Source organism: Pseudophryne corroboree, chromosome 6, assembly GCF_028390025.1.
Source record: "Pseudophryne corroboree isolate aPseCor3 chromosome 6, aPseCor3.hap2, whole genome shotgun sequence".
NCBI lineage: Eukaryota > Metazoa > Chordata > Amphibia > Anura > Myobatrachidae > Pseudophryne > Pseudophryne corroboree.
The window spans coordinates 68479972-68624150 of NC_086449.1; the positions used below are offsets into that span (position 1 = coordinate 68479972).

Genomic DNA, 144179 nt, shown 5'->3' on the forward strand with positions numbered 1-144179 from the left:
ACCTAATTTTTCATACGGACAGGGCAGAATTGAGGACTCGTCCTCAATTTCTCCCTAAGGTTGTTTCAGCGTTTCACCTGAACCAGCCTATTGTGGTACCTGCGGCTACTAGGGACTTGGAGGACTCCAAGTTGCTGGATGTAGTCAGGGCCCTGAAAATATATGTTTCCAGGACGGCTGGAGTCAGAAAATCTGACTCGCTGTTTATCCTGTATGCACCCAACAAGCTGGGTGCTCCTGCTTCTAAGCAGACTATTGCTCGTTGGATTTGTAGTACAATTCAGCTTGCACATTCTGTGGCAGGCCTGCCACAGCCTAAATCTGTAAAAGCCCATTCCACAAGGAAGGTGGGCTCATCTTGGGCGGCTGCCCGAGGGGTCTCGGCTTTACAACTTTGCCGAGCAGCTACTTGGTCAGGGGCAAACACGTTTGCTAAATTCTACAAATTTGATACCCTGGCTGAGGAGGACCTGGAGTTCTCTCATTCGGTGCTGCAGAGTCATCCGCACTCTCCCACCCGTTTGGGAGCTTTGGTATAATCCCCATGGTCCTTACGGAGTTCCCAGCATCCACTAGGACGTCAGAGAAAATAAGAATTTACTTACCGATAATTCTATTTCTCGTAGTCCGTAGTGGATGCTGGGCGCCCATCCCAAGTGCGGATTGTCTGCAATACTTGTACATAGTTGCTGTTACAAAAATCGGGTTTTTGTTGTTGTGAGCCATCTTTTCAGAGGCTCCGCTGTTATCATGCTGTTAACTGGGTTCAGATCACAGGTTGTACGGTGTGATTGGTGTGGCTGGTATGAGTCTTACCCGGGATTCAAAATCCTTCCTTATTGTGTACGCTCGTCCGGGCACAGTATCCTAACTGAGGCTTGGAGGAGGGTCATAGGGGGAGGAGCCAGTGCACACCAGGTAGTCCTAAAGCTTTACTTTTGTGCCCAGTCTCCTGCGGAGCCGCTATTCCCCATGGTCCTTACGGAGTTCCCAGCATCCACTACGGACTACGAGAAATAGAATTATCGGTAAGTAAATTCTTTTTTTTACCCCTTAAGTCTTTCCATTTTTGCATATCAAAGGTTCCTGTCACTGGTATATCAGGGTATTTTGCCTGCCCTTTCCTGAGAAATTTCACAGCCACACTCCCATGTTTCTGATACATCACACTTGCTGGACTGCCGTGCGGGATCTCTAACATAGAAAAGCCCTTCAGTGTGGAAATCGCCTGACCCACTGTAATGGCTAATCTTTTTTTTTTTTAAAGTCCAGCCTCAGTGTCCAGTATAATGGTAATAGGGAAGCTCCCCTATTAAGGAGATATTACCCCACTTGTGGGAAACTTCACCACCTCATCATCAGGTGCCATGGTCCTGGACAAACACGTGTTCCACACTCTGTTAAGCTTGACCTTAAAATGTACAATGTGCTTTTCACAGTGGGTGAGTAAACTATCCAGTGTAGAAGAGTTTGACCGGAGCCTCTCCCCTACCTGGGCCCTGTTCAGACTCTACCGGCGTGAAGACTTAGCCAATCACACTCACAATTACTCAAAGACTTCACTCTTAATTTAGCAAGATATGGCAAACTAAATATCCCACAAACTCTTAACTGTAGCAATGACAGAAATGACAATCTTAATCTAACCAAAAATTGTGCGGGATCAGTACTAAATCCCGCTGGACGGGATCCCGGCAGTCGAAATACTGATGCCAGAATCCCGACCACACAATCCCAACAGGGGTGGCGAGCGGAACGCAGCCCCTTGCGGACTCGCTACGCTCGCCACGCTGCGGACACGGTACCTCGCTACGCTCGGCACACTATTATATTCTCCCTCTATGGGTGTCGTGGACACCCACGGAGGGAGAATATGTCGGAATTGTGCAGGTCGGGAATCCGGCGTCGGTATTTTGACCGCCGGTATTTCGTCCGGCGGGATCTTGACCGCCTCCCCATTGTAACTAGTAATAAAATGCAGTTAAATTCAGTTTGGTTCCATACTTACAATCGCCAAAAAGACCTCAATGAGTGTACAAGCTGAGAATAACACACAAAGGCGCAGTAGGCGGAGGCAGGGACACATGGAGCAAGAAAGTAAGATAACAGTTCTTACCTGTGGATCCAAGTATCCCAGCTCCAGTCCACCTTCCTTCTTCATGTGTCAATGTAGGGTTGATCTCAGTGGTGATGCTCCAAATGATATAGCATCGATAAGTAATTGAAGAACAATGAAGTCTCTTTGATAGATTTAGTGAATGCGAAGTTCACAGTGCTCAGGGCCGTCTTTTCGTATGGGCTCAATGGGCTCTTGCCCAAGGTCCCCAGGAGTATAATGGCCCTAGGCTGATAGCTGAGAGTCCCCTCTTTCTAGGGGTACCAGATTTTTGAAAATCGGCCCTGGGGAACCAGAGATATCAGACTTCAAAGCAGTGGTCCCCATCCAAGCCTGTTAATTGTTCTTCCCAGCCAGATATCTCAGTTTCTGTTTGACTTAGAGTTTTTCTGAGGGTATACTCCAAAAGCTGAGACTCTCCCCTTTCAGTGGACACTGGCAGCTTGTCTCTACTATGCCCAGAACCAGAGAAATCAGCCTTCAAGCAGCTGTTCCCTGCTCCAGCTCCACACTCCTAATATGCAGTTTTATATTTTTGTCGGTGGATTGCTCTGGCTCCTGAATTCTGATCCCAAAGTCCCCAGTACCTCCTGAAAGGTGGGACTCTCTAGTTTTTTTTTTCCCCATTAAAGCTAAGAAATATATTTTCAGGAACTGGAGATATCTGCAGTAAAGCAAGCTGCCCTGACCCCCGGAAAATGATGAATATTAAGCCCACTCCACTATCCACCCCTCCCCTGTGTATTAAACACCCGCTACTACCCTGGAAGTCATGTACCAGGGCCCCTTCATTCAGCACAATGTCCCCTTCTACAGTTTAGTGTTCTCCTTCCCGCCCCATTTGTGCAGTAAAGGAGTAATTAGCAGAAATTACTGCTCCAGTTCCTACATGCTGAGCGAAAGATAGAACACCCCCTACCGCCCGCGGAACATCAAAGCTGCCATTGATAGCACCCCCCACCTCTTCCGCTGATGGGTGGGTAGGGGCCCCAGTGCATTGCTGTGTCCAGGGGCCTACACTGCTGTTAAGACGGCTCTGACAGTGCTCACGATAAAAATATCATGAACTAACGATAAACACATTGATTTAATCTTATATACCTTTATTACAGTATTGCATAAACCTATCAAATCAACAGGCCAATCATATACATAGACATATTTCAAATATCAGAATTTGTTATAATTCATATCTTCCCTTTATGGGGGATTTCCAATTAATTAACTAAACATGTTGTGATTATGACTTTAATATCAAAATATATTTTCCCTTTCACCTACTTTTAATTCCCCTATTCTGCAGGATACAATTCCCTATTCAGCACGATACTAGCTAAACCACAGTCCATGATTCACTGTGCAGCTGGCCTTACTTCTTTATTTCTTACTCAAAATCATAATTTCTGCAAATATATAAAAATTACATTTAACCACTTAACTGACGATTTATTTCGCCGAAAACCACTCCGAAATTGTCTGGTTTTCTCTTATGAGTGAATTAAGTGAAGAACATGACTTTAACCCTATCCCAAATGATTTTAGTTAAAAAAAAGGGGAAAAAAAATAAGAATTTACTTACCGATAATTCTATTTCTCGTAGTCCGTAGTGGATGCTGGGAACTCCGTAAGGACCATGGGGAATAGCGGCTCCGCACGAGACTGGGCACAAAAGTAAAGCTTTAGGACTACCTGGTGTGCACTGGCTCCTCCCCCTATGACCCTCCTCCAAGCCTCAGTTAGGATACTGTGCCCGGACGAGCGTACACAATAAGGAAGGATTTTGAATCCCGGGTAAGACTCATACCAGCCACACCAATCACACCGTACAACCTGTGATCTGAACCCAGTTAACAGCATGATAACAGAGGAGCCTCTGAAAAGATGGCTCACAACAATAATAACCCGATTTTTGTAACAATAACTATGTACAAGTATTGCAGACAATCCGCACTTGGGATGGGCGCCCAGCATCCACTACGGACTACGAGAAATAGAATTATCGGTAAGTAAATTCTTATTTTCTCTGACGTCCTAGTGGATGCTGGGAACTCCGTAAGGACCATGGGGATTATACCAAAGCTCCCAAACGGGCGGGAGAGTGCGGATGACTCTGCAGCACCGAATGAGAGAACTCCAGGTCCTCCTCAGCCAGGGTATCAAATTTGTAGAATTTAGCAAACGTGTTTGCCCCTGACCAAGTAGCTGCTCGGCAAAGTTGTAACGCCGAGACCCCTCGGGCAGCCGCCCAAGCTGAGCCCACCTTCCTTGTGGAATGGTCTTTTACAGATTTTGGCTGTGGCAGGCCTGCCACAGAATGTGCAAGCTGAATTGTACTACAAATCCAACGAGTAATAGTCTGCTTAGAAGCAGGAGCACCCAGCTTGTTGGGTGCATACAGGATAAACAGCGAGTCAGATTTCCTGACTCCAGCCGTCCTGGAAACATATATTTTCAGGGCCCTGACTACGTCCAACAACTTGGAGTCCTCCAAGTCACTAGTAGCCGCAGGTACCACAATAGGTTGGTTCAGATGAAACACTGAAACCACCTTAGGGAGAAAATGAGGACGAGTCCTCAATTCCGCCCTGTCTGAATGGAAGATCAGATAAGGGCATTTACAGGATAAAGCCCGCCAATTCTGACACGTGCCTGGCCGAGGCCATGGCCAACAACATGACCACTTTTCATGTGAGATATTTTAACTCCACAGATTCAAGTGGTTCAAACCAATGTGACTTTAGGAACCCCAAAACTACATTGAGATCCCAAGGTGCCACTGGAGGCACAAAAGGAGGCTGTATATGAAGTACCCCTTTTACAGACGTCTGAACTTCAGGTAGTGAAGCTAGTTCTTTCTGGAAGAAAATTGACAGGGCCGAAATTTGAACCTTAATGGACCCCAATTTTAGGCCCATAGACACTCCTGTTTACAGGAAATGCAGGAATCGACCTAGTTGAAATTCCTCCATCGGGGCCTTACTGGCCTCGCACCACGCAACATATTTTCGCCAAATGCGGTGATAATGCTTTGCGGTTACATCCTTCCTGGCTTGACCAGGGTAGGGATGACTTCATCCGGAATGCCTTTTTCCTTCAGGATCCGGCGTTCAACCGCCCTGCCGACAAACGCAGCCGCGGTAAGTCTTGGAATAGACAGGGTCCTTGCTGGAGCAGGTCCCTTCTTAGAGGTAGAGGCCACGGGTCCTCCGTGAGCATCTCTTGAAGTTCCGGGTACCAAGTCCTTCTTGGCCAATCCGGAGCCACGAGTATAGTTCTTACTCCCCTCCGTCTTATAATTCTCAGTACTTTTGGTATGAGAGGAAGAGGAGGGAACACATACACTGACTGGTACACCCACGGTGTTACCAGAGCGTCCACAGCTATTGCCTGAGGGTCCCTTGACCTGGCGCAATACCTGTCCAATTTTTTGTTTAGGCGGGACGCCATCATGTCCACCTTTGGTTTTTCCCAATGGTTTACAATCATGTGGAAGACTTCTGGGTGAAGTCCCCACTCTCCCGGGTGGAGGTCGTGCCTGCTGAGGAAGTCTGCTTCCCAGTTGTCCACTCCCGGAATGAACACTGCTGACAGTGCTATCACATGATTTTCCGCCCAGCGAAAAATCCTTGCAGCTTCTGCCATTGCCCTCCTGCTTCTTCTGCCGCCCTGTCTGTTTACGTGGGCGACTGCCGTGATGTTGTCCGACTGGATCAGCACCGGCTGACCTTGAAGCAGAGGTCTTGCTTGGCTTAGGGCATTGTAAATGGCCCTTAGCTCCAAAATATTTATGTGAAGTGATGTCTCCAGGCTTGACCACAAGCCCTGGAAATTTCTTCCCTGTGTGACTGCTCCCCAGCCTCTCAGGCTGGCATCCGTGGTCACCAGGACCCAGTCCTGAATGCCGAATCTGCGGCCCTCTAGAAGATGAGCACTCTGCAACCACCACAGGAGAGACACCCTTGTCTTTGGTGACAGGGTTATCCGCTGATGCATCTGAAGATGCGATCCGGACCATTTGTCCAGCAGGTCCCACTGGAAAGTTCTTGCGTGGAATCTGCCGAATGGAATTGCTTCGTAGGAAGCCACCATTTTTCCCAGGACCCTTGTGCACTGATGCACTGACACTTGGCCTGGTTTTAGGAGGTTTCTGACTAGTTCGGATAACTCCCTGGCTTTCTCCTCCGGGAGAAAACACCTTTTTCTGGACTGTGTCCAGGATCATCCCTAGGAATAGAAGGCGTGTCGTCGGGATCAGCTGCGATTTTGGAATATTGAGAATCCAACCGTGCTGCCGCAGCACTATCTGAGATAGTGCAACCCCGACTTCCAACTGTTCCCTGGATCTTGCCCTTATCAGGAGATCGTCCAAGTAAGGGATAACTAAAACTCCCTTCTTTCGAAGGAGTATCATCATTTCGGCCATTACCTTGGTAAAGACCCGGGGTGCCGTGGACAATCCAAACGGCAGCGTCTGAAACTGATAGTGACAGTTCTGTACCACTAACCTGAGGTACCCTTGGTGAGAAGGGTAAATTGGGACATGTAGGTAAGCATCTTTGATGTCCAGAGAGACCATATAGTCCCCTTCTTCCAGGTTTGCAATCACTGCTCTGAGTGACTCCATCTTGAATTTGAACCTTTGTATGTAAGTGTTCAAGGATTTTAGATTTAAAATTGGTCTCACCGAGCCGTCCGGCTTCGGTACCACAAATAGTGTGGAATAGTACCCCTTTCCATGTTGCAGGAGGGGTACCTTGATTATCACCTGCTGGGAATACAGCCTGTGAATGGCTTGCAATACTGCCTCCCTGTCTGAGGGAGACGTCGGTAAAGCAGACTTTATGAAACGGCGAGGGGGAGACGTCTCGAATTTCTTGAGACGGGCCCCCACCGTGCCTGAGACCGCTTGTAAAGCCCCAGCGTCATGCTGAGGACTTTGCGGAGGCGGGAGAGGGCTTTTGTTCCTGGGAATTGGCTGTTTGCTGCAGCCTTTTTCCTCTCCCTCTGCCACGGGGCAGAAATGAGGCGCCTTTTGCCTGCTTGCCCTTATGGGGCCGAAAGGACTGCGCCTGATAATACGGCGTCTTCTTAGGTTGAGAAGCTACCTGGGGTAAAAATGTGGATTTTCCAGCCGTTGCCGTGGCCACCAGGTCTGTTAGACCTACCCCAAATAACTCCTCCCTTTTATAAGGCGATACTTCCATATGCCTTTTGGTATCAGCATCACCTGACCACTGTCTTGTCCATAACCCTCTTCTGGCAGAAATGGACAGCGCACTTACTCTTGATGCCAGTCGGCAAATATCCCTCTGTGCATCACGCATATATAGAAATGCATCTTTTAAATGCTCTATAGTTAGTAATATACTGTCCCTATCTAGGGTATCAATATTGTCAGTCAGGGAATCCGACCAAGCCACCCCAGCACTGCACATCCAGGCTGAGGCGATTGCTGGTCGCAGTATCACACCCGTATGAGTGTATATACATTTTAGGATATTTTACTGCTTTCTGTCAGCAGGTTCCTTAAGGGCGGCCGTATCCGGGGACGGTAGTGCCACCTGTTTAGACAAGCGTGTGAGCGCTTTATTCACCCTAAGGGGTGTTTCCCAACGTGCCCTATCCTCTGGCGGAAAGGGGTATGATGCTAATAACTTTTTAGGAATTAACAGTTTTTATCGGGGGAAACCCACGCATCATCACACACTTCATTTAATTCCTCAGATGCAGGAAAAACTACAGGCAGTTTTTTCTCACCCAACATAATACCCTTTTTAGTGGTACTGGTATTATCAGAAATGTGTAAAAACATTTTCCATAGCCTCAATCATGTAACGTGTGGCCCTACTGGAAGTCACATTCGTCTCTTAATCGTCGACACTGGAGTCAGTATCCGTGTCGGCGTCTGTATCTGCCATCTGCGGTAACGGGCGTTTTAGAGCCCCAGATGGCTTTTGAGACACCTGGACAGGCACAGGCTGAGTCGCCGGCTGTCTCATGTCATCAATCTTTTGTAAAGAGCTGACACTGTCACATAATTCCTTCCATAAGCTCATCCACTCAGGTGTCGACTCCCTAGGGGGTGACATCTCTGTTACAGGCAATTGCTCCGCCTCCACCTCATTTTCCTCCTCATACATGTCGACACAACGTACCGACACACAGCACACACACAGGGAATGCTCTGATAGAGGACAGGACCCCACTAGCCCTTTGGGGAGACAGAGGGAGAGTATGCCAGCACACACCAGAGCGCTATATATATATATATATATATATATACAGGGATAACCTTATATAAGTGTTTTTCCCCTTATAGCTGCTGTATTGTTATACTGCGCCTAATTAGTGCCCCCCTCTCTTTTTTAACCCCTTTCTGTAGTGTAGTAACTGCAGGGGAGAGCCAGGGAGCTTCCCTCCAACGGAGCTGTGAGAGAAAATGGCGCCAGTGTGCTGAGGAGATAGGCTCCGCCCCCTTCTCGGCGGCCTTTTCTCCCGTTTTTCTGTGGAATCTGGCAGGGGTTAAAATTCATCCATATAGCCCTGGGGGTTATATGTGATGTATTTTCGCCAGCCAAGGTGTTTTTATTGCTGCTCAGGGCGCCCCCCCCCCAGCGCCCTGCACCCTCAGTGACCGAAGTGTGAAGTGTGCTGAGGAGCAATGGCGCACAGCTGCAGTGCTGTGCGCTACCTTGGTGAAGACAGGATGTCTTCTGCCGCCGATTTTTCCGGACCTCTTCTTGCTTCTGGCTCTGTAAGGGGGCCGGCGGCGCGGCTCTGGGACCGAGCTCCGAGGCTGGGCCTGTGTTCGGTCCCTCTGGAGCTAATGGTGTCCAGTAGCCTAAGAAGCCCAATCCACTCTGCACGCAGGTGAGTTCGCTTCTTCTCCCCTTAGTCCCTCGATGCAGTGAGCCTGTTGCCAGCAGGTCTCACTGAAAATAAAAAACCTAAAACTAAACTTTCACTAAGAAGCTCAGGAGAGCCCCTAGTGCGCACCCTTCTCGGCCGGGCACAAAATCTAACTAACTGAGGCTTGGAGGAGGGTCATAGGGGGAGGAGCCAGTGCACACCAGGTAGTCCTAAAGCTTTACTTTTGCGCCCAGTCTCCTGCGGAGCCGCTATTCCCCATGGTCCTTACGGAGTTCCCAGCATCCACTAGGACGTCAGAGAAATATATTTTTCTAAATTTTTTTAAAACATCGATCGGAAACATCGCGACCATCGGGAACATTGCGACTCGCGGCTTTCATTTTGAAAGCCAGGACAGCCTGCAGGTATACAGTGGGGGTCCGGGGGTGGCTTGGGAGGGTTCATTTACTCTCCCCAGCGGCTGCTATTGTCTGTAGCCGCTGGAGGGGGGGATCCTGCCGTGCTGACCGATCAGCAGTGATCGGCAGCACAGCAGACACAGGGGAAGAGTGCAGGGAGGCAGAGGGACCTTTCCGGTCCCTCTGACAGCAGCAGCGGAGGGAAGTTTATCTTCCATGCCGCTGCTAACACTCTCTATCTGACTGGTCGCATCCCGTGCGACCAGGTCAGATAGAGCACTTGCAGGCATGGTCGCATCTGATACGACCATGCCAGGCAAGTGGTTAAAGGGGGAGATTCAAATGTTTGAAAAGTCAGTTGGGAGACTGTTTTTCCTATCTAATAGACAGGAAATAGCAGACACCCAAACGACTTTTCAAACATTTGAATTCCACCCAAAGAGTTTCTTTGAGCAATAGACAAACTTACATCCAGCATCCATCTTGTGTATTCAATTTTCAATTATTCAATGGAACATGTTAAAACATAAGGGCATGTCTGATCAAGTAATCCAAATCCTGCTGCTTGCAGGGAAAGAGTTTCCTCACAAGCATACTTAAAGTATGGAAAAGATGTTTAGTTTGGAAGCGGTCCACTGATGATATTGGGCAAGCTACGACTTCACAATTATTGCAATTTCTGCATTATGGCTAGCAGTTACAACTATCAAGGGACAGATGGCAGCTCTGAGTGTCATGCTGGATAGAAAATTGGCAGAGGCATTAATAGATTCTGTCAAGCTGTTAAATTAATCTATCCTCCTATCAAATCATTTGTGGCTCCATGGGACTTGAATCTAATTCTTAACTTCTTGATGGTACATTGGCCCTCATTCCGAGTTGATCGGTCGCAAGGCGAATTTAGCAGAGTTACACACGCTAAGCCGCCGCCTACTGGGAGTGAATCTTAGCTTCTTAAAATTGCGACCGATGTATTCGCAATATTGCGATTACTAACTACTTAGCAGTTTCAGAGTAGCTTCAGACTTACTCTGCCTGTGCGATCAGTTCAGTGCTTGTCGTTCCTGGTTGACGTCACAAACACACCCAGCGTTCGCCCAGGCACTCCCACCGTTTCTCCGGCCACTCCTGCGTTTTTTCCGGAAACGGTAGCGTTTTCAGCCACACGCCCCTGAAACGCCGTGTTTCCGCCCAGTAACACCCATTTCCTGTCAATCACATTACGATCGCCGGAGCGATGAAAAAGCCGTGAGTAAAATTACTTTCTTCATAGCAAAGATACTTGGCGCAGTCGCAGTGCGAATATTGCGCATGCGCACTAAGCGGAATTTCACTGCGATGCGATGAAAAATACCGAGCGAACAACTCGGAATGAGGGCCATTGATTTGAACCGCTACAAGATTTCTGAAAAGCAGTGTTCCTCATGGCAATCACTTTGGCAAGAAGAGTGAGTGAACTCCAGTCTTATGGGCAGAGGAACCTAACTTGAATATTATGCCAGATAAGGTGGTATTGAGAACAAATCCAGCCTTATTAACTAAGGCAGAGGTTCCTAAACGCGGTCCTCAAGGCACCCCAACGGTCCTGGTTTTAAATGTATCCATGCTTGGCCACAGGTGACTTAATTAGCACCTCAGTCAATTTAATTTAACCATCTGTGCTGAGCCATGGATATACTTAAAAACTGGACTGTTGGGGTGCCTTGAGGACCGCGTTTGGGAACCTCTGATCTAAGGTAGTACCATCATTTCATTTGAATCAGATTGTATTACCATCATTTTATCCTGAACCTAAGAATGAGAAAGAGAAATGGTATACACTGGACGCTATTGTGCTGCAACCAGTGGGAGCCTCCATGGCATTAAGGATACTCACCCGGGAATCTCAGGGCGCTCTTTTCCCCTTGAAGCACGTCCCAACATATGGTAGCTATAACATACATTATTATCCACGGGCAGACAAATGGCACAGTATTTAAAACTTTATTACAGCTTACTGGTATAATTTCATTATTACCTGGACATCATATTACCTGTGTGCATCCAGTTATGGATAAAAACAAGTTAGAATTAAATAACTGGGCAGAGCAACTAATATACCAGCTACAACAAAAGATACTAGCAATTACTATACACTGAGTTAAAAAAAACCAACAGGTGCATTTTGTAGATACAAATGTTTCTGCAGCAGGATACATTGGTTTCCACAGGAAAACATCGGGGTGTAGAATGGATCTTGATCCAGAGGCACCAACAGGCTAAAGCTTCAGGCTGTCCTCGGATGCATTGGGGCCTCCTCTATAACCCCGCCTCCAGGCACTGAGAGCTCAGTTTGAAGTTGGTGCCTGCAGTAGGTCACCTAAAAGGAGGACTGCACTGGGCAGCCCTGACAAAGCTTCTAAGAAGATTTCTTCTCTGGGCTGTCAGCGCTGTATGTCAGGGTGACACTTCAGCGCTGCAGCTCCATCACCTCCCAAGTGGTGTCAGGTCCTGGGTACTTGTGACGGAGACGCTCCGGCTTAGGCATATGGTCGCAGGTGCTCTCCTGGATCGCGTGTCTGCTACAGCGGGGAGGTAAAAGGGATCCCCAAATGGGACCCGCCATTAAATCGCATTCCATCTGTGACCTAGGTAGACGGTGACAGTGTCCACTGGCGTGGACACTGTCACCGAGCAGGGATCCCAATAGACCACCAGGGCATCTGAGTACAGGTCAGGTGTACTAACACCCCATTTAATAAGACTCACAGTACCTGGGGTGGAAGTCCAGTATAGGAGAGGTGGTGCTTGACCTGTAGCCCCTCCCCCAGCCCAAGGTGCCATCTCTGACCAGATTTTCCCGCCCTGGAGCTGCCTCACACTCTCACTCACTCCGTGACTGACTGAGACGATGGGCACCATCTTCTGAGCATAGCTGCAGCTGGTTTCCGGGACGCCATGGCAAGGTCTCCTTTGTAAAGCCACCTGTAGAAAGCTGAAAAGGTTATCCTGCACTGGATATTGAATATCTATTGAACGTTTTTATGTTGAAAACCAGCTACAATTAATATTGAAGATAATCTTATCTAAGTCATAAACAGGCTGGAGGTGCTCCTGGAATTATGAAGAAACTCATGTTCCAAAATATTGTGAGGACTAGCCTCAAAGAAAATTCCGTTTTTGGAGCACTCTTTTGAAATGATAAATAATATGATATATAGAGAATTAATGATTAATATTAAAACTTAACTTTTATTTCTTATCAATCTAAAATAAAGAGGAGAATGTTCAAACACATTGCATATCAGACACTGTCATAGGTATCACATGTGTTCAATAATCATCCATTTCTCCCAATGTCAAATCCAAAAATAAACAAATACATAAATTAATAAACAATTGCGTTAGTACTGATGTACAATCTCGGGATATGACTATTATATCCCTAGGACTAGTTGTCCTAATTCAGACGCACTCATTATGTGAATATGCATACATTGCCTACTTAATTGATAGTGGACAGACGTGGATATACTCTTATATTCGCATCTAGTTATAGTCCACTCCTTGGCTATTATTTGCATGAGAGCCGTCAATTCCACTGGCTCAGCAATATTCCCAACCACATATTGGGTATAATTGAAACTAGGAAACCACATCACAAATTGTTGCACATAGAACGTTTTCAAAATACTGTGATTACAGATTTGGTATCTAATCACTATTCACTCCTTGGTTATTATTTACACGAGTGCCATCAATTCCACTGGCTCAGCAATATTCCTAACCACATGTTCAGTATAATTGAACCTTATTAACCATATCACAAACTGTTACACATTGGATGTTTTTTTATATAAATTACTGTGGTTACAGGCAAATAAACTATGTGTTAAATATTCAATCTAACTGATAGGGCAGATATATGCCTGTGAGGATTTTTCCAATGAAATTAAGCAACAGAATACACTCGGCCTCACAATTTTACAGAGACACTTCACCCTTTGGCCTGTAATACATAACACTGGGACATATCAACGCCCCTTTAGGTTGTATATTATCATCTTTCTCACAGATATTTATCACCTTATCTATTTACAATAAGGCATCACAACCCGTAGATTACCACATGTAAGATCGTATACCTGGACTGTGTCACATACAGTATACGGTGAGGGACAAAATGTCTCCTTATCATTCACCGTTATGCTGATATGATCGGTCTGTAAAACCTTAGATAAATTAGAACCATGGGTGCACCTCTATTAGACAATTTGTTTTGAGGCCTCAAACTTTAATTTCAATGTATGGATTAGGTCGATCATCCTAGTATGTAAGGTGAAGAAAAAAGAAGAAAAAGTACGATCCAATATACAGACACCCCCATCTGCTGCCCAACCTCATCAAAAATGAGCGGAAGAAGGGTGAGAGTAGGGGTACTGATGGATTGATGGAAAAATAGCAACAATATCTCCTGGTGTCTCCGTCTCTGGTGTTAGAGCAGACCTGTTGCTTTAAGCATTGCAGGACTTGCAATGCGCCGCGGAGACCAGTGAGATACCTGTGAAATACGAAAGAGAAGAAAAGAGAGGGCGTGTGTATGATCTTTGAACACTTTAGAGTGGTTGGATGCTCAGTAACGCTGAGGATATCTGTACTGTATGGATATAATCCGTGATTTATGGTCTCTCCATGGCATAAAAAATAGGGGGGGATGTCTTTTTCATGCAAAATATATAGTCCAAGGGTAATTGAGCTAGATGCAAATCTCACACCGCTCCCTGCAGCTAGACTGCTGCTGTTTATATTCAATTTTTTATTGTTCCAAATGAGTCTCTTCTGAATTGAAGTTGATAACAATTGATACTATGGTAACAATCAAAACTCAAAAAAGTATCAAAAAATTATTTTGTATAGTTTGAGAATTGTTCTGTGAGATAAGAGACAGTCACTGCATGAACGAATAGGGGGTGTATATTACGCCGCACCCTGCGGTTTGATTAATATTTTAATCAAAAGTCTTTAATTTATCAGCAGTATATTATCATACTTATCATAGTCATTTTAGCATGCCTCTAGATATTGCAGTTTTTTTACGCCTCAGAATGGTACTGCAATTAACTATTTACTAGAGAAAGGCTATTAACATGCCTCCTCTGTTTGAGACAGCGATGTTTGTATATAATTACCGCATTTACAAGGGGAGTCTCTGACACCGTGCACCTTCTCCCATCAATCTGTTCCTGGATGCGGTTACCTCTGCCCCCTGCAGTGACTGTATTGCTGGCTCCTTAATAACGATTTAGCCTGCTGTCCTGTACAGCTTCTCCTGTGGATGCGTCTGAAAAGGATTTTCCACTGCCGCTCACCACGGCTGTTTTGCTGGATCCAATTTGGTGGTTTGGTGGTTTCACATGCCGTCTTACACAGCGTCCTCCTGCAGTGAGGAGCTGTGACTGTGGAACACCACGTCCCAGCTGTACGTACGTTTCACAACCGTGCTTGATCACCAGCCTGACGTTGATCCTATGGGGTATATTTACTAACATTCGTAATTTTCGGAAAAAGGTCAAAGTTCAATCACGAATGACATCGAAAGTGTAAAATTGCAACTTTTTGAATTTATTACGACTAATTTACTAAGCTGTCGTATTCTGCATTTTCATTTGTTCCGATGTCGATGTCATTCGTGTTTTTTTTTACTTTTTTACGGCAGTGATTAGCAAAACACTGCCGACTTTTTCAAAATGAATCTCGGCCGGATCTGTGTGATCCGTGCTGGGGTTAAATTTTTTTTTTTTTAAATAAACACTGTAAAACGGTAAAAAAAATTGCGTGGGGTCCCCCCTCCTAAGCATTACTAGCCTCGGGCTCTTTGAGCCGACCCTGGTTGCAGAAATATGGGGATAAAATTGACAGGGGTTCCCCCATATTTAAGCAACCAGCATCGGGCTCTGCGCCTGGTGCCACGGCCGCAGGGCACTATATAAAAGTGACCCCCGGCTGTGGCATTATCTGTCCATCTAGTGGAGCCCGGTGCTGGTTTTTAAAATACGGGGGACCCCTACTCTTTTTGTCCCCCGTATTTTTGGAACCAGGGCCAGGCGCAGAGCCCGATGCTGGTTGCTTAAATATGGGGGAACCCCTGTCAATTTTTTCCCCATATTTCTGCAACCAGGGTCGGCTCAAAGAGCCCGAGGCTGGTTATGCTTAGGTGGGGGGACCCCACGCAATTTTTTTTTTGAAAATAACCACTTTCCCACCCCTTCCCAGTGATATACATGCACGGATCTCATGGATCTGTGCATGACTATCCAATCACGGATCAAAAAGCAGGTCTGTTTTTTTATAGCACTTTTTTACGAGTTGTAATTTTTCACGGCAGTGTTTTATTTTTTTTTGCTTTGCACTTCTTAGTAAATGACCGAGATTCATACTTAAACAGCCGCGTTTTGACCGATGGTGTATTCATTCGTAATTTTTTTCTTGGACTTCCAAAAAAATACGAATGCCCTCATCACTGCCGTGATTTGAGTTTAGTAAATTACCGAGAGGACACTTTGAAGAAAAAACGGCATCTCGGTCAAAATCGGGAGCTTAGTAAATATACCCCTATGTATCCAGTATTTAAAATCCCCCAGGTCAATCCGCTGTTTTGCATTCTATGTAATTGGTTACAATGCATTTGTATTTCTTTCAATTAGCTGAGTGAAACTCTGGAGATAATAGTCGTTAGTAAGTAAATAGAATTTGTAGAAACAATTGCGGATACTCCCAGTCAGCTAGATATGACCAGGAAAGTAAAATTAAATTAAATAACTTGGGGGCTGGAAAAAAAAGGGGGGGGGGGAAGGGGAGGGGGGGATTTACCCAGAAATAAAGGAACAATTAGAAAGCCATATTAGATGTCAATCAACACCAAAATGTTCACTTTTTAAATTATAAAAATTAATACATATAAAAGTGTATTCCAAATGTAGTTACTACTTGGATTAACAAACTTTACTTTTATAGCGAGAGAGGGGAAGACAACTGAAATAAAAATCATGAGTCCATATATGGGAGGGAGAGCATATCTCTTGGAACTATAGATTGTAAGCTTGCGAGCAGGGCCTTCCTACCTCTATGACTGTTATCACCCAGTTTGTTATTGTTATTTCAAATTGTAAAGCGCAACGGAATTTGCTGCGCTATATAAGAAACTGTTAATAAATAAATAAATAAATAACATTACGATATATGTAAAAAAGGGAGAAAAGTCCTTAAGATACATTGCTTGTAACAAATGTCTGTGCTGCAATACCTATACAGACTCTACTCTCCTATACAAAATGCAATTATCGCCCCCACCTAAAAAATAATAAGATATACGGAGATGTTCTTAAAATAGAAAAAAATAACTTAAAGAAGAGAAGGAAAGATTTTAACCCGGCATGCAGATCACACATATACTAAGTTTTAATACTGATGTGTCAAATATTATCTGTTATGACAATTCCATCCTATTATGGAAAAAAAACATCCTCTCAAAACCCTTACAAATACTAAGTCCTTATATATAATAATATAGAAAAAATAAATAAAAAAAGGATTTTTTTTATGTAAATGAGTGTTAATCTAGCCAATTACGTCCTATGGGTAAGTATGAAAGTGCTTTTTGTGAGATTATGATTAAATAGTGTGTGAATACCACAGATTATAATAATAAACACTGTGGTACGTGCTAGAACTCATTCAGTTCAGATTGTGTGTGTTTTATTAGCTATTGCTTATATAAAGTTAACTGTGTGATAGATGAGGACCAATTATAGTCCATAACTGTGAAGTGAATGCTTAAAAATATAAACTAAATCCAAAACAAAAAGACAGCATTGAATAAGCAAAAATAGAGGATTTAGACAGAAACCAGGAAGTCCCTAATGAGAACCAGTGACTATTGACTATTATTAAACCTAAAATACCCTAAAAACCCTTACGATACCCACAGTCTGTCGTTGTTACTAATTGGAGATAAGTTCTTTAGTGAATTGTTTATGTGATTAAGTAAGGAAAAAATTATTGATATATTAAACATATGTGTATTTTGTAGATTATATTCTGAAAGGGAAACATAAAAGAATGAATTTTTTTGTATGTTTACTGTGTCTATACTGCATGCCCTATAGGGATTGTGAAAAATTGGGATTAATGATCATGCTATTGCAAAAACACTGTATAGTTAATATGTTCGTTCATTCCATTCGGTGCCATGCTTCCCAACCTAAATGTCCATTCGCTTTCCTTTTTTAGGAGCTCATGCATGGCATCACCTCCTCTGATACCCAATTTATTTTTTTCAAGGCCAAAGGCTTTCATTTTATGTGAACTGTCTTTGTGATGTTTGTGGAAGTGTCTTGCTACTGATGTTATCTGTTTGAAATTCCCGATATCTTTCGCTGCATTGCGAATAGTTCCTGCATGTTCAAGAATCCTTATCTTGAACATGCGAGTGGTGACTCCCACATATAATTTCCCACAAGTACACGATATGCAGTAAACAATATTTGTTGTTCTGCAATTAAAGAAATCCAAAATTCTGCATGTGTTGCCATATTTATCCTGCACTTCCTGTGTAGGTATAATATAATCACATGCTCGACATGATCCACAGGGAAATGAGCCCCTGGCTATGGGTAAACTTGATGGTTTTCTTGAGAAATGACTTTGGACTAATTGGTCCCTTATATTTGGGGACCTCCTCTAACTCATCGCCACTCTAGCTCCCAAATTTAGGGCCAAATCAGGGTCTAGAGAGGAGAACGTGCCAATGTTTTTGAATAGCATCCTTCAATTGCCTCCACTCCTTACAAAAGTCTCCCACAAACCTCATTTCCTCCTTGGACTCAGTTTTTGATTTTTCTTTAAAGATAAGTGTATTCCTGTTTATTCCAAGGACTGAATTCTTAGCTTTTTTAATTAATCTGTGGCTATACCCTCGTTCACGAAGGCGTGCCACCAATTTTTCGCTTTCTTTATTAAACACAAGTGTGTCCGAACAATTTCTTTTCAATCTGAGGAATTCTCCCTTCGGTATATTAGTTATTGTTGGGGGAAAATGAGAACTTGAATTGTGTAGTATACTGTTCGTGGCAGTATCCTTCCGATGCAGTTTAGTGGAGAGTTTGTTGTTTTCATCTCTGTAGATTTTTAAGTCAAGAAAGGAGATTTCCTGTTTATCTGATTCCATTGTTAGTTTTATGTTGACATCATTTCTGTTTAGAGTCTCCAAAAACATGTGAAGTTCCCCCTCTGTGCCATCCCAGATCATAAACACATCGTCTATGTAGCGTAGCCATATTACTACATGTTCAAGATGTATACAGCGCTGTGACTTTACAAACACTTGAATATTCTACATGTCTTTATACAGACATTAGTTAAGAAAGAGTGTACCTGTTATAGAATATATTGTACGAGTATTCTAATATATACCTCCAGTCCAGGACTGTGCTGTGTTATGTATATATACTGCTCAAAAAAATAAAGGGAACACTTAAACAACACAATGTACCTCCAAGTCAATCACGCTTCTGTGAAATCAAACTGTCCACTTAGGAAGCAACATTGATTGACAATCAATTTCACATGCTGTTGTGCAAATGGAATAGACAGCAGTTGGAAATTATAGGCAATTAGCAAGACACCCCTGTGACAACACAGCTGGCGCGTTGTGTCACACAGTGGTAAAAGACATGCAGCTACTTCCCTAGCCCTGGTCTTACCCATGGACTACACTGATTGTTGATCTGTATTTGGCTATGTACTAGGCAATATTGTATTATATTGTATGATGTTATTGTTACAAGGGTACAGTTATGTTTTCGATGTATATATATGAATGTATTGGTTATTGTGTTATAGTTTGTAAAATAATGTTCCCCCCATGTGACTGCTCAGATAACCTGTGTGTTTGCTGTTGGGTAGATACAGCCAGTATCAGATGTCAGGCCATACAACCCCCTCATTCTTCCCCACACAATGGATTCCAGGCCACACAATCAGATTAAGTAAGGTTAATTTAGTTAACATCTATTGTGGCCTAGGGGACATGCCTGGGCATGTGAAAGCAGGTTTGCTCTGAAACTGTTCTGGGGGTGTCGCCTTATGGTAGGAAAGACAAAGGTTTTGATAATAGCAAACAGGGGAGGTGAGAGAGATCTGAGAGAGAAGGTCAGAGAGAGAGTGGCAGGAGACTGGCTAAGAAGTAATGTTCTGTCAGGAGTTCCAGGAGTGAATTGTCATGTAGAATTGGATCACAGAAGTGTGCTGAGCTGTTTATAACTCATTCTGTTCAATAAACCACTGTTGGTTTTTCATCTACCACCATGACTGAGTGATTTGGAACCCAGTATCCTCACAACCCCCAATAAAGGCGTTGTTCTGCAGGTGGTGACCACAGACCACTTCTCAGCTCCTATGCTTTCTGGCTGATGTTTTGGTCACTTTTGAAAGCTGGCGGTGCTTTCACTCTAGTGGTAGCATGAGACGGAGTCTACAACCCACACAAGTGGCTCAGGTAGTGCTGCTCATCCAGGATGGCACATCAATGTGAGCTGTGACAATAAGGTTTGCTGTGTCTGTCAGCGTAGTGTCCAGAGCATGGAGGCACTACCAGGAGACAGGCCAGTACATCAGGAGACGTGGAGGAGGCTGTAGGAGGGAAACAACCCAGCAGCAGGACCGCTACTCCGCCTTTGTGCAAGGAGGAACAGGAGAAGCACTGCCAGAGCCCTGCAAAAATGACCTCCAGCAAGCCACAATTGTGCATGTGTCTACTCAAACGATCAGAAACAGACTCAATGAGGGTGGTATGAGGGCCCGATGTCCACAGGTCGGGGTTGTGCTTACAGCCCAACACCGTGCAGGACGTTTGGCATTTGCCAGAGAACACCAAGATTGGCAAATTCGCCACTGGCGCCCTGTGCTCTTCACAGATGAAAGCATGTTCTCACTGAGCACATGTGACAGACGTGACAGAGTCTGGAGATGCCAAGGAGAACGTTCTGCTGCCTGCAACATTCTCCAGCATGACCGGTTTGGCAGTGGGTCAGTAATGGTGTGGGGTGGCATTTCTTTGGGGGGCCGCACAGCCCTCCATGTGCTTGCCAGAGGTAGCCTGACTGCCATTAGCTACCAAGATGAGATCCTCAGACCCCTTGTGAGACCATATGCTGGTGCGGTTGGCCCTGGGTTCCTCCTAATGCAAGACAATGCTAGACCTCATGTGGCTGGAGTGTGTCAGCAGTTCCTGCAAGACGAAGGCATTGATGCTATGGACTGGCCCGCCCGTTCCCCAGACCTGAATCTAATTGAGCACATCTAAGACATCATGTCTCGCTCCATCCACAAACGCCACGTTGCACCACAGACTGTCCAGGAATTGGCGGATGCTTTAGTCCAGGTCTGGGAGGAGATCCCTCAGGAGACCATCCGCCACCTCATCAGGAGCATGCCCAGTCGTTGTAGGGAGGTCATACAGGCACGTGGAGGCCAAACACACTACTGAGCCTCATTTTGACTTGTTTTCAGGACATTACATCAAAGTTGGATCAGCCTGTAGTGTGTTTTTCCACTTTAATTTTGAGTAATTCCAAATCCAGACCTCCATGGGTTAATAAATTTGATTTCCATTGATCATTTTTGTGTGATTTTGTTGTCAGCACATCAACTATGTAAAGAGCAAAGTATTTAATAAGAATATTTAATTAATTCAGATCTAGGATGTGTTATTTTAGTGTTCCCTTTATTTTTTTGAGCAGTGTATATATATATATATATATATATATATATATATATATTTTTTTTTTTAGTCCAGTGCAGCCTTATTGTTATAATAATTTCTGCATTGCCTGTGACTGTATCTATGCCTATATCTGCTGTGTGGTTTCACTCTCAGTGTTTCCCAGATATATTGGTCACTATGGGGGTCATTCTGACCTGATCGTACGCTGCCATTTTTCGCAGTGGTTCGATTGGGTCTGAACTGCGCATGCGCCATGCCAGAACTAATGAATAAAGCGATCGCACCCATGACCGCAAGAAGATTGACAGGAAGAGGCCGGCCGGAGGCGTCAACTGACCATTTTCAGGTAGTGTCCATCCGAACGCAAGCGTGCTCAGCCGTTTCGAGGGAGGAATCCTGAAGTCAGCACCGTCCTGAATGATCGCAACAGGTAAGTCCTGAGATGTGCAGAAACTGCACAAACTCCCCTGATCGCAGCAGTGCTAGAAGTAGCCTGCTAGCGATCAGGTCAGAATGAGGGCCTATATTCTGTATCGTAAGAGGCTAGGTGCATCTGGGTCCGCTAATATAATGCGTCACAGTATTTATCCAATACGCATATTCTACGGTGTACTCTACATAATACCGGATTTATTCGCAGGTATTGTACTTTGTCTGGCTTTATCATACTTAGTCGCTTTGTTGTTGCATTTTTACATAGGGCCTAATTCAGACCGGATCGTAGCAGCAAATTTGTTAGCAGATGGGCAAAACCATGGTGGTCATTCCGAGTTGATCGCTCGTTATTTTTTTTCGCAACGGAGCGATTAGTCGCTAATGCGCATGCGCAATGTCCGCAGTGCGACTGCGCCAAGTAAATTTGCTATGAAGATTGGTATTTTACTCACGGCATTACGAGATTTTTTCTTCGTTCTGGAGATCGGAGTGTGATTGACAGGAAGTGTTCTGGGCGGAAACTGGTCGTTTTATGGGAGTGTGGGAAAAAACGCTGCCGTTTCTGGGAAAAACGCGGGAGTGGCTGGAGAAACGGAGGAGTGTCTGGGCGAACGCTGGGTGTGTTTGTGACGTCAAACCAGGAACGACAAGCACTGAACTGATCGCACTGGAAGAGTAATTATGGAGCTACTCGGAAACTGCACACAGAAGTCTTTTCGCACTATTGCGAATCTTTCGTTCGCAATTTTGATAAGCTAAGATTCACTCCCAGTAGGCGGCGGCTTTTGCGTGTGCAAAGCTGCTAAAAGCTTCTTGCGAGCGAACAACTCGGAATGACCACCCATGTGCACTGCAGGGGGGCAGATATAACGTGCAGAAAGTTAGATTTGTATGGGGCGTGTTAAAACTGAAATCTAAATTGCAGTGTAAAAAATAAAGCAGCCAGTATTTACACTGCACAGAAACAATATAACCCACCCAAATCTATCTCTCTCTGCACATGTTATATCTGCTCCCCTCCCTGCAGTGCACATGGCTTTGCCCATCTGCTAACAAATTTGCTGCTACGCTCAGTTGTGGATTAATGACTAACAGAATGGGCAGTAAATCAGTGGAAGCTCCTGCATCTTGCAGAGCATGCTCTAAGGAATTACCAGAAGGGGAGTTTTGTATGATGGTCTATGTACTATGTGTCATACACCTCCTAGTCAGTCCACAGCTCCTGCTACTCAGGATCTATCCTGGTGTCACGGTCCAGCGGATCGGGTTCCAGGACCAGCGGTACTTACCTGTCCGGATGCTCTGGCGCGGTCTCTCCGGTGGGGGTGCGGCCTGCTGGCGATGGGCACAACTTGCAGGCATGTCTGGGAGGAGAGGGCTCAGAGGCAGCAGCAAACAAAAGGTCCGGGATGAGCGTCGCCGCCTTGGAAGGGTCAACTAATCTAAAACACTCAGTCACCTGCAAGGTTTGCAAAACCAATGGGAAACAGTCTGCAGGTATAAATCTAGGGATTTCTGGGTAAGCAAATTGCCAGTGCAACGTCTCTCACACAGCCTTGTGTGTGCTAGTTCCCTGTGCTCCACAGCATTGCTTCTAAAGCATCCTGTTCCCTGAGTTCTCACCTGGATTGCTGGATCTACACCCGGTTATTTATCCTCGTATGCTGACCTCTCCGAGTCACCATCCCTCTCAGCGAGTCTCAGTTACCCCAGTCTACAGTCTTCCTATCCGGGTTTCCGCCAGACGTTCATCCACAGACGTACAGATCCTGCCAACGCAACTGCTCCAAACAAGTAAACAGCTAGGGCACCTGTGGAACCTCCTTTAAAGCTCTATTAAAAGACTTTCATTCAACCTGCTCGGCTAATCCTGCCTAAAGTCACTGATACCATACCGCACGCCACAATTCCGGATTCACAAAACCCAGTCCCCTTGACACCTGGGCTGTGTTCACAAACCTACTGGGTACTCAAGTAAAATGACTTACATCCCCTAAGGGACCACCTGTGCCACTACAGACACATATTGTTCCTATGGTTAATCCGCCTTGGGCAAAAAATTTATCTAACCAGCTGCAACAATGAAATCAGTATTTGGTTAGACAGAAATGCACTCCAGGTCACTCCCGTGTCTCTGGGTCATCTAAGCAGGCTACTTCCTCCTCACAGTCCATATACCTGTTTCATCTGGAGAGGAGAGGGAGCATACAGTCCTGTCAGACACTGATTCTGGTGTTACTGATGATGATTATCCCTTGCAGATTGATGTCCCTGCCTTAAATGTTGCTATTAAACAAATCCTACAAATCTCTGATGATGAAATTCCACTACTGTGGCAAAGAAAACTGATGTGTTTAAATAGCAGAAGGTGGTTAAAACTCTGATACCCCATTTTGACCATTTATTGGACATCAGACGGGAACCCTGGTCTACTCCAGGGAAGAAACTCCCTCTGCTTAAACTGGCCTTGGCTCGCTATCCTGTCCCTGCAGAGTTATGTAGCAAGTGGGAAAATTCACCACCGGTGGATTCTCACATTACCCAACTTGTGGTGACGTCCACTTTGCCTGTCACCTCACTGAAGGAGCCGACAGATAAGCGTGTGGAGGGATGCCTGAAATCTATTTACTTCCTTACAGGGGCTGTGCATTGGCCCACTATTGCTGCCTCTTGGACTGCATAAAGTATTCAAGCGTAGGTTCAGGCATTAGAGGAAGAGATGCCAGAGGATATTTCTGACAGTACCAGACAATACCTGTCCCATATTACCACTGCTGCCTATTACATTCAGGAGGCATACTCTGAAGCGGGTGTGTTGGCAACCAAGCCGCTGACCACATCTGTCCTGCCTCGCCGTATTCTGTGATGAGGTCATGGAAAGTGGACCTAGACTCCAAAAAGACCTTGGAGGTACTCCCCTTCACTGGGGACATTTTGTTTGGGGAATACCTGAATAAAATTGTGTATGAGTTAGCAGCTGGTAAGACTGCTTTTCTCCAAAATTCTAATACTTCTGCACAGAAGGCTAAAGGTACCACTTTTCATTCCTTTCAGCCTCAAGGAAAAGCAAAAGTCATTCATACCCGAGACAATCTCATGCTTCCAAAACCATAACGCCCAAGACCAAACAATCCTGGGTAGCCCATCAGCCTGCTTCTAAATAGGACAAGCCTGCTGCATAATGGGGCGGGCCTCCCCCTGGAGGACCCCAGTGTGGGAGGCAGACTTCTACAGTTCGCCCAGGTCTGGTTAAAGACCCTTTCAGATGCATGGATGCTGGAAGTTGTCTCTCATGGGTACACTGTCTCTTTCAAGAGACGCCCGCCTCGCCAGTTTTGCACCACGATTCTACATTCGGATTCGTTAAAGGCACAAGCTTTGCAAACAATTGTCAGTTAGTACAGGAGTTGTGCCGGTACCTCAGTCCCAGAGGCAGAGGTTATTACTCAACCCTGTTTCTAGTCCCAAAACCAAATGGGTTATTCCGGCCTATACTCAACCTCAAATACCTGAACAAGTTTGTCAGAGTGTCCAGGGTTTGTATGGAAACACTGCGCTCAATAGTACTGGCTATGGAACCTGGAGACTATATGGTATCCCTGATATTCAGGATGCATACCTCCATAAACCTATTGTCATGTCTCACCAGCAGTTTCTGCGGTTAGTTATTGGCAACCAACATTATCTATTAGAGGCTCTACCATTTGGACTGGCCACAGCTCCTCGGATCTTCACCAAGGTCATGGCCATGATGACGGCCCATCTCTGTTTATAGGGGATCAGAATCCTGCCATATCTGGACGACCTGCTGATTCTGGCAAATTCCCAAGATGTCCTCCTCAGTCATCTGCAACTGACTGTAACCTTCCTGCAAGCCCACGGGTGGCTTATCAATTGGAAGAAGTCCTCGCTGGTCCCAGCTCAGAGCATGGTGCACCTGGGGGCATTTCTGGACACACACAGTCAACGGCTGTTTCTGTTTTCAGAAAAGGTCCTGAAGCTTCAGGACAGGATAACATGCTTCCTTTGTCACCCCAGAGTGTCGATACACTCAGCGATGCAAGTACTTGGCCTAATGGTGTTGACATTCGACATGGTATAGTACGCTCATTCCTGCCCACTACATAGGTTAATCCTTTCCAAATGGGATGGCCAGCCTCATCAGATCAGATCTCAGATGATCACTTTAACTCCGGAGGTTCATCTGTCGCTGACTTGATGGCTACAGGACTAGTGATTAAGCAGGGGCCGTCCCTTCTGGATCCCCGACTGGGTCCTGCTGACAACGGACGCCAGTTTAAGGGGATGGGGTGCGGTGTTGGACCAATACTAGTTTCAGGGTTGCTGGACTAAGGAGGAATCACTCCTCCCAATAAACATTCTAGACTTGAGGGCGGTGTTCAATGCTCTCACCCTACGTCTGGTACAGAACAGGCCTGTTCCAGAACGGTCATACAACGCCACCACGGTGTCATACATAAACCATCAAGATGGCACTCAAAGCTGCATGGCAATGATGGAAGTGTCAAAAATCCTTCGTTGGGCGGAACGCCATCTGCCAGCCATATCGGCAGTGTTCATTCCGGGTGTCCTAAACTGGGAAGCTGACTTCCTCAGTCGCCAGGACGTGCACGCCAGAGTGTGGAGTCTTCATCCGGAAGTCTTTCAACTCCTAGTGGACCAGTGGGGCCTACCAGATGTAGACCTGATGGCGTCTCGACACAAGGTTCTGGTCTTCGGATCAAGGAATAGGGATCTGCAAGCAGCATTCATGGACACATTGGTGTTTCCATGGATCTTTCGGCTGCCCTACATGTCCCCTCCAGTGTCATTCCTGCCCAGGGTGCTACGGAAGTTCAAACAAGGAGGAATACTACTTCTAGCAGCTCCAGCATGGGCTCGAAGGGCATTGGTTTCTCAGACATGCAGTGTCTGTCAACAGAGAATTCCCTTCTACTTCCTCACCACCCAGACCTTCTCGTACATGGCCCTTGTCTCTACCCACACCTGGCCAGACTGGCTTTGATGGCGTGGCTCTTGAAGCATGACTCCTGAGGACCAAAGGATTTTCCGAGGCAGTTATCCAGAATATGTTGAAATCCCGCAGACCAGCATCTGCCCAGATTTATTACAGGGTCTGGAATTCTTACTTCACCTGCTGTGCTGATAAGAAATATGATACATTTCAATTCAGAATGTCCAGAATCCTGGCTTTTCACAACGAGTCCTTGACCTAGGTCTTAGTCTGGCCTCCCTTAAGGTTCATATATCTGCCGTGTTGGTATGGTTTCAGAGAAAAATTGCATCTATAACCGATGTTCATACTTTCACTCATGGTGTTCTTCGGATTCAGCCTCACTATGTCCCTCCTGTGGCTCCATGGGATCTGTCTGTTGTGCTGAATGCCCTGCAAGAGTCTCCATTTGTACTTCTTGAGTCAGTGGACCTGAAATGGCTCACGACCAAAGTCCTTTTCTTGCTGGCTATTGCCTCTGCAAGAAGGGTGTCAGACTTATGGCACTTTGTCCTGTCGTCCACCCCTTCTGATATTTCACCATGACCGGGCAGTTCTTAGAACTTGACCGGGTTATTTACCTAAGGTGGTGTCATCTTTTCACCTTAACCAAGAAATTGAGATCCCGGCCGTTATCCATTCAGAAATGTCCTCCATAGAGCAGACTTTGGATGTGGTACAGGCTCTCCATATATATGTGTAGAGGACTGCCTCTATCAGGAGGTCATATACCCATTTGTGTCCTGTTTGGTTTCCACAAATGTTGCTGGCCTGCAAATAAGCAAAACTTGGCCATATAGATTAGAATGGTGATTGCACAACTTTATGCGCAGGCTGATCTCTCAGCTCCTGCTGCTATTAAAGCCCATTCTACTCGGTCTGTTGAACCTTCTTGGGTGGCCTGCCGTGGCGCATCCGCAGAACAATTGTTCTATGCCTTTGATACTACCGCCTCCCAGGATGGTTCCTGTGGACGCCGGGTTCTCATACTCTCTAAGGCGTGTCAACTTCTTTGAGGAACTGCTTTAAGACATCCCAGATGCTTTTCTGTTGAAATCAATGTATCTTGCTTCAGAAAAGGAATGTTATGGTAGACTTACCATGGTTAACACTTTCTGCAAGGTACAATAGTTCCACAGGGCACTTACCCTGACGCACCTATCTTCTATGGGATTGTATGGCATTAGCCGCTGGTACCTTCTCCTGTCGTGAAAATGTGGTTCTATGTGACTAACATCTGTCTTCTCTCATGCCTGCTCCTGCAGTGGACTAGTTAACGCATCCTGGGACAGCCTAAAGCTTTAGCCTGTTGGTGCCTCTGGACCAAGATCCACTCTACACCCCGATGTCTTCCTGTGGAACCAATAGATCTTGCAGAAAGAGTGTTAACCATGGTAAGTCTACCATAACACTCCTTTTTTTGTCTGTTATGCAGGGATGGGGGACCTTCAGTACTCCAGCTGTTGTTGAACTATACTTCCCAGCATGCCCTGCAACAGTTTTAGCATGTCCAAATAGCAAAACTGTAGCAAGGCATGCTGGTATGTGAAGTTCAACAACAGCTTGAGGGACAAAGGTTCCCCACCCCTGCGCTAATGCCTTATAGATGGTTTTGTGCTTTTTACCTTTCATTGTTTGGTTATGCGTGATAATAATTGCTATTTATAACACAAATGTTACATTTATGTTTATTCTTCTCTTTGGGAAAGTTTTCTCTGTGGAATGTACAAGAGAATGTTCCTAAATGCACTTAATTGACAATCTTCACACTGCATACAAATGGATAACTTAGTTTTATTTAAATAGCAGTACACAGCCTTGTTAAACAAGCACCACAGTCTAACGTTAATTTTGGTATATCTTTTCCCAGGCATTTTATGCAAAAGCAGTAACAAAATAGACTATTTAATTTGTAGCCACTCTCTTTTTCCTTTCACGAGTGTACCGCATGATGGGCTGTAATCGATTCCTTTCTCCTGCACTGCATATTAATTGGAATCAGGGGATAACTGATATAAACCCCAAAAGCTTGATACCTTTTCCATCTTTTTTTCTGGTGAAGTTGGGGCTCTACCCTCTCTCATTCATCGTCCAATACCAACTGGCAAGATGAGAGAACAGCAGAAGGGAGGTATCCCCCAAATCCATGACACTTTTTACGTATTTTCTTTCATTCCATTTGAGAAATCTATGATACACCTTTATATTAAAAATAACCACCTGTTTCTCAATCAATCTAAAATTGATAATCACTATGTAAAAGTTCAAACTTTTTTTATAGCACCATACATCTCAGTTATCAAAAGCGCTTTATATTGTTGAACACTCACATTGAGACACTGGTGCCTCATACCTCTCATAATTTTGAGATACTTTGTATTGTCTCTGTCTATATTAATTGAAATTCAACAAGACAAATATTTATAGATTTTTAGTGATCCTTCAATTATGAATCAAGTCTGTGACCAATGATTCAAATCTCACAGACTTGTATTTTATGGGTTATTATATAATCGATGAAGGTAATTTTTTATATGGAAATCAATCTTAAATATTGATCCAGCTGTTTTGGACAATCTGTCTTCATATATAGGGTTACAATTGTGGAACTGGTATCTCAGTGACTCTTGCTCACTCTCCCCCCCACAACCATACCTCGCTGTGTATGCCCAATCTCTTCCGATCCTGGAAGCAATACAATGTTGAGCCTGGTCAGTACTTGGTGGGGGACCACCTGGGCATACCAAGTATTTTAGGGGTTTGTGTCCCACATGAAAGGAGGACCAATCTGCTAAATAAACCCAAATATATCCTTGCACAGACGCTTGTTATAAAGTAGAATTTTTCTACAAAATTTTCAGTGATCACATTTTTATTTGAACCTATATTTCTTCATTTATTAATTAATATCTCTAAGTTATTACAGCCATTGTCTCTGTGCTTAGAGTGCTCCCAACCAGGGTTCTTTCTTTTTATTTGTTTCTCTTTCAACGTAAGGGGTGTACACATGGAGCGATGTTCAGCTAATTTCGAAGCAATCGGACTAGACTGCTTAGAAATTAGCTGAACATCGCTCCGTGTATAGGGGTGCCAGCGACAGCGATGCATGGCTATTGGCAGTGCCAGCCCCCCGTGTTCCCTCCCCTCCCCTCACTCAACACCACGCTGTGCTGACCTGGGGGAGAGAGGTGTGCTGAGCGGTCTGTGCTAGACCGCTCAGCACACATCTCTGGGGAAATCTCCCGTCAGTACGACCCTTTAGTTATCATCCCAAGGGAGCACCACGGACCATCTCAATCATTTATCCCTGAAATTTCTCACACAGGTACTTAAGTAATAAATATCAGGATTTTCTTTTCACCTTTAAGTGCCGGTTTCCCCAGAAACAACTAGTATCTTACTGATTAAATAATCCTGTGCGTCTTTACTAAACCACATCCTGCTAATACACTGGATCTCATCAGAGCAATCTCTCTGTATATTGACAGAATTAAAATATCAGGAAATCTAAACATTTGTCATCCCTGAAGGAATTAGAAATGGTTCTAGACCATTGAAACAGAGCATGGCAAGATGGATTAGGGAATTGATCATCTTTGTGTACAAGAAGGAAGGTCTGAAGGTTTCAGATGTAATGAAGGCACACTCGACAAGGGCAGTGGCAACATGGGCTAGGAAGACTCAGACATCGTTGAGAGAAATCTGTGAGGCAGATACTTGGTCTTCAATACATAAGTTTGCAAACCATTATGCTATGAACATAATACTTGCCCACTTTGGAGGGCAGGTACTGCAAGAAGCGCTTGCAGAATAAGCATCAACATACTTTGGGGGAGATTCAAATGTTTGAAAAGTCAGTTGGGAGTCTGTTTTTTCCTATCTAATAGACAGGAAAAAACAGACACCCAACCGACTTTTCAAACATTTGAATTCCACCCTGTATCTGTTGTCTATTTTATTTGAATCCCTCTGTTCTGCTTTGGAATATCCCATTGTAATGTCTTCGATGCAGAATCCTAGAAGAAAGTAGTTAATTATACTCACCAATAATTCCATTTCTTCATAAAGACCCATGGTAACCTATATATATCCCTCCCATTAAAGAGTTTTCTAAGGACCGTTGAATGGAGCCTCGAAAGACACAGAGGAAGAGGAGGAGCGAGGCTGTATCCCAGCAGGTCGGTAGTCCCTAGAAAACATCCTGTCTAAACTATAAAAGGGATGCTATCCCATTGTAATGGCTGCCATTGAGTCTCTATGAACAAATGTAATTATTTGTGTGTAGTTTGTTACATTGTTTCTTCTGGCAGAAATCTAGCTAATTTACTGGAAACTATTTAGATACATTCTAGTTACAAACACTGATTAAAACTTAATAAAAATTATTTGGAGAGCAATATATGTATCAAAATAGGTTGTTATATACAGTTGAGTCACATTATTATGACAAGCTCCTGCATTTTAAGTTGGCAGCGTGTGGCCCATGAATACATCACGTGTCGGGTGCTGACTTGATGGGTATATAAGGTGTGTGATAGTCCATCTGCACACATATGACTCATTGCAGTGATGGGTAAAAGGGGCGATTTATCAGAGTTGCAAAAAGGGCTGATTATCGGCTTTCGGACGATGGGTGGCAGAATTCATGAAACGGCGCAGTGTGTGAACTGATTGTGTGCTGCCATGGTGAAGGTGTATCATGACTGGACAAATAGCACCATTGTGAATAACCAATGTGGAAACTGCAGAGTACCATGTGCCATTGATGTGAGGTGAACATCAGCTATGAAAGTGTGTGAGGGCCGTTTAACACGCTACAGTGGAGCAGCTCACCGTCATAATGAACCTGGGGCTAGCAGACGTGTCTAAAAGGACAGTGCAGCTAACCCTGCTGCGTATAGGGCTCTAAAGCAAACAGCTGGTCACTGCGCCTATGCTAACATAGGTCATCAGTGGAAAAGGCTTCAATTTGCACAACTGGATCGGAATTAGACTTCTGCTAATTGTTGAAGGGTTGCCTTCTCCGATTACGAGCAAGACTTCCAAGTACTTCCCTGGCCCCCTAATATCCCGGACTTAAACCCAACTGAGCATCTGTGGAACCACCTCAATTGTTGTGTTCGCTCTATGGATCCAGTGCCACGCACTCTCCAGCAGCTGTGGGATGCACTGCAGTCAGCATGGCTCCAGATACTTATGCCAAACTATAACAATAGATTGACTGTACAATCAAATATGGGTCAGTGCTTGATATGCAAATGTGAATAGTAAATACTAAAACTTTTATTATATCAGTCACAGGGGTAAATTTACTAACATTCGTAATTTTCGGGAAAAGGTCAAAGTTCAATCACGAATGACATCGAAAGTCTAAAACTGCAACTTTTTGAATTGATTACGACTAATTTACTAAGCTGTCGTATTCGGGTTTTTCTTTTGTTCCGATGTCGATGTCATTCGTTTTTTTTTTGTGTTTTTTTACGGCAGTGATTAGCAAAACACTGCCGACTTTTTTACAATTAATCTCGGCCGGATCTGTGTGATCCGTGCTGGGGTTCATTTTTTTTTTTTTTAAATTAAACACTGTAAAATCTAAAAAAAAAATTGCGTGGGGTCCCCCCTCCTAAGCATAACCAGCCTCGGGCTCTTTGAGCCGATCCTGGTTGCAAAAATATGGGGGGGGAAATGACAGGGGTTCCCCCATATTTTAGCAACCAGCATCGGGCTCTGCGCCTGGTCCTGGTCCCAAAAATACGGGGGACAAAAAGAGTAGGGGTCCCCCGTATTTTTAAAACCAGCACCGGGCTCCACTATCTGGACAGATAATGCCACAGCCGGGGGTCACTTTTATATAGTGCCCTGCGGCCGTGGCATCAAAAATCCAACTAGTCACCCCTGGCCGGGGTACCCTGGGGGAGTGGGGACCCCTTCAATCAAGGGGTCCCCCCCCCCAGCCACCCAAGGGCCAGGGGTGAAGCCCGAGGCTGTCCCCCCCCATCCAATGGGCTGCGGATGGGGGGGCTGATAGCCTTTTGTGTAAATGAAAAGATATTGTTTTTAGTAGCAGTACTACAAGTCCCAGCAAGCCTCCCCCGCATGCTGGTACTTGGAGAACCACAAGTACCAGCATGCAGCGGAAAAACGGGCCCGCTGGTACCTGTAGTACTACTACTAAAAAAATACCCAAAAAAATACAAGACACACACACCTTGAAAGTATAATTTTATTACATACATACACACAAACATACATACATACATACTTACCTTATGTTCACACGCAGGTCGGTCCTCTTGTCCAGTAGAATCCATGGTGTACCTGTTGAAAAAATTCTACTCACCAGATCCAAGGTCCCAGGGTCCTCGGGGCATCCATGTTTAATCCACGTACTTGAAAAAAATAACAAACCGCATACACGAGCCACGAACAGAAAGGGGACCCATGTTTGCACATGGGTCACCTTTCCCCGAATGCCAGAAACCCACTTTGACTTCTGTCTAAGTGGGTTTCTTCAGCCAATCAGGGAGCGCCACGTTGTAGCACTCTCCTGATCGGCTGTGTGCTCCTGTACTGAGTGACAGGCGGCACACGGCAGTGTTACAATGTAGCACCTATGCGCTCCATTGTAACCAATGCTGGGAACTTTCTGCCCTGCGGTTGACCTAAAGTGACGTCACCGCTGAGCAGAAAGTTCCCAGCATTGGTTACAATGTAGCGCATAGGCGCTACATTGTAACACTGCCGTGTGCCGCCTGTCAGTGAGGACAGGAGCACACAGCTGATCAGGAGAGTGCTACAATGTGGCGCTCCCTGATTGGCTGAAGAAACCCACTTAGACAGAAGTCAAAGTGGGTTTCTGGCATTCGGGGAAAGGTGACCCATGTGCAAACATGGGTCCCCTTTCTGTTCGTGGCTCGGGTCAGCGTTTTGTTTTTTTATGCAAGTACGTGGATTACACTTGGATACGACGAGGACCCTGGGCCCCTGGATCTCGTGAGTATAATTTATTCAACAGGTACCCTTGGATTCTACTGGACAAGAGGACCGACCTGCGTGGGGCCATAGGTAAGTATGTATGTATGTTTGTGTGTATGTATGTAATAAAATTGTACTTTCAAGGTGTGTGTGTCTTGTGTTTATTTGGCTATTTTTTTAGTAGTAGTACTACAGGTACCAGCGGGCCCGTTTTTCCGCCGCATGCTGGTACTTGTGGTTCTCCAAGTACCAGCATGCGGGGGAGGCTTGCTGGGACTTGTAGTACTGCTACTAAAAACAATACCTTTTCATTTACACAAAAGGCTATCAGCCCCCCCATCCGCAGCCCATTGGATGGGGGGGACAGCCTCGGGCTTCACCCCTGGCCCTTGGGTGGCTGGGGGGGGGACCCCTTGATTGAAGGGGTCCCCACTCCCCCAGGGTACCCCGGCCAGGGGTGACTAGTTGGATTTTTGATGCAACGGCCGCAGGGCACTATATAAAAGTGACCCCCGGCTGTGGCATTATCTGTCCAGCTAGTGGAGCCCGGTGCTGGTTTTAAAAATACGGGGGACCCCTACTCTTTTTGTCCCCCGTATTTTTGGTACCAGGACCAGGCGCAGAGCCCGATGCTGGTTGCTTAAATATGGGGGAACCCCTGTCATTTTTCCCCCCATATTTTTGCAACCAGGATCGGCTCAAAGAGCCCGAGGCTGGTTATGCTTAGGAGGGGGGACCCCACGCATTTTTTTTTTGAGAAAATAAGCACTTTCCCACCCCTTCCCACTGATAGACATGCACGGATCTCATGGATCCCTGCATGCCTATGCAATCACGGCTCAAAAAAGCAGGTCTGCTTTTTTTTAGCACTTTTTTGCGATTTGTAATTTTTCACGGCAGTGTTTTCCTCTTTGGAGATTTGCACTTTTTAGTAAATGACCGAGTTCTACTAATTTGCTGGCGTATTTTGACCGATGGTGTAATCATTCGTATTTTTTTACAACTACTTGCAAAAAAATACGAATGCCCTCATCTCTGCCGTGATTTGAGTTTAGTAAATGACCGAGATGACACTTTGAAGAAAAAACGGCATCTCGGTCAAAATCGGGACCTTAGTAAATTTACCCCACAGTGCTCAACATTTTTGTGTGTATCAACAACAGGCATGCAATGCTTTACATTGGTTAAGAACAACAAAGTCAGTATACAAATGATGGATACAGGCTATACTGTATTAAATATTAGTTACAGTTGTCCTGAATAGTGATAAGGATGTTGCTGCAGGCTGCAATTAGGTTACAATGTACGCAAGGTAAGCGTTAGTTTGTGGTGCTGGTGGTGAAGACCAAATGTCTCAAAAATGGCCATATACAGATCTCTGAAAGAAAAGGGTTCTCAGTGCTTAATAGAAATACATTGGAATGTAGTAAGTAGAATATAGTAGGGTGCGGTATTGTGCTCTGGGGAGTCATTGTCCCATAGTCCCAAGATCCACAAAACTTACCCTTCTGGTGATTTCTGCGGGTGCAGATCTCTGTGTGTCCTTATTTAGTTCCTGTTCTTGCCAGTGTGCAAGTCTGCACACTGGCTGGTAGCAGAGGGGACTGCCGGTGGCCGCACGACTTCCGGGATCAACGCTCTCGCAAGATCACGCTGAATCCGTCAACTCAACTCTGCCAGACGGAGGGAAGTCTTAGGCTGTGGTGGGAGGGTTTCTTCTGGGACAACAGTGGTACGCACAAGTAATCATACAATGATGTGTTGCTGAGTGTCCTCCAATACGTATCAGCCTCCTAGCATTCTTCAGGGAGTTCAAATGGTGCCATCTCAGATGTGGTCAAGTATATGTGTGTTAGGGTGATGTCATCAGTGGGCGCCCACACGGATGTCTCATACTGTAAAGCAGCTCTTAAAGCTGTATACACAATTGTTCAGGTTTAAATAAATGTGAGGGTATTTATCAGGATGTTATAGCAGTGGAGAATTGGTTGAATTGTAGGTAGCAGACATATAGGTTTACAAATTATATATATGTGTGTGTGTGTGTGTGTATATATATATATATAGCTCAAAAAAATGAAGGAAACACTAAAATAACACATCCTAGATCTGAACAAATGAAATATTCTTATTAAATACTTTGGGGCAGATGTATTAACCTGGAGAAGGCATAAGGAAGTGATAAACCAGTGATATGTGCAAGGTGATAAAGGCACCAGCCAATCAGATCCTAACTGTTAATTTACATATTGGAGCTGATTGGCTGGTGCCTTTAACACCTTGCACATATCACTGGTTTATCACTTCCTTATGCCTTCTCCAGGTTAATACATCTGCCCCTGTGTTCTTTACATAGTTGAATGTGCTGACAACAAAATCACACAAAAACTATCAATGGAAATCAAATTTATTAACCCATGGAGGTCTGGACTTGGAGTCACACTCAAAATTAAAGTGGAAAAACACACTACAGGCTGATCTAACTTTGATGTAATGTCCTTAAAACAAGTCAAAATGAGGCTCAGTAGTGTGTGTGGCCTCCACGTGACTGTATGACCTCCCTACAACGCCTGGGCATGCTCCTGATGAGGTGGCGGATAGTCTCCTGAGGGATCTCCTCCCAGACCTGGACTAAAGCATCCACCAACTCCTGGACAGTCTGTGGTGCAACATGGCGTTGGTGGATGGAGCGAGACATGATGTCCCAGATGTGCTCAATTGGATTCAGGTCTGGGGAACGGGCGGGCCAGTCCATAGCATCAATGCCTTCGTCTTGCAGGAGCTGCTGACACACTCCAGCCACATGAGGTCTAGCATTGTCTTGCATTAGGAGGAACCCAGGGCCAACCGCACCAGCATATGGTCTCACAAGGGGTCTGAGGATCTCATCTTGGTAGCTAATGGCAGTCAGGCTACCTCTGGCGAGCACATGGAGGGCTGTGCGGACCCCCAAAGAAATGCTACCCCACACCATTACTTACCCACTGCCAAACCAGTCATGCTGGAGGATGTTGCAGGCAGAACGTTCTCCTTGACGTCTCCAGACTCTGTCACATGTGCTCAGTGAGAACCTGCTTTCATCTGTGAAGAGCACAGGGTGCCAGTGGCGAATTTGCCAATCTTGCTGTTCTCTGGCAAATGCCAAACGTCCTGCACGGTCTTGGGCTGTAAGCACAACCCCCACCTGTGGACGTCGGGCCCTCATACCACCCTCATGGAGTCTGTTTCTGATCGTTTGAGTAGACACGTGCACATTTGTGGCTTGCTGGTGGTCATTTTGCAGGGCTCTGGCAGTGCTCCTCCTGTTCCTCCTTGCAAAAAGGCAGAGGTAGCGGTCCTGCTGCTGGGTTGTTATTAATATTATTATCCTTTATTTATATGGCACCACAAGGATTCCGCAGTGCCCAATTACAGAGTACATAAACAAATAATCAAGCAGGAAAACAGCAACTTACAGTTGACAATATAGGACAAGTACAGGGTAAATAAACATAGCTACATCAGCAGATGACACTGGAATAAGTATCAGGTGGCAGAAGACTGCTGGATTTGGTGCAGTTGAATATTATTAAAGTAAGAAAAGGATAAGCACATGAGGGAAGAGAGCCCTGCTTGTGAGAGCTTACATTTTAAAGGGGAGGGTAGACAGACAGGGGTGAGACAGATGGGGTACACAGAGAGCGTGGAAGAGGTTTAGGATGTGATTTTGCTGGATTTGGTAAAGAAGTGGGTCTTGACAGCCCGTTTGAAGTTTTGTGGAGAGTCTGAGGGGGAGAGGTAGGGAATTCCAGAGAAGTGGTGCAGCACGTGAAAAATCTTGGAGGTAGGAGTGGGAGGAAGTAATCCGTAGGCAGGAGAGTCGACGTGCATTAGCAGAGCGAAGAGGATGGGTGGGAGTGTAAAGGGAGATAAGATCAGAGATGTAGATGGGAGAGGAGTGGGTGAGGGCTTTGTAAGCAAGTGTGAGAAGCTTGAAATGGTTTCTGAAAGGGAAGGGGAGCCAGTGAAGGTCTAGTAAGAGAGGAGAGGTGGGCATAGTGCAGTTGGTGAGGAAGATGAGCCGGGCAGTAGCATTGAGTATAGATTGGAGTGGAGAGAGGTATTTGTCAGGAATGCCAGTTAGGAGATTACAGTAGTCCAGTCTGGAGATGACCAATGAGTGGATGAGTCTTAGTAGCATCCTGGGTCAGAAAGGGTCTGATCCTGGAAATATTTTTTAGATGAAAACGGCAGGTTTGTGAGAGCTGCTAAATGTGTGGTTTGAAGGAGAGGGACGAGTCAAGGATTACTCCAAGACAGCGCACTTGGGGGTTAGAGGAGATAGTAGTGCCATCAATAGATAGAGATTGTAGGAGGTGAGGTTATGCGGGAGGGAAGATGATCAGCTCGTTCTTAGACATGTTAAGTTTAAGAAAACGCTGGGACATCCAGGAAGAGGTAGCAGAGAGACAGTTGGAGATACGAGTGAGGAGAGCAGGGGAGAGGTCTGAAGAGGAAAGATAGATTTGAGTGTCATCAGCATAGAGAGGATATTGGAAACCAAAAGAACTTGTTGCCCTCCTATGGCCTTCTCCACGTCTCCTGATGTACTGGCCTGTCTCCTGGTAGTGCCTCCATGCTCTGGACACTACGCTAACAGACACAGCAAACCTTCTTGCCACAGGTCGCATTGATGTGCCATCCTGGATGAGCTGCACAACCTGAGCCACTTGTGTGGGTTGTAGGGAGGTCATACAGGCACATGGAGGCCACACACACTACTGAGCCTCATTTTGACTTGTTTTAAGGACATTACATCAAAGTTGGATCAGCCTGTAGTGTGTTTTTCCACTTTAATTTTGAGTGTAACTCCAAATCCAGACCTCCATGTGTTAATAAATTTGATTTCCATTGATAATTTTTGCGTGATTTGTTGTCAGCACATTTAACTATGTAAAGAACAAAGTATTTAATAAGAATATTTCATTCGTTCAGATCTAGGATGTGTTATTTTAGTGTTCCCTTTATTTTTTTGAGCAGTGTAGTATGTCCCTATTCTAATGGTACCGTGTATTTACACTTTCCATAGATAATTCCTATATCCTCAATTTTGTTTGAGTTGGGGATAACGTATGGTGGGAATCTTAGTGTGTATACATGCTGTGGTGCCTAGTGTGTAATAGCAGAATTTGTATTTTTGCAGTATGGAGGGGTGTTTGGTATAACAAATTGTTGGTATTATTGGTATAGATTCTGAGGTTGGTTAGCAGTTGTTGCCATATTTAAGGTAACGTCTGGTACACCTCTTTTCTCCAATAATTTTGGTATAGATTCTGAGGTTGTTTGGTAGTTGTTACCATATTGGGGAAAAGTCTGGTTCACAGTTTTTATTCCATAATTAACTGTTGTGACTTCATTATCTATATTCATTCCTTGCCGTTTGAAGGTTTTCAGTGTGAAGATCCATCTCAGTTCTTCTCTGTTGATGATCTTTTCAATATCTCCTCCTCTCCAGTTCTTTGATCATTTTTTGGATGCCTGAAAATGTTATGCCCATTGGGTTGTTTATGTTGTATTTTGAAGTGGGAAAGATTGTGTATCTCAATCCCTTTTCTAATGTTCCCGATATGTTCTGAAATCCTAATTATTAATTTCTGGGTTGTCCTCCCCACATACTGAAGTTTAGAGGGGAATTCAATCAAATAGATAACTCCTGTGCTAGTGCATGTGATATGTTGTTTAATGCGGTAGTCTTCTTTCATAATGTTGGGTTTAAAACAGTCTATCTTCTTGGTGCTGGTGTAACCTAGGGGGTCATTCCGAGTTGATCACTCACTGTATTTAGCAGCCATGCGAACGCATAGTCACCGCCCACAGGAGAGTGTATTTTAGCTTTGCAAGTGTGCGAACGCCTGTGCAGCTGAGCGGTACAAAAACAGTTTGTGCTGTTTCTGAGTAGGTCTGAACTTACTCAGCCACTGCAATCACTTCAGCCTGTCCAGTCCCATAATTGACGTCAAACACCCGTCCTGTAAACGCTTGGACACGCCTGCGATTTTCCAACCACTCCCTGAAAATGGTCAGTTGACACCCCAAAACGCCTTCTTCCTGTCCATCTTCTTGCGATCGGCAAATGAGTTTACCAATTACATAATATTTATTACCTGCTATGTATATGGTGTCCCAACTACACTGTGCAGAAACCCCAATGTACTGTAGGTCAATGGAGACATAAGACCACCTAGGATAAATGAGGGAATATAAATGTGAACGTAGACCTTGATGTTAGTGAGACATGATTTTTATTACCAGCATGAATTTCAACATTTACCAATGGAGATATAAGTAATATTTTACCTTTTGAAATTATTTAGACGTAGATCAATGGAACACCCAGTGTAATAAGATTTCACACACTGTTCCATTTATGTAGTGGGAAAATTGTAAATTATTAAAATACTTTTATGACAGAATGAAAGATGAGAGTAGTTTCAGAAAAAAAAAATCACTTTTCACATTTTTTTTAAATATTTTTATATATTTCCGACTAGCTATACATTTAATAATAAGATTTTACTTACCGATAAATCTATTTCTCGTAGTCCGTAGTGGATGCTGGGGACTCCGTCAGGACCATGGGGATTAGCGGCTCCGCAGGAGACAGGGCACAAAAATAAAGCTTTAGGATCAGGTGGTGTGCACTGGCTCCTCCCCCTATGACCCTCCTCCAAGCCTCAGTTAGGATACTGTGCCCGGACGAGCGTACACAATAAGGAAGGATTTTGAATCCCGGGTAAGACTCATACCAGCCACACCAATCACACCGTACAACTTGTGATCTGAACCCAGTTAACAGTATGACAACGTAGGAGCCTCTGAACAGATGGCTCACAACAATAACAACCCGATTTTTTTGTACCAATAACTATGTACAAGTATTGCAGACAATCCGCACTTGGGATGGGCGCCCAGCATCCACTACGGACTACGAGAAATAGATTTATCGGTAAGTAAAATATAATTTTCTCTAACATCCTAGTGGATGCTGGGGACTCCGTCAGGACCATGGGGATTATACCAAAGCTCCCAAACGGGCGGGAGACTGCGGATGACTCTGTAGCACCGAATGAGAGAACTCCAGGTCCTCTTTAGCCAGGGTATCAAATTTGTAGAATTTTACAAACGTGTTCTCCCCCCGACCACGTAGTTGCTCGGCAGAGTTGTAATGCCGAGACCCCTCGGGCAGCCGCCCAGGATGAGCCCACCTTCCTTGTGGAATGGGCATTTACATATTTTGGCTGTGGCAGGCATGCCACATAATGTGCAAGCTGAATTGTACTACACATCCAACTAGCAATCGTCTGCTTAGAAGCAAGAGCACCCAGTTTGTTGGGTGCATACAGGATAACAGCAAGTCAGTTTTCCTGACTCCAGCCGTCCTGGAAACCGATATTTTCAGGGCCCTGACAACATCTAGCAACTTGGAGTCCTCCAAGTCCCTAGTAGCCGCAGGTACCACAATAAGCTGGTTCAGGTGAAACGCTGACACCACCTTAGGGAGAAACTGGGGACGAGTCCGCAGCTCTGCCCTGTCCGAATGGACAATCAGATATGGGCTTTTGAGACAAAGCCGCCAATTCTGACACTCGCCTGGCCGAGGCCAGGGCCAACATCATGGTCACTTTCCATGTGAGATATTTCAAATCCACAGATTTGAGCGGTTTAAACCAATGTGATTTGAGGAATCCCAGCACTACGTTGAGATCCCACAGTGCCACTGGAGGCACAAAAGGGGGTTGTATATGCAGTACTCCCTTGACAAACTTCTGGACTTCAGGAACTGAAGCCAATTTTTTCTGGAAGAAAATCGACAGGGCCGAAATTTGAACCTTAATGGACCCCAATCTGAGGCCCATAGACACTCCTGTTTTCAGGAAATGCAGGAATCGACCGAGTTGAAATTTCTTCGTGGAGCCTTCCTGGCCTCACACCACGCAACATATTTTCGCCACATGTGGTGATAATGTTGTGCGGTCACGTCCTTCCTGGCTTTGACCATGGTAGGAAAGACCTCTTCCGGAATGCCTTTTTCCCTTAGGATCCGGCGTTCAACCGCCATGCCGTCAAACGCAGCCGCGGTAAGTCTTGGAACAGACATGGTACGTGCTGAAGCAAGTCCCTTCTTAGCGGCAGAGGTCATGAGTCCTCTGTGAGTATCTCTTGAAGTTCCGGGTACCAAGTCCTTCTTGGCCAATCCGGAGCCACGAGTACAGTTCTTACTCCTCTACGTCTTATAATTCTCAATACCTTGGGTATGAGAAGCAGAGGAGGAAACACATACACCGACTGGTACGCCCACGGTGTTACCAGAACGTCCACAGCTATTGCCTGAAAGTCTCTTGAACTGGCGCAATACCTGTCCAGTTTTTTGTTCAGGCTGGACGCCATCATGTACACCTTTGGTCTTTCCCAACGGTTCACAATCATGTGGAAAACTTCCCAATGAAGTCCCCACTCTCCCGGGTGGAGGTCGTGCCTGCTGAGGAAGTCTACTTCCCAGTTGTCCACTCCCGGAATGAACACTGCTGACAGTGCTATCACATGATTTTCCGCCCAGCGAAAAATCCTTGCAGTTTTTGCCATTGCCCTCCTGCTTCTTGTGCCGCCCTGTCTGTTTACGTGGGCGACTGCCGTGATGTTGTCCCACTGGATCAATACCGGCTGACCTTGAAGCAGAGGTCTTGCTAAGCTTAGAGCATTGTAAATTGCCCTTAGCTCCAGTATATTTATGTGGAGAAAAGTCTCCAGACTTGATCACACTCCCTGGAAATTTTTTCCCTGTGTGACTGCTCCCCAGCCTCTCAGGCTGGCCTCCGTGGTCACCAGCATCCAATCCTGAATGCCGAATCTGCGGCCCTCTAGAAGATGAGCACTCTGTAACCACCACAGGAGAGACACCCTTGTCCTTAGAGATAGGGTTATCCGCCGATGCATCTGAAGATGCGATCCGGACCATTTGTCCAGCAGATACCACTGAAAAGTTCTTGCGTGGAATCTGCCGAATGGAATCGCTTCGTAATAAGCCACCATTTTTCCCAGGACTCTTGTGCAATGATGCACTGACACTTTTCCTGGTTTTAGGAGGTTCCTGACTAGCTCGGATAACTCCCTGGCTTTCTCCTCCGGGAGAAACACCTTTTTCTGGACTGTGTCCAGAATCATCCCTAGGAACAGCAGACGTGTCGTCGGAAACAACTGCGGTTTTGGAATATTTAGAATCCACCCGTGCTGTCGTAGAACTACTTGAGATAGTGCCACTCCGACCTCCAACTGTTCTCTGGACCTTGCTCTTATCAGGAGGTCGTCCATTTTCTTCGAAGAAGAATCATCATTTCGGGCATTACCTTGGTAAAGACCCGGAGTGCCGTGGACAATCCAAACGGCAGCGTCTGAAACTGATAGTGACAGTTCTGTACCACGAACCTGAGATACGCTTGGTGAGAAGGGCAAATTTGGACATGGAGGTAAGCATCCCTGATGTCCCGGGACACCATATAGTCCCCTTCTTCCTGGTTTGCTATCACTGCTCTGAGTGACTCCATCTTGATTTGAACCTTTGTAAGTGTTCAAATATTTCAGATTTAGAATAGGTCTCACCGAGCCTTCTGGTTTCAGTACCACAATATAGTGTGGAATAATACCCCTTTCCTTGTTGTAGGAGGGGTACTTTGATTATCACCTGCTGGGAATACAGCTTGTGAATTGTTTCCAATACTGGCTCCCTGTCGGAGGGAGACGTTGGTAAAGCAGACTTCAGGAACCTGCGAGGGGAAACGTCTCGACTTTCCAATCTGTACCCCTGGGATACTACTTGTAGGATCCAGGGGTCCTGTACGGCTCCAGCGTCATGCTGAGAACTTGGCAGAAGCGGTGGAAGGCTTCTGTTCCTGGGAATGGGCTGCCTGCTGCAGTCTTCTTCCCTTTCCTCTATCCCTGGGCAGATATGCTTATGGGGACGAAAGGACTGAGGCTGAAAAGACGGTGTCTTTTTCTGCATAGATGTGACTTAGGGTAAAAACGGTGGATTTCCCAGCAGTTGCCGTGGCCACCAGGTCCGATGGACCGACCCCAAATAACTCCTCCCCTTTATACGGCAATACATCTTTGTGCCGTTTGGAATCTGCATCACCTGACCACTGTCGTGTCCATAAACATCTTATTGGCAGATATGGACATCGCACTTACTCTTGATGCCAGAGTGCAAATATCCCTCTGTGCATCTCGCATATATAGAAATGCATTTTTTAAATGCTCTATAGTAAATAAATACTGTCCCTGTCAAGGGTATCAATATTTTCAGTCAGGGAATCCGACCAAGCCACCCCCGCGCTGCACATCCAGGCTGAGGCGATCGCTGGTCGCAGTATAACACCAGTATGTGTGTATATACTTTTTAGGATATTTTCCAGCCTCCTATCAGCTGGCTCCTTGAGGGCGGCCGTATCTGGAGACGGTACCGCCACTTGTTTTGATAAGCGTGAGCGCCTTATCCACCCTAAGGGGTGTTTCCCAACGCGCCCTAACTTCTGGCGGGAAAGGGTATACCGCCAATCATTTTCTATCGGGGGAACCCCGCGCCTCATCACACACTTCATTTAATTTATCTGATTCAGGAAAAACTATAGGTAGTTTTTCCACACCCCACATAATACCCTTTTTTGTGGTACTTGTAGTATCAGAAATATGTAACACCTCCTTCATTGCCCTTAACAAGTAACGTGTGGCCCTAAAGGAAAATACGTTTGTTTCTTCACCGTCGACACTGGAGTCAGTGTCCGTGTCTGTGTCGACCGACTGAGGTAAAATGGGCATTATAACGTCCCTGACGGTGTTCTAGACGCCTGGACAGATACTAATATGTTTGCCGGCCGTCTCATGTCGTCAATCGACTTGCAGCGTGTTGACATTATCACGTAATTCCTTAAATAAGCCATCTATTCCGGTGTCGACTCCCTAGAGAGTGACATCACCATTACAGGCAATTTGCTCCGCCTCCCAACATCGTCCTCATACATGTCGACACACACGTACCGACACACAGCACACACACAGGGAATGCTCTGATAGAGGACAGGACCCACTAGCCCTTTGGGGAGACAGAGGGAGAGTTTGCCAGCACACACCAAAAACGCTATAATTATACAGGGACAACCTTTATATAAGTGCTTTTCCCTTATAGCATTTTAATATATGTAGTCATATCGCCAAATCAGTGCCCCCCCTCTCTGTTTTAACCCTGTTTCTGTAGTGCAGTGCAGGGGAGAGCCTGGGAGCCTTCCCACCAGCATTTCTGTGAGGGAAAATGGCGCTGTGTGCTGAGGAGAATAGGCCCCGCCCCCTTTTCGGTGGGCTTCTTCTCCCGTTTTTCTGAGACCTGGCAGGGGTTAAATACATCCATATAGCCCCCAGGGGCTATATGTGATGTATTTTTAGCCATAAAAAAGGTATTATACATTGCTGCCCAGGGCGCCCCCCCAGCGCCCTGCACCCTCCGTGACCGCTGTGTGAAGTGTGCTGACAACAATGGCGCACAGCTGCAGTGCTGTGCGCTACCTCAGGAAGACTGAAAAGTCTTCTGCCGCCTGCTTCTGGACCTCTTCCATCTTCGGCATCTGCAAGGGGGGTCGGCGGCGCGGCTCCGGGACGAACCCCAGGGTGAGACCTGTGTTCCGACTCCCTCTGGAGCTAATGGTGTCCAGTAGCCTAAGAAGCCAATCCATCCTGCACGCAGGTGAGTTCACTTCTCTCCCCTAAGTCCCTCGATGCAGTGAGCCTGTTGCCAGCAGGACTCACTGAAAATAAAAAACCTAAAAACTTTTTCTAAGCTGCTCTTTAGGAGAGCCACCTAGATTGCACCCTGCTCGGACGGGCACAAAAACCTAACTGAGGCTTGGAGGAGGGTCATAGGGGGAGGAGCCAGTGCACACCACCTGATCCTAAAGCTTTATTTTTGTGCCCTGTCTCCTGCGGAGCCGCTAATCCCCATGGTCCTGACGGAGTCCCCAGCATCCACTAGGACGTTAGAGAAAGTATTTTAAATGGATATAATAAAAGGTATATTTTAAAATGGTGCACCCATTATGGACGGGTGGTCTTCAGTATGCCCACTGATGGGATCCCGACAGCCGGCATACCGACACTTATTCTCCCTCGTGGGGGTCCACTACCCTCCTGGAGGGAGAATAAAATAGCGTGGTGCCCGTAGCGTGGTGAGAGCAGAGAGCCCGCAAGGGGCTCATTTGCGCTCGCCACACTGTCGGTAAGCCGGCGGTCGGGCTCCCGGCGCCGGTATGCTGGTCGCCGGGAGCCTGACCGCCGGCATATCGTAATGAACCCTTATGGACAGTTCTCTATCTTTGTGATGTAACTGTCTCAGTAACAACTGACAAGTCGCTCAGAGTCTTTGCTGGCTCCTGTAACCTCCCCACAAGCTCTTATACAGAGCTATTTTTAAATGTTTATTATAGGACATACGTTAGCCCAAATCCTGGATTTTTTAATGGGTTTTTCTTCCCACAGATGTCTTCGCTGAGGGGAGGATAATGCAGGCCTGTACCACTGTTTATGGTCTTGTCCTCTAGTTAGAGCCTTTTTACTTCGGATTCACAGGATTGCTCTAGAGCAGGGCTGGCCAAACCAGTCCTCGAGATCTACAAACAGTTCACAATTTCCAGACCACCTAGCTGGTGCACAGGTGTAGTCATTACTAATTGAGATGTGCTGCATTCATTACTAACTGACAATTCTACAGATCTCAAGGAGGCCTGGAAAACATGAACTGTTGGTAGATCTCGAGGACCGGTTCGGCCAGCCCTGGTCTAGAGCATCGGGTGATTTTCGGGGATCTTGCCTCAGATCCAGCAGGTGTTGCCTGGGAGTCAAAAACTCCTACTTGTTCTGCATGCAGCAGCCAGAAAGACCATACTGCAGTTATGGATTAAGACAGGAATACCTCCTTTCTCGCTCTTTAAAGCAGTGTTTCCCTAACTCAGTCCTTAGGGACCCCTAAAAGTGCATGACACTCCTATAGCCTTATTGGGGGTCTCCTAGTCTGCACTGCGTTCCTGCACAATTTATGTCTTTTGGATTTTTTTTTGTGAATTTTATTTCTTAAGTTATCGTTTTATCAAATATAACATTGTACACAAATTCTTAGAATTGTCAGAATCAATAAAAAGACTTATTTAAAAAAAAAAAAAAGACAACGAAAATAAATTTGCCTTATGAAAATAAGTGATCTTTCCCAACTACCCGACTCGCTAATTATCTCCCCTGGTTCTATCTTCTAAACTTTAGAAACAATTACAGACTATGAATACTTTTACTGTGCTAGTAAATTTTAATTATGATGAGACTATATTAGTAATCTTGCCAAACAATGTGCCCTCCTTGGGACTTCTTTAATAACATGAAGTTAAAATAAACTAGGTGCTGTAACGCGTAGCAACCTGATATGAGCTATTAGCGGTCTACTGCCAGCATATTAAATGTTATAATTTAATTGGCTGCTAAAGTATATAGGCAAAAAAGAGTTTACTTGCACCATTTTACTAAATAGTACATAGTATTCCTAACAGAATACATTTATTAGGGAATAAATAAGCAGGTACATTTATAAGAGACTTGTAGAGGTATAGATATTCTTTTTTTCAAAGCCACCAATTCTAAATACCTTGAGTGCTGGATTTAAAAGACCAATAGAAATACAAGCAAAGCAAGTCTGATTTTGTGTGTATTACTACGGCCCTTTAATATCCAGCAGGGGTTAATCACTGAGAATTGGCAGCTTAGTAAATATAACCCATAGGGTGAAACAGAGAAGCATACAGAGTTCCTATAGAAATATCCAGTAATCATAGCTCTGCCAGTCCGAGAATCCCAGTACTGAGAGGAGCTGCTGGAACACTCTACTGGACAGAAAGCGCTTTCCTCTACTATTACCAGCACTTGCATGAGCTTCTATAAAAAAAAGTGTCACTGTAAGAAAATAAAAATGGTCTTTCTCTAGCGCATATTGGGGGTAATTCAGAGCATAGAGAACAGCAAAACAAAAAAAAAAAGTAAATAAATGTATTTGCACCCCTTGTATCGCAACATGGTTTGTCCAGGTGCAAAGTTACCTGCTTTCTCATTCTATGCTCCCATCTCAGAATCACACCAATTGTCATGATACAAGTTTACTTATGAAACACTTGCCATATTCAAACCCTTAGAGTGACTCCTCATGTGAGTAATAAGCGCTTTCTTCTTGGTAAAACATTTGCTGCACTCAGAACATGTTAATCGTTTATCTCCTGTGTGACTCTTCTGATGTCTAACTAGATTCTCTTTAAGGGTATAACACTTGCTGCACTCAGAACATTTAAATGGCTTCTCTCCTGTGTGACTCCTCTGATGTCGAACAAGATTTGACTTCTCCGAAAAACACTTCCCACATTCAGAACATGTAAATGGTTTCTCTCTTGTGTGACTTCTCCGATGGCTAATAAGTTGTTGCTTACTGATAAAACGCTTGCTGCATTCAGAGCATGTAAATGGTTTCTCTCCTGTGTGAATCATCTGGTGTCTATCACGCTGGTACTTCTGGGAAAAACACTTACTGCATTCAGAGCATGTAAATGATTTTTCTCCTGTGTGACTCCTCTGATGTACAGCAAGTTGTTGCTTCTCAGAAAAGCATTTGCTACATTCAGAGCATTTAAATGGTTTCTCTCCTGTGTGACTTCTTTGATGACTATCAAGATGTGACTTATGGGAAAAACATTTGCCGCATTCAGAGCATGTAAATGCTTTCTCTCCTGTGTGACTCCACTGATGTATAACAAGTTGTCGCTTTCTGGTATAACACTTGCTGCATTCTGAGCATTTAAATGGTGTCTCTCCCGTGTGAATCATCTGATGTATAACAAGTTCTTCCTTTCTGTTGTAACACTTGCTGCATTCAGAGCATTTAAATGGTTTCTCTCCTGTGTGAATCATCTGATGCATAACAAGACTACATTTCCGGGAAAAACACTTGCTACACTCAGAACATTTAAATGGTTTCTCTCCTGTGTGACTCCACTGATGTATGTCAAGCTGTGATTTACGTGTAAAGCGTATGTCACACACAGAGCACAGATATGGTTTCTCTCCTGTGTGAATCCTCTGATGTATGAGAAGATGTGTTTTAGCTGCAAAGCGTAAGTCACACTCCGAGCACTGAAGTGTTTTCTCTCTTTTGCGTTTCATTTCTTCAATGAGTAATAACTTTGTTATGAAAGGTTTCTCCTATCCTCCAAATAAAGCTTTTGTGAACCCTCCAATGGCTTAAGGAGAAATTGTATATAGTTGGCTTGATCAAAGAACAATGTCCCTTTCACAATTCACCTGCAAAAAAAATAAAGTATGTTAACACTTAAAAGCCTGAAGCTTACTGGCACAAACCTAATTTTTTTTTTGGTAGAAATGTTATATTGTATAAGTAACTTGATGTTTATTTATATACCATAGCTAATAGTAACATAATTGCTGAGGTCAAAAAAAGGATTTTTTTTTTATCAAGTTCAACTTGTTGGTGTTCTCCTACACTGTACTATTTATTTTTTTGTTCATTTTTATTTTAGACTAATTGTAACTGGGGTGGATGTGTAGCCGGTTTATATTTTTTATTAGTACTATAGTGCAGGATTTACCCACCATAACCCTGTATACCCTTATCCATTAGGAAAATATCTAGCCCATTCTTAAAAGCAATGGCCGAACCCGCCATTACTACTCTCTCAGGCAAGGAATTCCAAATATGTATTGTCCTTACTGTGAAGAAACCTTTCCGTCTGTGTGCGAAATCTCTTAACCTAAGCAGGTGACCACGCGTCCTTTGTGATGATCTTGCCAAAAACAAAATCCCCTGCTAGCTATGTGTATTGACCCCTTATATATATGTAAATGTTAATCATGTCCCATCTTAATCTCCACCTTTACAATGTGAACATGCCTAGCCTAGCAAGCCTTTCCTCATATTCTAGAGTCTCCATCCCTTTAATTAATTTGGTTGCTTGTCTCTGAAGCTTTTCTAGTTCCAGGATATCTTTTTTTTTTGTAGTATGGTACCAAAATTGTGCACAGTAATCAAGATGTGGCCTCACTTTATATAATGGGAGCATCGATTCCCCGCTTTATGCATGCTAAATACCTTGTTTGACTTTTTTGCTGCATACCTACTTTGGACACTACTGTTAAGTTTGTTATCTATGCGGACACCTAAATCTTTTTACAGTGCAGAATGCCCTAGTTTTTCCCCATTTACTATGTAGTGTTTCTGTTCTTGCTACCAAAGTGCATGACCTTACATTTGTCTATATTGAACCTCATTCTCCATTTTGCTACTCAAGCTTCCAGTTTAAATAAGTAATTCTGAAGAGACTTAGCATCCACCTCCGAATTTATAACCTTACACAATTGGGTGTCGTAAGCAAAAATTGACACTGTACTCTACAGACCTACTGCTAGATCATTTATAAAGATGTTGAACAATAGTGGTCCAAGTAAAGACCCTTGTGGCACAGCACTTAGTACCTTAGTCCAATTTGAAAATGTTCCTTTTACCACCACACGCTGCTTCCTTTTGTCCAACCAATTGCTGACCCAAGTGCGTATTTTGTTCCCAAGCCCGATTTCTCGTAATTTGTAGATAAGTCCTTTGTGAGGGACTCTATCGAAAGCTTCAGCAAAGTCTAAAAGATTACATCAACCTTTTTACCGTGATCTAGGTTTGCACTAACTGTTTCACAAAAGCCTATTAAGTTAGTTTGGCATGATCTATTCTTCACAAATCCGTGTTGTTTCCTATTAATAACCTTATTGGTTTCAAGGAACTCCTGTATACTATTCCTTAGAATACCCTCCAGTAATTTCCCCATTATGGATGCAAGACTTACTGGTCTATAAATTGCCCAGTTCAGATTTATTTCCCTTTTTAAATATCGGCACTACTTCCGCTATACGCCTGTCTTTGGGGACCATGCCTGATGTAAGCGAGTCATTGAAAATAAAATATAGGGGTCTTGACAATTCGGAGTGTAGCTCCATGAGAACCCTTGGGTGATTTTTTTTTTTTTTTAATCGGACACAGACTATTTCCTCACTTAAATAAGCATTAAGCAGTGGGACATTATCATTGTTGAGGTTATGCACCAATCCCGCCATCTGATCCTCTCTTGTGAATACCGATGAGAAAAACCCCTTTAATTTTTGGCCTATGCCCCTGTTATCTTTGATTAGGACACCCATATTGCCTTTTAGAGGACCTATACTCTCTTTCTTTAATCTTTTGCTGTTAATGTATTTAAAAAACTTTTTGGGGTTTGATTAACTTTCCATTGCTATTAGCTATTCAGTTTCTATTTTAGACACTCTAGATTCCTTTTTTGCATATTTTGTTACAATCCTTATAGTACTGGAATGACTCCGCCTTGCCGTCCGATTTACACTTTTTGAATGCACTCCACTTGCTGGCCATTAGCGCCTTAATCTTTTTGTTAAGCCACATTGGTTTGGAATTAATACTCCTTTGTTTGCTGCCCACGGGAGTGAACTTGTGAGTATAATTAGCGAGCAATGTTTTAATACGACATAGTAACTGAGCATTATTTTTTATTACTCTATGTCTACAAATTTTTGGGACCCCATTTCCAGTCAGATGTGCAGTATAGAGAAGAGAGAGAAAAGGTGGAAGAGAGGAGCAAGAGATAAAAAGAAAGAGGGGGAAGGGCATGGCCTGGTTAGCAAAGAGTATGGACGTGGGATCAGTGAGCGCCCTGCTGCTAGCTTTATATAACCCCTTATCTGTTGCACCAATCCCCAGGGTCATTTGAGGTGCTACCCTACACAAAGTCACCCCCGAAGGTCTGGTTGCGGAGCCGGGGGGGGGGGGGGGCAATCTAGGTGCCAATGCAGGTTGCGGCCCACCTCCTGCTGGAAGCCGCAGACTAAGGTCCTCCATCACACCCGCTGTGGGAGCCCTGCTGTCACGGTTCCTATAAACTTACTAGGTACGGGTCCCTCTCTTCTCCACCTGGTGCAGGGAGCGCCTGGTGTGCCCTGTGTGTCGCCAGGCCACAGCAGATCTGAGGAGCCATCGTGTGCAGCGCCGGAGCTTCGGGTGGATGCAGCCGTGCCTCTCCCTGCTCTGGATGGCTGCGGGTGGTGGCTCAAGCGACAGGAGCTCCTGGCGGCCAGTGAACAGAGACCTCAGAGCGCTGGTTGTCCCAGATAACATGCTGCAGCATCCAGACTTCCTGCATACGGCAGACAGGGGGCTATATCCGACATTTCCAGTACTCTCCAACCTTGATACCTGGTAAGCCTGCATGGTCCTACTGTGTGAGCAGCTGTGAGCTCACATCCCCCTGCACACATTCCTGTTTTTTGCCATGTATGCCTGCTGTGTACTAATACCTGTTATCAGTCACCACACGGCAATTCACCCCAGGACCCCTGTGACACTAACCACTGCCGGCCTTTGTGTTTGCAATCCAGGATTACTTATTGCGACTGTCTGCACCTTTCCGCACGCTAGCATACAGTTGGCTCACCCATAAGTAAGGGGCATTAGTGGGCAGAAGATTGCACATTAAGGCTGTTTCCCGGCATAAGTCGCAGTGCATGCTTCCTATCCTACTACTTTTCTCATATCGCCTAAAGCTCCTGTCAACGGAAGGGTTTTTCAACATGTGGGGTACACCCCAGTTAGTTATGCTCTGATATTGCCCCTTATTTACTATGACTTTCTTGATCACGACTCACTATGTCCAAAAACAATAAAGGGTAAAACAAAAGAATTCCGACAGGGAATTAAGCAACACCTTTCCAGGACGACGTCATATCACCCCTCTGACTCGCCGCCCGCCTGTCCGGCAGACTCTCTGTGGCCCGGAGAACCAGTCAGTCACATGGTTAATGGTGGCACTAAAGGGATTAACCCTCAGTGCCTGGCGACATTGTAAAGGTCAATGGGCACTTGGACCCAATTTTTAAATGATATAGTCTAACATTTCATATGTAGTGCTCTGTGCAGTTGTAGGATTGCATGTTTAAATGTATTTATATTTACGATGTGCTCACATGTAGTTTAGAAGGGAAACAATGCATATATATATATATATATATATATACGTGATTCGTCCGGCACTCCCAAATGGACAGCTTAATGTAAAGGTGCTCTGGTGCCCTCCCATCAAACACTACGGTCCGTGTGTATGTTGAAGGAAAAGTATGGCGGCACTCAGGAGACTGGTAACAGGTGAAACAAGCGGCGCTTTATGTCATCAGGACACCTTAATATAATATATATATATATATATATATATATATATATATAATCTGAATAAGGATCCCCTATCTTCTGTGACTAGGAAATGGGATGCTAATTGTCATCTCATGGGGCAGTATGGATGGTGTAATGGTTAGCATTACTACCTCACAGCACTGAGGTCATGGGTTCAATTCCCACCATGGCCCTAACTGTGCGGTTTGTATATTCTCCCCGAACTTGCGTGGGTTTCCTCCCGCAATCCAAAAATATACTGGTAGGTTAATGGATTCCCAACAAAAGTTACCGTAGTGTGAATGTGTCTGTGTGTACATGTAATAGGGAATATAGATTGTAAGCTCTACTGGGGCAGAGACTGATGTGAATGACCAAATATTCTCTGTAAAGTGCTGCGGAATGTGTGTGCGCTATATAAATAACTGCCAATAAATACATAAATTAATTCATTATCTCCCAGCAGATCTGGTGAATAACAAAACCTTTTGATGTTGGACAGTAAACAGCAGATAATGTGCTATGAGTGTGAGTTCTTTAGACAAAGGCGTTAATAAAGGAGGGGTTTCCTTATTCCATATGTAAAATGGTAAGGATTGGTATGGGTTTGTAACCTGTATTTATTTTTGATTGATATACAAATCCTGAATGGTATACGCAGGAAAGGGATCAGGAACATTTGTTTGAGAAATAAAATACAAACCATATTTTGAAGCTATGTGATAAATGTATCAAGGGCGAAGTGAAAACTACCATGTGGTAAAGGATGGAGTTTAAATGACACCAAACTTTGTGTGACAGGAAGAATGAAATTGCTTCAAGCACTGATATCCTTTTAAAATGTAATTTATTTATATTTTGTAAGATATCCTGATTGGATGGAAAGGACTCAGGGGGAGATGCAGTGTGCTTTTACTGTATAAAAAGGTCTGTGAGCCTCAGTGCATTATACCATTTTCATTCTGCTGTGAACATCTTGCTATATGCCGTTTCCTCTAGCAATAGGGAAGAGTTCTTTTTATAACCATTGCAAATAAAACAGGATTTTAATTCCTACCGGTAAATCCTTTTCTCATAGTCCGTAAAGGATGCTGGTGTCCACTTCATGACCATGGGCTATAGACAGTTCCGCAGGAGCCATGAGCACTCTTAAGACTTTTCAATGGGTGTGAACTGTCTCCTCCCTCTTTGCCCCTCCTCCAGACCTCAATGATAGGAACTGTGCCCAGGGAGACGGACAATTCAAGGAAAGGCTTTACTTTAATACTAGTGGTGAGATACATACCAGCTCACACCTCAACCATGCCGCACACATGGCAATCAACATAACACATGCCAACAGGCATTAACCAATTGCAGCAACAAGCTGAAACTAACATAACACAACTTGTGTATAATTACAACTGCAGGTAAAGTACGGATGACCCTGCAGCACCGATTGACCGAACTTGAGGTCTTCATCGGTCAAGGTCTCAAACTTGTAGACTTTTGCAAATGTGTTTGACCCTGACCAAGTAGCTGCTCGGCAAAGTTGTAATGCCGAGACCCCCCGGGCAGCCGCCCAGGATGAGCCCACCTTCCTAGTGGAATGGGCCTTCACCGACATCGGTAACGGCAATTCAGCCGTGGTATGAGCTTGCTGAAACGTACCTCATCCATGGAAGCAGGACAGCCAATCTTGTTGGGAGCATACAGGACAAAGATTCTGTTTTCCGAATTTGTGCCGTTGTAGCGACATTTTTCAATACTTAAACCACATCTAGAGACTTTGATGCAGTGAACGTGTCAGTAACTACTGGCACCACAATAGGTTGGTTTATGTGGAAAGATGAAACCACCTTCGGAAGAAAATGTTGATGAGTCCTCAACTCTGCCCTATCTTTATGGAAGATCAGGTAAGGGCTCTTGTGAGACAAGGCCCCCAATTCAGACACCCGCCGTACGGATGCCAAAAGCACCACCACTTTCCAAGTGAGAAACTTCAACGCTATCTCTCAGAGGCTCAAACCAATCCGATTGAAGGAACTGCATCACATTAAGGTCCCATGGTGCCACTGGAGGCACAAATGGAGGCTGGATGTGCAGAACCCCTTTCACGAAGGTCTGAACCTCTGGAAGAGAGGCCAATTGTTTTTGGAAGAACACTGACAAGGCCGAAATCTGGAACTTAACTAACCCCAATCAGAGGCCCGCCTCCACACCAGCCTGCAGAAAATGGAGAAAACGTCCCAAGTGAAACTCTTCCGTAGGAGCCTTCTTGGATTCACACCAAGACACATTTTCTCCAAATACGGTGGTTTCAACGTTACTCCTTTCCTGGCCTGAATAGGTGTGGGAATGACTTCTTTCGGAATACCCTTACGGCCTAGGATCCGGCGCTCAACAGCCATGCCATCAAACGTAGCCGCGGTAAGTCCTGAGACATGAACGGCCCCTGCTGCAGCAGGTCCTCGCGAAGAGGAAGAGGCCGAGGATCTTCTATGAGCAACTCCTGAAGATCTGGGAACCAAACCCTCATTGGCCAGTCTGGGGCAATAAAGATTGCTTGAACCCTTGTTCTTCTTAGGATCCTGAGAACTTTTGGTATCAGCGGAAGTGGAGGGAAGACATACACTGACCGGAATACCCACTGGGTCACTAGCGCATCCACTGCTATTGCTTGAGGGTCTCTCGACCTGGAACAATATTTCTGAAGCTTCTTGTTGCGACGAGATGCCATCATGTCTACTTGAGGAACTCCCCAAAGACTTATCACCTCTGCGAAGACTTCTTGGTGGAGGCCCCACTCTCCTGGATGGAGATCGTGTCTGCTGAGGAAGTCTGCTTCCCAGTTGTCCACTCCCGGAATGAAAATTGCTGACAGAGCTCTTGCCTGTCTTTCAGCCCAGAGGAGGATCTTCGTCACCTCCGCAATTGCCGCTCTGCTTTTCGTTCCGCCCTGCCTGTTTATGTACTTGGCTGCTGTTATATTATCCGACAGGATCTGCACTAGATGATCTTGAAGAAGATGTACCGCTTGTTGAAGGCCGTAGTAAATGGCTCTCAATTCCAGCACGTTTATGTGAAGGCAGGCTACCTGACTTGACCATTTTCCTTGGAAGTTTTCCCCCTGAGTGACAGCTCCCCAGCCTCGGAGATTTGCATCCGTGGTTACCAGGACCCAGTCCTGAATCCCAAACCTGCATCCCTCTAGTACAGGGCTGGCCAAACCGGTCCTCGAGATCTACCAACAGTGCATGTTTTCCAGGCCTCCTGGAGATCTGTAGAATTGTCAGTTAGGAATGAATGCAGCACATCTTAATTAGTAATGACTACACCTGTGCACCAGCTAGGTGATCTGGAAAATGTGAACTGTTGGTAGATCTCGAGGACCGGTTTGGCGAGCCCTGCTCTAGTAGATTCGGACTGTGTAGTCACCACAGGAGAGAATTCCTGGCTCTTGTTGACAGGACTATCTTCCGGTCCATGTGAAGGTGGGATCCCGACCACTTGTTCAACAGGTCCTATAGGGATACTCTGGCATGGAACCTGCCAAACTGTATGGCCTCGTAGGCCGCCACCCTCTTCCCCAACAACCGAATGCACTGATGGATCGACACACTGGATGGTTTCAATATCTGTTTTACCATTTTCTGGATTTACAGAGCCTTTTCCACCGGAAGAAATACTCTCTGAACTTCCGTGTCCAGAATCATCCCGAGAAAAGACAATCTTGTTGTCGATTCCAATTGTGACTTTGGATAATTTATGATCCAACCGTGTTGTTGGGAGTATAGACAGGGAGAGAGTGTGATGTTTTGAAACAACTGTTCCCTGGATCTCGCCTTTGTCCGGAGATCGTCCAGATAAGGAATTATATTGACTCCTTTTTTACGAAGGATGACCATCATCTCCGTCTGGAACTGGTAATGGCAATCCTGAACCGCAAATCTCAGATAGGCCTAGTGAGTGGGATAAATGGGAACATGCAGGTAAGCATCCTTGATGTCTACCGACACCATGTAGTCCCCCTCCTCCCGACTGGAAATCCGTGCCCGGAGTGATTCCATCTTGAACTTGAACCGTTTCAAGCAGAGATTCAAATTTTTTAGGTTTAGGATCGGTCTGACCGAGCCGTCTGGCTTCGGAACTACGAAGAGGCTTGAATAAACTCTCTCCCCTTGTTGTGGCAAAGGTACCAGGACTATGACCTGATCCTGACATAATTTTTGGATTACCGCTGTTACTGTTTCTCTTTCTTGAAGAGAAGCTGGCAAGGTTGATTTGAAAAATCGGCATGGGGCAACATCTTGAAACTCCAGCTTGTAACCCTGTGCTACTATTTTCAATACCCAGGGATCCAACTTTGGCTGAACAGTTTCAGACGTGTCCTCACCCGAGCGGCCTCCCGCAAGGGAGCCCCAACGTCATGCTGAAGTTTTGCCAGAAGTAGGGGTAGACTTCTGCTCCTTTGAACCTGGAGCCGCTGTGGGCTTCTTTCCCCTTCCTGCAAAGAAGGGGGAACCTTTCATTTTTTTTGTATTGGGCCGAAAGGACTGCATGTGTGTGTGATAGGTCTTTTTTGCCGGTGCAGGTGTCAAAACGTCGACTTACCTGCGGTAGCCGCCGAGACTAACACATCCAGACCATCGCCAAATAAGGCCTCACCTTTATATGGGAGAGCCTCATGTTTCTTTTGGAATCTGCATCCGCGTTCCACTGGCGAATCCACAATGCCCGCCTAGCCGATACTGCCATGGTAGCGGCTTGTGAACTCAAGAGTCCAATATCTTTCATTGCTTCTAGCATGTAGGTGGCAGCGTCTTTGATATACCCTAACTTAAGGAATCTCATCTTTAATCAATCGTGTCAATTTCTGATGACACACTGCCAGACCATTTTTCAATAGCGCGACTCACCCACGCGCAGGCAATAGTGGGTCTGAGCAGTGTACCATTGGCAACATAAATGGATTTCAATGTAGTTTCCATCTTACGGTCAGCCGGCTCTTTTAGTGAAGCCGTGCCAGGTGCAGGGAGAATTACCTTCTTTGTCAACCTGGAAAGTGCACTGTCTAACAGGGTGTGATTCACATTTTTTCCTGTCCTCTGCTGGGAAAGGGTAAGCTATCTGAATCCTCTTAGGAATACGAAATTTCTTCTCAGGATTCACCCACATCCCTTCAAAGAGAGTATTTAGCTCGTGGGAAGGAGGGAACGTGACTTTGTATTTATTTTCCTTACATAAATAAGCCTTCTCCTGAGGTACAGGCGTGGCTTCTGTAACATCCAACACGTCCCTTATAGCCACAATCATATATTGTATATTTTTTTGCCAATTTATGATCTATTTCTCTGGAGTCACTATCGTCGACACAAGAATCAGAGTCCGTGTCGGTATCAGTATTCACAATATTCGCAAATGGTCTCTTATGTGACCCAGAGGGGCCGCCTGCAGATGGAAGAACTGAGTCCAGAAAAATCCCATCTTCCACAGATTTTCTCCAGATTCAGACTTATCTAACCTCCTGTTAATAAGATGCATACTGTCATGTACTTCTTTCACCCATGCAGGCTCTTGGTGTGCCGGCAGCGCCACCACATTTACAACTCTGTGTCCCTAAAATGCCTTCCTCCGGGGAGGAACTCCCTGCCTCAGACATGTCTTACACACGTGTACTACACACACTCACAGACACACTGGGACTTATAAGGGGACAGACCCATAGTAAAATCTGTCAGAGGGACACAGTATAGGAGCAGCCAGTTCACAACCCCAGCACCAGTATGTAATGTCTGTGAACACAGAATGCCCACAGACAAACCGCGCTTTTACAGTAATTCACACTTTTAATGCACCACAAACACTTTGTGCCCCCCCTTTAATTTCACCCTGTACTTGTAGTCAGAAGTGGAGAGGACCAGCGTCGTTTCTGCAGCCTGAGGAGAGAGAGAGAAAATGGCACTGAGCAGTGTGCTGGCTGCCTGAGGAAGAAGCTCCGCCCCCGCAATGGCGCGTTTTCACTCAGCAATGTATGTTTATATTTATACTGGCGGGGGTAGGGCTGTGCCAGCGGCATGTTATGCCCCCTTTTCACCAGTTTTAGGTATAATTGCTGCCCAGGGCGTCCCCCCCCCCCCCCCCTCTGCACCCTGCAGTGCTGTGTGTGTGTGGGCAGCAATGGCGCGCTGCACTCCCACCAGCCGCGCCGTACCTCAGCCGTCACTTTAGTTGCTAGAAGATCTATCTTCTCATACTCACCTGTCTTCTGACTTCTGGCTCTGTGAGGGGGTGACGGCGTGCTGTGGGAGTGAGCATCTAGGCACAGCTAGCGTTCAGTACCCTTCAGGAGCTAATGGTGTCCTGTCAGCCAGAAGCAGAGCCGTGAAACTCTTCAGGAAGTTGGTTCCTACTTCTGCCCCCTCAGTCCCACGAAGCAGGGAGTCTGTTGCCAGCAGTTCTCCCTGAAAATAAAAAACGTAACATAAGTCTTTTCAGAGAAACTAAGTAGAGCTTCTCAGAATGCATCCAGTCTGCCTGGGCACATTTCTAAAACTAAGGTCTGGAGGAGGGGCATAGAGGGAGGAGGCAGTTCACACCTATTGAAAAGTCTTAAGAGTGCCTATGGCTCCTGCGGAACAGTCTATACCCCATGGTCATGAAGTGGACCCCAGCATCCTCTAGGACGTATGAGAAATATAATTTGCCTCAAGACGACCGCTTCATCTTGTGACCTGCAGAGTTTTGCCAAAAATAGCTCAATTTTCCGGCTGTTTTGGGTACACCCAGCGTTTCTAATCTCCGTCTGCTACCGTGCCGTGCTTGAGCAAGCAACTACTTTGGATTCGTCAACACCACACAGGAGTGGTAAAACAATGTGTCGACGCATACAGAGCAGAACCGTAGTTCCAGGCAGGGAGGAGTATGGTGGTGCCAGCATAGTACCCACCCATTGTGCAGTGGGTGGAGTCAGTAATAGGCGGTTACTGATGGTAAGCGGGAATCCCCTAATTGGCCAGGTTCTGTAACCTAAATATCCATTCTGTGACTGGACGGGACGCGAGGTGGTGAGGACTTTCGTACGGAACCGTCCGGTCAAACTCTTATTGGCGATTCTTTTGCGACTAAAAACATTCAAGCCATGATGGTGGATTTGAATAAAACCCTCACCTCAAATTTCCAGCAATTGTTTGCCGACTTACGCAGTGACTTGGCCTCTCTGTCCAGCCGCACAGCTGCAGTGGAATCCAACTCTAAGGGCCTGCTGGAAACCTCTCAGCACATTTCTTAACTCTATCATTTAGAATTTCTCTGTGATAAAACCGAAGATCTTGAAAATAGGGAAATGAGATGTAATCTTCGCATTCAGAATGCCCGGGAGTCGGTTGTTCCCCAGGACTTGGAACCGTACCTACTTTGTTTATTTCAGATGCTTGTCCTTGCACTCAAAGATCAACTATGTTACATTGAATGGACTCACAAAGCCCTACAACTGAAACACAGAGATGCTGAACCCCCCCAGAGATGTGGTAATGAAATTCCTCTTCAAGACCAAAGAACAGGTGTCCGCCTCTAGCAGAGTGATGCTGCGCATACTGTATGGTTCGAGGGATCTCACATACAGATCTTCCAGGTTTTAGCTCTTTCCACCATCATTAAGCGCTGGGAAATGCGAGACACCACGACAATTTTGTGACAATGGATACAAGTACAAGTGGGGATTCCGCTTATTAGTCTATGTGAACAGACGCCCAGTGTCGGTGAGAGACCCTAAGGAAGGGAAAGACTTGCTCCATATACTCCAGCTTTCTGCGGCCACGGTTTGCCCCTCCTCTGGTAGTCCATCTAGATTTTAAATATGGACTATAAGCAGGCAATCTGAGACACTGTGTTCTTTTACTGTTGCTCTTCAGCTCAGTATACGTTACACCCAGTACGGGGTTGTTTTCGACTTTCATTCCTACTAGCAATTACAGCCTACATTGCTATTAGGTTTATGTTCTATTTTTGTGTTATACCCACTGTCTCCAACGGCCAGGATACATGATACTGAAGGGGTACGGTCTTGTTTGCTTTCCTTACACTAAGTTACCTTGTAATTTTATTCTGCTTACCTGCAGGATATAGTTATTGTTATCGAGTTTATTTTGGAAAAAATAAGATTTTACTTACCGATAAATCTATTTCTCGTAGTCCGTAGTGGATGCTGGGACTCCGTAAGGACCATGGGGAATAGCGGCTCCGCAGGAGACAGGGCACAAGAATAAAAGCTTTAGGATCAGGTGGTGTGCACTGGCTCCTCCCCCTATGACCCTCCTCCAAGCCTCAGTTAGGATACTGTGCCCGGACGAGCGTACATAATAAGGAAGGATATTGAATCCCGGGTAAGACTCATACCAGCCACACCAATCACACTGTACAACCTGTGATCTGAACCCAGTTAACAGCATGATAACAGCGGAGCCTCTGAAAAGATGGCTCACAACAATAATAACCCGATTTTTGTAACAATAACTATGTACAAGTATTGCAGACAATCCGCACTTGGGATGGGCGCCTAGCATCCACTACGGACTACGAGAAATAGATTTATCGGTAAGTAAAATCTTATTTTCTCTGACGTCCTAGTGGATGCTGGGACTCCGTAAGGACCATGGGGATTATACCAAAGCTCCCAAACGGGCGGGAGAGTGCGGATGACTCTGCAGCACCGAATGAGAGAACTCCAGGTCCTCCTCAGCCAGGGTATCAAATTTGTAGAATTTAGCAAACGTGTTTGCCCCTGACCAAGTAGCTGCTCGGCAAAGTTGTAAAGCCGAGACCCCTCGGGCAGCCGCCCAAGATGAGCCCACTTTCCTTGTGGAATGGGCTTTTACCGATTTTGGCTGTGGCAGGCCTGCCACAGAATGTGCAAGCTGAATTGTACTACAAATCCAACGAGCAATCGTCTGCTTAGAAGCAGGAGCACCCAGTTTGTTGGGTGCATACAGGATAAACAGCGAGTCAGATTTTCTGACTCCAGCCCTCCTGGAAACATATATTTTCAGGGCCCTGACAACGTCAAGCAACTTAGAGTCCTCCAAGTCCCTAGTAGCCGCAGGTACCACAATAGATTGGTTCATGTGAAATGCAGAAACTACCTTAGGTAGAAATTGAGGACGAGTCCTCAATTCTGCCCTGTCAGAATGAAAAATTAAGTAAGGGCTTTTATATGATAAAGCCGCCAATTCTGACACACGCCTGGCTGAAGCCAGGGCTAACAGCATCGTCACCTTCCATGTGAGATATTTTAAGTCCACAGTGGTAAGTGGTTCAAACCAATGTGACTTTAGGAAACTCAACACAACATTGAGATCCCAAGGTGCCACTGGAGGCACAAAAGGAGGCTGTATATGCAGTACCCCTTTTACAAATGTCTGAACTTCAGGCACTGAAGCCAGTTCTTTCTGGAAGAAAATCGACAGGGCCGAAATTTGAACCTTAATGGACCCTAATTTTAGGCCCATAGACCGTCCTGTTTGCAGGAAATGGAGGAAACGACCCAGTTGAAATTCCTCTGTAGGGGCCTTCTTGGCCTCACACCACGCAACATATTTTCGCCAAATGCGGTGATAATGTTTTGCGGTTACGTCCTTCCTGGCCTTGACCAGGGTAGGGATGACTTCATCTGGAATGCCTTTTTCCTTCAGGATCCGGCGTTGAACCGCCATGCCGTCAAACGCAGCCGCGGTAAGTCTTGGAACAGACAAGGCCCCTGCTGGAGCAGGTCCTTTCTTAGAGGTAGAGGCCACGGTTCGTCCGTGAGCATCTCTTGAAGTTCCGGGTACCAAGTCCTTCTTGGCCAATCCGGAACCACGAGTATAGTTCTTACTCCTCTCCTTCTTATGATTCTCTGTACTTTTGGTATGAGAGGCAGAGGAAGGAACACATACACTGACTGGTACACCCACGGCGTTACCAGAGCGTCCACCGCTATTGCCTGAGGGTCCCTTGACCTGGCGCAATATCTGTCTAGTTTTTTGTTTAGACGGGACGCCATCATGTCCACCTTTGGCTTTTCCCAACGGTTTACAATCAGGTGGAAGACTTCTGGGTGAAGTCCCCACTCTCCCGGGTGAAGGTCGTGTCTGCTGAGGAAGTCTGCTTCCCAGTTGTCCACTCCCGGAATGAACACTGCTGACAGTGCTATCACATGATTTTCCACCCAGCGAAGAATCCTTGCAGCTTCTGCCATTGCCCTCCTGCTTCTCGTGCCGCCCTGTCTGTTTACGTGGGCGACTGACGTGATGTTGTCCGATTGTATCAATACCGCCTGACCCTGAAGCAGGGGTTTCGCTTGACTTAGGGCATTGTAAATGGCCCTTAGTTCCAGAATGTTTATATGAAGAGATGTTTCCATGCTTGACCACAAGCCCTGGAAATTTCTTCCTTGTGTGACTGCTCCCCAGCCTCTCAGGCTTGCATCCGTGGTCACCAGGATCCAATCCTGAATGCCAAATCTGCGGCCCTCTAGTAGATGAGCACTCTGCAGCCACCACAGAAGAGACACCCTTGTCCTTGGCGACAGGGTTATCCGCTGATGCATCTGAAGATGCGATCCGGACCATTTTTCCAGTAGATCCCACTGAAACGTTCTTGCATGGAATCTTCCGAATGGGATCGCTTCGTAAGAAGCCACCATTTTTCCCAGGACCCTCGTGCACTGATACTTGGCCTGGTTTTAGGAGGTTCCTGACTAGCTCGGATAACTCCCTGGCCTTCTCCTCCGGGAGAAACACCTTCTTCTGGACTGTGTCCAGAATCATTCCTAGGAACAGTAGACGTGTCGTTGGAATCAGCTGCGATTTTGGAATATTTAGGATCCACCCGTGCTGACGTAACACTACCTGAGATAGTGCTACTCCGACTTCTAACTGTTCCTTGGACCTTGCCCTTATCAGGAGATCGTCCAAGTAAGGGATAATTAAGATGCCTTTTCTTCGAAGAAGAATCATCATTTCGGCCATTACCTTGGTAAAGACCCGAGGTGCCGTGGACAACCCAAACGGCAGCGTCTGAAACTGATAATGACAGTTTTGTACTACAAACCTGAGGTACCCTTGGTGAGAAGGGTAGATTGGGACGTGGAGATAAGCATCTTTGATGTCCAGAGACACCATATAGTCCCCTTCTTCCAGGTTCGCTATCACCGCTCTGAGTGACTCCATCTTGAATTTGAACCTTTTTATGTAAGTGTTCAAGGATTTCAGATTTAAAATTGGTCTCACCGAGCCGTCCGGCTTCGGTACCACAAACAGCGTGGAATAATACCCCTTTCCCTGTTGTAGGAGGGGTACCTTGATTATCACCTGCTGGGAATACAGCTTGTGAATGGCTTCCAAAACTGCCTCCCTGTCGGAGGGAGACTTTGGTAGAGCAGACTTCAGGAACCGGCGAGGGGGAAACGCCTCGAATTCCAGTTTGTACCCCTGCGATACTACCTGTAGAATCCAGGGGTCCACTTGCGAGTGAGCCCACTGCGCGTTGAAATTCTTGAGACGGGCCCCCACCATGTCTGAGTCTGCTTGTAAAGCCCCAGCGTCATGCTGAAGACTTGGCAGAAGCAGGGGAGGGCTTCTGCTCCTGGGAAGCGGCTGCATGGTGCAGTCTTTTTCCTCTTCCTCTGCCCCGGGGCAGAAAAAGAGTGGCCTTTTGCTCGCTTGTACTTATGGGAACGAAAGGACTGAGTTTGAAAAGACGGTGTCTTTTTCTGCTGATGTGAAGTGACCTGGGGTAAAAAGGTGGACTTTCCAGCCGTTGCCGTGGCCACCAGGTCCGATAGACCAGCCCCAAATAACTCCTCCCCTTTATACGGCAATACTTCCATATGTCGTTTGGAATCCGCATCCCCTGACCACTGTCGCGTCCATAACGCTCTTCTGGCAGAAATGGACATAGCACTTACTCTTGATGCCAGGGTGCAAATATCCCTCTGTGCATCACGCATATACAGTAATGCATCCTTCAAATGCTCTATAGTTAACAATATATTGTCCCTATCCAGGGTATCAATATTTTCAGTCAGGGAATCCGACCACGCGACTCCAGCACTGCACATCCAGGCTGAAGCGATTGCTGGTCGCAGTATAACACCAGTATGTGTGTATATACTCTTTAGGATATTTTCCAGCCTTCTATCAGCTGGTTCTTTGAGGGTGGCCGTATCAGGAGACGGTAACGCTACTTGTTTAGATAAACGTGCGAGCGCCTTATCTACCCTAGGGGGTGTTTCCCAACGCGTCCTAACCTCTGACGGGAAAGGATATAGTGCCAATAATTTATTAGAAATTAGCAGTTTTTTGTCGGGGGAAACCCACGCTTTATCACACACCTCATTTAATTCATCTGACTCAGGAAAAACTATTGGTAGTTTTTTCACACCCCACATAATACCCTTGTTTGTGGTACTTGTAGTGTCAGAAATGTTCAATGCCTCCTTCATTGCCGTGATCATGTAACGTGTGGCCCTACTGGACATTACGTTTGACTCCTCACCGTCGACACTAGACTCAGTATCTGTGTCTGGGTCTGTGTCGACCCACTGAGGTAACGGGCGTTTTAGGGCCCCTGACGGTGTCTGAGACGCCTGGACAGGCACTAATTGATTTGCCGGCTGTCTCATGTCGTCAACAGTTTTTTGCAAAGTGCTGACATTATCACGTAATTCTTTAAATACGATCATCCAGTCAGGTGTCGACTCCCTAGGGGGTGACATCACTAACCCAGGCAATTGCTCCGCCTCCACATCATTTTCCTCCTCATATATGTCGACACACACGTACCGACACACAGCACACACACCGGGAATGCTCTGAAAGAGGACAGGACCCCACTAGCCCTTTGGAGAGACAGAGGGAGAGTCTGCCAGCACACACCAAGCGCTATATATATATACAGGGATAACCTTATATAAGTGTTATTCCCTTATAGCTGCTGTTTATATTATTATTAGCTGCCAATAGTGCCCCCCCTTCTCTTTTTTACCCTGATTCTGTAGCAGGTCTGCAGGGGAGAGTCAGGGAGCCGTCCTTCCAGCGGAGCTGTGAGGGAAAATGGCGCTTGTGTGCTGAGGAGATAGGCTCCGCCCCTTCACGACGTCCTTATCTCCCGCTCTTTTCTGTAAAAATGGCAGGGGTTAAAATACATCCATATAGCCCAGGAGCTATATGTGATGTATTGTTTTGCCAACCTAAGGTATTCTCTGTTTATATTGCGTCTCAGGGCGCTCCCCCCCCAGCGCCCTGCACCCTCAGTGACCGGAGTGTGAAGTGTGCTGAGAGCAATGGCGCACAGCTGCGGTGCTGTGCGCTACCTTAGTCTGAAGACAGGACCGTCTTCTGCCGCCGATTTCACTGGACCTCTTCGCTCTTCTGGCTCTGTAAGGGGGCCGGCGGCGCGGCTCCGGGACCCATCCAGGCTGAACCTGTGATCGTCCCTCTGGAGCTAATGTCCAGTAGCCTAAGAAGCCCAATCCACTCTGCACGCAGGTGAGTTCGCTTCTTCTCCCCTTAGTCCCACGATGCAGTGAGCCTGTTGCCAGCAGGACTCACTGAAAATAAAAAAACCTAAAATAAACTTTTATTCTAAGCAGCTCAGGAGAGCCACCTAGCCTGCACCCTTCTCGTTCGGGCACAAAAATCTAACTGAGGCTTGGAGGAGGGTCATAGGGGGAGGAGCCAGTGCACACCACCTGATCCTAAAGCTTTTATTCTTGTGCCCTGTCTCCTGCGGAGCCGCTATTCCCCATGGTCCTTACGGAGTCCCAGCATCCACTAGGACGTCAGAGAAATAAGATTTTACTCTCCGGTAAATCTATTTCTCGTAGTCCGTAGAGGATGCTGGGGACTCCGTAAGGACCATGGGGAGAGACTGGCTCCACAGGAGACATGAGCACTTTAAGAAATAATTTAGTTCCTGGTGTGCACTGGCTTCTCCCTCTCTGCCCCCCCTCCAGACCTCATTTAGAGAACTGTGCCCAGTGGAGATGGACAGTACGAGGAAAGGACTTTTGTTAATCCAAGGGCAAGATTCATACCAGCCACACCAATCACACCGTATAACTTGTGATAACAATCCAGTAAACAGTATGACAATAACATAGCATCAGTTCACGCCCGATGCAACAATAACGTAAACCTTATTGAAGCAATAACTATATACAAGTATTGCAGAAGTCCGCACTTGGGACGGGCGCCCAGCATCCTCTACGGACTAAGAGAAATAGATTTACCGGTAAGTAAAATCTTATTTTCTCTAACGTCCTAGAGGATGCTGGGGACTCCGTAAGGACCATGAGGATTATACCAAAGCTCCCAAACGGGCGGGAGAGTGCGGATGACTCTGCAGCACCGATTGAGCAAACAGCCAGGGTATCAAACTTACAGAATTTTGCAAAGGTGTTTGTACCCGACCAAGTAGCAGCTCAACACAGCTGTAGTGCAGAGACCCCTCGGGCAGCCGCCCAAGAAGAGTCCACTTTCCTAGTGGAATGGGCCTTGATCGATTTAGGTAACGACAATCCTGCCGTAGAATGCGCCTGCTGAATCGTGTTACAGATCCAGCGAGCAAGAGTCTGCTTTGAAGCAGGGCTGCCAAGCTTGTTGGCTGCATACAGAACAAACAGTGCTTCTATTTTTCGGACTCTAGCCGTCCTGGCTACATAAATTTTCAAAGCCCTGACTACATCAAGGGAATCCTCCAAGTCCCGTGTAGCCACAGGCACCACAATAGGTTGGTTCATATGAAAGGATGAAACCACTTTTGGCAGGAACTGAGGACGTGTCCGCAATTCCGCTCTATCCATATGGAAAACCAGATAGGGGCTTTTATGTGATAAAGCCGGTAATTCCGACACTCGGCTAGCCGAAGCCAGGGCTAATAACATGACCACCTTTCAAGTGAGATATTTCAACTCCACCGTTCTCAGCGGTTCAAACCAGTGTGACTTTAGGAAGCCCAAGACCACATTAAAGGTCCCAAGGAGCAACCGGAGGCTGAATATGCAGTACTCCCTTAACAAAAGTCTGAACTTCTGGGAGAGAAGCCAATTATTTTTGAAAGAAAATGGATAGGGCCAAAATCTGGACCTTAATGGAGCCTAATTTAAAGCCCAAATCCTCTCCAGTCTGTAGGAAGTGAAGGAAACGGCCCAGATGGAATTCTTCCGTAGGAGTACTCCTGGCCTCACACTAAGAAACATATCTTCGCCATATACGGTGATAATGTTTTGCTGTTACTTCCTTCCTAGCCTTTATCAGTGTAGGGATAACCTCCACCAGAATACATTTTTCCGCTAGGATCCGGCGTTCAACTGCCATGGCGTCAAGCGCAGCCGCGGTAAGTCTTGGAACAGACAGGGACCCTGTTGCAACAGGTTCTGCCTTAGAGGAAGAGGCCACGGATCTTCCGTGAGCATTTCCTGCAGATCTGGATACCAGGTCCGTCGTGGCCAATCTGGAACAACGAGGATTGTTCTCACTCCTTTTCTTCTTACTATTCTCAACACCTTTGATATGAGAGGAAGAGGAGGAAATATATAGATGGACCGGATCACCCACGGTGTCACGAGGGCGTCTACCGCTACTGCCTGAGGGTCTCTTGACCTGGCGCAATACGATATACAGGAAACCAGGGACTTTGATTACCAGTTCTCTGTGCTTCATGCAAGTCTGGTAAACTCAGAAAACGCCTCCCCTGTGAACGAATATGTATTTATGACCCAGGGCTCAGAAGTGTTATTTCTATTTTATACTCTCTGCTGGTCGACTCCTCCCCCCCCCCAAAAGGAACCATTTGAATTGGCCTGGGAACAAGACTTGGGAGTATTCTTGGAGGACTGGACAGAGATCAGGAGCTTGATCGCCAAGGCATCTATTGACACAAACCTTAAGGAAAATACCTTCAAAGTCTACTCAAGGTGGTATATGTTCCCTGAAAGGTTCCATCAAGTTCAGATCTATGCTGGAGACAATGTAGATCTATGGGCTCCTTCTTACATGTATGGTGGGATTGCTCTGTGATTAGCTCTTATATGATTAGCATCTTCACAATCATGAGGACAGTTATTCAAATTTCCACTCCTATTAGCCCCTACATACCTTGTTATGTAAACCATTGGAAGGGGTTTCTGGACCGAGTAGACTCTGCACTCTTATCTTTAATGCCGCCAGGTTACTTATAGCGACACAATGGAAGCAATCTGCAGTCCCATCTTTACAAAATGTAGTGAACAAAATTTGGTTTATAGCATCTAGGGAATACCTTACTACCTTGCTTCATGACACAGTAGTCTAATTTCTGGATACTTGGCGCCCTTGGTTCCTACATTTCCATAGATAACTGCCAGGTTCCTTCTAAATTTCAATTTTAGTTCTTGCTTATTTGTACATTTCCTCTACTATTGTGTGATTAAAGCCCTTTTTATCCCATTTATTCCGCCATATCCTAGTTAGTGCGGATTGTAGCGGTATTGCCCCCCACTACCTCTTTTCCTTTCCCGAAACACCCCCCCCCCCCCCCCTTTTTGGTCCCCCTATAGTTTTCATGTTGCAGATTTTAGTTAGTTATTCTCCCGCAAAAAACGAGTATTAAGGTAAAAACTTACCTTTGTTAAAGCTCTTTCTGCGAGGTACACTGGGCTCCACAAGGAATGGACAATGGGGTGTAGAGTAGGATCTTGATCCGAGGCACCAACAGGCTCAAAGCTTTGACTGTTCTGAGAATGCATAGCGCCGCCTCCTATATCACCCCGCCTCCCTGCACAGGATCTCAGTTTTTAGTTAACCAGTCCAATGCAGTAGCAGGAAGAGACGACAACGGTTAGTAGCCACAAAACCGCATACTCACGACAGGAGACGTGTCAGCGGCTAATGCCATACCAACCCAAAGAAGCTAAGTGCGTCAGGGTGGGCGCCTTGTGGAGCCCAGCGTACCTCGCAGAAAGAATTTTAACAAAGGTAAGTTCTTACCATAAAACCCATTTTCTGTTGCGGGGTACACTGGGCTCCACAATGGACAATGGGGATGTCCTAAAGCAGTTCCTTATGGGAGGGGACGCACTGTAGCGGGCACAAGAACCTGGCGTCCAAAGGAAGCATCCTGGGAAGCGCTAGTATCGAAGGCATAGAACTTTATGAACGTGTTCACAGAGGACCACGTAAGACGCCTTGCACAATTGTTCAAGGGTCGCACCACGTTGGGCCGCCCAAGAAGGTCCAACAGACAGAGTATAATAGGCCTTAATGTGATCAGGAGCAGAGAGACCAGCCTTCCCATAAGCATGTGCAATCACCATTCTAATCCAGCTGGCCAGAGTTTGCTTGTGAGCAGGCCAGCCACGTTTGTGAAACCCAAAACACAACAAAAAGAGAATCAGATTACCTAATAGGAGCAGTTATCTTCACATAGATACGGAGAGCCCGTACCACATCCAAAGACCGCTCTATGGGTGACCGATCAGGAGAAACAAGTGCAAGAACTACAATCTCCTGATTAAGGTAGAACGCCAGGACGAGTCCTAAGAACCGCCCGGTCACGGTGAAATATCAGATATGGGGAACTACAGGACAAGGCACCCAAATCCGACACTCTAGCTGAAGCAATAGCCAGCAGAAACACCACCTTAAGGGAAAGCCACTTAAGATCAGCTGAACCAAGAGGTTCAAACGGAGACTCTTGTAACGCCTCCAAAACCGACAAGTCCCAAGGAGCCACAGGCGGGACATAGGGACGTTGGATACGCAACACACCCTGAGTAAAGGTATGCACATCAGGTAAGGTCGCAATTTTTCTCTGAAACAACGCTGACAAGGCAGCTATTTGAACCTTGAGGGAGGCCAAACGCAGGCCTAAGTCCAGGCCCTGCTGAAGAAAAGCCAACAACTTGGCTATACTAAACTTGGAAATGTCATAATCATTAGATGCGCACCAAAGTAAGAATGCCAGACCCTATAGCAAATCCGAGCCGAAGCCGGTTTCCGGGCCCGCAACATAGTTTGAATGACCGCCTCAGAAAACCCTTTAGCCCTTAAGACGGAAGCTTCAAGAGCCACGCCGCCAAAGACAGCCAGGCTAGGTCCTGGTAGACATAGGGCCCCTGAACGAGGAGGTCTGGGTATTGTGGAAGTAGAATTGGACGCTCTGACGATAGGCCTTGCTGGTCTGAGAACCAGTGCAGTCTGGGCCACGCTGGAGCTATGAGAAGCAGAATTCCTTTTTCTTGTTTGAACTTCCGAATTACCCTGGGCAGGAGTGACACCGGAGGAAACACCTACGGCAGCCGAAACCTCCACGGTACCGCCAGCGCATCCACAAATGCTGCTTGAGGATCCCTTGTCCTTGCTCCGAAGACCGGAACCTTGTGATTGTGTCGAGACGCCATCAGATATACGTCTGGAAGGCACCTTTTCACTAGGAGTTGAAACACTTCTGGATGGAGGCCCCACTCGCCGGCATGCACGTCCTGACTGAGAAAGTCCGCTTTCCAATTCAGGACTCCCGGAATGAATATTGCCGATATGGCAGGTAGATGGCGTTCTGCCCACTGTAGAATCAGTGAGACTTCCTTCATTGCTAGGCGGCTTCGAGTGCCACCTTGATGATTTATATAAGCCAGTGTGGTGGCGTTGTCCGACTGTACTTGAACAGGGCTGTTCTGAATTAAGTCCTGGGCTAGGTTCAAGGCATTGAAGACCGCCCGCAACTCCAAAATATTGATCGAGAGGAGGGACTCCTCCTTGGTCCACCACCCCTGAAGGGAGTGTTGCTCCAGCACCGCGCCCCTATCTCTTAGACTGGCATCTGTCGTCAACAGGACCCAGTCGGATATCCAGAACGGACGGCCCCTGCACAGTTGTTGGTCCCGGAGCCAACAGAGCAGCGACAGACGGACCTCCGGAGTCAATGAGATCATTTGAGACCTGATCCAGTGAGGCAGGCCGTCCCATTTGGCTAGAAGCAGCCTCTGGAGAGGGCGAGAGTGAAATTGAGCGTACTCCACTATGTCGAATGCTGACACCACGAGGCCCAGCACCTGCATCGCCGAATGTATCGACGCTTGCGGACAAGATAGGAAGCAACGAATCCTGTCCCGAAGTTTCAGGACTTTCTTCTGAGACAGGAACAACCGCTGGTTGTGAGTGTCCAATAGTGCTCCCAGATGCACCATACTCTGAGCAGGGATCAGGGATAACTTCTTCCAGTTGATGAGCCACCCGTGGGCTTGCAGAAACTGGACCGTCACATCTAGATGATGCAGGAGAGTTCTGGGGAATTTGCCAGGATTAACAAGTCGTCCAAATACGGCAGTATCCTGACCCCTTGACGGAGGAGTACCACCGTCATCACCGCCATGACTTTTGTAAAGACTCGCGGAGCAGTTGTTAAACCGAAAGGTAACGCCCGAAATTGGTAATGGCAGTTGCCAATCGCAAATCTCCGGTATTGCTGATGAGACACTGCTATAGGAATATGCAGGTAAGCATCCTGTATATCCTGGGAGACCATGAAGTCCCCAGGTTCCAAGGCCAGAACTATATAGAGCGAAGGGTTTCCATCCGGAACTTGGAAACCTTCACAAAACTGTTCAATGCCTTGAGGTTGAGAATGGGCCGGGAGGACCCATTCGGTTTGGGGACTAGAAACAGCGGAGAATAGTACCCCCGGCCCCTCTGCGCAAGAGGCACCTGTACTATGACTCCTGTATCCAGGAGGGTCTGTACCACCGAATGTAGAGTGTTTGCCTTAGTTTTGTCCAACGGTACATCTGTCTGGCAAAATCGATGAGGGGGGCGGTTTTTGAAGGCTATGGCGTAACCTCGAGTGACGATTTCCCGTACCCAGGCATCTGAAGTGGTCTTCAATCATTCCTGGGTATACCCTAGAAGCCGGCCCCCCACCCTGGGATCCCCCAGAGGGAGGCCCGCCTCGTCATGCGGCAGGCTTATCTGTCTTGGAAGCTGGCCGACGGGCCGTCCAGGCTCTTTTGGGCTTAGGCTTACCAGGTTTGGAAGTGCCGGCCTGCTTGTTGTATGCCTGACCTTTTGCTTTACCTGAAGGACGAAAGGGGCAAAAGGAAGTACTTTTAGCCTTCGACAAAGAAGGAGCAGTACTTAGCACACAGGCAGTTTTGTCAGTAGCCAAGTCAGCCACAATCTTATTTAAATCCTCCCCAAACAGAATATCTCCCTTAAAAGGGAGTACCTCCAGGGTTTTTCTAGAGTCCAGATCCACAGACCAGGATCTCAGCCAAAATATCCGGCGATCAGGACTGATGTAGTAGAGGCCTTGGCTGCCAGGATACCGGCATCAGTAGCCGCCTCTTTAATATAACGAGAAGCTGTGACAATATAAGACAAGCATTGTCTAGCATGGTCAGAGGAGATTTCAGCATCTAACTTCAAGGCCCATGCTTCAATGGCCTCTGCAGCCCAAGTAGCTGCAATAGTGGGCCTTTGTGCAGCGCCCGTGAGGGTGTAAATCGCTTTCAGGCAACCCTCCACACTGTTATCCGTAGGCTCTTTTAGAGACGCAACGGTGGTGACCGGTAGAGCTGAGGAAACCACCATCCTAGCCACATGCGAGTCCACTGGAGGAGGCGTTTCCCAATTCTTAGACAGCTCCGGAGCAAGGGGATAGCGAGCCAGCATCTTCTTTTGAGGCACAAACTTCATACCCGTGTTTTCCCAGGGTTCCGGACGTATATCAATTAGGTGGTCAGAGTGCGGTAAAACTTGTTTAATCACCTTCTGACGCTTGAACCTATCTGGTTTCTTAGGAGGAACGGATGGCTCGGGATCATCCGTAATCTGTAAAATTAACTTAATAGCCTCCAAAAGATCAGGAACATCCACATGTTAACCACCCTCCCCATCAGCCGTATCCGAGTCAGAACCTGTGGGGTCAGTGTAAGTGCCGTCTTCATCCGACGAGGTGTCAGTGACAGCAGTGGATTTTGAGGAGACAAGCAAGCGCTCGCTTAGAGGACCCCTTGGACGTAGGCGAGCGACGGTCAGACTTTTTAGTAGTCAGGGACTGGTTCAACTTCTTTATTTGAGCAGATAAATCATCCACCCACGGCAGGTTAGCTGCAGGGACCACAAACGGTTGAACTGGCATTGGGGGTCCCATAGGGGGTGTTAGTTTATGAATTAGCGTATGCAGAAGCGTGGAAAAAGCGCCCCACGGCAGGTCATTATTTGCCCCCATCCCACTGGGGGGCAAGGAGCCTCCAGAACCAGAGCCCAAAGCTGCTATATTCTCCTCATAGGTATCTGTGACTTCAGCAATACCGCAGTGTGTTCAGCCTCAGAACCGTTACCCTCAGAAGCAGACATGATAAAACTTGCAGTTTCAGGTAACACAGTACAATTTGTCAGCAGCACAATACCTCTAGCCCAAACCCCTGCGCAGTGTAGTCAGCACCAGCAGAGATAAAGGAGAGATTGGTGACTAAATCACAGAGAAAAATACGTAATACAGTATATCTTTGTGAAAATCCTATATTAGTTAAAACCTGACGCACCAAGTCCCCTCAGGTTATAGAATATAGGGATAGCAGGTTGAGTGAAAGACATGAAATGGACACCACTCAGCTATCAAATGCACACACAAATAGTCACAGTCTGTACAATTCAGAGGTTATTACTAACAATAATACTGCACTAGCTTACACAGCTATATAACAATAGATATAACAGCACACAGTAAGAACTGGATGTATATCACAGGGTAATTATACTAGGAAACCCTGACTAAGTGCACTCTTTCTTAACTAACACTGACTAAAAAAGGCAGGTAGAATACTTAAGTGTCTTGTAAAGTCACAGCACTGACAACCAGGCGGATTTACATAGGAGGATTTGTCCAAGCATTCCCAGGAACAGTGAGCTGAGGGATAATGGCGTCGCAGACACTGCCAGGGAGTGAGGGAGAGACAGATATGCAGCTCCAGGGCAAGAACATTTGCAGAAAATGGCGCCCTGGGGCTGGGGGAGGTCCAAGCTCTATCCCCCTGCTGGTAAAACCACCGGGTACTGCGGGCTCTAATAAAACGGCACCATGTCTGAGTCTGCTTGTAAAGCCCCAGCGTCATGCTGAAGACTTGGCAGAAGCAGGGGAGGGCTTCTGCTCCTGGGAAGCGGCTGCATGGTGCAGTCTTTTTCCTCTTCCTCTGCCCCGGGGCAGAAAAGAGTGGCCTTTTGCTCGCTTGTACTTATGGGAACGAAAGGACTGAGTTTGAAAAGACGGTGTCTTTTTCTGCTGATGTGAAGTGACCTGGGGTAAAAAGGTGGACTTTCCAGCCGTTGCCGTGGCCACCAGGTCCGATAGACCAGCCCCAAATAACTCCTCCCCTTTATACGGCAATACTTCCATATGTCGTTTGGAATCCGCATCCCCTGACCACTGTCGCGTCCATAACGCTCTTCTGGCAGAAATGGACATAGCACTTACTCTTGATGCCAGGGTGCAAATATCCCTCTGTGCATCACGCATATACAGTAATGCATCCTTCAAATGCTCTATAGTTAACAATATATTGTCCCTATCCAGGGTATCAATATTTTCAGTCAGGGAATCCGACCACGCGACTCCAGCACTGCACATCCAGGCTGAAGCGATTGCTGGTCGCAGTATAACACCAGTATGTGTGTATATACTCTTTAGGATATTTTCCAGCCTTCTATCAGCTGGTTCTTTGAGGGTGGCCGTATCAGGAGACGGTAACGCTACTTGTTTAGATAAACGTGTGAGCGCCTTATCTACCCTAGGGGGTGTTTCCCAACGCGTCCTAACCTCTGACGGGAAAGGATATAGTGCCAATAATTTATTAGAAATTAGCAGTTTTTTGTCGGGGGAAACCCACGCTTTATCACACACCTCATTTAATTCATCTGACTCAGGAAAAACTATTGGTAGTTTTTTCACACCCCACATAATACCCTTCTTTGTGGTACTTGTAGTGTCAGAAATGTTCAATGCCTCCTTCATTGCCGTGATCATGTAACGTGTGGCCCTACTGGACATTACGTTTGACTCCTCACCGTCGACACTAGACTCAGTATCTGTGTCTGGGTCTGTGTCGACCCACTGAGGTAACGGGCGTTTTAGGGCCCCTGACGGTGTTTGAGACGCCTGGACAGGCACTAATTGATTTGCCGGCTGTCTCATGTCGTCAACAGTTTTTTGCAAAGTGCTGACATTATCACGTAATTCTTTAAATACGATCATCCAGTCAGGTGTCGACTCCCTAGGGGGTGACATCACTAACCCAGGCAATTGCTCCGCCTCCACATCATTTTCCTCCTCATATATGTCGACACACACGTACCGACACACAGCACACACACCGGGAATGCTCTGAAAGAGGACAGGACCCCACTAGCCCTTTGGAGAGACAGAGGGAGAGTCTGCCAGCACACACCAAGCGCTATATATATATACACAGGGATAACCTTATATAAGTGTTATTCCCTTATAGCTGCTGTTTATATTATTATTAGCTGCCAATAGTGCCCCCCCTTCTCTTTTTTACCCGGATTCTGTAGCAGGTCTGCAGGGGAGAGTCAGGGAGCCGTCCTTCCAGCGGAGCTGTGAGGGAAAATGGCGCTTGTGTGCTGAGGAGATAGGCTCCGCCCCTTCACGACGTCCTTATCTCCCGCTCTTTTCTGTAAAAATGGCAGGGGTTAAAATACATCCATATAGCCCAGGAGCTATATGTGATGTATTGTTTTGCCAACCTAAGGTATTCTCTGTTTATATTGCGTCTCAGGGCGCTCCCCCCCAGCGCCCTGCACCCTCAGTGACCGGAGTGTGAAGTGTGCTGAGAGCAATGGCGCACAGCTGCGGTGCTGTGCGCTACCTTAGTCTGAAGACAGGATCGTCTTCTGCCGCCGATTTCACCGGACCTCTTCGCTCTTCTGGCTCTGTAAGGGGGCCGGCAGCGCGGCTCCGGGACCCATCCAGGCTGAACCTGTGATCGTCCCTCTGGAGCTAATGTCCAGTAGCCTAAGAAGCCCAATCCACTCTGCACGCAGGTGAGTTCGCTTCTTCTCCCCTTAGTCCCACGATGCAGTGAGCCTGTTGCCAGCAGGACTCACTGAAAATAAAAAAACCTAAAATAAACTTTTATTCTAAGCAGCTCAGGAGAGCCACCTAGCCTGCACCCTTCTCGTTCGGGCACAAAAATCTAACTGAGGCTTGGAGGAGGGTCATAGGGGGAGGAGCCAGTGCACACCACCTGATCCTAAAGCTTTTATTCTTGTGCCCTGTCTCCTGCGGAGCCGCTATTCCCCATGGTCCTTACGGAGTCCCAGCATCCACTAGGACGTCAGAGAAATAAGATTTTACTCTCCGGTAAATCTATTTCTCGTAGTCCGTAGAGGATGCTGGGGACTCCGTAAGGACCATGGGGAGAGACTGGCTCCGCAGGAGACATGAGCACTTTAAGAAATAATTTAGTTCCTGGTGTGCACTGGCTTCTCCCTCTCTGCCCCCCCTCCAGACCTCATTTAGAGAACTGTGCCCAGAGGAGATGGACAGTACGAGGAAAGGACTTTTGTTAATCCAAGGGCAAGATTCATACCAGCCACACCAATCACACCGTATAACTTGTGATAACAATCCAGTAAACAGTATGACAATAACATAGCATCAGTTCACGCCCGATGCAACAATAACGTAAACCTTATTGAAGCAATAACTATATACAAGTATTGCAGAAGTCCGCACTTGGGACGGGCGCCCAGCATCCTCTACGGACTAAGAGAAATAGATTTACCGGTAAGTAAAATCTTATTTTCTCTAACGTCCTAGAGGATGCTGGGGACTCCGTAAGGACCATGAGGATTATACCAAAGCTCCCAAACGGGCGGGAGAGTGCGGATGACTCTGCAGCACCGATTGAGCAAACAGCCAGGGTATCAAACTTACAGAATTTTGCAAAGGTGTTTGTACTCGACCAAGTAGCAGCTCAACACAGCTGTAGTGCAGAGACCCCTCGGGCAGCCGCCCAAGAAGAGTCCACTTTCCTAGTGGAATGGGCCTTGATCGATTTAGGTAACGACAATCCTGCCGTAGAATGCGCCTGCTGAATCGTGTTACAGATCCAGCGAGCAAGAGTCTGCTTTGAAGCAGGGCTGCCAAGCTTGTTGGCTGCATACAGAACAAACAGTGCTTCTATTTTTCGGACTCTAGCCGTCCTGGCTACATAAATTTTCAAAGCCCTGACTACATCAAGGGAATCCTCCAAGTCCCGTGTAGCCACAGGCACCACAATAGGTTGGTTCATATGAAAGGATGAAACCACTTTTGGCAGGAACTGAGGACGTGTCCGCAATTCCGCTCTATCCATATGGAAAACCAGATAGGGGCTTTTATGTGATAAAGCCGGTAATTCCGACACTCGGCTAGCCGAAGCCAGGGCTAATAACATGACCACCTTTCAAGTGAGATATTTCAACTCCACCGTTCTCAGCGGTTCAAACCAGTGTGACTTTAGGAAGCCCAAGACCACATTAAAGGTCCCAAGGAGCAACCGGAGGCACAAACGGAGGCTGAATATGCAGTACTCCCTTAACAAAAGTCTGAACTTCTGGGAGAGAAGCCAATTATTTTTGAAAGAAAATGGATAGGGCCAAAATCTGGACCTTAATGGAGCCTAATTTAAAGCCCAAATCCTCTCCAGTCTGTAGGAAGTGAAGGAAACGGCCCAGATGGAATTCTTCCGTAGGAGTACTCCTGGCCTCACACTAAGAACCATATCTTCGCCATATACGGTGATAATGTTTTGCTGTTACTTCCTTCCTAGCCTTTATCAGTGTAGGGATAACCTCCACCAGAATACATTTTTCCGCTAGGATCCGGCGTTCAACTGCCATGGCGTCAAGCGCAGCCGCGGTAAGTCTTGGAACAGACAGGGACCCTGTTGCAACAGGTTCTGCCTTAGAGGAAGAGGCCACGGATCTTCCGTGAGCATTTCCTGCAGATCTGGATACCAGGTCCGTCGTGGCCAATCTGGAACAACGAGGATTGTTCTCACTCCTTTTCTTCTTACTATTCTCAACACCTTTGATATGAGAGGAAGAGGAAATATATAGATGGACCGGATCACCCACGGTGTCACGAGGGCGTCTACCGCTACTGCCTGAGGGTCTCTTGACCTGGCGCAATACGATATACAGGAAACCAGGGACTTTGATTACCAGTTCTCTGTGCTTCATGCAAGTCTGGTAAACTCAGAAAACGCCTCCCCTGTGAACGAATATGTATTTATGACCCAGGGCTCAGAAGTGTTATTTCTATTTTATACTCTCTGCTGGTCGACTCCTCCCCCCCCCCAAAAGGAACCATTTGAATTGGCCTGGGAACAAGACTTGGGAGTATTCTTGGAGGACTGGACAGAGATCAGGAGCTTGATCGCCAAGGCATCTATTGACACAAACCTTAAGGAAAATACCTTCAAAGTCTACTCAAGGTGGTATATGTTCCCTGAAAGGTTCCATCAAGTTCAGATCTATGCTGGAGACAATGTAGATCTATGGGCTCCTTCTTACATGTATGGTGGGATTGCTCTGTGATTAGCTCTTATATGATTAGCATCTTCACAATCATGAGGACAGTTATTCAAATTTCCACTCCTATTAGCCCCTACATACCTTGTTATGTAAACCATTGGAAGGGGTTTCTGGACCGAGTAGACTCTGCACTCTTATCTTTAATGCCGCCAGGTTACTTATAGCGACACAATGGAAGCAATCTGCAGTCCCATCTTTACAAAATGTAGTGAACAAAATTTGGTTTATAGCATCTAGGGAATACCTTACTACCTTGCTTCATGACACAGTAGTTTAATTTCTGGATACTTGGCGCCCTTGGTTCCTACATTTCCATAGATAACTGCCAGGTTCCTTCTAAATTTCAATTTTAGTTCTTGCTTATTTGTACATTTCCTCTACTATTGTGTGATTAAAGCCCTTTTTATCCCATTTATTCCGCCATATCCTAGTTAGTGCGGATTGTAGCGGTATTGCCCCCCACTACCTCTTTTCCTTTCCCGAAACCCCCCCCCCCCCTTTTTGGTCCCCCTATAGTTTTCATGTTGCAGATTTTAGTTAGTTATTCTCCCGCAAAAAACGAGTATTAAGGTAAAAACTTACCTTTGTTAAAGCTCTTTCTGCGACGTACACTGGGCTCCACAAGGAATGGACAATGGGGTGTAGAGTAGGATCTTGATCCGAGGCACCAACAGGCTCAAAGCTTTGACTGTTCTGAGAATGCATAGCGCCGCCTCCTATATCACCCCGCCTCCCTGCACAGGATCTCAGTTTTTAGTTAACCAGTCCAATGCAGTAGCAGGAAGAGACGACAACGGTTAGTAGCCACAACACCGCATACTCACGACAGGAGACGTGTCAGCGGCTAATGCCATACCAACCCAAAGAAGCTAAGTGCGTCAGGGTGGGCGCCTTGTGGAGCCCAGCGTACCTCGCAGAAAGAATTTTAACAAAGGTAAGTTCTTACCATAAAACCCATTTTCTGTTGCGGGGTACACTGGGCTCCACAATGGACAATGGGGGATGTCCTAAAGCAGTTCCTTATGGGAGGGGACGCACTGTAGCGGGCACAAGAACCTGGCGTCCAAAGGAAGCATCCTGGGAAGCGCTAGTATCGAAGGCATAGAACTTTATGAACGTGTTCACAGAGGACCACGTAAGACGCCTTGCACAATTGTTCAAGGGTCGCACCACGTTGGGCCAAGAAGGTCCAACAGACAGAGTATAATAGGCCTTAATGTGATCAGGAGCAGAGAGACCAGCCTTCCCATAAGCATGTGCAATCACCATTCTAATCCAGCTGGCCAGAGTTTGCTTGTGAGCAGGCCAGCCACGTTTGTGAAACCCAAAACACAACAAAAAGAGAATCAGATTACCCAATAGGAGCAGTTATCTTCACATAGATACGGAGAGCCCGTACCACATCCAAAGACCGCTCTATGGGTGACAGATCAGGAGAAACAAGTGCAAGAACTACAATCTCCTGATTAAGGTAGAACGCCAGGACGAGTCCTAAGAACCGCCCGGTCACGGTGAAATATCATATATGGGGAACTACAGGACAAGGCACCCAAATCCGACACTCTAGCTGAAGCAATAGCCAGCAGAAACACCACCTTAAGGGAAAGCCACTTAAGATCAGCTGAACCAAGAGGTTCAAACGGAGACTCTTGTAACGCCTCCAAAACCGACAAGTCCCAAGGAGCCACAGGCGGGACATAGGGACGTTGGATACGCAACACACCCTGAGTAAAGGTATGCACATCAGGTAAGGTCGCAATTTTTCTCTGAAACAACGCTGACAAGGCAGCTATTTGAACCTTGAGGGAGGCCAAACGCAGGCCTAAGTCCAGGCCCTGCTGAAGAAAAGCCAACAACTTGGCTATACTAAACTTGGAAATGTCATAATCATTAGATGCGCACCAAAGTAAGAATGCCAGACCCTATAGCAAATCCGAGCCGAAGCCGGTTTCCGGGCCCGCAACATAGTTTGAATGACCGCCTCAGAAAACCCTTTAGCCCTTAAGACGGAAGCTTCAAGAGCCACGCCGCCAAAGACAGCCAGGCTAGGTCCTGGTAGACATAGGGCCCCTGAACGAGGAGGTCTGGGTATTGTGGAAGTAGAATTGGACGCTCTGACGATAGGCCTTGCTGGTCTGAGAACCAGTGCAGTCTGGGCCACGCTGGAGCTATGAGAAGCAGAATTCCTTTTTCTTGCTTGAACTTCCGAATTACCCTGGGCAGGAGTGACACCGGAGGAAACACCTACGGCAGCCGAAACCTCCACGGTACCGCCAGCGCATCCACAAATGCTGCTTGAGGATCCCTTGTCCTTGCTCCGAAGACCGGAACCTTGTGATTGTGTCGAGACGCCATCAGATATACGTCTGGAAGGCACCTTTTCACTAGGAGTTGAAACACTTCTGGATGGAGGCCCCACTCGCCGGCATGCACGTCCTGACTGAGAAAGTCCGCTTCCCAATTCAGGACTCCCGGAATGAATATTGCCGATATGGCAGGTAGATGGCGTTCTGCCCACTGTAGAATCCGTGAGACTTCCTTCATTGCTAGGCGGCTTCGAGTGCCACATTGATGATTTATGTAAGCCAGTGTGGTGGCGTTGTCCGACTGTACTTGAACAGGGCTGTTCTGAATTAAGTCCTGGGCTAGGTTCAAGGCATTGAAGACCGCCCGCAACTCCAAAATATTGATCGAGAGGAGGGACTCCTCCTTGGTCCACCACCCCTGAAGGGAGTGTTGCTCCAGCACCGCGCCCCTATCTCTTAGACTGGCATCTGTCGTCAACAGGACCCAGTCGGATATCCAGAACGGACGGCCCCTGCACAGTTGTTGGTCCCGGAGCCAACAGAGCAGCGACAGACGGACCTCCGGAGTCAATGAGATCATTTGAGACCTGATCCAGTGAGGCAGGCCGTCCCATTTGGCTAGAAGCAGCCTCTGGAGAGGGCGAGAGTGAAATTGAGCGTACTCCACTATGTCGAATGCTGACACCACGAGGCCCAGCACCTGCATCGCCGAATGTATCGACGCTTGCGGACAAGATAGGAAGCAACGAATCCTGTCCCGAAGTTTCAGGACTTTCTTCTGAGACAGGAACAACCGCTGGTTGCGAGTGTCCAATAGTGCTCCCAGATGCACCATACTCTGAGCAGGGATCAGGGATAACTTCTTCCAGTTGATGAGCCACCCGTGGGCTTGAAGAAACTGGACCGTCACATCTAGATGATGCAGGAGAGTTCTGGGGAATTTGCCAGGATTAACAAGTCGTCCAAATACGGCAGTATCCTGACCCCTTGACGGAGGAGTACCACCGTCATCACCGCCATGACTTTTGTAAAGACTCGCGGAGCAGTTGTTAAACCGAAAGGTAACGCCCGAAATTGGTAATGGCAGTTGCCAATCGCAAATCTTAGGTATTGCTGATGAGACACTGCTATAGGAATATGCAGGTAAGCATCCTGTATATCCTGGGAGACCATGAAGTCCCCAGGTTCCAAGGCCAGAACTATATAGAGCGAAGGGTTTCCATCCGGAACTTGGAAACCTTCACAAAACTGTTCAATGCCTTGAGGTAGAGAATGGGCCGGGAGGACCCATTCGGTTTGGGGACTAGAAACAGCGGAGAATAGTACCCCCGGCCCCTCTGCGCAAGAGGCACCTGTACTATGACTCCTGTATCCAGGAGGGTCTGTACCACCGAATGTAGAGTGTTTGCCTTAGTTTTGTCCAACGGTACATCTGTCTGGCAAAATCGATGAGGGGGGCGGTTTTTGAAGGCTATGACGTAACCTCGAGTGACGATTTCCCGTACCCAGGCATCTGAAGTGGTCTTCAATCATTCCTGGGTATACCCTAGAAGCCGGCCCCCCACCCTGGGATCCCCCAGAGGGAGGCCCGCCCCGTCATGCGGCAGGCTTATCTGTCTTGGAAGCTGGCCGACGGGCCGTCCAGGCTCTTTTGGGCTTGGGCTTACCAGGTTTGGAAGTGCCGGCCTGCTTGTTGTATGCCTGACCTTTTGCTTTACCTGAAGGACGAAAGGGGCAAAAGGAAGTACTTTTAGCCTTCGACAAAGAAGGAGCAGTACTTAGCACACAGGCAGTTTTGTCAGTAGCCAAGTCAGCCACAATCTTATTTAAATCCACCCCAAACAGAATATCTCCCTTAAAAGGGAGTACCTCCAGGATTTTTCTAGAGTCCAGATCCACAGACCAGGATCTCAGTCAAAATATCCGGCGATCAGGACTGATGTAGTAGAGGCCTTGGCTGCCAGGATACCGGCATCAGTAGCCGCCTCTTTAATATAACGAGAAGCTGTGACAATATAAGACAAGCATTGTCTAGCATGGTCAGAGGAGATTTCAGCATCTAACTCCAAGGCCCATGCTTCAATGGCCTCTGCAGCCCAAGTAGCTGCAATAGTGGGCCTTTGTGCAGCGCCCGTGAGGGTGTAAATCGCTTTCAGGCAACCCTCCACACTGTTATCCGTAGGCTCTTTTAGAGACGCAACGGTGGTGACCGGTAGAGCTGAGGAAACCACCATCCTAGCCACATGCGAGTCCACTGGAGGAGGCGTTTCCCAATTCTTAGACAGCTCCGGAGCGAGGGGATAGCGAGCCAGCATCTTCTTTTGAGGCACAAACTTCATACCCGTGTTTTCCCAGGGTTCCGGACGTATATCAATTAGGTGGTCAGAGTGCGGTAAAACTTGTTTAATCACCTTCTGACGCTTGAACCTATCTGGTTTCTTAGGAGGAACGGATGGCTCGGGATCATCCGTAATCTGTAAAATTAACTTAATAGCCTCCAAAAGATCAGGAACATCCACATGTTAACCACCCTCCCCATCAGCCGTATCCGAGTCAGAACCTGTGGGGTCAGTGTAAGTGCCGTCTTCATCCGACGAGGTGTCAGTGACAGCAGTGGATTTTGAGGAGACAAGCAAGCGCTCGCTTAGAGGACCCCTTGGACGTAGGCGAGCGACGGTCAGACTTTTTAGTAGTCAGGGACTGGTTCAACTTCTTTATTTGAGCAGATAAATCCGCCCACGGCAGGTTAGCTGCAGGGACCACAAACGGTTGAACTGGCATTGGGGGTCCCATAGGGGGTGTTAGTTTATGAATTAGCGTATGCAGAAGCGTGGAAAAAGCGGCCCACGGCAGGTCATTATTTGCCCCCATCCCACTGGGGGGCAAGGAGCCTCCAGAACCAGAGCCCAAAGCTGCTATATTCTCCTCATAGGTATCTGTGACTTCAGCAATACCGCAGTGTGTTCAGCCTCAGAACCGTTACCCTCAGAAGCAGACATGATAAAACTTGCAGTTTCAGGTAACACAGTACAATTTGTCAGCTGCACAATACCTCTAGCCCAAACCCCTGCGCAGTGTAGTCAGCACCAGCAGAGATAAAGGAGAGATTGGTGACTAAATCACAGAGAAAAATACGTAATACAGTATATCTTTGTGAAAATCCTATATTAGTTAAAACCTGACGCACCAAGTCCCCTCAGGTTATAGAATATAGGGATAGCAGGTTGAGTGAAAGACATGAAATGGACACCACTCAGCTATCAAATGCACACACAAATAGTCACAGTCTGTACAATTCAGAGGTTATTACTAACAATAATACTGCACTAGCTTACACAGCTAAATAACAATAGATATAACAGCACACAGTAAGAACTGGATGTATATCACAGGGTAATTGTACTAGGAAACCCTGACTAAGTGCACTCTTTCTTAACTAACACTGACTAAAAAAGGCAGGTAGAATACTTAAGTGTCTTGTAAAGTCACAGCACTGACAACCAGGCGGATTTACATAGGAGGATTTGTCCAAGCATTCCCAGGAACAGTGAGCTGAGGGATAATGGCGTCGCAGACACTGCCAGGGAGTGAGGGAGAGACAGATATGCAGCTCCAGGGCAAGAACATTTGCATAAAATGGCGCCCTGGGGGAGGGGCTTCAGGTCCAAGCTCTATCCCCCTGCTGGTAAAACCACCGGGTACTGCGGGCTCTAATAAAACGGTTTATAGAGAAAACCTGACCTGTCACATGCCCTGGTGATCTAGTGGGATCGCCTGTACTGCCACAGTGTCAACCGCCAGCGTGCGCGGCCCGCCTCCCACTGACCGCACCGGATCGCGATCAAGACCGGGTCCCGCAAGCGGGACCCACTTACCACCTCCCGAAGTGCGGCCACGCGATCCCGGAGAGCCCCCGTCGTGTGTGCCTGACAAGAAGAACACCAGAGCCTCCTGCTGTAGTTACCCGGCAACCAGGGCTCGGGAGTGTACAGCGCTGCTGCGGAGAGCCGGAGCTGCAGCCGTGAATGTCCACTGACATGTAACACTGCTGCTGCCCTGAAGTCTTCACTTTTTTCGTCAGAAAAAAAAGCTCTTCTTAGGACTGCCTGGAGCAGCCCCTCTGTTAAAATGCCTGATACTGCAGCACCAACTACAAAACTGAGATCCTGTGCAGGGAGGCGGGGTGATATAGGAGGCAGCGCTATGCATTCTGGGAACAGTCAAAGCTTTGAGCCTGTTGGTGCCTCGGATCAAGATCCTTCTCTACACCCCATTGTCCATTCCTTGTGGAGCCCAGTGTACACTGCAGCAGAAATTTAAAAACTAAGTGGACATGACTACATTTGCATTGTTTGGTATGTACTTTATTGTGCAATATTTCATGGTACATCGACTTGTAGTCTATTGTTATCCTTTGATTTTGCATGTTTGTATGATCTTGTCCTCCACTTTTACAAATAAATAGTATATAAAAAGAAAGAGGGGGATGGTGGAGACAGAGAGAAAAATAATAAGATTTTACTTACCGATAAATCTATTTCTCGTAGTCCGTAGTGGATGCTGGGGACTCCGTCAGGACCATGGGGAATAGCGGCTCAGCAGGAGACAGGGCACAAAAGCAAGCTTTTAGGATCACATGGTGTGTACTGGCTCCTCCCCCTATGACCCTCCTCCAAGCCTCAGTTAGGTACTGTGCCCGGACGAGCGTACACAATAAGGAAGGATCTTGAATCCCGGGTAAGACCCAAACCAGCCACACCAATCACACCGTACAACTTGTGATCTGAACCCAGTTAACAGTATGATAACAATGAAGTAGCCTCTAAAAAAGATGGCTCACAACAATAATAACCCGATTTTTGTAACAATAACTATGTACAAGTAATGCAGACAATCCGCACTTGGGATGGGCGCCCAGCATCCACTACGGACTACGAGAAATAGATTTATCGGTAAGTAAAATCTTATTTTCTCTAACGTCCTAGTGGATGCTGGGGACTCCGTCAGGACCATGGGGATTATACCAAAGCTCCCAAACGGGCGGGAGAGTGCGGGTGACTCTGCAGCACCGAATGAGAGAACTCCAGGTCCTCCTCAGCCAGGGTATCAAATTTGTAGAATTTTACAAACGTGTTCCCCCCTGACCACGTAGCTGCTCGGCAAAATTTTAAAGCCGAGACCCCCTCGGGCATCCGCCCAAGATGAGCCCACCTTCCTTGTGGAATGGGCATTGACAGATTTTGGCTGTGGCAGGCCTGCCACAGACTGTGCAAGCTGAATTGTACTACAAATCCAACGAGCAATAGTCTGCTTAGAAGCAGGAGCACCCATCTTTTGTGGTGCATACAATATAAAACAGCAAGTCAGACTTTCTGACTCCAGCCGTCCTGGAAATATATATATATATATATATCTATCTATTTTTAGGGCCCCGACAACGTCTAGCAACTTGGAGTCCTCCAAGTCCCTAGTAGCCGCAGGCACCACAATATGTTGTTTCAGGCGAAACGCTGACACCACCTTAGGAAGAAACTGGGGACGAGTCCGCAGTTCTGCCCTGTCCGAATGGAAAAACAAATATGAGCTTTTTTTTTTTTAAGACAAAGCCCCCAATTCTGACAATCGCCTGGCCGAGGCCAGGGCCACAACATGGTCCCTTTCCATGTGAGATATTTCAAATCCACAGATTTGATCGGTTCAAACCAGTATGATTTGAGGAATCCCAACACTACGTTGAGATCCCACGGTGCCACTGGAGGCACACAAGGGGCTGTATATGCAATACTCCCTCGACAAACGTCTGGACTTCAGGAATTGAAGCCAATTTTTTCTGGAAGAAAATCTACAGAGCCGAAACTTGAACCTTAATGGACCCCAATTTGAGGCTCATAGACACTCCTGTTGAAATTTTTTTCGTGGGGCCTTCCTGGCCTCACCCACGCAACATATTTTCACCACATGTGGTGATAACGTTGTGCGGTCACCTCCTTCCTGGCTTTGACCAGGGTAGGTATGACCTCTTCCGGAATGCCTTTTCCCTTAGGATCCGGCGTTCAACCGCCATGCCGTCAAACGCAGTCGCGGTAAGTCTTGGAACAGACAAGGTCCCTGCTGGAGCAGGTCCTTTCTTAGAGGCAGATGCCACGGTTCCTCTTGGAACAGACATGGTTCTTGCTGAAAGCAAATCCCATCTTAGCTCCCGAGGCCATTAGTCCTCTGTGAGCATCTCTTGAAGTTCCGGGTACCAAGTCCCTCTTGGCCAATCCGGAGCCACGAGTATAGTTCTTACTCCTCTACGTCTTATAATTCTCAAGACCTTGGTTATGAGAAGCAGAAGAGGGAACACATACACCGACTGTTACACCCACGGTGTTACCAGGACGTCCACAGCTATCGCCTGAAGGTCTCGTGACCTGGCGCAATACCTGTCCCGTTTTTTGTTCGGGCGGGACGCCATCATTTCCACCTTTGGTCTTTCCCAACGGTTCACAATCATGCGGAAAACTTCCCGATGAAGTTCCCACTCTCCCGGGTGGAGGTCGTGCCTGCTGAGGAAGTCTGCTTCCCAGTCGTCCACTCCCGGAATGAACACTGCTGACAGTGCTATCACATGATTTTCCGTCTAGCGAAAAATCCTTGCAGTTTTGACCACTGCCCTCCTGCTTCTTGTGCCGCCCTATCTGTTTACGTGGGCGACTGCCGTGATGTTATCCCACTGGATCAATACCGGCTGACCTTGAAGCAGAGGCCTTGCTAAGCTTATAGCATTACAAATTTGCTCTTAGCTCCAGTATATTTATGTGGAGAGAATTCTCCAGACTTGATCACACTCCCTGGAAATTTTTTCCCTGTGTGACTGCTCCCCAGCCTCTCAGGCTGGCCTCCGTGGATACCAGCATCCAATCCTGAATGCCGAATCTGCGGCCCTCTAGAAGATGAGCACTCTGTAATCACCACAGGAGAGACACCCTTGTCCTTGGATATAGGGTTATCCGCTGATGCATCTGAAGATGCGATCCGGACCATTTGTCCAGCAGATCCCACTTAAGAGTTCTTGCGTGAAATCTGCCGAATGGAAGCGCTTCGTAATAAGCCACCATTTTTTACCAGGACTCTTGTGCAATGATGCACTGACACTTTTCCTGGTTTTAGGAGGATCCCGATTAGCTCGGATAACTCCCTGGCTTTCTCCTCTGGGAGAAACACCCTTTTCCTGGACTGTGTCCAGAATCATCCCTAGGACCAGCAGACGTGTCGTCGGAACAACTGCGGTTTTGGAATATTTAGAATCCACCCGTGCTGTCGTAGAACTACTTGAGATAGTGCTACTCCGACCTCCAACTGTTCTCTGGACCTTGTTCTTATTAGGAGGTCGTCCATTTTCTTTGAAGACGAATCCTCATTTCGGTCATTACCTTGGTAAAGACCCGGGGTGCCTTGGACACTCCAACGGCATCGTCTGAAACTGATAGTGACAGTTCTGTACCACGAACCTGAGGTACCCTTGGTGAGAAAAGCAAATTTTGGGACATGGAGGTAAGCATCCCTGATGTCCCGGGACACCATATAGTCCCCTTGTTCCCAGTTCGCTATCACTGCTCTGAGTGACTCCATCTGGATTTGAACCCTTGTAAGTGTTCAAATTTTTCAGATTTAGAATCGGTCTCACCTAGCCTTCTGGCTTCAGTACCACCCTATAGTGTGGAACAATACCCCTTTCCTTGTTGTAGGAGGGGTAATTTTATTATCACCTGCTGGGAATACAGCTTGTGAATTGTTTTCAATACTGCCTCCCTGTCGGAGGGGGACATTGGTACAGCAGACTACAGGAACCTGCGAGGGGGGAAACGCCTCGACATTCCAATCTGTGCCCCTTTGATACTACTTGTAGGATCCAGGGGTCCTGTACGGTCCCAGCGTCATGCTGAGAACTTAGTAGAAGCGGTGGAGGGCTTCTGTTACTGGGAATGGGCTGCCTGCTGCAGTCTTCTTCCCTTTCCTCTATCCCTGGGCAGATATCTTATAGGGACGAAAAGACTGAGGCTGAAAAGACGGTGTCTTTTTCTGCAGAGATGTGACTTAGGGTAAAAAACGGTGGATCTTCCAGCAGTTGCCGTGGCCACCAGGTCCCATGGACCGACCCCAAATAACTCCTCCCCTTTTATACGGCAATACATCTTTGTGCCGTTTGGAATCTGCATCCCCTGACCACTGTCGTGTCCATAAACATCTTCTTGCAGATATGGACATCGCATTTACTCTTGATGCCAGAGTGCAAATATCCCTCTGCGCATCTCGTATATATAGAAATGCATCCTTTAAATGCTCTATAGTCAATAAAATACTGTCCCTGTCAAGGGTATCAATATTTTTAGTCAGGGAATCCGACCAAGCCACCTCAGCTCTGCACATCCAGGCTGAGGCGATCGCTGGTCACAGTATAACACCAGCATGTGTGTGTATACTTTTTAGGATATTTTTCTGATAAGCATGTGAGCGCCTTATCCACCCTGAGGGGTGTTTCCCAATGCGCCTTAACTTCTGGCGGGAAAGGGTATACCGCCAATAATTTTCTATCGGGGGAAACCCACGCATCATCACACACTTCATTTAATTTATCTGATTCAGGAAAAACTACAGGTAGTTTTTTCACCTCACACATAATACCCTTCTTTGTGGTACTTGGAGTATCAGAAATATGTAACACCTCCTTCATTGCCCTTAACGTGTGGCCCTAAAGGAAAATACGTTTGTTTCTTCACCGTCGACACTGAAATCAGTGTCCGTGTCTGGGTCTATGTCGACCGACTGAGGTAAATGGGCGTTTTTACAAGCCCCTGACGGTGTCTGAGACGCCTGGACCGGTACTAATTTGTTCGCCGGCCGTCTCATGTCGTCAACCCACTTGCAGCGTGTTGACATTACCACGTAATTCCATAAGTAAGCCATCCATTCCGGTGTCGACTCCCTAGAGAGTGACATCACCATTACAGGCAATTTGCTCCGCCTCCTCACCAACATTTTCCTCATACATGTCGACACACACGTACCGACATACAGCACACACATAGGGAATGCTCTGATAGAGGACAGGACCCACTAGCCCTTTGGGGAGACAGAGGGAGAGTTTGCCAGCACACACCAAAATGCTATAATTATACAGGGACAACCCTTATATAAGTGTTCCTCCCATATAGCATTTAATATATATATGTATATCGCCAATCAGTGCCCCCCCTCTCTGTTTTAACCCTGTTTCTGTAGTGCAGTGCAGGGGAGAGCCTGGGAGCCTTCCCCTCAGCCTTTCTGTGAGGGAAAATGGCGCTGTGTGCTGAGGAGAATAGGCCCCGCCCCCTTTTCGGCGGGCTTCTTCTCCGGAGATTGTGAAGTCTGGCAGGGGTTAAATACATCCATATAGCCTCAAGGGCTATATGTGATGTATTTTTCGCCATACAGGTATTCTACATTGCTGCCAGGGCGCCCCCCCCCCCCCCCGCGCCCTGCACCCTCCGTGATCGCTGTGGGAAGTGTGCTGACAGACAATGGCGCACAGCTGCAGTGCTGTGCGCTACCTGAGGAAGACTGAAAAGTCTTCTGCCGCCTGGTTCCGGACCTCTTCAATCTTCAGCATCTGCAAGGGGGTCGGCGGCGCGGCTCCGGGACGAACCCCAGGGCGAGACCTGTGTTCCGACTCCCTCTGAAGCTAATGGTGTCCAGTAGCCTAAGAATCCAATCCATCCTGCACGCAGGTGAGTTGAAATTCTCTCCCCTAAGTCCCTCGATGCAGTGAGCCTGTTGCCAGCAGGACTCACTGAAAATAAAGAACCTAAAAACTTTTTCTAAGCAACTCTTTAAGAGAGCCACCTAGATTGCACCCTTCTCGGACGGGCACAAAAACCTAACTGAGGCTTGGAGGAGGGTCATAGGGGGAGGAGCCAGTACACACCATGTGATCCTAAAAGCTTGCTTTTGTGCCCTGTCTCCTGCGGAGCCGCTATTCCCCATGGTCCTGACGGAGTCCCCAGCATCCACTAGGACGTTAGAGAAATCTAGAATTAAGGTAACATCGGGCATTACAACTAGTACATAATGTAATACAGACAGTCTATTAATGTTTAATAAAAAACCATAGATGATAATACATGCTACCAATCTGGTCACATCTGCTATCTTCTGATGCACCAGGTTACTGGCCTTTTGTCTACAGGTGATGGAAATGAGGATAATATAAAACCCTCCAATCATTCTGATCAGTATGAGTTGCGTAGAGGAAACCAGTTTATTTAAGAGCAGATAGATTTTAATGTTAGAGACACAGGTTGGTTTGGTGTTTGTGATGTTGGTTTGGTGTTTGTGATCAACAAAATTGTAATATTTTTTATATACTTGCCATAAACCCTTTCTTTCTTGATGCAGGACTGGGGGACACTGCTTACATTGGGTATAGAGGCTGAGCACATACATAAGGCATTTCATTAACTGAACTGATCCTCCTTTCCCTATACACCTCTCCTACTTTAAGGCAGGACATCAGTTTTTTCACTAGAAAAGCCCTACAGGAGACAACACCACATGCAAACTGAAGAAGAGAACAACTAAGTGGAAGACAATATTGCATTACATTAGTTACATACTTTAAATCTACCTAATATAAATTGGGAGGGGTCTTTTGCAATTTCAACTATAAGTGGCACATTTCTCAAATCCTTACAGGGAGCATCTCTCAAACAATCGGTGAAGGAGCCCACTCGCAAAGACTCAATATTAGATTTAATACTCACAAATGTTGATATGATATCAGACATATATATGGGTAAGAACATAGGATGCAGTGATCATCAAGCAGTATGGTTTAGTATAAAGACAGGGTCCAACTTCTGCAAATGCAGCCATGCAAACGCATAGTCGCCACCCACTGGGGAGTGTATTTTCACTTTGCAGGAGTGCGAACGCCTGTGCAGCAGTGCGCCTGCAAACATTTTGTGCAAAACAAGACCAGCCCTGTAGTTACTTATCCTGTGCGATTATTGCTGCGACGAGTGACACAGTAATGACGTCAGATACTCATCCAGCAAACGCCCGGCCGCACCTGTGTTTTTCCAAACACTCCCAGAAAACGGTCAAGTTGACACCCAGAAACTCCCACTTCCTGTCTATCTTCTTGCAACTGCCAGTGCCACTGAAAGTGACGCTAGAACCTGTGCAAAACCATGATGCTCGTTGTACCCGTACATCGCGCATGCGCATTGCGGTGCATATGCAGATTCGCAATTTTTTAACGTATCGCTGCACTACGAAAAACAGCAGCGAGCGATCAACTCGGAATGACCCCCAATTTCGTTTGACCAGGAGTTCCAGGAATTAGAGAGCGACATCGTGTCATTTGCATGTCATCTAGTGTGTAGCCGGCTCAAGTGTTCAATGATCTTATTCTCATGCAAGATAAACAAAGATAAGTAACCACTTCAGTGCTAAGGACGAATCACACTCATAGTTACATAGTTGTCGAGGTTGAAAAAATAAGATTTTACTTACCGATAAATCTATTTCTCGTAGTCCGTAGTGGATGCTGGGGACTCCGTCAGGACCATGGGGATTAGCGGCTCCGCAGGAGACAGGGCACAAAAGTAAAAGCTTTAGGATCAGGTGGTGTGCACTGGCTCCTCCCCCTATGACCCTCCTCCAAGCCTCAGTTAGGATACTGTGCCCGGACGAGCGTACACAATAAGGAAGGATTTTTGAATCCCGGGTAAGACTCATACCAGCCACACCAATCACACTGTACAACCTGTGATCTGAACCCAGTTAACAGCATGATAACAGCGGAGCCTCTGAAAAGATGGCTCACAACAATAATAACCCGATTTTTGTAACAATAACTATGTACAAGTATTGCAGACAATCCGCACTTGGGATGGGCGCCCAGCATCCACTACGGACTACGAGAAATAGATTTATCGGTAAGTAAAATCTTATTTTCTCTGACGTCCTAGTGGATGCTGGGGACTCCGTCAGGACCATGGGGATTATACCAAAGCTCCCAAACGGGCGGGAGAGTGCGGATGACTCTGCAGCACCGAATGAGAGAACTCCAGGTCCTCCTCAGTCAGGGTGTGCCCCTGACCAAGTAGCAGCTCGGCAAAGTTGTAAAGCCGAGATCCCTCGGGCAGCCGCCCAAGATGAGCCCACCTTCCTTGTGGAATGGGCATTTACATATTTTGGCTGTGGCAGGCCTGCCACAGAATGTGCAAGCTGAATTGTACTACACATCCAACTAGCAATCGTCTGCTTAGAAGCAAGAGCACCCAGTTTGTTGGGTGCATACAGGATAACAGCAAGTCAGTTTTCCTGACTCCAGCCGTCCTGGAAACCTATATTTTCAGGGCCCTGACAACATCTAGCAACTTGGAGTCCTCCAAGTCCCTAGTAGCCGCAGGTACCACAATAAGCTGGTTCAGGTGAAACACTGACACCACCTTAGGGAGAAACTGGGGACGAGTCCGCAGCTCTGCCCTGTCCGAATGGACAAACAGATATGGGCTTTTGTGAGAAAAAAGCCGCCAATTTGACACTCGCCTGGCCGAGGCCAGGGCCAACAGCATGGTCACTTTCCATGTGAGATACTTCAAATCCACAGATTTGAATGGTTTAAACCAATGTGATTTGAGGAATCCCAGAACTACGTTGAGATCCCACAGTGCCACTGGAGGCACAAAAGGGGGTTGTATATGCAATACTCCCTTGACAAACTTCTGGACTTCAGGAACTGAAGCCAATTCTTTCTGGAAGAAAATCGACAGGGCCGAAATTTGAACCTTAATGGACCCCAATTTGAGGCCCATAGACACTCCTGTTTGCAGGAAATGCAGGAATCGACCTAGTTGAAATTTCTTCGTGGGGCCTTCCTGGCCTCACACCACGCAACATATTTTCGTCACATGTGGTGATAACGTTGTGCGGTCACCTCCTTCCTGGCTTTGACCAGGGTAGGAATGACCTCTTCCGGAATGCCTTTTCCCTTAGGATCCGGCGTTCAACCGCCATGCCGTCAAACGCAGCCGCGGTAAGTCTTGGAACAGACATGGTACTTGCTGAAGCAAGTCCCTTCTTAGCGGCAGAGGCCATGAGTCCTCTGTGAGCATCTCTTGAAGTTCCGGGTACCAAGTCCCTCTTGGCCAATCCGGAGCCACGAGTATAGTTCTTACTCCTCTACGTCTTATAATTCTCAATACCTTGGGTATGAGAAGCAGAGGAGGGAACACATACACCGACTGGTACACCCACGGTGTTACCAGGACGTCCACAGATATTGCCTGAAGGTCTCTTGACCTGGCGCAATACCTGTCCCGTTTTTTGTTCAGGCGGGACGCCATCATGTCCACCTTTGGTCTTTCCCAACGGTTCACAATCATGTGGAAAACTTCCCGATGAAGTTCCCACTCTCCCGGGTGGAGGTCGTGCCTGCTGAGGAAGTCTGCTTCCCAGTTGTCCACTCCCGGAATGAACACTGCTGACAGTGCTATCACATGATTTTCCGCCCAGCGAAAAATCCTTGCAGTTTTTGCCATTGCCCTCCTGCTTCTTGTGCCGCCCTGTCTGTTTACGTGGGCGACTGCCGTGATGTTGTCCCACTGGATCAATACCGGCTGACCTTGAAGCAGAGATCTTGCTAAGCTTAGAGCATTATAAATTTGCCCTTAGCTCCAGTATATTTATGTGGAGAAAAGTCTCCAGACTTGATCACACTCCCTGGAAATTTTTTCCCTGTGTGACTGCTCCCCAGCCTCTCAGGCTGGCCTCCGTGGTCACCAGCATCCAATCCTGAATGCCGAATCTGCAGCCCTCTAGAAGATGAGCACTCTGTAACCACCACAGGAGAGACACCCTTGTCCTTGGATATAGGGTTATCCGCTGATGCATCTGAAGATGCGATCCGGACCATTTGTCCAGCAGATCCCACTGAAGAGTTCTTGCGTGGAATCTGCCGAATGGAATCGCTTCGTAATAAGCCACCATTTTTCCCAGGACTCTTGTGCAATGGTGCACTGACACTTTTCCTGGTTTTAGGAGGTTCCTGACTAGCTCGGATAACTCCCTGGCTTTCTCCTCCGGGAGAAACACCTTTTTCTGGACTGTGTCCAGAATCATCCCTAGGACCAGCAGACGTGTCGTCGGAAACAACTGCGGTTTTGGAATATTTAGAATCCACCCGTGCTGTCGTAGAACTACTTGAGATAGTGCTACTCCGACCTCCAACTGTTCTCTGGACCTTGCTCTTATCAGGAGGTCGTCCATTTTCTTTGAAGACGAATCCTCATTTCGGCCATTACCTTGGTAAAGACCCAGGGTGCCGTGGACAATCCAAACGGCAGCGTCTGAAACTGATAGTGACAGTTCTGTACCACGAACCTGAGGTACCCTTGGTGAGAAGGGCAAATTTGGGACATGGAGGTAAGCATCCCTGATGTCCCAGGACACCATATAGTCCCCTTCTTCCTGGTTCGCTATCACTGCTCTGAGTGACTCCATCTTGATTTGAACCTTTGTAAGTGTTCAAATATTTCAGATTTAGAATAGGTCTCACCTAGCCTTCTGGCTTCAGTACCACAATATAGTGTGGAATAATACCCCTTTCCTTGTTGTAGGAGGGGTACTTTGATTATCACCTGCTGGGAATACAGCTTGTGAATTGTTTCCAATACTGCCTCCCTGTCGGAGGGAGACATTGGTAAAGCAGACTTCAGGAACCTGCGAGGGGGAAACGTCTCGACATTCCAATCTGTACCCCTGGGATACTACTTGTAGGATCCAGGGGTCCTGTACGGTCCCAGCGTCATGCTGAGAACTTGGCAGAAGCGGTGGAGGGCTTCTGTTCCTGGGAATGGGCTGCCTGCTGCAGTCTTCTTCCCTTTCCTCTATCCCTGGGCAGATATGACTCTTATAGGGACGAAAGGACTGAGGCTGAAAAGACGGTGTCTTTTTCTGCAGAGATGTGACTTAGGGTAAAAACGGTGGATTTTCCAGCAGTTGCCGTGGCCACCAGGTCCGATGGACCGACCCCAAATAACTCCTCCCCTTTATACGGCAATACATCTTTGTGCCGTTTGGAATCTGCATCACCTGACCACTGTCGTGTCCATAAACATCTTCTTGCAGATATGGACATCGCACTTACTCTTGATGCCAGAGTGCAAATATCCCTCTGTGCATCTCGCATATATAGAAATGCATTCTTTAAATGCTCTATAGTCAATAAAATACTGTCCCTGTCAAGGGTATCAATATTTTTAGTCAGGGAATCCGACCAAGCCACCCCAGCTCTGCACATCCAGGCTGAGGCGATCGCTGGTCACAGTATAACACCAGTATGTGTGTATATACTTTTTAGGATATTTTCCAGCCTCCTATCAGCTGGCTCCTTGAGGACGGCCCTATCTGTAGACGGTACCGCCACTTGTTTTGATAAGCGTGTGAGCGCCTTATCCACCCTAAGGGGTGTTTCCCAACGCGACCTAACTTCTGGCGGGAAAGGGTATACCGCCAATAATTTTCTATCGGGGGAAACCCACGCATCATCACACACTTCATTTAATTTATCTGATTCAGGAAAAACTACAGGTAGTTTTTTCACATCCCACATAATACCCTTTTTTGTGGTACTTGTAGTATCAGAAATATGTAACACCTCCTTCATTGCCCTTAACAAGTAACGTGTGGCCCTAAAGGAAAATACGTTTGTTTCTTCACCGTCGACACTGAAATCAGTGTCCGTGTCTGTGTCTGTCGACCGACTGAGGAAAATGGGCGTTTTACAGCCCCTGACGGTGTTCGAGACGCCTTGACAGGTACTAATTTGTTTGCCGGCCGTCTCATGTCGTCAACCGACCTTGCAGCGTGTTGACATTATCACGTAATTCCATAAATAAGCCATCCATTCCGGTGTCGACTCCCTAGAGAGTGACATCACCATTACAGGCAATTGCTCCGCCTCCTCACCAACATCGTCCTCATACATGTCGACACACACGTACCGACATACAGCACACACACAGGGAATGCTCTGATAGAGGACAGGACCCCACTAGCCCTTTGGGGAGACAGAGGGAGAGTTTGCCAGCACACACCAAAAACGCTATAATTATACAGGGACAACCTTTATATAAGTGTTTTTCCCTTATAGCATTTTAATATATATATTCATATCGCCAAATCAGTGCCCCCCCCTCTCTGTTTTAACCCTGTTTCTGTAGTGCAGTGCAGGGGAGAGCATGGGAGCCTTCCCACCAGCATTTCTGTGAGGGAAAATGGCGCTGTGTGCTGAGGAGAATAGGCCCCGCCCCCTTTTCGGCGGGCTTCTTCTCCGGAGTTTGTGATATCTGGCAGGGGTTAAATACATCCATATAGCCTCAAGGGCTATATGTGATGTATTTTTAGCCATAAAAAGGTACTATACATTGCTGCCAGGGCGCCCCCCTCAGCGCCCTGCACCCTCAGTGACACGCTGTGTGAAGTGTGCTGACAACAATGGCGCACAGCTGCAGTGCTGTGCGCTACCTCAGGAAGACTGAAAAGTCTTCTGCCGCCTGTCTCTGGACCTCTTCAATCTTCAGCATCTGCAAGGGGGGTCGGCGGCGCGGCTCCGGGACCGGACTCCATGGCTGGGCCTGTGTTCGATCCCTCTGGAGCTAATGGTGTCCAGTAGCCTAAGAAGCCAATCCATCCTGCACGCAGGTGAGTTGACTTCTCTCCCCTAAGTCCCTCGATGCAGTGAGCCTGTTGCCAGCAGGACTCACTGAGAATAAAACCTAAAAAACTTTTCCTAAGCAGCTCTTTAGGAGAGCCACCTAGATTGCACCCTGCTCGGACGGGCACAAAAACCTAACTGAGGCTTGGAGGAGGGTCATAGGGGGAGGAGCCAGTGCACACCACCTGATCCTAAAGCTTTTACTTTTGTGCCCTGTCTCCTGCGGAGCCGCTAATCCCCATGGTCCTGACGGAGTCCCCAGCATCCACTAGGACGTCAGAGAAATAGGATTTTAATTACCTACCGGTAAATCCTTTTATCGTAGTCCGTAGAGGATGCTGGGGACCATATTAGTACCATGTGGTATAGACAGGTCCACCAGGAGCCATTGGCACTTTAAGAGCTTAACAGTGTGGGCTGGCTCCTCCCTCTATGCCCCTCCTAGCAGACTAGAAACTGTGCCAGAGGAGACGACATACTTCGAGAGAAGGAAATACACAGATAGTGGCGAGATTCATACCAGCTCACACAACATGGCAAATCCGGCCAACATGCCGGAAAACTCAGCAACAGCTGAAACAGTACAGAACACAGAACTTACCTAGGAACCAGGCAGTACTGAACCAGACAACCACTGCAGGATAAAAAAGCGCTGGGCGGGCACCCAGCATCCTCTACGGACTACGAGAAAAGGATTTACAGGTAGATGATTAAAATCCTATTTTCTCTTACATCCTAGAGTATGCTGGGGACCATATTAGTACCATGGGGATGTACCAAAGCTCACAGAACGGGAGGGAGCGCGCGCAGGCTCCTGCAGAACTGCTTGACCAAACTTGAGGTCATCAGAGGCCAAAGTATCGAACCTGTAAAACTTAGCAAACGTGTTCGATCCAGACAAAGTAGATGCTCGGCAAAGCTGTACAGCCAAGACACACCGGGCAGCCGCCCAGGAAGAACACACATTACGAGTAGAGTGGGCCTTTACAGATTCTGGACATGGCAATCCTGCCGTAGAATATGCATGCTGGATGGTCAACCTGATCCAGAGGGAAATTGACTGCTTAGAAACAGGACACCCAATTTTCTTGGGTTCATAGAGGACAAACAGCGAGTCAGATTTTCTGTGATGTGCCGTCCTCTTAACATAAATCTTCAAAGTCCTCACAACATCCACAGCCTTTGAAGTAATTGATGAGTCAGTAGCCACTGGCACAATAGGTTGGTTGATATGAAAAGCTGACACAACCTTAGGAAGGAACTGTTGTCGAGTACGGAGTTCCGCCCAATCTACATGGAAGACCAGATGGGGACTTTTACAGGACAAAGCCCCCAATTCGGACACGTCGAGCCGAAGCCAAGGCCAACAAAGTTACCGCCTTCCATGTGAGAAACTTGATTTCAGCCTGCTGTAGAGGCTCAAACCAATCCGACTGCAGGAACTATAACACCACATCAAGAGCCCAGGGTGCCGTTGGTGCCACAAAGGAAGGCTGGATGTGCAGAACCCCTTTAAAAAAGGTCAACCTCAGGGAGGACAGCCAATTGTTTCTGGAAGAAAATGAACAAAGCTGAGGTCTGGACCTTGATGGAGCCCAATCTCAGGCCCATATCCACACCTGCCTGCAGGAAAAGGAGAAAACGTCCAAGTTGAAACTCCACCGCAGAAAATTTCTGGGATTCGCACCAAGACATATTTTTTCCAAATTCGATGGTAATGTTTAGACGTTACCCCCTTCCTAGCCTGTATCAGAATAGGAATATTCTCGCTCGGCATGCCCTTCCGAGCTAATATCTAGCGCTCAACCACCATGCCATCAAATGTAGCCGTGGTAAGTCTTGATAAGCGAACGGCCCCTGCAGTAGAAGATCCTCCCGAAGAGGTAGGGGCCTTGGATCTTCCAGCAGTAGATCCAGCAGATCCGCGTACCAAGCCCTCCTTGCCAGTCTGGAGCAATGAGGATTGCCAGAACCTTTGTTCTTTTTACAAGCTGTAGAACTCTTGGAATTAGAGGAAGTGGAGGGAATACATACACTGACGTGAACACCCACGGCGTTACTAGTGCGTCCATAGCCACTGCCTTTGGGTCCCTCGACCTGGAACAGTACCTCCGCAGCTTCTTGTTGAGGCGAGAGGCCATCATGTCTATGTGAGGAACCCTCCACCAACAGGTTACCTCCTCGAACACCTCACTCTCCTGGATGGAGATCGTGTCTGCTGAGGAAGTTCGCTTCCCAGTTGTCTACTCCCGGAATGAAGCTTGCTGACATCGCTACAGCGTGCCTTTCTGCCCAGAGGAGGATTTTTGTCACCTCTGACATTGCAGCCCTGCTCTTCGTTCTGCCTTGTCGGTTTATGTAGGCCACTGTGGTCACGTTATCCGACTGCACCTGAACAGCACGATCCTGTAGGTGGTGTGCTGCTTGGAGGCCATTGTATACGGTTCTTAGCTCCAGGATGTTTATTGGAAGAAAGGACTCCTGACTTGACCACCTTCCTTGGAAGGTCTCCCCTTGAGCAACTGCTCCCCAACCTATTAGACTTGCATCCGTGGTTAGAAGGATCCAGTCCTGAACTCCGAACCTTCGGCCCTCCAGAAGGCGTAGTTGTAGCCACCAGGTAAGCGAAATCCTGGCTTTCGGAGACAGACGTATCCTCTGGTGCATGTGTAGGTGAGATCCCGACCACTGGTCCAAGGGATCCAGTTGAAAGGATCGAGCATGAAACCTTCCGTACTGCAGAGCTTAGAAGGAGGCAACCATCTTCCCCAGAAGGCGGATGCACTGATGAACCGACACCCTGGCAGGCTTCAAGACATCCCAGAACATGGTTTGAATCACCAAGGCTTTCTTTACCAGTAGAAACACCCTCTGCACCTCCGTGTTGAGGTTCATCCCCAGGAAAGATAGCCTCCATGTTAGCTCCAGATGAGACTTTGGAAGGTTCAGAATCCAACCGTGCTCCTTGTGCAGATGCGTTGTGAGAGTAATGGATCTTAACAACTTCTCCTTGGACGATGCCGTGATCAGCAGATCGTCCAGATATGGAATAATGTTCACTCCCTGCTTGCGGAGGAGAACCATCATCTCTGCCATCACCTCGGTGAAGACCCTTGGTGGAGAGACTGAACGGCAGTGCCTGAAACGAATAGTGATCGTCTAACAGTGCAAACCTGAGATACGCCTGATGCGGCGACCAAATGGAAATATGTGGTGGTACGCATCCTTGATGTCCAGGGACACCATGAACTCCACCTCGGTCAGTCCTGAGATTACTGCCCTCAGAGACTCTATCTTGATTTTGAAGTCCCTGAGATAAGGGTTCAAAGTTTTCAAGTTCAGAATTGGCCTTACTGAACAATCCGGCTTTGGTACCACAAAAAGGTTTGAATAGTAACCTTTGGTCAACTGATGAGGTGGAACTGGAACAATAACCTCGGACAATTTTCTAATAGCGTCCAGTAGAATAGCACTGTCTGCTGGCAAAGCCGGCAAGCCTGATTTGAAGAATCGGTGATGTGGGAGAGTTTGAAACTCCAGCGTGTACCACCGGGACACAATATCCTGTATCCAGGGGTCCAAGCCAGACGACACCCAGACGTGGCTGAAATGCCGGAGTCTTGCTCCCACCTGACCTTCCTCCAGGCTTTGCGGGCCACTGTCATTCTCAGGACTTTGAGGTACCAGGAGCAGGCTTCTGGTCCTGGGAACCTGAGGGAGCAGGCTTTTTGGATTTGGCACGACCATCTCTAAAGAAGGTGTGAGAGGGCTTGTTCTTTCTAGGCCTAGTGGGCCGAAAAATCAGAATTTACTTACCGATAATTCTATTTCTCGTAGTCCGTAGTGGATGCTGGGAACTCCGTAAGGACCATGGGGAATAGCGGCTCCGCAGGAGACTGGGCACAAAAGTAAAGCTTTAGGACTACCTGGTGTGCACTGGCTCCTCCCCCTATGACCCTCCTCCAAGCCTCAGTTAGGATACTGTGCCCGGACGAGCGTACACAATAAGGAAGGATTTATGAATCCCGGGTAAGACTCATACCAGCCACACCAATCACACCGTACAACTTGTGATCTGAACCCAGTTAACAGCATGATAACAGAGGAGCCTCTGGATAGATGGCTCACAACAACAATAACCCGATTTAGTTAACAATAACTATGTACAAGTATTGCAGACAATCCGCACTTGGGATGGGCGCCCAGCATCCACTACGGACTACGAGAAATAGAATTATCGGTAAGTAAATTCTTATTTTCTCTGACGTCCTAGTGGATGCTGGGAACTCCGTAAGGACCATGGGGATTATACCAAAGCTCCCAAACGGGCGGGAGAGTGCGGATGACTCTGCAGCACCGAATGAGAGAACTCCAGGTCCTCCTCAGCCAGGGTATCAAATTTGTAGAAGTTTGCAAACGTGTTTGCCCCTGACCAAGTAGCTGCTCGGCAAAGTTGTAAAGCCGAGACCCCTCGGGCAGCCGCCCAAGATGAGCCCACCTTCCTTGTGGAATGGGCTTTTACAGATTTTGGCTGTGGCAGGCCTGCCACAGAATGTGCAAGCTGAATTGTACTACAAATCCAACGAGCAATAGTCTGCTTAGAAGCAGGAGCACCCAGCTTGTTGGGTGCATACAGGATAAACAGCGAGTCAGATTTTCTGACTCCAGCCGTCCTGGAAACATATTTTCAGGGCCCTGACAACGTCCAGCAACTTGGAGTCCTCCAAGTCCCTAGTAGCCGCAGGTACCACAATTGGCTGGTTCAGGTGAAACGCTGAAACCACCTTAGGGAGAAATTGAGGACGAGTCCTCAATTCTGCCCTGTCCGTATGAAAAATCAGGTAAGGGCTTTTATAAGATAAAGCCGCCAATTCTGACACGCGCCTGGCCGAAGCCAGGGCCAACAGCATGACCACTTTCCATGTGAGATATTTCAAATCCACAGATTTAAGCAGTTCAAACCAATGTGATTTTAGGAACCCCAAAACTACATTGAGATCCCAAGGTGCCACTGGAGGCACAAAAGGAGGCTGTATATGCAGCACCCCCTTGACAAACGTCTGAACTTCAGGAACTGAAGCCAGTTCTTTCTGGAAGAAAATCGACAGGGCCGAAATCTGAACCTTAATGGATCCCAATTTGAGGCCCATAGACACTCCTGTTTGCAGGAAATGCAGGAATCGACCCAGTTGAAATTCCTCCGTTGGGGCCTTCCTGGCCTCACACCACGCAACATATTTTCGCCAAATGCGGTGATAATGCTTTGCGGTCACATCCTTCCTGGCTTTGATCAGGGTAGGAATGACTTCATTAATTATTATCTAATTATCATATTTTGATATCTATTTATATTTTTTTCAATCTTATTATTATTATTTTTATATTTTATATTTATTATTATTTATTTCTCATTATTTACTATATCTTTATTCTTTATATTTATATTTATTTTTATTTTTTCCCTATTATAGATACTTTTCACTATAAGTATCCCATACTTGTTGATTCTCCTCTATCCTTTTATTTTATTTTATTTTAAAAAGGTGTTAAAAATCGGCAATAGGAATCAACCTTTTTTAAATTCCTCTGCTTAATCAGTGAAATCCTCAGACCATATGGAAACTAATGATTTAATTACTCCCCTATTGGACGGTCTAACTGTCATTCATAAATTCACTAAGCTATGATTGGGTCACTATCATTTAAATCCCCATGAAGGGGTATACCACTTAGGCAGATGGTGATCAAGCCCGCCGCAGGGTGAAACGTACGTTCTGTTCTTGAGCGTCACATGACGCTATTTCCGGAATCCCGAGATACGTCACTGGGCCCGGACCACGGCACTGACGGAGACGCCAGCCGCAGCAGCTGCATATGGGGACACCTTATCCCCATTAGGTATTTCAGTGCACTCTCATCACCTGCTTGGCGATTCCTGTTAACTCTGCGCTGACTACGGTTAACAGGGTTGCAGGGTGCCGCAGCGGGTGACAGACGAACCACTTCTTTCTTTCTTCGGCCCGTTACCGTCGGACCGGCTCTCTCACCTCTCATTCACTGTGTGCCTGCACACACATGGGAAGGCAGCAGAGGTTGGCCAGACATATGGTACGGGCTCCTTTACTATCTATAGCAGGAGACTGTTCAGAAAATTTTGTCATGTTAAAGAGAATGATTATTACTCTCCCCATCATGTATTTGGGAGCTTTATCTCGTTAGAAATATATCTTTGTGAACCTATACCTGCACTCTGCAATTTGTCACAGAAAGACTCAAATCAGTGTTATTTTCTTTGCTGAAACTAAATATTGTTACATTTCCTATCTAGAACTAACAGTCATAATTTGTGGAGTACTTAGACTCCTTATGTTGACTACATGACCATATTTCATGATCTTATTTACAGGGAGACTGTCATCGTTCAGGTATTATTATTATTTTTTCTTTGTTTTTTGCAAAATCATTAATTGATATTTCCAATTAATTGGTTATTTATAGATAACAGTCTGTTGCTTTGATCTACAAGAGCTGTTTATATGTCTCCTTTTTCTCATCAGTGAAAACAATTAACTATATCTCCAGTGGATGCATAGTTTATTTATTTATATATATATTTTTTACAGGTATTTGGGAATATATATATTTTTTTGTCACAAAACTATCTATAATGCTCGTGGTAATCTTACTACAATAAGAGTGACATGTATAACCATTATGTGACTGTGCGAGATACTGTTTGATATTTTTCTTAATGAATTATAAGCTGCTGGCTGGATGTCCTGCTATGAATTTTTGACGTGCCGTTAGGTCAGAATATGATTATTTTTCTGACCACTGAGAAATTGCTTTAATCTTTTTATTGTTCTTCTCATAAGATATTATATTTTCACCTATGGGCGATCCACACTGTGTGGCCTGATTAGTTAGGACAAAGAACTCTCAACTTTGAGCATATTTAATTTGTTCTTGAACCTAATTATTCTACATATACTTAAAAATCATGTTTGGAAAAGGTTAAATACCATATCTATTTTTTAATTTTTGACTAAATAAAAGCTATGTTTTAAATTCAATTGTTGATTAAGAGTGCCCCCACAAAGAGGTTACTTCTTGGTTCCCTGATCTCTTTCAAGGAACAACTTTCTCTTGTGATTTATTTGTTTTTGACCTTGGGGAGCACCACCAGCAGGATAATTTGTTTCTGGAATATTTTTCCCAAACACTATTCCATATTGCTGGTCTGTTATATACTTTTCATCACTTTTCAAATAGGTAGTGCAGGATACCTCCCCTCTTCCCTAGGAATGACTTCTTCCAGAATGCCTTTTTCCTTCAGGATCCGGCGTTCAACCGCCATGCCGTCAAACGCAGCCGCGGTAAGTCTTGGAACAGACAGGGTCCTTGCTGGAGCAGGTCCCTTCTTAGAGGTAGAGGCCACGGGTCCTCTGTGAGCATCTCTTGAAGTTCCGGGTACCAAGTCCTTCTTGGCCAATCCGGAGCCACGAGTATAGTTCTTACTCCTCTCCGTCTTATAATTCTCAGTACCTTGGGTATGAGAGGCAGAGGAGGAAACACATACACTGACTGGTACACCCACGGTGTTACCAGAGCGTCCACAGCTATTGCCTGAGGGTCCCTTGACCTGGCGCAATACCTGTCCAGTTTTTTGTTGAGGCGGGACGCCATCATGTCCACCTTTGGTTTTTCCCAACGGTTTACAATCATGTGGAAGACTTCTGGGTGAAGTCCCCACTCTCCCGGGTGGAGGTCGTGCCTGCTGAGGAAGTCTGCTTCCCAGTTGTCCACTCCCGGAATGAACACTGCTGACAGTGCTATCACATGATTTTCCGCCCAGCGAAGAATCCTTGCAGCTTCTGCCATTGCCCTCCTGCTTCTTGTGCCGCCCTGTCTGTTCACGTGGGCGACTGCCGTGATGTTGTCCAACTGGATCAGCACCGGCTGACCTTGAAGCAGAGGTCTTGCTTGGCTTAGGGCATTGTAAATGGCCCTTAGCTCCAGGATATTTATGTGAAGTGATGTCTCCAGGCTTGACCACAAGCCCTGGAAATTTCCTCCCTGTGTGACTGCTCCCCAGCCTCGCAGGCTGGCATCCGTGGTCACCAGGACCCAGTCCTGAATGCCGAATCTGCAGCCCTCTAGAAGATGAGCACTCTGCAACCACCACAGGAGAGACACCCTTGTCTTTGGTGACAGGGTTATCCGCTGATGCATCTGAAGATGCGATCCGGACCATTTGTCCAGCAGGTCCCACTGGAAAGATTTTGCGTGGAATCTGCCGAATGGGATTGCTTCGTAGGAAGCCACCATTTTTCCCAGGACCCTTGTGCATTGATGCACTGACACTTGGCCTGGTTTTAGGAGGTTTCTGACTAGTTCAAATAACTCCCTGGCTTTCTCCTCCGGGAGAAACACCTTTTTCTGGACTGTGTCCAGGATCATCCCTAGGAATAGAAGACGTGTCGTCGGGATCAGCTGCGATTTTGGAATATTGAGAATCCAACCGTGCTGCCGCAACACTACTTGAGATAGTGCTACCCCGACTACCAACTGTTCCCTGGATCTTGCCCTCATCAGTAGATCGTCCAAGTAAGGGATAACTAAAACTCCCTTCCTTCGAAGGAGTATCATCATTTCGGCCATTACTTTGGTAAAGACCCGGGGTGCCGTGGACAAACCAAACGGCAGCGTCTGAAACTGATAGTGACAGTTCTGTACCACAAACCTGAGGTACCCTTGGTGAGAAGGGTAAATTGGGACATGGATGCAAGCATCCTTGATGTCCAAAGACACCATATAATCCCCTTCTTCCAGGTTCGCAATCACCGCTCTGAGTGACTCCATCTTGAATTTGAACCTTTGTATGTAAGTGTTCAAGGATTTCAGATTTAAAATAGGTCTCACCGAGCCATCCGGCTTCGGTACCACAAACAGCGTGGAATAATACCCCTTTCTCTGTTGCAGGAGGGGTACCTTGATTATCACCTGCTGGGAATACAGCTTGTGAATGGCTTCCAATACCGCCTCCCTGTCGGAGGGAGATGTCGGTAAAGCAGACTTTAGGAAACGGCGAGGGGGAGACGTCTCGAATTCCAATTTGTACCCCTAAGATACCACCTGAAGGATCCAGGGGTCCACCTGTGAGTGAGCCCACTGCACGCTGAAATTCTTGAGACGAGCCCCCACCGTGCCTAAGTCCGCTATTAAAGCCCCAGCGTCATGCTGAGGACTTGGCAGAAACGGGAGAGGGCTTCTGTTCCTGGGAACTGGCTGTTTGCTGCAGCCTTTTTCCTCTCCCTCTGCCACGGAGCAGAAAAGAGGAGCCTGTTGCCCGCTTGCCCTTATGGGGCCGAAAGGACTGCGCCTGATAATACGGCGTCTTCTTATGTTGAGAGGCTGCCTGGGGTAAAAATGTGGATTTCCCAGCAGTTGCCGTGGCCACCAGGTCTGATAGACCTACCCCAAATAACTCCTCCCCTTTATAAGGCAATACTTCCATATGCCTTTTGGAATCTGCATCACCTGACCACTGCCTCGTCCATAACCCTCTCCTGGCAGAAATGGACAGCGCACTTACTCTTGATGCCAGTCGGCAAATATCCCTCTGTGCATCACGCATATATAGAAATGCATCTTTCAAATGCCCTATAGTCAGTAATATACTGTCCCTATCTAGGGTATCAATATTGTCAGTCAGGGAATCCGACCAAGCCACCCCAGCACTGCACATCCAGGCTGAGGCGATTGCTGGTCGCAGTATAACACCCGTGTGGGTGTATATACATTTTAGGATATTCTCCTGCTTTCTGTCAGCAGGTTCCTTAAGGGCGGCCGTATCAGGAGACGGTAGTGCCACCTGTTTAGACAAACGTGTGAGCGCTTTATCCACCCTAGGGGGTGTTTCCCAACGTGCCCTATCCTCTGGCGGGAAGGGGTATGATGCTAATAACCTTTTAGGAATTATCAGTTTTTTATCGGGGGAAACCCACGCTTCATCACACACTTCATTTAATTCCTCAGATGCAGGAAAAACTACAGGCAGTTTTTTCTCACCAAACATAATACCCTTTTTAGTGGTACTTGTATTATCAGAAATATGTAAAACATTTTTCATAGCCTCAATCTTGTAACGTGTGGCCCTACTGGAAGTCACATTCGTCTCTTCATCGTCGACACTGGAGTCAGTATCCGTGTCGGCGTCTGTATCTGCCATCTGAGGTAACGGGCGTTTTAGAGCCCCTGGTGGCTTTTGAGACGCCTGGACAGGCACAAGCTGAGTAGCCGGCTGTCTCATGTCATCATTTTTGTCACGTAATTCCTTCCATAAGCTCAGCCACTCAGGTGTCGACTCCCTAGGGGGTGACAACTCCATTACAGGCAATTTCTCCGCCTCCACACCATTATCCTCCTCATACATGTCGACACAATCGTACCGACACACTGCACACACACAGGGAATGCTCTGATAGAGGACAGGACCCCACTAGCCCCTTGGGGAGACAGAGGGAGAGTATGCCAGCACACACCAGAGCGCTATATATATACACAGGGATAACCTTATAGAAGTGTTTTTCCCCTTATAGCTGCTGTTTTATTAATACTGCGCCTAATTAGTGCCCCCCTCTCTTTTTTAACCTCTTTCTGTAGTGTAGTAACTGCAGGGGAGAGCCAGGGAGCTTCCCTCCAACGGAGCTGTGAGGGAAAATGGCGCCAGTGTGCTGAGGAGATAGGCTCCGCCCCTTTTTCGCAGACTTTTCTCCCGCATTTTTATGGATTCTGGCAGGGGTTAAAATACATCCATATAGCCCTGGGGGTTATATGTGATGTATTTTCGCCAGCCAAGGTGTTTTTATTGCTGCTCAGGGCGCCCGCCCCCCCAGCGCCCTGCACCCTCAGTGACCGGAGTGTGAAGTGTGCCTGAGGAGCAATGGCGCACAGCTGCAGTGCTGTGCACTACCTTGGTGAAGACTGATGTCTTCTGCCGCCGATTTTCCGGACCTCTTCTTGCTTCTGGCTCTGTAAGGGGGCCGGCGGCGCGGCTCTGGGACCGGACTCCGAGGCTGGGCCTGTGTTCGGTCCCTCTGGAGCTAATGGTGTCCAGTAGCCAAGAAGCCCAAGCTGGCTGCAAGCAGGCAGGTTCGCTTCTTCTCCCCTTAGTCCCTCGATGCAGTGAGCCCGTTGCCAGCAGGTCTCACTGAAAATAAAAAACCTAAAACTAAACTTTTCCTAAGAAACTCAGGAGAGCCTCCTAGAATGCACCCTTCTCGGCCGGGCACAAAAATCTAACTGAGGCTTGGAGGAGGGTCATAGGGGGAGGAGCCAGTGCACACCAGGTAGTCCTAAAGCTTTACTTTTGTGCCCAGTCTCCTGCGGAGCCGCTATTCCCCATGGTCCTTACGGAGTTCCCAGCATCCACTAGGACGTCAGAGAAAGACTGTTACGTGTTGGGAGTAAAAGGCTTCTTCGTAGTCGGTGCAGCTGAGGGGAGAAAAGGAGACTTACCCGCGGTAGGCCGTGGCAATCCATGCATCCAGTGACTCCCCAAACAGAGCCTGACCTGTATAGGGTAGGCTCTCCACACTTTTCCTGGATTCTGCGTCCGCAGACCATTGGCGCAGCCAGAGACCCCTGCGAGTCGAGATGGACATGGATGAGATCCCCGCAGCCATGGATACAACCAAGAACCCTCCAGAATCCTGTGTTACGTAAAAATAAATCAACGTCACCTTTATCCATCGAGTGATTGACCACTTTGCTGTAGCTTTTGAAATCCATGCACAGGCAATAGTAGGCTGCAGTATAGCCCCTGAAGCCGTGTATATGGATTTGAGCGTAGCATCTACTTTGCGGTCTGCCGGGTCTTTCACGACGTAGATCCCGGGACTGGTAAGGCCACCTGTTTTGACAGCCTAAGACAGAGGAGTCAACTTTAGGTGGGGACTCCCATTTTTTTTCTATAATCTTCCGGGAAGGGAAAAGCAACCAGAACCTTTTCTGGTTTTCAAATATAGCATTTAATTCCTTAGATGCCGGGAAGGTGAGAGTGGCTTTCTCACTGTCTGTGAAAAAGGCCTACTCAACCTGCTCAGGATGTGTGTCAGAAATATGTAACACATCACGCATGGCCTCCATCATCAACTGCACCCCCTTAGCAAGTGATGCCGTCCCCCTCGAAACATCCCCATCACCGTCTGCTGTGTCAGAATAGGTATCCGTGTCATCCTGCATAATTTGGACAAGAGCACGTTTGTGAGAATGTACCACAGGGGGCCCCCGAGGAAGCAGTATCGGACCATACTGCCATAGAGGACTGCAATACCCGAGTTGCATGCTCAGTCCTTGCAACCCTTTCAGAAATCTGAGAAATAGCCCCCCCCCCTAAAAGAGGCTAACTACTCCGGTTCTCTAGCTGGGATCTGCGCTACAACAGTGCAATCCTGATTACATGGGATGGGATCTTCCTGAGAAGATAAATCCTCTGCAGCATACGAGACAGAGTCTCTAGACATGTTGCTTGTACACCCCACATACACACAGGGTAGACAGAGTTTCTCCCCCAAGAATGGCAGAGAGACACAGAGATTGGAGCCAACCCACACACAGCGTTATATAGGTATAGGGAGACCTTTAACCAGCGCCGACTGTGTCCCTTAATAAGTAACACAGTCTTTACACAGCCCCCCCCCCTCCCTTCTACAACCCCCTGGTACCATACAGATAGCTGGAGGTGCTCTGGGACTGCTCTTCCACTGGCAGCGTGTCTGCAGGCAGGAAAATGGCGCTGTACGCTGCTGGGTCCGCTCTGAGGAGAAGCTCCGCCCCCTTAATGACACTGTCTTCAGGCTCTTCCAAGATTATACTGGCCTGAGGATTTTGTGCTGGCTGAGATCCGCGGACCCCGACAGGCTTTCTGGTCAGTGTAGGGTTAAGGCGCCGGCTCAGGGCGCCCCTCACAGCACCACACCAAATAACGCTGATCCCTTCCCCGGAGCGCAGCGAGTACTGCGCTCCTACTCTGTAGCCGCCATCTTCATATCGGCTCCCTACTTGTTAGGGAGCCGATGACTCACTCGCCACGCTTCAGCTCTGTAAGGGGGTGGCGGCATGCTGCTGGGGTGAGCGTTCCCCTGTGGCGGGGAGCAACCTATCCCGTCTGGAGCTCAGTGTCCAGTCAGCGTAGACGGTGGCTCAGACCCCGCAGGGCGGACACTGCTCCCCCCACCTGTTGCCAGCAGCCTCCCTGTAAAATAAACTCTAAACGAAACTTTTCTAAAGAAGCTCTGTAGAGCTCCTCTAGCTGTGACCGGCTCCTCTGGGCACATTTTCTAAACTGAGTCTGGTAGGAGGGGCATAGAGGGAGGAGCCAGCCCACACTGTTAAACTCTTAAAAGTGCCAATGGCTCCTGGTGGACCCGTCTATACCCCATGGTACTAATATGGACCCCAGCATCCTCTAGGACGTAAGAGAAAAGACAATGGGTGAAATTCAAATTAGATAGGAAAAAACAGACACCCAACTGACTTTTCAAAATTTGAATTCCCCCCAATTTGTCCATCGAGTTCAACCTATATTTTAATTTACTGCTATGCTCTGGATTTAATTTTACTGACCCATATACTGCCATATGCTATTCTTAAAGGCTCTTGGATTACTTTTTCAGCTAAAAATTTGTCTAACCCTTTCTTAAACATCAACTGAGTCGACCATTACAACCTTCCTGGCAGAGAATTCCATATCTTTACTGCTCGTACTGTGAAGAACCCCTTCCGTTGCTGGGTATGAAACTTCCTCTCACCTAACCAGAACTGTACACAGTATTCTAGAAGCGGCGTACCAACGATTTATACAGTGGCAGGATAACACTCTCTTCCCTCGTCTCTGTTCCCCGTTCATGCATGCTAATACCTTATTGGCCTTTGCTGCTGCACCCTGATACTGGGCACTGTTAAGTCCACTGTCAATGAGCACCCCAAAATCCTTCTCCAGTTACGATTTCCCTACATTTACCCCATTTAATTTACAGGATTGCATGTGTGTTTTTGGTCCTAAAATGCATAACTTTGCATTTCTCCATATTAAACCTCATGCTAAATACTACAGAAGTTTAAAGGGGTTGGGGCGAGGGCTAAAACAATATGCCCCCCTGTGTCTTGTGAACTGTTAGTTCTTAGGCTTCAGTGAAAACAATTCAATTTAAAGGAAAGTCTGGTGGAAAGGAGGACAGTGGAGAGTCTGATAGAGTAAAGGCCCATACGTACTGGGCGACATTGAGCTCAAAATAGCTCACTTTTGGCACTTGAGCTACTTTGAGCTCAAACTCGGCCAGTGTGTATGGCCGGGCGATGAGCGCAGTTGCGCACTCCCGCTTTATCGTTGGCCGCCGCCATCCGTTGAGCTGTTTGAACAGCCGAGTAAAGCCCTTTCCACAGTCTCCTACTGTGGAAAGTGCTTTACTCCCCGCCCCCCCACCCCCAAATAGTATACCCACTTAGTCCAAATGGCATCGTACACATTGCATAGGCTCAAATTGCACCTAGCACAAATAGCACAGTGTGTGGACCCCATACTGTGTGTATGCATTATATTGTATGCAACATAGAGGGGTTATTCAGAGTTGATCGCTCGCTAGCTATTTTTTTGCAGTGCTGCTATCAGGTCAAAACTCGGCAAAACTGTGCATGCATATGCACCGCAATGCGCAAGTGCGTCGTACGGGTACAAAGCGGATCGGTGCTGAGCGATGGATTTAACGAAGAATCCATTCGCACAGCCGATCGCAAGGAGATTGACAGGAAGAGGGCGTTTGCGAGTGTCAACTGACCGTTTTCTGGGAGTTGTTGGAAAAATGCAGGCGTGCCCAAGCGTTTGCAGGGCGGGTGCCTGACGTCAATTCCGGGACCGGACGGGCTGAAGTGATCGCAGCGGCTGAATAAGTGCAGACCTACTCAAACTGCACAAAACTTTTTTGTACCGCTCGGCTGCACAAGCGTTCGCACACTTGCACAGCTAAAATACACTCCCCCATAGGCGGCGACTATCTGATCGCAGCGTTGCAAAAAATAGCTAGCAAGCGATCAACTCAGAATGACCCACACAGTGCAGTGCGACCTCCCGTGAGTCAGATCCGATGTTCTATATTGGATGAACATGCAGCTCAAATTTTGGCTAGATAGTACACTATCTAGTGCATATTGTACCGTGTGTATGTTAACGTACAATATTGTATCATCACAGTAGTGAGAAGCCATAGCTATGCTATATCCTATTGTGCCAAACCATATGTTACCGTGTGTGCACTATTTAGTTTGTTCAGTAGATCAGGGAAATAGTGTAGGATATCTTAACTTAGCCATAATCTTACCGTGTGTATCCAGCCTTACGGGTATATTCAATTCCTGACGAAAACTGCGGTCTAGTCGGAAAGACGTCAGTTTCCGACTGTTTTAGGTCGGAAAGGGTTCTGACTTATTCAGGTATGGACTGGCCCACAGGGGAACAGGGGAAACCACTGGTGGGTCCACAGCCTGGAGGCCCGCCTCCTGCTCTAAGGATCAGGTTCCAGATTGCGCACTTGAATTATACATTATACATATGTTACCTTATACTGGACTATGGTGTATTTTCTACAGTGCATTGCTGTTATTACTCTGGTAGATTATCATGCATGCAGCAGCTGCATTTACTGTATATATTTATGAAGGGGCCCAGACCTTTGGCCTGTCGACCTAGAGCATGTCGACTTTTTGACCCTGTCGACCTAGTTACTGTCGACCAATAGTGGTCGACCTAGACATTGTCGACCTAAAATCCGGATCCCCACCATGATACAAGTTGGTACTAAACGGTCAGTGGAGCGTCTCCTAGTGCTGAATGCAGTGACCGTTCTGTCCAATCAGGACTGTATGTATCAATATGGCAGTCATAAGTAAGAGCCACTGACACCTGTACAGGATAGATAGATAGTGTGGGTGTGGTGCACAGTAGTAATAGTACTGCAAGAAAAATAATATCCCGTGCATTTCAGTTAGTGGGGTCAATTCTATTCGGCAACTAAAGAATAGCGCCGGGAATTAGCTCCCAACGCTATTCAATTCAGCTAAAGTTAAGTCGGCGATGTCCCGTTCTCGCCGACTTAACAGGTAGTTTTGTCGGGAGAACGGGCATTCTCCGACTTAACTACCCGGCGCGAGGCTGATTCCCGACAGAATCAGCCTCGCGGCGGCCGCGAGGCAGCACTTTTGTCGGGTTTCTTTTCTCATTCCCCGGGGATGAGAGAAGAATTCCCGACAATTGCGGCCAACTAGTAGCAGAATTGAATAGCGTCGGGAGCTAATACCCGGCGCTATTCTTTAGTTGCCGAATAGAATTGACCCCAGTGTGACTAAATTGCAAAAAGTAATGAGAGCATGAAGAATCTGCACAGAAACATAACCCGGCAGCACAAGATTGCTGATAAGATAATGATACACAGATTATACACTCAAATTCAACTACATAGGGAAAATTGCAACAGCAGTGACTACATAAGGAATCTCCCTATAATTTGAACAACTTCTATGCAGTGTATTTTCCTGTGGATATCATTTCATGCAACGCGACCACAGACTCGCACGCTTGTGAGCAGGCTTGGACTGGCCCACAGGGGAAACCACCAGTGGGCCCCAGTGCCTGGGGGCCCGCCTCCTGCTCTAAGGATCAGGTTCCAGGTTGTGCACTTGAATTATACATATATATATATATATATATATATATATATATATATATATATATATATATATATATATATATATGTTACCTTATACTGGACTATGGTGTATTTTCTACAGTGCATTGCTGTTATTAATCTGTTATTAATCTGATACATTACCATGCATGCGGCAGCTGAATTTACTGTATATATTTATGAAGGGGCCCAGACATTGCACTCTCTAATGGTTAGTCAAACCAATGAGGTGGCAGGCCAGACCCCCTCTGCAGACTGGCCACACCCCTAAACATGGGCCCCTACCACTGCATACCCCCGGTGGGCCCTACATGCACCAGTCCGACACTGCTTGTGAGTATAAGGTATATGCACAATGTACAGGGATGTGAAATACAAAGATCTTTAAAAATAACTTATATGTACAGATGATAGATAGATAGATATCATTCTATCATCAATCATATTTTTCTCAAGGGATGCCATGCCGAAGCTGGAGGTTATGCTGCGGTCACTAGTACGATGTAGCGTCTAGTTCCGCTTTCGTAAATGTTAGCCAGTGACATCACAGGCCATGTGACCAGACCATGCGACGGTCCGTTTTTACGTGCACATTTCAACAGGGTAGCATCTAGTTTCCCTTCATGGAGAGGACCATTCCCCATAAACCATGTCCCAAACTATTTGGAATAGTAATCTGTGGCGAGCGAAGCGGAGCAAGACACTGAGCCCGAAGCGTGGCGAGTGAAGCAAGCCCGTAAGGGTCCACTGGTGCATAGACAAAAATAACCTATCTGAACATCAGGGAGCAAAAATTTACATAAACAGCAGAAATAGAGGGTTTATAATAAAGAATCTAGTTCCTCTTCAGTTACTGAAACAGAGAAGGGGTCTAGTCTCTACCATGATATATGGCTACTCCGTCACTATACCCCTCAGGCTGGCAGTGAGTACAGCTGGGTGACGTCATCCTGTGGGGTATGACGTGCACTTTATTATGACGCAACAGCACAGACACAGGCCTCACATCCCCCGCCCGCCGCTCACTCACCCCCCCACCCCTGTGCGGGAAGCCGCTCACACACACCAAGCATGGCGGCTCTGATACACCGGGCACAGCGCTCACCTCACTGCCGGTCACCGTCACCACCATTTCCGAGTCCAGACGAAGAATCCAAGGTACGCGACCGAGCTCCGGCCGAGAGTCAGAGAGGAGGAGCCTGGCTGGGAGGAGACATGATTATGAAAAGAGCGTGCAACACTAGGGAGGGGGAGGAGACTCGGCTGTCACTCAGAGTCCATGAGAAGACGGGGCGGGGACACGAGAGATGGGGAGGAGGCTGGATAGAAACACGGGATGAGGGAAAGGAGAGTGGGCGGGGCACTGAGGAAGAAGGGCGGGAACATGTGACGTGCAGGTCTCAGTAGCTAAGAGCTGGCGTCCTCGCTGCACTGGGACTTCCGTGACGTCACCGAGTCATGTGACTGCTGTGTAACTGCTTTGGAAGAGATGATTGATTTTTATAGGACTGTGCATGCCTGCCTCCACTAATTGCTCACCCACAGAAGCGTAACTAGGGTTTTCGGAGCTCAGGGCAAGATAGAAAATCCCCCCCCCCCCCAAAAAAAAAACACCCACACACAAAAAGAAGCATGTGCGCGCGCCATTGGCGTGCGTGGTGGAAAATGGGCGTGACCACGCTCCAGAAGGGGTGTGGCCACTGGAAATGGTCCACAGTGCCAGTTACAGTGCCCCACAGTGCCGGATACATGCCCCACAGTGTCAGTTACATTGCCCCACAGTGCCGGATACATGCCCCACAGTGCCAGTTACATTGCCCCACAGTGCCAGATACATGCCCCACTCAGTGCCAGATACATGCCCCACTCAGTGCCAGATACATGCCCCACTCAGTGCCAGATACATTGCCCCACTCAGTGCCAGATACATTGCCCCACAGTGCCGGATACATGCCCCACTCAGTGCCAGATACATGCCGCACTCAGTGCCAGATACATTGCCCCACAGTGCCGGATACATTGCCCCACGGTGCCGGATACATTGCCCCACAGTGCCGGTTACATGCCCCACTCAGTACCAGTTACATTGCCCCACTCAGTGCCAGTTACATTGCCCCACTCTGTGCCAGATACATGCCCCACAGTGCCGGATACATTGCCCCACGGTGCCGGATACATTGCCCCACAGTGCCGGTTACATGCCCCACTCAGTACCAGTTACATTGCCCCACTCAGTGCCAGTTACATTGCCCCACTCTGTGCCAGATACATGCCCCACTCAGTGCCAGATACATTGCCCCACTCAGTGCCAGTTACATTGCCCCACTCAGTGCCAGTTACATTGCCCCACTCAGTGCCAGTTACATTGCCCCACTCAGTGCCAGTTACATTGCCCCACTCAGTGCCAGTTACATTGCCCCACTCCGTGCCAGATACATTGCCCCACAGTGCCGGATACATTGCCCCACAGTGCCGGATACATTGCCCCACAGTGCCGGATACAATGCCCAACAGTGCCGGATACATGCCCCACTCAGTGCCAGATACATGCCCCACTCAGTGCCAGATACATGCCCCACTCAGTGCCAGATACATTGCCCCACAGTGTCGGATACATGCCCCACTCAGTGCCAGATACATGCCCCACTCAGTGCCAGATACATGCCCCACTCAGTGCCAGATACATTGCCCCACAGTGCCGGATACATTGCCCCACGGTGCCGGATACATTGCCCCACTCAGTACCAGTTACATTGCCCCACTCAGTGCCAGTTACATTGCCCCACTCAGTGCCAGATACATGCCCCACTCAGTGCCAGATACATGCCCCACTCAGTGCCAGTTACATTGCCCCACTCAGTGCCGGATACATTGCCCCACTCAGTGCCGGATACATTGCCCCACAGTGCCGGATACATTGCCACAGTGTCGGATACATTGCCACAGTGCCGGATACATTGCCCCACTCAGTACCAGTTACATTGCCCCACTCAGTACCAGTTACATTGCCCCACAGTGCCGGATACATGCCCCACTCAGTGCCAGATACATGCCCCACTCAGTGCCAGATACATGCCCCACTCAGTACCAGTTACATTGCCCCACTCAGTACCAGTTACATTGCCCCACAGTGCCAGATACATGCCCCACTCAGTGCCAGATACATGCCCCACTCAGTGCCAGATACATGCCCCACTCAGTGCCGGATACATTGCCCCACAGTGCCGGATACATTGCCCCACAGTGCCGGATACATGCCCCACTCAGTACCGGATACATTGCCCCACTCAGTGCCAGTTACATTGCCCCACTCAGTGCCAGTTACATTGCCCCACTCCGTGCCAGATACATTGCCCCACAGTGCCGGATACATTGCCCCACAGTGCCGGATACATTGCCCCACAGTGCCGGATACAATGCCCAACAGTGCCGGATACATGCCCCACTCAGTGCCAGATACATGCCCCACTCAGTGCCAGATACATGCCCCACTCAGTACCAGTTACATTGCCCCACAGTGCCGGATACATTGCCCAACAGTGCCGGATACAATGCCCCACAGTGCCGGATACATGCCCCACTCAGTGCCAGATACATGCCCCACGGTGCCAGTTACATTGCCCCACAGTGCCAGATACATTGCCCCACAGTGCCAGTTACATTGCCCCACAGTGCCAGATACATTGCCCCACAGTGCCAGTTACATTGCCCCTTAGTGCCAGATACATGCCCCACATTGCCAGTTACATGCCCCACAGTGCCAGATACATGCCCCACAGTGCCATACATGCCCCACAGTGCCAGATACATTGCCCCACAGTGCCAGATACATTGCCCCACAGTGCCAGTTACATTGCCCACAGTGCCAGATATATTGCCCCACAGTGCCAGTTACATTGCCCCACAGTGCCAGTTATATGCCCCACAGTGCCATATACATTGCCCCACAGTGCCAGATACATTGGCCCACAGTGCCAGTTACATTGCCTCACAGTGCCAGTTATATGCCCCACAGTGCCAGATACATTGCCCCACAGTGCCAGATACATTGCCCCACAGTGCCAGTTACATGCCCCACAGTGCCAGGCCCCACTCAGTGCCAGATACATGCCCCATTTGGTGCCAGATACATGCCCCACTGTGCCACCGGACCCCCCCCCCCCCCAGTCACTTACCGGCCGCTTGTAAGTTGTTGCTATGTGAGGGGAGGAGAGCACAGCGCAGCGCCTCTCCTTCCCCTCACCGTTCCAGGTCTCCGGCGGCTGTCTGGCGCCGGTTCGCTAGCCAATCAGAGTTCGCGGACCGGCAGCCAATCAGGAGCCTGGACACAGCAGCGCTGCTGGCAGCGGCGGTGAGGGGACGCTCTCCTCCCCTCACATTTAGGGTTAACGGGGGGGGCGAGTGGGGCATGATGCCATGGACGCCGGCGGCGCCCCCCTCTCCTGGGCCTGCCAAGGCGCCCAAGGCACGTGCCCCACTCGACCTACCCTAGATACTCCTTTGCTCACCCACTTTATGTCCCTCCCACGCCCCCTCCAGCTCACCCGCAAGGTGTCCTACACACACCCACTCATACCCCAAGCATATGGTTGGTTCTAATGCGGGGTGGGAGAAGGGACCATCTGACGTCACTAGGGGAGAAGACACATCACCAGGGGGAGGAGCTACAGCCGAACAGGGTACCCGAAAAGTACCGTCGCAGCCTCGCTTCGCTCGCCACGCTTTGGGCTCGATGGCTCGCCACCTGATTACTAAAGGAAAGTAGATGGTGGCGTGGATAGTAGAGGATCTATCTCGCTGGCCTAGCTCCTCCCCCTTGTGTCATGGCTCCTCCCCCTGACGTAAAAGGTCCCTTAGGCCACTTGGATCTAGCATCAACTGTAGATGCTACATCCAAGTGGGCTAAGGGACCTTTCATAGCTAACGGGAAACGGAGGCCAGACTATTATGGCGCCGGAGAAAGGAAGCGGTGAGATCCCTGCTTCGGAGTCCTGGCATCCGGACCTTCCCCAGAGAGCATCTAATAAGGAGGAAGTCTCCCCTTTCCCCACAGTGCTCGCTAACAATTTAAAAAAACATTTTGGAGTGACTAACACATCGTGAGATTTTAAAACTGTTATGTTCAATGTACTCGGAACCCGAGAGACAGGGTGGCAATAGATGAGCTCCGAGTGCAGAAACGTGATGCTGCAGTTTGAGCTGAGATTTGCAGCAACCCCTAACAGAAATCCCTGACTCTGTTGTCCCTCCCTAGTGGTTGGTCAACAACTGCGAGACTATGATTTCTTGGGCCCTTGGCAGGCGCGTTTGAACGGGCGGATTAGGTCTGCCCGAACTCCGATGCCCCCCGGTCTTAGTTGGTGACAAGGCATTAACCGAGACAGAGAGGGAACAAGGTCCCTTAGGCCACTTGGATCTAGCATCAACTTACTGTAGATGCTAGATCCAAGTGGGCTAAGGGACCTTTCATACCTAACGCATACCCCCCAACATGTCCCTCTCCAGGAGGGACACAATGCTCTGCTTCTGGACTTTTCTCTTAATTTAAGATTGCTGGCACCTGTGTTGAACAGGTTAATGGATAAGAAAGGTGTTTAAGCACAGGTGATGGCAGTCATAAATTAAGAGAAAAGTCCAGGAACAGAGCAATCTGTCTCTCCTGGAGAGGGTCATGTTGGGAGGTATGCTAACGGGAAACGGAGGCCAGATTATTATGGCGCCAGTGAGAGGAAGCGGCGAGGTCCCTGCTTCCGAGTCCTGGCATCCGGACCTGCCCGAGAGAGCATCTAATAAGGCGGAAGTCTCCCCTTTCCCCCCATTGCTCACATCGGTTAAAAGTTATAAAAGTGGGTAGGCTCCTATCACCTCCTGCTGCCCCATTATTTACAGAGTTATTTAGGGGGGGAGGCTCCCTTCCTGGAACTGATTGTTTAAAGCCAATTTCTCTGACGTCCTAAGTGGATGCTGGGGACTCCGTCAGGACCATGGGGAATAGCGGCTCCGCAGGAGACAGGGCACAAAAGTAAAAGCTTTAGGATCAGGTGGTGTGCACTGGCTCCTCCCCCTATGACCCTCCTCCAAGCCTCAGTTAGGTTTTTGTGCCCGTCCGAGCAGGGTGCAATCTAGGTGGCTCTCCTAAAGAGCTGCTTAGAGTAAAAGTTTTGTTAGGTTTTTTATTTTCAGTGAGTCCTGCTGGCGCCTGGCAACAGGCTCACTACAACGAGGGACTTAGGGGAGAAGAAGTGAACTCACCTGCGTGCAGGATGGATTGGCTTCTTAGGCTACTGGACACTAGCTCCAGAGGGACGATCACAGGTACAGCCTGGATGGGTCACCGGAGCCGCGCCGCCGACCCCCTTGCAGATGCTGAAGAGAGAAGAGGTCCAGAAATTGGCGGCTGAAGACTTCTCAGTCTTCATGAGGTAGCGCACAGCACTGCAGCTGTGCGCCATTGCTCTCAGCACACTTCACACCAACGGTCACTGAGGGTGCAGGGCGCTGGGGGGGGCGCCCTGGGCAGCAATGAAAGTACCTATGCTGGCTAAAAATACATCACATATAGCCTCTGGGGCTATATGGATGTATTTAACCCCTGCCAGGTTGTCAGAAAAACGGGAGAAGAAGCCCGCCGAAAAGGGGACGGGGCCTATTCTCCTCAGCACACAGCGCCATTTTCCCTCACAGAACTGCTGGTGGGAAGGCTCCCAGGCTCTCCCCTGCACTGCACTACAGAAACAGGGTTAAAACAGAGAGGGGGGGCACTTATTTGGCGATATTATTATATATTAAGATGCTCTAAGGGAAAACACTTATATAAGGTTGTCCCTGTATAATTATAGCGTTTTGGTGTGTGCTGGCAAACTCTCCCTCTGTCTCCCCAAAGGGCTAGTGGGGTCCTGTCCTCTATCAGAGCATTCCCTGTGTGTGTGCTGTGTGTCGGTACGTGTGTGTCGACATGTATGAGGACGATGTTGGTGAGGAGGCGGAGCAATTGCCTGTAATGGTGATGTCACTCTCTAGGGAGTCGACACCGGAATGGATGGCTTATTCAGGGAATTACGTGATAATGTCAACACGCTGCAAGGTCGGTTGACGACATGAGACGGCCGGCAAACCAATTAGTACCTGTCCAGGCGTCTCAAACACCGTCAGGGGCTTTAAAACGCCCATTTACCTCAGTCGGTCGACACAGACACGGACACTGACTCCAGTGTCGACGGTGAAGAAACAAACGTATTTTCCATTAGGGCCACACGTTACATGTTAAGGGCAATGAAGGAGGTGTTACATATTTCTGATACTACAAGTACCACAAAAAAGGGTATTATGTGGGGTGTGAAAAAACTACCTGTAGTTTTTCCTGAATCAGATAAATTAAATGAAGTGTGTGATGATGCGTGGGTTTCCCCCGATAGAAACACCCCTTAGGGTGGATAAGGCGCTCACACGCTTATCAAAACAAGTGGCGTTACCGTCTCCAGATACGGCCGCCCTCAAGGAGCCAGCTGATAGGAGGCTGAAAAATATCCTAAAAAGTATATACACACATACTGGTGTTATACTGCGACCAGCGATCGCCTCAGCCTGGATGTGCAGCGCTGGGGTGGCTTGGTCGGATTCCCTGACTGAAAATATTGATACCTGAAAGGATATCAGCCTCTTCTTGTACCCCTCGATTTGATGGCCACTGACGTCAGTGAGAGCAATCCTTAAAATTACAGATTATACACGACACCATGTAATTAAGAATCACTCTGCGTTTATTGTTCATAACAATGGTATATAAGGCATCATTGTCTAGGGAGGGATTGGAATGTCCAGGGAGGGGTAGGCAAAAGTAAATACTTTATTGGTTTAACTTTACTGCATAGGAGGGATAAAACAGGCTACATGGGGGGGGATGTAGGATACAGCCTAGTACTTCATCTAGGGGTGGTGATTTCACACAGTTCCCAACAAACTATGGGTGGAGCTATATTCATTTTATGCAATGCAAGCTAAATCCAAGGCAAAAGAAAAAGAAACAATATTTACACAATGCACACTGACAGAGGAGATTTAACCCTTCAATCCCCTCTTAGAATCATGATTGTTATATGACATGATTCTTAAGTGAGGCTCCTTTCTTGTTCCTCCAGTTCTTGAGATATTGGGCATAATCGTCGGGTCCCTTACTATCAGAGGAGGTGACAGGACTGGTGGTTATATCATAGTACATCAGGGCCTTATCAATGCCTTTGGAGGTAAGTTTCTTTCCACAGGGAATTACACAATAAACTATAATGCCTAAAAGAATTAAAGTTACAAGTATGAATATGCTTATTTGCACAAGAGCCTGTTTCCAATTTTCAAACCACCCAAAATATTGGCTCCATGGGTTATCAATACCTGAATTTTTCTTAAGTTCTATGGATAAGGTTTCTAACTTGTTTATGGCTAAAGTAACCTTACCGTTGGGACCAGTGTTGTCAGGAATATATGTACAACAGCCTTCCACCTTACTAATGTAAACACATGTACCGCCTTTTTCTGCTAGAATCATGTCAAGGGCCATTCTATTTTGGAAGGTCATTTGGGAAGTGGCTTCTAGCTGTTCAGCTATACCTTTAAGAGCATCTTTGGTATCATTAACAAATCTTTGTTGATTATAATATATATAATTAATCCAGGCTACGTTTTTATTTACAGTTACTATAGGGAACAATGATTCAAAACCCGCAGCCACCTCATCTCTAGCTTTGAACTCATTTGGAACACCTCTTGGGACCCCTATAGCATCAATGTATACGTGGGGGTCAAAGCTACCTCCTGGGAGTGCTCTTTTCTTTCGATTAGCAGGAGTATTAGAGGGAGGAGTGGGGTCATCGGTGATCATTAGGAGTGGCATTATGACTTTGGCCAGGGCACACTCACCATACCATGGTGTGTCTAATTTACTTCTAAGTTTCATATCCCCACATATGTAATAAATGTCGCCTAATGATCTAGTTTGGTTGACTAAAACAGTTGTTCTTTTATTTGCACAATACCCTGGTGGGAAGGTTTTTAAATTTCTCCCTGTGGTGGTGTTAGATGTATAACAGGTATAGTTTCCAGGATATATGGTTATGGTGCTTCCTGGGTTGGGATTTTTTGACAATATGGGATATTCCCTTTTCCACATTTCGCACTGACTGTCATTTGTTTTGGTGTCATTAAAAAGGCTGAAAAAACAATTTTCCTGTTCTAGGGGTATATTAAGGGGCACTGTACCTAGGTGGGGCCTAGATTTGCCACAGACATAACAGTTACTTTTATTATGTTTGCTAGCACTATACTTCATCCATTCTAACCAGAAATTGATGTCAGAGAAACCAGTTTCAATAGCTAGGGTGTCTTTAAAGGTGGGATTGTTAACGGCCATCATATCCTTGAAGGTGGTTATATGAGGTTTCAAGAGGTTGGGGCGTGGTTTAGGGGGCTTGAGCTGGGCATACTTTTCATTGTTAAACATATCCTGTAACAAGAATGGTGTAAGGGATGGGTTTAAAAAAAAGGATTCACCTAGGACATAGGTGCCTGCATCAGTAGACTGGGGATGTTTTATGCTTAATATGAATTTACTATCACATCTGTTTTGTCTATGAAGGGTAAGACGGGTAAGCAGGGACTCACCATATTTGTCTTTTCTTGAGAGAGCCTCTTTGGGCTGGTATCCATAACTATGGCCAGAATTCCATCCCACTGATCCCCAATACGCACATTTATTTCCCCAATATTTACTAGTAACACAAATATAGGCTTCAGTGGGGGTATTACGTGTACCATACTGATCACACTGCCAGGCATAATGTTTGTTAAGACAGGGAGCAATGGTACAGAAATCTATTTTATAGGCGGCAACCTCAGTATTGGAGGAGTTATACCAAAATGTGTAGGTGCCGGATTTTTGTGTAATGTCTACTTCAGCTGTAGCTTGGCAAGTGAGGACCATTAGGATTATCAACATAGTCCCCAGGATAGAGGTAGGGGACAGGTTCCTCATCCTCCTCTGTTCTTCTGTCTTCGCTAGGTGGGAGGTCAGGGCTGTCTGCCCCCGTTTGTACCTCGCTGGAATCACTTGCTTCCCTCTCTAGGTCTGGTCTAGGAACCTTTTTCACTCGGGATGCATGGATCCAGGTGGGGCTTTCCTCTGTCAGGACTGCTGTTCTGGTTACTGCTACGACCTCTGTCTCTGGACCGTAGGTAAAGTCTCCTGGGCTCTTGTTCCTGGGGAGCACCTTCACCACGACTCTGTCTCCGACTTTAAAGGGGTGTGTAGGTTCCTGTGGATTCAAAGGGTTTTTACAAACAACCTCATGTTCAATTTCATTCAGTTTTATTATCAGGGACCTGACATACTCTTCTCTGATAAGTTCTAGATCTCCCTCCTGTATTACTAATGGTTTCTTAGCCCAAGGTGTAGGGAAGGGCCTACCCATTAATATTTCAAAGGGGGAGTAACCCAAAGTCTTTTGTGGTGTCATTCTGATCTCTGCTAGGATAATAGGAAGGACCTTCTTCCATTTATGGAAGGTACCCCCTGTGGCCTTCCTAAGCTTGTCTTTGAGGGTCCTATTCATGCGTTCTACGACCCCTGAACTCTGCGGGTGATACGGGATGTGGAACTTCCATTCCACCTGCAGGGCCTTTACCAAGGCCTGTGTAATTTTTGCTGTAAAGGCGGAGCCTTTATCACTATTGATTTGCAATGGGCACCCCCATCTGGGGATGATTTCCTGAGTTAGGATCCTAGCAACTGTCTTTGCATCCTCAGATTTAGTGGGGAATACCTCTGGCCATCGAGAGAACATGTCTACAATGACCAGGGCATATTCCTGTTTACCAGTACCTGGGATATGGGTGAAGTCAATTTGCAGGTGTGTAAAGGGTGTGGTGGGGTATTCAAGATGCTGATGTTTTGCCTTGTCAGGGTTGTTGGGGTTGTTTCGCAGGCAAGTGATGCATCTACTGACATACTGATCTACTAATGACTTGGCATCCGTGACATAGAAATCATTACGTAAGAGTAAGGTAGTTGTTGCCTTACTGTGGTGTCCTATGCCATGGTAGTGGGCAATAAACAAGGGTGCACTGGACTGGGGTATACAAGGTTTCCCCTCTTTGCAGATTAATCCTGTTTTAGGATTCTTCTGCAAAACTGGGTAAGTCCAGTCAGCTAGGTCGGCATTGGAGGCTGAGGCCTGTAACTGGGTGATCAGGTAATGGTTGTCGAGAGCTGGGGGGGTCATGATGGTCATGTGGGCCTGAGTGATGGGCTGTGAGGCTGCATGTTTGGCAGCAGAGTCAGCAAGGGCATTTCCAAGGGAGACTGCATCCTTCCCCCCGGTGTGTGCCCTGCAATGGAGGATTGCAATGTCAGAGGGTAAGGTTATGGCATGCAGAAGGTCAGAGATGAGTTGGGCATGTGATATGCCTTTTCCATCAGCTCCAAGGAAACCACGGCGTTGCCAAATGACCCCATGGTCATGCACGACGCCGTACCCGTATTTGGAGTCAGTGTAGATGGTGACTGGTTTATTCCGGTAAAGGTGACAAGCCCTTGTGAGAGCAATGAGCTCTGCAGCCTGTGCTGACTGGTAAGGAATGGGCTGTGCTTCCAGAATAATGTCAGGGAGAGTGACAATAGCATAACCCGCTTGGTACGTGGTGTCATTGGGTCTGCTACAGGAACCATCTACAAAAATGACATCCGCGTCGGGGACAGGGACAGGGGACATGTCCAGTCTGGGGGATGTTTCTGACTCAATGGAGGCTGAGCAGTCATGGGGTTCAGGAGGGTGGTCTTCAGGACCTTTGAGCCCCAGGAGAGCGTTGAGAATGGGTGCAGGACCTGAAGAGTTGGTGGCATACTTAATGGTGAGGGAGGGGTTGTTCAAAAGGAGAACCTCATATCCACTAAGGCGCTGAGCTGACATGTGTTGTGTGTGTAACCCTTTTAAAATGGTTAGAACATCATGAGTGGTGTGAAGTATTGTTGTGTGGCCTAGGGTGAGTGTGGTGGCCATTTCAGTTACCATTGCACAGGCTGCAAGTGCCCTGAGGCAAGCAGGCATACCTTGCACAGTGACAGGCATTACTTTGGAAAAAAATGCCACTGGGCGCAACTTTCCTCCATGAAACTGTGTGAGCACCCCCGCCATGGTTTTACAATTGTCCCTTGCAAACAAATGAAAAGGTAGTACATAGTTGGGGAGGCCAAGTGCCGGACTTTTCATTAACATACACTTTAAGCTTTCATATGCAGTTAACATTTCTTGTGACCATTGTACAATATTAGGTTTGTCTTTCAGTGTGGCTTGTCTCAAAATGTTATCATAATAGGAACAATCAGATATCCACTGTCTGCAGTAATTTACCATACCCAGAAAAGACAGCAGTTCTCTCTGGGTAGTTGGGGTGACCAGGCCCAATACAGACTGAATGCGCTGTGGACTGACTTTCCTTTCCCCCTGAGTGAGCACAAAACCTAAGTAATCCACATGCTTCTTACACCATTGCATTTTTGTTTTGGACACCTTGTGTCCACATTCACAGAGCCAGTTTAACAGTGATATACCATCCTCCCGGCAGGCCTCCTCAGTTTGACTACAGAGCAGCAGATCATCTGCATACTGTAGCAGGACTGAACCATGGTGAGGTTGCCAGGGCCCCAATGTGGCCTGGAGTACAATGCTATAGACAACGGGTGCGTCAATATAGCCCTGGGGTAAACGACACCAGGTGAGTTGCTTGCCCTCAAAAGAAAATGCAAAAAGTAACTGTGTCTGTGCATCCACTGGAATGCTAAAAAATGCATTTTTTTAAATCAATCACAGAAAAAATTGCAGCATCTGCAGGGATAGCTGAAATGAGTGAGTTAATGTCAGGTACAATGGGTGCTATGGGCACAATGAGTTGGTTAATTGCCCTGAGGTCTTGTACAAACCTTACACTACCATCTGACTTAGCAACAGGGTTGACTGGTGTGCAGTAAGGTGAGATTATGTGTCTGAGAATGCCTTGTTGGAGAAACTGTTGTATCATTGGTCTAAGACCTTCAACCTTCTCTTGTGACAAGGGGTATTGCTTTTGATAGACAGGTTGTGTGTCAGGTTTCAGGGTTGCTCTATATGGTGTGCAAGGAATGAGGCCAGTGTCATAGGGACCCTCCGACCATAGAGCAGGGTTCACTTTGTCAAAATCAGGTGTAATGTCTGTTGCCTCCCACACCGGTAGGTGTGGGGACTCGACCTCCAGGCCACTGCTAGTGGGTGAAGGGAGAATGGAGATTTCGAGTTTGCTAAGAAGATCCCTTCCCAGAAGATTAATTGGACATTCAGGTATTACAGTGAAATTGTGTTTACCCATATACGTGCCTCCCGTGGTTCTGACACTAAGGGCATCTGTCAGGTAAGCATCTGTGGGTATCCCATTGATTCCCATTGAAGGAGCAGTCTTTTCCAAATGACCATCGTACAGGTCGACACACAAAACACTAGTAGTTGCCCCGCTATCTACCAGGAAAGGGATTGCTCTCTTTCCTATAATCAAGGTTAGTAGCGGTGGGTCCTTCCAGTGTCTGGTGAGTTGGGCAAAGGCTGGGATACCCTCCTCCGGGCCCCGTCAGTGGGAGGGGTCCTGCCAGTCAACTCGGAATCGGACATGATCCTGAAAGGGGTTGTTGTGTGACTGTCGGGGATGATCCCGGGAGGGAGCCGGAGCTTGGGGCTGTCGGTGGTTTTGTGGGGGACAAGGGCAATCCCTTGCCCAGTGATCGTCCCTTCCACAGTTGAAGCAGGAGGTTTGTTTCCTGCTGGCAGAGTCAGGGGGGTGGGGTGGCCTGGCTTGTGGGTTTTGATATCGGGCTGGATTGCGGGGTGGGCCAGTAAAGTGCTGCTGGCGTCTATCTCCCCGGTTTCTGTGATTTTGGTAATTATGAGTTGGGGCATTCTGCAAGGGTTTTTTAACATCAAAGCATCCTGCAGCTTCCTTTTCATATAAGTGCTTTTCAAATTCCTTAATATTATCAGAGGTCCAGGAAGAAACACCTTGCTTAACAGGGACCATAACAGATGGCAACAAGTTATTTACAAAGGTAGAAATTAGTAAATGGTCTGTATCTACAAGAGTAAGACCTGCATCTTCAGACCAACACTTTTTAAACCTCTTCCAAAACTCAGTGACAGTTTCAGTGGGCTTTTGTTTACATGCTACGGCAATAGGAAGAGAAGCTCGGGTTTTAAAAATCTCTTTCATATGGGTCTCAATTTCCTTCCACATCTCCGTTACACCGTCCCCAGTATTGAGAGGGTAGCGAACGGCATCGTTAAGGGTGGTAGGAGTGTTTATGGTGGGAATCTTTTTCCAATCCCACCCGTTGTAATGGTCTATAACCCCATCTATGATCAGCTTCATATCTTCTTGAGTATAGCTGCGTCCTGTGCAAGCCTTTTTCAAGTAAGCTATGCAGCCGTCAGGTGCAACAGTGGGTTTGGGACAGTTCTTAACAATTCTGTCTAAATCCTCTATTTCAATGGGTTTCTTTAACAACTGATCCCCTACTGTCATGAAGGGCAGGTGCTGGGTGGCGACACTGCTGGCATCAGCACTGTTTTCAAGGAAACCAGTGCCGGATCGCGTTATGGAGGGGGTAAGAGGGTGGTGAATGATAACAGTTGAGTCAGCGTTACGGCGGGAGGTGATTTGTTTGTTAGGAGTAGGGGCACTAGGGGCGGGGGTGGTTACGTCTATGTGGAGGGTACTGTCAGGGGGGGCTATTCCTCCTGAGCCTCCTTCTCCTTCCCCTTCCCCTCCTCCCCCTCCCCTTTGCATCGGCATTCGTGACAAAGCAACTGAGCTTCCTTCTCCTTCCCCTTCCCCTCCTCCCCCTCCCCTTTGCATCGGAATTCGTGACAAAGCAACTGCAGCTAACAGATCTGTGTCTTTTAAGGAGGGGTATAGGGGATTGTAAGGCGGGGGAGAAGAATTTTTCAGAAACTTGTTGCTTCTAAATTCCTCAGCTTTATGCAGTCTGGAAGTTACAGATTTTATTCTACGCTGTTTCTGCTTGATATTCTTGTCATACCAATGAGGTGCTATCGTGAGCCATTGCTCTCCTCCAGCACGCATATATGTCATGTCCCATTGTGGGTCATGATCGTACCATGGCCAGGCTTCCTTGTCTTCCAGACAAAGACCTTTGACCATGTCCATATAAAAGGGATAATTAATACCGTCACGGGGGAATGGACTGGGGCTGCCAACTTTCTCTGTCCATCCTGCTAAGTTATCCACCCAAGGGTTAACTAAATAATAATCTGTGGTGGAGTTACGGGCAACATATTCCTTACATGTTTCTCCTGGTAAAGGTGGGGGGTAAATGACTGTCTTACTCTGACCCCCTCCCATAGTAAAGAATACAATCTACACCAGCTTTCTACGCAATTTCTACAACAACTTATAACAACTGTCTATGCAATATCACAACAAAAATGCAGTTTAAAAAAAACCTTCTATACAACTTCACAACAAAAAGACTTTCTATGCAATTTACAAAAACTTTCTATGCATGCATTAGTTAACACCAGTTAATTAGTCATTGACAATATCACAATATTATCTGTACAATGAGAACATGAAATCTTTTGACGGGTACGCTTACCTTCGTACAAGATGTCAGAAAAAATACAGCGTTTTAAACAGGAAGCAAGAAAAGTGTTTTGAGTAAAGATATCTGGCAGACGAAAACTTACCAGCCGTCTGGACCAAACATAAGAACTTATCACACTACAAGCATACAAGAATATAGGCGATCAAATCGGGGTATTTTCTACGTTACGTATAGACCCCAGGTCTATTTTTTTAAGTATCCCAGATACTAACGTCTTTGGAGAATTGCGCTTTTCTCAGACGTATCTTTAAGTCCCAGACATTAAAGATTATATGGTATCCCTGATACCTGTTTTATGGCTTTACATAAAACTACGTAATATTAAGTCCCGGACTTAAATATTACCTTGTCACGTGTTCCCGGAACACGGAGCGAGTTCAAATTCAGTGTTTGAACGCAATCCCTTACGGAAAAGACAGACAATGAATTCTCTATCTTACCGATTCGGGGGCGATCAACTGAATCCAGGACTGAGCCCCCACTTGAAAGGATATCAGCCTCTTCTTGTACCCCTCGATTTGATGGCCACTGACGTCAGTGAGAGCAATCCTTAAAATTACAGATTATACACGACACCATGTAATTAAGAATCACTCTGCGTTTATTGTTCATAACAATGGTATATAAGGCATCATTGTCTAGGGAGGGATTGGAATGTCCAGGGAGGGGTAGGCAAAAGTAAATACTTTATTGGTTTAACTTTACTGCATAGGAGGGATAAAACAGGCTACATGGGGGGGGATGTAGGATACAGCCTAGTACTTCATCTAGGGGTGGTGATTTCACACAGTTCCCAACAAACTATGGGTGGAGCTATATTCATTTTATGCAATGCAAGCTAAATCCAAGGCAAAAGAAAAAGAAACAATATTTACACAATGCACACTGACAGAGGAGATTTAACCCTTCAATACCCTTGACAGGGACAGTATTTTATTGACTATAGAGCATTTAAAGGATGCATTTCTATATATGCGAGATGCACAGAGAGATATTTGCACTCTGGCATCAAGAGTAAGTGCGATGTCCATATCTGCCAGAAGATGTTTATGGACACGACAGTGGTCAGGTGATGCAGATTCCAAACGGCACATGGAAGTATTGCCGTATAAAGGGGAGGAGTTATTTGGGGTCGGTCCATTGGACCTGGTGGCCACGGCAACAGCTGGAAAATCCACTTTTTTTACCCCAAGTCACATCTCAGCAGAAAAGACACCGTCTTTTCAGCCTCAGTCCTTTCGTCCCCATAAGGGCAAGCGGGCAAAAGGCCAGTCATATCTGCCCAGGGATAGAGGAAAGGGAAGAAGACTGCAGCAGGCAGCCCATTCCCAGGAACAGAAGCCCTCCACCGCTTCTGCCAAGTCCTCAGCATGACGCTGGGGCCGTACAAGCGAACTCAGGTGCGGTGGGGGGTCGTCTCAAGAGTTTCAGCGCGTAGTGGGCTCACTCGCAAGTGGACCCCTGGATCCTACAAGTAGTATCCCAGGGGTACAGATTGGAAATTCGAGACGTCTCCCCCTCGCAGGCTCCTGATGTCTGCTTTACCAACGTCTCCCTCCGACAGGGAGGCAGTATTGGAGACAATTCACAAGCTGTATTCCCAGCAGGTGATAATCAAAGTACCCCTCCTACAACAAGGAAAGGGGTATTATTCCACACTATATTGTGGTACTGAAGCCAGACGGCTCGGTGAGACCTATTCTAAATCTGAAATCTTTGAACACTTACATACAAAGGTTCAAATCAAGATGGAGTCACTCAGAGCAGTGATAGCGAACCAGGAAGAAGGGGACTATATGGTGTCCCTGGACATCAAGGATGCTTACCTCCATGTCCCAAATTGCCCTTCTCACCAAGGGTACCTCAGGTTCGTGGTACAGAACTGTCACTATCAGTTTCAGACGCTGCCGTTTGGATTGTCCACGGCACCCCGGGTCTTTACCAAAGTAATGGCCGAAATGATGATTCTTCTTCGAAGAAAAGGCATCTTAATTATCCCTTACTTGGACGATCTCCTGATAAGGGCAAGGTCCAGAGAACAGTTGGAGGTCGGAGTAGCACTATCTCAAGTAGTTCTACGACAGCACGGGTGGATTCTAAATATTCCAAAATCGCAGCCGTTTCCGACGACACGTCTGCTGTTCCTAGGGATGATTCTGGACACAGTCCAGAAAAAGGTGTTTCTCCCGGAGGAGAAAGCCAGGGAGTTATCTGAGCTAGTCAGGAACCTCCTAAAACCAGGAAAAGTGTCAGTGCATCATTGCACAAGGGTCCTGGGAAAAATGGTGGCTTCTTACGAAGCGATTCCATTCGGCAGATTCCACGCAAGAACTTTTCAGTGGGATCTGCTGGACAAATGGTCCGGATCGCATCTTCAGATGCATCAGCGGATAACCCTATCTCCAAGGACAAGGGTGTCTCTCCTGTGGTGGTTACAGAGTGATCATCTTCTAGAGGGCCGCAGATTCGGCATTCAGGATTGGATGCTGGTGACCACGGATGCCAGCCTGAGAGGCTGGGGAGCAGTCACACAGGGAAAAAATTTCCAGGGAGTGTGATCAAGTCTGGAGACTTTTCTCCACATAAATATACTGGAGCTAAGGGCAATTTACAATGCTCTAAGCTTAGCAAGACCTCTGCTTCAAGGTCAGCCGGTATTGATCCAGTGGGACAACATCACGGCAGTCGCCCACGTAAACAGACAGGGCGGCACAAGAAGCAGGAGGGCAATGGCAGAAACTGCAAGGATTCTTCGCTGGGCGGAAAATCATGTGATAAGCACTGTCAGCAGTGTTCATTCCGGGAGTGGACAACTGGGAAGCAGACTTCCTCAGCAGGCACGACCTCCACCCGGGAGAGTGGGGACTTCATCGGGAAGTCTTCCACATGATTGTGAACCGTTGGGAAAGACCAAAGGTGGACATGATGGCGTCCCGCCTGAACAAAAAACTGGACAGGTATTGCGCCAGGTCAAGAGACCCTCAGGCAATAGCTGTGGACGTTCTGGTAACACCGTGGGTGTACCAGTCGGTGTATGTGTTCCCTCCTCTGTTTCTCATACCCAAGGTATTGAGAATTATAAGACGTAGAGGAGTAAGAACTATACTCGTGGCTCCGGATTGGCCAAGAAGGACTTGGTACCCGGAACTTCAAGAGATGCTCACAGAGGACTCATGGCCTCTGCCGCTAAGAAGGGACTTGCTTCAGCAAGTACCATGTCTGTTCCAAGACTTACCGCAGCTGCGTTTGACGGCATGGCGGTTGAACGCCGGATCCTAAGGGAAAAAGGCATTCCGGAAGAGGTCATTCCTACCCTGGTCAAAGCCAGGAAGGAGGTGACCGCACAACATTATCACCACATGTGGCGAAAATATGTTGCGTGGTGTGAGGCCAGGAAGGCCCCACGAAGAAATTTCAACTCGGTCGATTCCTGCATTTCCTGCAAACAGGAGTGTCTATGGGCCTCAAATTGGGGTCCATTAAGGTTCAAATTTCGGCCCTGTCGATTTTCTTCCAGAAAGAATTGGCTTCAGTTCCTGAAGTCCAGAAGTTTGTCAAGGGAGTACTGCATATACAACCCCCTTTTGTGCCTCCAGTGGCACTGTGGGATCTCAACGTAGTTCTGGGATTCCTCAAATCACATTGGTTTAAACCGCTCAAATCTGTGGATTTGAAATATCTCACATGGAAAGTGACCATGCTGTTGGCCCTGGCCTCGGCCAGGCGAGTATCAGAATTGGCGGCTTTGTCTCACAAAAGCCCATATCTGATTGTCCATTCGGACAGGGCAGAGCTGCGGACTCGTCCCCAGTTTCTCCCTAAGGTGGTGTCAGTGTTTCACCTGAACCAGCTTATTGTGGTACCTGCGGCTACTAGGGACTTGGAGGACTCCAAGTTGCTAGATGTTGTCAGGGCCCTGAAAATATAGGTTTCCAGGACGGCTGGAGTCAGGAAAACTGACTTGCTGTTATCCTGTATGCACCCAACAAACTGGGTGCTCTTGCTTCTAAGCAGACGATTGCTAGTTGGATGTGTAGTACAATTCAGCTTGCACATTCTGTGGCAGGCCTGCCACAGCCAAAATATGTAAATGCCCATTCCACAAGGAAGGTGGGCTCATCTTGGGCGGCTGCCCGAGGGGTCTCGGCTTTACAACTTTGCCGAGCTGCTACTTGGTCAGGGGCACACCCTGACTGAGGAGGACCTGGAGTTCTCTCATTCGGTGCTGCAGAGTCATCCGCACTCTCCCGCCCGTTTGGGAGCTTTGGTATAATCCCCATGGTCCTGACGGAGTCCCCAGCATCCACTTAGGACGTCAGAGAAAATAAGAATTTACTTACCGATAATTCTATTTCTCGTAGTCCGTAGTGGATGCTGGGCGCCCATCCCAAGTGCGGATTGTCTGCAATACTTGTACATAGTTATTGTTACAAAAATCGGGTTATTATTGTTGTGAGCCATTTTTTCAGAGGCTCCGCTGTTATCATGCTGTTAACTGGGTTCAGATCACAGGTTGTACAGTGTGATTGGTGTGGCTGGTATGAGTCTTACCCGGGATTCAAAATCCTTCCTTATTGTGTACGCTCGTCCGGGCACAGTATCCTAACTGAGGCTTGGAGGAGGGTCATAGGGGGAGGAGCCAGTGCACACCACCTGATCCTAAAGCTTTTACTTTTGTGCCCTGTCTCCTGCGGAGCCGCTATTCCCCATGGTCCTGACGGAGTCCCCAGCATCCACTACGGACTATGAGAAATAGAATTATCGGTAAGTAAATTCTTATTTCTCTATCGTCCTAGTGGATGCTGGGGTTCCTGAAAGGACCAAGGGGGATAGCGGCTCCGCAGGAGACAGGGCACAAAAAGTAAAGCTTTAGGATCAGGTGGTGTGCACTGGCTCCTCCCCCTATGACCCTCCTCCAAGCCTCAGTTAGATTTTTGTGCCCGGCCGAGAAGGGTGCAATCTAGGTGGCTCTCCTAAAGAGCTGCTTAGAAAAGTTTAGCTTAGGTTTTTTATTTTACAGTGAGTCCTGCTGGCAACAGGATCACTGCAACGAGGGACTTAGGGGAGAAGAAGTGAACTCACCTGCGTGCAGGATGGATTGGCTTCTTTGGCTACTGGACATTAGCTCCAGAGGGACGATCACAGGTACAGCCTGGATGGTCACCGGAGCCTCGCCGCCGGCCCCCTTGCAGATGCTGAAACGAGAAGAGGTCCAGAATCGGCGGCAGAAGACTCCTCAGTCTTCTTAAGGTAGCGCACAGCACTGCAGCTGTGCGCCATTTCCTCTCAGCACACTTCACACGGCAGTCACTGAGGGTGCAGGGCGCTGGGAGGGGGGCGCCCTGGGAGGCAAATGTAAACCTATTTTTGGCAAAAAATACCTCACATATAGCCTCCGGGGGCTATATGGAGATATTTAACCCCTGCCAGAATCCGTTAAAGAGCGGGAGACGAGGCCGCCGAAAAAGGGGCGGGGCCTATCTCCTCAGCACACAGCGCCATTTTCCCTCACAGAAAGGCTGGAGGGAAGGCTCCCAGGCTCTCCCCTGCACTGCACTACAGAAACAGGGTTAAAACAGAGAGGGGGGGCACTAATTTGGCGTTAGAAATATATAAAAAAGATGCTATAAGGGAAAACACTTATATAAGGTTGTCCCTATATAATTATAGCGTTTTTGGTGTGTGCTGGCAAACTCTCCCTCTGTCTCTCCAAAGGGCTAGTGGGTCCTGTCCTCTATCAGAGCATTCCCTGTGTGTGTGCTGTGTGTCGGTACGTGTGTGTCGACATGTATGAGGACGATGTTGGTGAGGAGGCGGAGCAATTGCCTGTAATGGTGATGTCACTCTCTAGGGCAGGCATTCCCAACCACGGTCCTCAAGGCACACCAACAGTGCAGGTTTTAGTGATATCCAGGCTCCAGCACAGGTGACTTAATTAGTAGCTCAGTTATTTTGATTTAACCATCTGTGCTGCAGCCTGGATATCACTAAAACCTGCACTGTTGGTGTGCCTTGAGGACCGTGGTTGAAAATGCCTGCTCTAGGGAGTCGACACCGGAATGGATGGCTTATTTAGGGAATTACGTGATAATGTCAACACGCTGCAAGGTCGGTTGACGACATGAGACGGCCGACAAACAATTAGTACCGGTCCAGACGTCTCAAAAACACCGTCAGGGGTTTTAAAAACGCCCGTTTACTTTAGTCGGTCGACACAGACACAGACACGGACACTGAATCCAGTGTCGACGGTGAATAAACAAACGTATTCCTTATTAGGGCCACACGTTAAGGGCAATGAAGGAGGTGTTACATATTTCTGATACTACAAGTACCACAAAGGAGGGTATTATGTGGGATGTGAAAAAACTACCGTAGTTTTTCCTGAATCAGATAAATTAAATGAAGTGTGTGATGATGCGTGGGTTCCCCCCGATAGAAAATTATTGGCGGTATACCCTTTCCCGCCAGAAGTTAGGGCGCGTTGGGAAACACCCCTTAGGGTGGATATGGCGCTCACACGCTTATCAAAACAAGTGGCGGTACCGTCTATAGATAGGGCCGTCCTCAAGGAGCCAGCTGACAGGAGGCTGGAAAATATCATAAAAAGTATATACACACATACTGGTGTTATACTGCGACCAGCGATCGCCTCAGCCTGGATGTGCAGAGCTGGGGTGGCTTGGTCGGATTCCCTGACTAAAAATATTGATACCCTTGACAGGGACAGTATTTTATTGACTATAGAGCATTTAAGATTCCAAACGGCACAAAGGTGTATTGCCGTATAAAGGAAGAGGAGTTATTTGGGGTCGGTCCATCGGACCTGGTGGCCACGGCAACTGCTGGAAAATCCACCGTTTTTACCCTAAGTCACATCTCTGCAGAAAAAGACACCGTCTTTTCAGCCTCAGTCCTTTCGTCCCTATAAGAGTCATATCTGCCCAGGGATAGAGGAAAGGGAAGAAGACTGCAGCAGGCAGCCCATTCCCAGGAACAGAAGCATTCCACCGCTTCTGACAAGCTCTCAGCATGACGCTGAGACCGTACAGGACCCCTGGATCCTACAAGTAGTATCCCAGGGGTACAGATTGGAATGTCGAGACGTTTCCCCTTCGCAGGCTCCTGAAGTCTGCTTTACCAAGGTCTCCCTCCGACAAGGAGGCAGTATGGGAAACAATTCACAAGCTGTATTCCCAGCAGGTGATAATTAAATTACCCCTCTTACAACAAAAAAAGGGGTATTATTCCACACTATATTGTGGTACTGAAGCCAGAAGGCTAGGTGAGACCTATTCTAAATCTAAAAAAATTTGAACACTTACAAAGGTTCAAATCAAGATGGAGTCACTCAGAGCAGTGATAACGAACCAGGAAGAAGGGGACTATATGGTGTCCCGAGACATCAGGGATGCTTACCTCCATGTCCCAAATTTGCCCTTCTCACTAAGGGTACCTCAGGTTCGTGGTACAGAACTGTCACTATCAGTTTCAGACGCTGCCGTTTGGATTGTCCACGGCACCCCGGGTCTTTACCAAGGTAATGGCCGAAATGATGATTCTTCTTCGAAGAAAAGGCGTCTTAATTATCCCTTACTTGGACGATCTCCTGATAAGGGCAAAGTCCAGGGAACAGTTGGAGGTCGGAGTAGCACTATCTCGGATACTGCTACAACAGCACGGGTGGATTCTAAATATTCCAAAATCGCAGCTGATCCCGACGACAAGTCTCCTGTGCTTAGGGATGATTCTGGACACAGTCCAGAAAAAGGTTTTTCTCCCGGAAGAGAAAGCCAGGGAGTTATCCGAGCTAGTCAGGAACCTCCTAAAATCAGTGCATCATTGCACAAGGGTCCTGGTAAAAATGGTGACTTCCTACGAAGCAATTCCATTCGGCAGATTTCACGCAAGAACTTTTCAGTGGGATCTGCTGGACAAATGGTCCGGATCGCATCTTCAGATGCATCAGCGGATAACCCTATATCCAAGGACAAGGGTGTCTCTCCTGTGGTGGTTACAGAGTGCTCATCTTCTAGAGGGCCGCAGATTCGGCATTCAGGATTGGATGCTGGTGACCACGGAGGCCAGCCCGAGAGGCTGGGGAGCAGTCACACAAGGGAAAAAAAAAAAAAAAAAATTTCCAGGGAGTGTGATCAAGTCTGGAGACTTTTCTCCACATAAATATACTGGAGCTAAGGCTAAATTTATAATGCTCTAAGCTTAGCAAGACCTCTGCTTCAAGGTCAGCCGGTATTGATCCAGTGGGAAAAACATCACGGCAGTCGCCCACGTAAATAGACAGGGCGGCACAAGAAGCAGGAGGGCAATGGCAAAAACTGCAAGGACTTTTCGCTGGGCGGAAAATCATGTGATAGCACTGTCAGCAGTGTTTCATTCCGGGAATGGAAACTGGGAAGCAGACTTCCTCAGCAGGCACGACCTCCACCCGGCAGAGTGGAAACTTCATCGGGAAGTTTTCCACATGATTGTAAGCCGTTGGGAAATACCAAAGGTGGACATGATGGCGTCCCGTCTGAACAAAAAACGGGACAGGTATTGCGCCAGGTTAAGAGACCCTCAGGCAATAGCTGTGGACGTTCTGGTAACACCGTGGGTGTACCAGTCGGTGTATGTGTTCCATCCTCTGCTTATCATACCTAAGGTACTGAGAATTATAAGACGTAGAGGAGTAAGAACTATACTCATGGCTCCGGATTGGCCAAGAAGGACTTGGTACCCGGAACTTCAAGAGATGCTCACAGAGGACTTATGGCCTCTGCCGCTAAGAAGGGACTTGTTTCAGCAAGTACCATGTCTGTTCCAAGACTTACCGCAGCTGCGTTTGACGGCATGGCGGTGGAACGCCGGATCCTAAGGGAAAAAGGCATTCCGGAAGAGGTCATTCCTACCCTGGTCAAAGCCAGAAAGGAAGTGACCGCACAACATTATCACCACATGTGGAAAAAATATGTTGCGTGGTGCGAGGCCAGAAAGGCCCCACGAAGAAATTTCAACTCGGTCGATTCCTGCATTTCCTGCAAACAGGAGTGTCTATGGGCCTCAAATTGGGGTCCATTAAGGTTCAAATTTCGGCCCTGTCGATTTTTCTTCCAGAAAGAATTGGCTTCAGTTCCTGAAGTCCAGAAGTTTGTCAAGGGAGTATTGCATATACAACCCCCTTTTGTGCCTCCAGTGGCACTGTGGGATCTCAACGTAGTTCTGGGATTCCTCAAATCACATTGATTTAAAACCAGTCAAATCTGTGGATTTGAAGCATCTCACATGAAAAGTGATCATGCTCTTGGACCTGGCCTGGACCAGGTGAGTGTCAAATTGGTGGGTTTTTTTTCTCAAAAAAGCCCATATCTGTTTGTCCATTTGGACAGGGCAGAGCTGCGGACTCGTCCCCAGTTCTCTCCCTAAGGTGGTGTCAGTGTTTCACCTGAACCAGCTTATTGTGGTGCCTTGCACCTACTAGGGACTTGGAGGACTCCAAGTTGCTAGATGTTGTCAGGGCCCTGAAAATATAGGTTCCAGGACGGCTGGAGTCAGGAAAACTGACTTGCTGTTATCCTGTATGCACCCAACAAACTGGGTGCTCTTGCTTCTAAGCAGACTATTGCTAGTTGGATGTGTAATACAATTCAGCTTGCACATTTTGTGGCAGGCCTGCCACAGCCAAAATATGTAAATGCCCATTCCACAAGGAAGGTGGGCTCATCTTGGGCGGCTGCCCGAGGGGTCTCGGCTTTACAACTTTGCCGAGCGGCTATTTAGTCAGGGGCAAACACGTTTGTAAAATCCTACAAATTTGATACCCTGGCTAAGGAGGACCTGGAGTTCTCTCATTCGGTGCTGCAGAGTCATCCGCACTCTCCTGCCCGTTTGGGAGCTTTGGTATAATCCCCATGGTCCTTTCAGGAACCCCAGCATCCACTAGGACGATAGAGAAAATAAGAATTTACTTACCGATAATTCTATTTCTCGGAGTCCGTAGTGGATGCTGGGCGCCCATCCCAAGTGCGGATTATCTGCAATACTTGTACATAGTTACAAAAATCGGGTTATTATTGTTGTGAGCCATCTTTTCAGAGGCTCCGCTGTTATCATACTGTTAACTGGGTTCAGATCACAGGTTGTACAGTGTGATTGGTGTGGCTGGTATGAGTCTTACCCGGGATTCAAAATCCTTCCTTATTGTGTACGCTCGTCCGGGCACAGTATCCTAACTGAGGCTTGGAGGAGGGTCATAGGGGGAGGAGCCAGTGCACACCACCTGATCCTAAAGCTTTACTTTTTGTGCCCTGTCTCCTGCGGAGCCGCTATCCCCCTTGGTCCTTTCAGGAACCCCAGCATCCACTACGGACTCCGAGAAATAGAATTATCGGTAAGTAAATTCTTATTTTTATTACATAACCTGCTTATTCTAATCTGGCACTATTAGTCCTACAGTGGCCTGAGTGTGTTGAACTGATTGTTTAAATATAAATAAAACTATAGGGACCACCGGGAAAATGCAGTGGTAGGGGCCTATGTTAGGGGTGTGGCCAGTCTGCAGAGGGGGTGTGGCCCTCCACCTCATTGGTTTGACTAACCATTAGAGAGTGCAACTTTTAGCCCATTCATATATATATATATATATATATATATATATATATTGTTTGGTGATGGCGGCACTCAGCAGACACGTTTGTAGAAAAGTAAAGCCTTTATTATCGGTCCTACGCCGTTTCGGGGAAAACCCCGTCTTCAGGGACAAACAGTACATACACCAATATAACATACAAGTACTTATATACCCCCTAAACAAGTATCAATCAGTGCTCATAAAAGATTAACATTACTCACCTGTCCGGCGCTGTCATTCCCGCCGCGTCCAGCCGCTACACGAGCGGGTCTCCTGGAGATGACGTCAGCAGACAGCGCCGGACAACGTGAGCCGTCTGTCAGTGCGTTTGTTACTAGGCAACCACCATAAACAACAACTATGGAGACAGAAAAAGCAATGTATCAACTATATGATTAAAAATACAGACATATAAACATATGACAAACTACATTCAAAATAAAATCAAAGATAAAAGGGGGAATGTGATCCACTATAGGTGTATTGAAGTCTAGGATGTTATTAGACCTCAATATAACGAGCTAAAGTACTCAGTGTATTTAACATATAATTACTTGCATTTTATTAGGGCATTTTAAAGCCTATTAAAGAAATTTATTCTAAAGTAAATCTCTAGTCACACAAACAGCAGCATACATTGCTTGATACTCTAGCAGCCTGAAGAATTGGAAAAGTATATATAAATATCTTAAAGGACCCATAGTTCAAAATAGTTCCCTGATAGATCTATTTACAAAAAACATTGTAAGCCCAAGGTCTCATTTAGGCCCCCAGGAGATATAGTGTTTAATACATGAATCCAACGACACTCCTTCTGCATAAGGATCTTGTTACGGTCCCCTCCTCTATGTAGTGGGGGTACATGATCAATGATAATGGCACGGAGGCTGGCTATATTGTGTTTAGCCAACAGACAATGACGTGCCACTGGCTGTTCACTATTGCCTTTTTCTCCTGCTAATTTAATGGCACTTCTGTGCAAGGCCATTCTTTCGCGGAATTGGCGCTGCGTCTTGCCGACGTAGGTCAAACCGCACGGGCATTTCAACATGTATATCACATGGGTGGTCGTGCAGGTCACCCGATGACGAATTTTAAACTGTTTACCTGTATGGGGGTGATAGAAATTAGCCCCTGTCATTAAGGTGTTACACGTTGAGCAGCCTAGACAACGAAAACAGCCCACCTTGGGACGTAAAAAGTGGGTCTGCTGCTGTCTGGTAATAGGGAATATATCCAGTTTAACTATTCTATCACCAATATTAGATCCCCTGGTGAAGCTGGGTAATAGTATGGAATCTAACAAACCTGGTAAGGTTTTATCAGTATTGACTATAGGCCACAATTGCTTAACTCGTCGTGTAATAGCTGTACTCGCAGTTGTGAATTTATTAACCCATGGTATTATTTGGGACCTATGTTTTTCATCTTCCAAGGTAGGTTTAATTAACAATGAATCCCTAGACATATTCATCACTTTATGCTTACTGGCCAATAATTCCTGTCGAGGGTACCCCCGTTGTTCAAATTTATGGACCATCAGGTCCAAAGTATCTTCAACCTGTGTAGGATCTGAAATAATTCTTTTTGCACGTAGGAATTGTGATTGAGGCAATCCCTTGCGTAATGACAGGGGGTGTGCACTAGTATGGTGTAATAATGAATTACGGTCAGTAGGTTTAGTGTACAACGTGGTGTGTAGTTGACCTGCATGTATGGAAATAAAGACATCCAAGAAGTGTATTTCTGAAAGAGACATCTTATATGTGACCTTCACAGGGCTCATAGTATCGTTATGATCGTTAAGCAGGCTTTCAAGTTGTTCTTGTGAGCCTTGCCAAAAAATAAGTAAATCATCTATGTACCTCTTATAGAAGTACATAGATGGCTTGGAGGTTTCAAATAATGATTGTTCTATGGAGTACATGTAGGCATTGGCGTACGATGGGGCCACAGGGGACCCCATCGCACAGCCAAGTACCTGCAGGTATATGCGTCCATCAAATGTAAAATAATTACGTGTCTTGACACGTAATTATTTTACATTTGATGGACGCATATACCTGCAGGTACTTGGCTGTGCGATGGGGTCCCCTGTGGCCCCATCGTACGCCAATGCCTACATGTACTCCATAGAACAATCATTATTTGAAACCTCCAAGCCATCTATGTACTTCTATAAGAGGTACATAGATGATTTACTTATTTTTTGGCAAGGCTCACAAGAACAACTTGAAAGCCTGCTTAACGATCATAACGATACTATGAGTCCTGTGAAGGTCACATATAAGATGTCTCTTTCAGAAATACACTTCTTGGATGTCTTTATTTCCATACATGCAGGTCAACTACACACCACGTTGTACACTAAACCTACTGACCGTAATTCATTATTACACCATACTAGTGCACACCCCCTGTCATTACGCAAGGGATTGCCTCAATCACAATTCCTACGTGCAAAAAGAATTATTTCAGATCCTACACAGGTTGAAGATACTTTGGACCTGATGGTCCATAAATTTGAACAACGGGGGTACCCTCGACAGGAATTATTGGCCAGTAAG

The 144179-nt window shown here is 47.1% G+C and overlaps 1 protein-coding gene across 1 annotated transcript; it reads right to left on the reverse strand.

The window, feature by feature from the left end:
* Positions 1-46796: 46796 nt before the first annotated feature.
* Positions 46797-116600, reverse strand: LOC134936167 (gastrula zinc finger protein XlCGF17.1-like). Its single transcript, XM_063931097.1, has 2 exons — positions 116400-116600; positions 46797-48977 (listed from the first exon to the last, which is right to left on the reverse strand). The coding sequence occupies exon 2, from the start codon at positions 48837-48839 to the stop codon at positions 47790-47792; it is 1050 nt and encodes a 349-aa protein (XP_063787167.1). The 5' UTR covers positions 48840-48977; positions 116400-116600; the 3' UTR covers positions 46797-47789.
* Positions 116601-144179: the final 27579 nt, after the last annotated feature.

Bases quoted from the DNA above. Each gene is read 5' to 3' on its own strand.
- LOC134936167 (XM_063931097.1), bottom strand. From the start codon at position 48,839: ATGAAACGCAAAAGAGAGAAAACACTTCAGTGCTCGGAGTGTGACTTA.